The following is a 113,734-nucleotide window of genomic DNA, read 5'->3' on the forward strand; positions in this document are numbered from 1 at the left end:
CGGGGTAGAGTATCGCAGGAACTTTTCTCAGCAATGTATTTTTCAGTGCCATATGTAATTAGATGATGAACTTAAGTCATAAGCATACTCCAGTGAAATGACATCTACATTAGTGCCTTCCTTCTGACACAGCAAGACGTTCAAAATTGAGCATAACAAACTGGAGGGAATTCAGATCAACAGCTCCGCAGAAGACACTCCCAGATTTTGCAGCTGATGATCTCCAGAACTGCTATATAAGCAAGCAGAAGTCTCCACCTGTTCATGCATAAATAAGATTAAAAAACCCAAACAGATGGTGACTTAATCCCCAACTCCATCCCCAACTGACATTACACAAAATGAGGAATACGCCTTGCTTTAAACCTTTGCTTATACCGGAAAAATCTTCAAAATTGTGTGTCTGTAAGGACAAAGTATTGCCATTCCAAAGTACTGCACTAATTTGGTGATTTCACTCGCTAAAGGGAGACATCCAACTTTAAATACTGAATATAGGCCCAGAGTGTTCAACGGGATCGAGCGACAATTGAACATGCAGAGAGAAAGTGGAAAACTCATGTCCAATGCCTCAAACAATCCAACCTGAGGAACGGAGGAGCAAACAGCTGTCCATCTCCCCCCACCTCGCGATTGCTTGAGGTGGCCTCCGCTGAAACTCATGGCTTATTTAACACACACTTAGTCGGGGTATTCTGCCTTTGGGACGGTAACATCGACCATTCACCACCGCTTCATTGTTCACCCTACCACAGAGCATTAAAATGTAGAAAACCAGCCAAAACTGCTGCTGCTATTCAAGCAGCTTTAAAAACATGCCTTATGCTAATGACTTTTCTTAAAAGAAAAGCACGAGCTTGCCTCTGCTGTCCTGGCTCCCCTTCCCTCGGCTTCTGCTGAAAGGCACAGTGCCTCTCCCCCTCCATGTAACAGCAAGCCCTACACCAGCCAAGGGGATCCCCCTCACTGGCTTTGCACAGCAATGCATCCCTTTGCCTCTGGGACCGGGGAGAAGGGCCAGGCTCCCCTCTCAGTTTCACAGAGGCAGCCAAAAGGAGGACTTGCTCCTGTGTGTTTATAGCGTAGCGGCAGTGAATTTCCATAGTTTCCAGGCCTACCTTGCTGCTCAAAATGGGTTTCCTGCTGCGCAGGAGCCTCTGAGAAGGTCCCAGAGCATGCAGAAGCACATCACCATCTCAACTTTGAACCATCCCACCTTCCTTCACAGATTTGATAGTTAACCTACAGCAACATGAAACTTCACCCTCCTAAATCAGTTCACTCCATTTCTATTCTAAGGGACAATTTACCAACTGAATCTGCAGTAGGAAACATTGAAGGGAGTTTTTGCTCCTCAGAAAAATACTCCACCATCTTACATTGCCCTTCTGCCTGAACGAAGGAAAAAACCCACACAACCACCTCAAGGTTGTTTCAGACTGATGAAAATGTACCCAGTTCAGAATTTCATTTTCTTACCAATGAATAAAACTGGAAAAATCATATGGTGTTTAATAAGACCAAAATGTTTTGGTCAATTTTTAGGAAATCTAAAGCAGGGAGGTGGATTCACATCACCCTCATGGTGTTCCCATTAGCAAATACACGGCAGACTCTCCCCTAGCTGCAGAAGGCAGGTCCAAATCCATCCTTTAAGGTCCCTAAAAGCAACTGGCTGGTAGTAGTGCCACAGGCACAGAGACACATCCTTCTCCAGACACAGACACACTCAAAGATGATAACAGGGGCCAAGGGGGCACGGTGTCTGAACCACTCGTGCAACTGCTCACTAGCCTGCTTTGGTCAAAAGAAGACCTGGAGTTCAAACAAGCCCAGCTCACTTGGTCTGAACAGATTAGAGAGCAATCGCATGAGCAGCTCAGACAGCAGAGCCAAGTGTAATGCCTGCAGCAGCTGGAGGAGAGCTCACATAATGACATCTCCAGTGCCTAATGCATATGGAAAGAATCAGGTTCCTTGTAAAAATACAGGTTCACCTTCCACTCTTTCAGCATAACACTGATGGCCAGGAAGTCTTTTTAGAGTGGTAGACTGTTTTGGACCCAAGGGTCTGGTATCAGAAACATCCAGACACTTAAGTATTTTCTTGGTGCTACAGGATCTCCATACCTTTAAACCCATGGGCCTAAACATCTGACCTCCCAACTAGTACTTCATGTAGAACGGTATGTAATTTTAAAGCTAGCTTGTACATAGGGTTTGAAATCAGTGGTGGTGTTCAAATCTGTACTGTCAGTGTTATTTCATTTGTATTAAAGCAAATCTAAAGTAACAGTTTGACCAATTTTATTATTTTCCTGATTGTATTAATTTTACATAGTACAAAATTCTCTTAAGCAATTTGAAAAGAAAAATATGAAGTTCCACATGAAGCCAGCATAATACATTTTGCCTAACAGGAAATACACCCTTATCAGATATTTTGAAGCTTGATGTTTTCAGTAAGAGCTTAATTTGTACTTATGTTTCAGAGTTCGCATGTTCACATGAAGCTTTCAGACATCTGGATTCCAGTTCAGGGTTTATTTGCATACAAAAATATATTATAATGGAAAAAAGCATTAAAAGTTCTCAACTATATAAAATTACAAATATATTTTCATAAAAGCAACTTTAAATTAAAATTCAAGCTATATTTTAAAGCAAAATACAGCTGTAACACTTAAGTTATCTTATTCCATCTGCTGCAGAGTAACAAAACTGGTGTTGCCAGTTAAATACTTGTAGGAGTTTACAAAGGTTATGTTCAAGAAGGTGAATATCTTGGGTAGCGAAGTTATCAGACAAGGGCAGCAGTTCTTGGTGATTGATGTCACTTATCCTTCAGAGGACATTCATAGGCAAGCACAATGCCAAAGATTCATTTCACATACCTGGAAATACAAAACAAGAAAGATCATTAAGTTCTATATTAAATAAGATTGCATGTTGTTGACATACCAGACACCCTATCTATGCCCAGCTTGCTAGACTGCCTGACAGGCCAAAATTATGCCTTTTTTTAATTAACATGAGACCCGAAAGGTTAGTGTGTAAAAAATTTAAGGTGATTGCTGTTCTAACAAGTGCATTAGGTTTGAAAAAGGCATCTGTACAAAGTTCTGTGTAACCTCAAGCATATAAATACAACTCCTCAAAAATGCAATGATAAATATCAGATGGAAGTTGGACTCTCTCCTCAGAATTTCCATATATGATAAAGATAGTGTATCACTGTAAGACAAGTGACACTGTATAAATGAGACTGCTGAAATCACTGGATTTGCTTAGTTGGGATTAAAAAAACCACAAACAACAAAAACAAAAACCGCTACAGCAGGTGGCAATCCCTGCCTTCACCTTTGATGTGCCTTACAAGGGAACAACAAAACCTATATACTATAGGCAGCCCCTGAAGAGTTAGCTGCAACACAGCTGTGCAAGATATAGCAATGTAAATACTTGCTGGTTTGGGATTTCATTGTGCCACACAAACCTTCAAAAACTCAGAAGTTTTTCAGAAGAGCAGTCAATTAGGTTTCAGTGGTAAAGATAGAGTTAGCTCAAGCATACATTCATGACAGAAGTCAGGAAACTAGAAATATATTTTAAGTAAGAGGAGTGAAACCAGGATTAAGATACAAGTAAGACAACAGGGAAGTAGGAAGCTCATAAGGGCAGCTGTCTTGAGCTAAGTCCAAGGCAGATGGCCAAGGCTTCAAGAATTACAGGGAAGGGAAAATACATAATGAATACAAGAAACTCTCAGTTCATAGTTTATTGGGGAGGCATTGCTCATGCTGCTATTTAGGTCTAGTCCTACAATTTGTTGTTTTGGGCTCTATAGTCTGGTTCCATACAAAAAACACCCAGTATCATGTCCGTAACACCACAGGAAGAAGCAGAAAGAACAGGCAGAGTATATGGTTGGGAATAGGAGGGCGTTTTTTTGTTTTGTTGTTTTTCTTTAAAAATCGTAATGAAGAATCTAGTACTGTAACTGGAAAATACAATTTCTAGACAGAAAAAGTGATCTAAATTCCATTTCTGGTAAAGACAAGCACAAACAGGATTTTGACATTTAATCTAAGTCAATAGATACAGATATCTACTCCTTAATTCTTTCATAAAGCAAAGTCTAGAATAAAAAGGTTTCCCTCACCTACAGTTACTCAGCTATATAACGAAGAAACAAACCCCCACTTTTTAGCTGAGTTTTGAGTACTTAAGCGTTTAAAAAGTGAGGTTTACTTGATCTATACACTGTCAAGGAGGGGTGAATTGCAGCTGCCTCAGAGGTGGGGTACAGGGGTTTATTGGAGTATAGCCTTTGTCACACAAGCTAAACTGCATGCCTTGAACATTCAAAGACCAGAATTCAGTCTATTTTACCTTCTTCTCCACATAATGATCCATAGGACTAGCAAACTAAAAATGAAGCCACGTTATATAAAACTATTGCTACCCTTTCCTTCCCTCTCCCCCCATACATTGGCTTTCATCACTCTTTGACAGTACCAAGTGAGATGCAGCCTACTAATAAAAAGCTACTTACTTGCTAGTGTCCTGTCAAGATCAGCAATGAAGTCTTCCAGTTCTTTTGTGTCTCCAAGCTTTGCTGCAAAGTAAGAGTCAATACTGCTTAGACATGACATATTTCTCTGGCCAAAAGAAACACTGGAACCACACGATCCCCAAAATCCTTTTCAGTGGTATCAAACATACTGTGGATTATTTTCAGGAAAGTTTGATAGGGTTGCTGCAATCTCCAAATGCATTCTTAGAAAACAGGGGAGACTGAATTAAAATTCTAGTTTTTATAGTCTTCCATTTGACAGAAGCAAAGCAAAGCAATCCTCTGCTTAGTTTCCTTAAAAAGCAGAGGTTGAAGTGCAGCAAAAAGCTATGTGTCAACTAATCCATGTCCTTGCTCCTGTGGGAGTCTTCCTTATGGCACCTATTCAGCTATTGCATCCATGGCCCTAATCAAACCCCACCCAGTTAGCTCTCAGTCCCACCCAAATCTAAGCCTCTTAAATCATGTCAGTATCACTGGTTTGCTGTGATGTCAGATCCTTTGATCTTGGTCCATACACGATAAATTTGGATCCAAACATCCACCTAAATTTCCACTCCTGAGAACACCACTGGTTCCATTCAATCTAGTTTTACTGCAAGTGGCTTCCTTATCTCATTTCTGTGGTCAATTCCAAGCCAGTTCCAACTATTTCTGTCTTTCTGTCTTCTCATCAGGAAGAGCATCTTGACCTTCAGTGTAATTCCTTGCCAAGTATTTCCTGCCAGTTTAACTGAACTCTTTTTTGCTACTTCTTATTAACTATTACTCGTTATTTCTCCCTAGTATCATGCTAATTAGAAAGAAAGCATTTAACTTGTTTTTTGTGACTTGTCACTGTGGAAGAGACATGAAAAGCATGAAAAGCTCTTGAGCATGCATCCAAGAAGACTAGTTGTAACGAGAGCACTGTGTAGTATATATGTATGACTGTTCATTTATTGATATGTCTACTCCAGAGTTAATCTAAGTTAACCTGAATGAAACATGCTTCTGGGGAGTTAGATCAGCTGCAAGGCAGAAGCCACTTTGAAACAGCATAGGTACAAAGGCGGAAGGAATTACTAATACATGTGTTGTATCAGCAGTGCAAGGTCTATATGGATGTGAGTAATTGTGTTAACTTGAATGGCAGCATATGGCTTTGGAGGAGTCACCTACTGCACCTCTGCATTCAGGGTAAGTATTTTTGTATATAGATGGGACACTTAAGCTTAATTGCTTCAGTAAGAAGTAACACAAGTCAATTCTTAACTGAAGTATTCTGTAAGTAGTACCATGATTTCTCATCAACCAAAACACTGTAATTTTCTTTCGCTTGGTGTTTTAAAACCAAGAGGTGCCAGCTCATCTGCAAAGAAGTGTAGATGCAGTGTGCTATTGCTGTTTATAATCAAGACAATAATACCTGAATCTGTAGTGTGCTCAACAGTAATCCTTAGTTTTGTTGTCATTTAAAAAAAAGTCAATGCAGGCATGTGAATCCTGGCTCACAGAAAGAGGCCTATATAGTCGAGAATTAGGAAGAAATGCCAACAGTTAAAATTAAGCGTACCTTTACATGGAGTTACTGATGGAGATGGCAAGCTTGGAGTAGATGCAGTTGGAGAGTTAAGCTTTTCATCGCTGAGGCTGAAACTATTTCTGTAGAGTGAATCTGCACCTGTAGAAAAGTTACATTATAAAGTAAAATTAACACCTTCTGCAACTTTGCAATAGAAATAGAAACACAAATGGGGTCTTTCCTATATGGGCTTCAAAGTCTGTAGAACTCAAATTTACAGACTTTAAAACCAGAGAGATAAATAAATCATCTGTTGTGTGAAGGCTGTTGTTCCCACACCTACTGTTAAAAAGCAAGCAGTCCTAGGCCCAATCCTCACCCCCAGTAAGGAAAATGTCAGCTTTCCCTGCAGTCAGCATCATTTCAAAAATATTACAGGAATGGTAATTATCCCACATCCACTAAATTAGGTCTGGTATGACCTGCCTAATTCACAATATTCTGGGAAATTCTGGTTACCTGAATTTTTCAAAAGCTATTAAAAAAGCTGAATAAAGAGCAGGACAAGGGCAGTCCCCCAGAACAGAGAATATATTCAGCGTTGTCCTCATCCCCAAAGCAAATTCACCCATTTCTCCATACAATACTCTGCTGCTTTAAATCTCGCGTTCTAGATAAATGATATGGCATCTTTTAATTTTCTTTTATTCTGTAACTCTCTGGAGTTCATAAAGCAGTACATCTGTACACAAGATGTTCTGCAATCTTATTTTAGGTGATCTTTCAAAGAAAGCTTTATATGCCCTAGAAAGCAATGGGAAAGGTTCCAATACCATTCTGATGTTCTTGAATTTTAGACAAGGCCTTAAGTTTCAAAAGTATCAAAAAAATTATCTTTATCTTGTCTCTTTTCATAAAAAGAGTTCCATGATGCGCAGTGCACACAAAGTATTAGTCATGGCTCCACTGGAAGGAGGAATTGTCATTGTGTTAGAGACACTAAAACTGCTAGTTCCTGCAGTTCTGAGCCAGTGACCTGAAAACTGTAGTTCTACAAAAAGAAACCATTGTAATATGAACATGTCAATGGTCTCCATTTATTTGGCACGTTTCCTAGGAAATAAATGTAGGTCGCATTATATGGGGTGGTGACTACCACTACTTGCCATTGAGGCCAGCAATTTTGCCTCCCTGCAGCACACATAGCATTTGTCCTTGGAGCTCCAGCCTAGGAGATGGTTACACTGCAGCATTAAGTCCATCCAAGTCAGAATTGTCACACTTCCTTGGATGCCTGTCCCATTTGCTATGCCAGGAGATCACTGCCTTAGTTAAATTAAGGGTGTCTCACTGAATTAGCAAAAGGGGGCAGGACCACAACTTGCCTTGCCAAGATGTGCACATCTATACCTCCACTGAACACTGCCATGATGTTTGCAGATATCAAATGTAGAGACCATCCTCCAGCAGACTACTCCTCTACCATAAGTTCCCCCATCTTTGGGAAGAAGAATGTGTGTCCACACCCCATCTCCTCTAGCCTGCTGTCCTTACCAGCATAAAACCACCTTCCACAGGAGTATACAGGTACAGTGACAAATCAGACCAGACAACTGCATCTACTAAGCCTGTCAGATGTTTCCTCAGCCATAGGCTGATTGTCTATTTGTTTCTTCTGTGCTAGCTTCCAAGCCTACCTCTGTTGCAATACAAAGTGAAGAGGCTTGTGTGAGAAGCTTCGATCGGGAATACTTTCCTCTTTCACATGCATGTTGGCCCACCACAGTACTGTATCTTTCACAGTTTGCTCTGCAACCAGCTCAGATCCTGTTCCAGCAAACGCACATGCTACCTGCAGCACTATGCAAACGTGAGCAATGATGTGATTGACATCTGTTACTTGGGACTATTGCTTGGCCAAATCAGCCACCAGTTGGTATTTCTCGTTTAGAAAGAGGGGTATGCTTCTTCATGCTAGTTTCTAATTGTAATTTCTTTATCTTCACTCGTAAGTGCCTGTTCTCCTCTCTAAACCTGAGCGATCAAGACCACTTCACTTGAAACTTCAGATATAAGAAAGATTTGATGAATACAATGCAGAACTGAGAACATTTTAGATAGAAAAATGGAAAAATATGCTATTTTAAAAGTAGCTCCTAAAAATGTAAAAAATAACCTAAGAGGGGGACAAAATCTGACACTGCGCTGTAATGATGTGTGTCACCAGTGTTGTACTATACAATATGAACCCTGTACATTAATGGACTGAAAGTAACAGTTAAAGGTATGACAAATTTCTTCCTGAAATCAGCTTATGGACCAACTTTCTACTAAAACCACATTTCAGTCAAGATGCAAACCCTAGTGACAGAGAAACTTAGAATGGAAAATTCTAGCTGTTCAGGACAAAACCCCTACCATCACAAAAAAGCCAAATAACTTGTAACACCTCACACAAACAGTCCTGTAGCCAAGAGTACAACTCACAGAAACACTGACAGAACAGACCAAAGATAAAACACCTTCCAGGCAATATATTTGAAAAGAGCAGAACAAGAACTTCCAAATGATTTCATATTTTAAAGGTTTTAGAGCTCATTGAATTAATAAAAAATAATCCAGAGAACAATGGCTACAAAACTGAGTGTATTTTTAATGTGGAGTCTATGCTACCAGTATTGAGACACCAAATGTAGCGATGCTGGGAATTTATTTTACAAACCAATCCTTCTCGTACACTAAATTCAAAGCTCCAGTTGCTCTTATATATAGCTGGAATAAAACGTTCTTTTTGTGAATGCTTGTGAGAGCAACTCAAATTATGAAAGCTTTAATAAGCCATTTAAATTGGCCGCAAACTATTCACATGGTTCTTGTTATTTATATCCATGTACACATCCAAGCTAGCAGTCACCTTTGATTCTTTTTGTGATTTTCTCTCCATATTCCTTCTATAAGCAGTTGAAAGTACTGACTGCTCACCTCACAATGTATTGAAACCAGAAAATGTTATTTCATACTGGCTTCCACAAACCTTATGCTGGGAAATATTTACAACTGGGCAAAGAGAAAATAAGACAGAACTGTTGCTTTAAATATCTGAATGTTTTTCTTCCAGTTTCAAAAGGTGAAATGTCTTCACAAAACAGTGTTATCTTCTGATGGGTTGTAATATCAACATTTATCTTTCTCAGAAAGCAAAACCATACTTTAGTTACTGGCTGTGGCTTACACATGCCACCAAGCAGCAGAAATTCTGGTGATGGAATGAGGAATGCATTGACTCCACCATCAAGGTCATTATAACTGCCAAAACCAATGTACTGTTAAAAAAAGTGTGATATCCATCGCACAAAAATATCCCCTTTGGCAAAGCGTGGCTGTAGGGCAGAAAACTCTGGGAAAAGGACACTTCAGTCCTTGCTCTCTACCAGCTGCCACAGCCAAGATTTGCTCATTCACCTCCAATAAGGGCCCTTGGAAGATTTCCACTGTCACACAAATACAACATCCCCTGCAACGCAATAACCAGAGGCTGATGCCCAGGATCTCTCATCGCTGCTGTCCTTCCTCATCCAGCCCCTTCTCTCCCACTGTGATGCATGTTTATCTATCATTCGTTACTTATTTTTCACTTTGTATTTTGATTCTACTGCCTGCACACATATATAAACTATGCCCCTTTGGCTGTTTTAGGAAACACTCTATAATACTGTCTCCTTAAAAAAAAAAAAGGCCTTAAAAATCTGAGATTTAAGCTACTGAGTTGACTTACATGAGTTAAGCTAAGCCAATAGCTGCAAAATTAGGGGGTTGGAATAAATATGGGTGTATTTTACTTTGGCAAAGTAATCTGTAGTTAGCATTGACCTTTGCTGTTCCAGTATATGGTTAAACCACAAAGAAAAACCACAGCAATACCATGTAAATATAGAATGTGCCCATGAAATAAGCAATTGAAAGGTTCTGGGCAGTAATTAGCTGAAGGAGGAAAACCTCAAACTTTTCATTTTAAAACAGACAACGGAAAAGTTCAGCTGTCTGACTTCTTTAATATTATGCTCTTTCTAGTACCATAGTTCAGGATACAATTTTCAAGAGCACTGTAGTCAGTAAAATTTTTACAGCAGTTTTCAGTGGGGAAAGTTTTAGAGGAAAAAAATAAACCACGTCCCTAAAGTTTTAAGAGAGGAGCTTTAAAATTCCACTTAAGTCTCTACAAGCTATGAATTTATTATAAAACAATAGTTCAGCATTTAATGAACAGACTGCACAACTCATTCCTAGTCAGAACACAGCCTACTTGCTAAAATAATAAAAAAGATAAAATCAGGAATTTCTAACGCCAAGAGTAGAAGTGAGAAATATTCATGATGCAAAGAGCTTGTTTCACAATACGTATGTTGCAGCCCTCAAGGATAGTGTTTATTTTTATCGTAATCACAGTTACACTTGGCAGCACTGTTTATTTTTTGCGTTTTTTGCCTAGCTAACAAACATCTGTTCCAACACTGACACAAAAATCACACCTTTTCACTGTCTACATGTCTAGGCTTCATGATTCAAAAGATTTTAACTCATGTAGTTACAAGGAAGTTATCTAGGAAGCCTGAAATTCAGATGTACAAGTGCACCTTCTCATTATACACAAACCATACCTTTCCACTCCCCAACCACACTTCCTATCTGTGAGGCAGTGTTTCCAACTCCAACCTTCCCCTTTACTAATGCTTCCTTTCTAAAGTGTAAGAGAAACAGGTATGCTGGAGAGGTAAGAACAGGAAATCTTACAAAAAGCACATTTCTCATTAAATTGAAATACCTGCAGAGAAGCCTATGCACCTGAAACTTCTGGGTTTTCCTCCTTTTGAATGTATCAGTAATTTAATAAAACATTATTTCTCAGATGATTTAATAAAAGGTTATTTTTCCATGAGAGTCTTGCTTCATTTTTTCATTATAAATATCGTATTGCCTTCTTGTTAGAGACAGGCCATTAGAAGTTCACAGAAACAATCTACCTCCTTAAAATGTTCTCCTCTTCATCATAGAAGACTAGGATTTGCTGCCTCACCTCACATTCTGTCTCTCACAGCAACTCATAGCAGATGCCTATAGAAGAGTTTAAGAGCAGTACAGCCATACAGTGATAGTTTCAAGACAAACTCTACCAAGTTCTAGTGACACACAGATCAGTATTTTTTCTAAGACAGCAGTACCATCTTAGCCTACAGCAGTCCCTGATGGCCCTGTCCCACCCATCGCGATTTTATCTAGTTATTTTTTGATTATGTAAACTTTTAATATCCATGATACCTTAAGGCAATGTATTTTGCAGTTTAACAATACACCATGAGAAGAAAAAGCTCCTCTTATTTCTTTGAAACATGCTGATTTAATTTGATTTCCTCATACTGGGCGAGGTAGCAGTCACTCTCCTAATGTCACTTAGGATTTTCTGGAAGACTAGCTTGTCCCCACCCAAGTCATCTCTCCTTTGGGCTGACAGTCCCAGTCTATTTAGTCATTTGGAAACTATTTTATTTCTTCAATCATTTCTGTTGCCTTTTTCTGTACCTTCTCTACAAAAGATTGCAAATGTAAACAGGCTTTTCAGGATGAGTGCTGCAGTATTAACAGTGGCTTACGCTTCATCTCTATCTAGGGGAGGCATTAGCACAACCACACAGAGACATCCATGGCATGTAACCACGATTGCTTGCACTACACCAGGCATCTGGTGCTAACAGATATTGTGCAACTCCTTAGTAAACCTGCACCTGTTTGATTTTGAAATTATAAAATTAAGAGTTCTAGATGCACTCAAGGTCTTTTTTTGTGTTTAAAAGCCAGGAGGTATTTGTCAGAAAGCATTTACACACTCCTAAAAATAACTATGAAGATACACTGAAGGCTGTATGAGTGCAAGAATTTAATCAATGCATTTATTTTGCAATGCTTTTAACAGAGAGGCTGGAAGCTGAACCTGTCTCAAGAAAACCCATCTGGAGCTAGAAGTGTGAAACATTTCTGAGAACACAACAACAGACTATCATTTAGCTTTTTGGTGTTATTATAGCTTTGGCACAAGAAATGTTAAAGCGATTCCCTTCACAACCTCTCATAAAGTCCAGCTTTCTACTCATTATCCGAAGCCTAAACTTGGAAGACTGTCCCGACATTGCCATATACTGTACTAGCACAATGCACCAAGTGCACATGCAATTTACGCAGGCAAGACTGCGCTTCTCTTTGCAAGTTTATTTCAACACACAAGAAGCAAATAATATCTGTAAGAGTTTGTCAATATAGCTGCATCTACACTAGGGGCTTTTGCCAGCACAGCACTCTCTAACACAAATCCTATTTTATCACAACCAGCATATGCTGTAAATAGCAAACAGTTATAAGGTATCTCTCAACTTAGAAGTTTCAGTATGATTAATAACCTAAAGTGCAAAGCTGTTACACTTTGATTTGGTTGAATACATCAAGTTGAAACATAATTGGTACTCACTCACAGTCCAGCAACTCAAGAATGTCTGTTGGAGTAACTCACCAGTTGCATCATGATTTCCAGCACTGACCCAATCAGCTGTTGTGGTTAATGTAATACTTGTGGGCCAAGTACTAAGATCATCATGAACATCTGCACATGTGAGCCTTTCTTTTACTGTACGGTCTAGAGTCCATTGTGTTATGTACAATAGTTAACCACAGCCAAGACGGACCTTGTCCAAAGATCATTTAGTCAAATAACAGGACAAGATGTTGGAGAGCCAAGTACTATCATGCCCATTTTCCACAGTAGTGTCTTCAAATTCTTATTTTTTCTTAAGAGCCTGAAATATGTAATATAAGAATTTCAATTAGTACTTTTGGAGCTAGGTCCCTCAAGAGGAGATTTTAAGATTAAAAGCAATATTTGCAGGATTAACTATATTGATAAAAATCTTCTGTAAATACCTCTGTTAAATTAAATGGGCTCATCCTCATGGCAGAAGCCCCAGGAAACGAAAGGCTTTCCTTATCCTACTACGAAACAGTATTGTTCAAGTACAACCACTTGATGCTGGTTACTGGCTTCTCATAAAGTTGAATTTAAGACTGATTTCAGGGGCCCTGAAACAAACATTTGCAACAGTTTAAAATGTTACCTCCCCTTACAGTCCCACCGTAGACTCAAAAGATACCACTGCAGGAGTGGCCGAAAGATACATCGACCTAACCTTCAGCCACACCACATCAGTTAGGAGGATTAGAAGAACCAACGAACAAGAAGATAGCACTAAAATATGACAGTCTGAACTGTTCTGTACATACGTGACAAAGAATACTTGGAATAGTCTTGGCACTGGATAACAAGATTTTACAAAGATGTGAAGAGTCTTTATGAACAAGAGGATCATTCAAACTATCTGCAGATAATGTTGTTGGAATTTCTTTTGCATTGCTACAGATTCGTGTTGTCAGAACTTGCACTTTCAGCCCAGTTTCTCCTTGATCGTGCAGTGGTGTTTAACCTAAACATTACCATAGGAATAGCAAGGTGATGAATTCAGCACTACACTTGCACTAGACAATAGGGACCAAAGGAAAGGTGAACCTCAGGGAAAAAAAACTTGAGTTTGAACAGAAAGAGCCTGGGTAAGTAGGAAACTCCTTGCATCTATTTTTAAAATAGATGTAGGGAGTGTAGCTGGATTACATCAGACACTGGAGCCTGTTTTATAAAAGGAGCTCTTCATAAATCTGCAATTCCTCTCCAATCCTACTATAACTTCAAAATAAGAAGTTGTCTGCACTGAATGACACCTTTAGGAAGAAGTGTTTTACTGGGCCTGTTCTGAGAAGTGAGGAGAGCTCTCTATTTTTCTGTTTCCCTTCCCTTAAACATATCCTCATACACTTGACACTGTTCGATGCCAATAGGTCGCTCTTAGGGCACCCTCCTGGTCCAGTATGTGCCAGTGTCCAGAAGACAGTGACTTTGATTTCTCCAGAGCCACCTTTCACCTGATGCATCACCAAGGGAGGAACCCCAGCACAGGATGAAATTTGGAAGCTTGACAAGTTCCTCATACAAGATCCTTGAGGACTTTGTATAGAGCCATCAAACCCTGTATATCCTGCTATACCATTAATGTTTTCAGCCTAAATCAGTGCAGTTTGTGACACAGATTTTTATTTTCCAGATCTTCCTGAAAATCTGGTCTGCCCATTTACATGAGCACGCTGTTTCTCACCAGGCCTCCTGCCCTGCCAGAGAACACTGTTATCTTCCTCCAAAGGTCCTTCATGCCAATCCTAACACAGCAATTTTAAGCAGTGTTCAACATTTAAGTTTTCTGAACCACAGCAGATATGCTAAGCAACTACAGACAACTTCATCCAGGCAAGAAAAATAAGTTCTTGATACTGTTGATTTTTGGGGTTTTTTTACGGTTTTCTGAACAGTAGATTATTTCACTCTGCCATTTTAAGTGTCTCGTGGTAAGAGTATGAGAGAAGTTAATATATTACAACACTGAAGACTGCACAAGAGATAGTAACACTAGAGCTGTATTGCTGTAGTTAATAATAGACTTAGATTTATAACACAGCTCACATACTTCATCAGCTTGACTCAGTAAAGGCAGACCTCACCTTACACACCCTCAGCCATCCAAAAGGCTAGTGTCCAGTCTAAATTGGGCACACATTTCCAAATCTTCCTCAGCAGGAGAGAGATACTTACAAGGAGTGATTCACCCACTACATTATGAAACAGCAGAACAGCATCTTGATCCACGTTTCTCCACTGACTACCGGAAAAAACCCCAAAGGCACTACTAGGCAAGGTTCAGGGCAGGTAAAACATTACCTGTCAATGAAATGAATGCTACCCATGACAATGAAATAAAGAGCTCTGACAATATGGAGAAGCTACGCTCTCACAGCTTAAGTTCTAGGAAGATTATATTAATGTTTTAGCGCTAAGTCAACAGAACTGTGCAGTAAGTCCCTGAACTGATAAAGATGCACAACAGAAATTTAAGGAGCAATTTTATTATAAATAGCTGAAAAACAGGTAAGTTTCATAAAGCTCCCTGTATAGTTAGGAACTAAAAAACTGGGTATAGTTTGTTTTTAGCAGAACTTACTTCTGACAAAGTAGCCCTTGAGTCTACTGTTCCCAAGCAGAACAGCAGTTTCCAGCCTCACTGTCTGGAATAGGAAAGATGTTTTCTCTCCCTGACTAGCAAAAAAATAAGAGGTGTAAAACTTTTTTCTAAGTAAACCAGAAAAAACTTAGTTCCAATTCTGTTTTCTTGCTCAAATCAGGTCATGAGTCAGTATCTGCTTCCCACCCTTCTTGTGCTATGTTCTGCATGCACCATTCGTATACATCTAGTATACCTGGGTGCAAGTTAGCTTAAAATTATCACCTCCAAAACAGTGATAACACTAACCCAGAAATCTGGATGAGTTTCCGTATGTTCTGGAAAGCACACTTTAGTTCTCTCTCTCTCAACTGATACTTTGGCTACTGAGATACAATGGACAGTCCCTGTTAACCTAAGAGGTTTTGTTTTTTTTTTTTTTATAAGATGCCGGGATGCCTCGGTGTTTCAGCAGCCGGCTGGCAGCTTGACCTTCTCCCATATAGAGTTTTTTGGCCTTATCTGCTCTGAAGCCAGCCTTGATGTGGCTTCCCTCCAGCATCTCTCGCCCTCCCTCCCCCTTCTGCTGTTCAACACTAGAATAAAACCAGCGGGGCCAGACTTTGCATCCTTGTGACTTCTAACCCAAAAAGTAAATTAAAATGTGTTGCTTTTTAAAAAAAAAAAAAAAAAGATGGGTTTCTCGGTGACGGGTCCCTACCTCTCTCAAGGAGGGGGACACGCTGGTTTAACACCCGCTTTTGGTTCCCGTCCCCCCCTCCCCCCCGGGACGGGACACGGCCGGGACAGACGGACCGACCGGACAGACCGACGGACACTCACTCTCCGAGTCGCTGAGGCCGCTGCCGTCGCTGACGCTGGCGCTGCTCCGCCGCTTCATGCGCTCCAGGTGCTCGCCGTAATGGAAGCGGCGCCGGCCGGCGGGGCAGGAGAACTCCGCCAGCACCGCATCGAACTCCCCCAGCGCCTCTGCCAGGCCCCCGCCGCCGTCCTCCCCCAGCGCTGCCGGGCAGCGGCACCAGCGTGAGGGCCCGCCGGGCGCTGCCCACCCCCGGAACCCCGCGCTGTGAGGGGAGACCCGCCGCCCGCCCGCCCCCCACGCCCCTCGGCGTCCCGCGCCCCCCACCCCGGCTGAGGGAAGGGGAAAGCGTCCCGCCGCGCTCCCTCAGCCCGCCGCTCCCACCTTGACCCGCCGGCCGCTGGGCCTGAGGCGACTTCATGGCGGCGGGCGGAGGTGCCCCGCTGCCGCTGCTGCCGCCCCTACCTCCCGCCACCAGCATAAGCGGCCCGATGCTGCCGCCGCCGCCTCTTATAGCCCGCCCGGGATGGGGGCTGAGGCGGAGGGGGCGGGAGGGGGAGGTGGCACCGCGGCCCGGCCCGGCCCGGCCCGGCCCGCCGCGGGGGACCGGGCGGGCGGTGCAGGTGCGCAGTGCCGGAGGGGGCAGCGCCACGGCCCGCAAGCCGGCATGGATGCTTGGCCGGAGGCTGGGGTTTCCAGACAACTTGAGTCCCTCTAACACTTCACCGCTAGCACAAGTCGGAACTTACCGCCCCTCGTCCTCTGATCGTCGCCCCCGACAGCGTGATCGTGTCTTCTTCTGGCTGACTTCGGTTTGCTAATCCCAACTATTTGTGGTTCAGGAGGGGATGTCTGCACTGGGTTTGTGCCGGGTTGCTGGTGGAGCATACAACGAGCATCAGAGCCAGCTGCAAGGAGGGAATCTCACAAAACACACACAACTGGATCATCCTTACCCAGCCCCGTGGCTGCTGGTCACCGTAGGTACAGAGCAGGACAAAGAAGCAGCAGCCTGCCTTGTTGCTTGGTTTATGCTTGCAGTGAGCCTGTGGCTTTGCCCGCAGTGGAGTGCCGCTTCAGCCACTGCCAGGAGCCCCTTTGCCATCGCCACCTGCCCACTGCCCCGCGTTGTGCTGGCATCTGTCTGTGGTTATTGCTCAGCTCGATCCGTTAGCGAGCTGTGACACGGCCACGGGGGCAGCTGGGACGGTTCGTTAGAGAGGGTGACCTGAGGAGAGGAGCAGGTGGCGGGGGTGACATGGGGAGCTGCTCAAGCACAGGGAGCTGCAGCCCCAGCTGTGTCGGCCGGGGCGTTCTCCAGTGGAGGGGTTTCCTTATTCTTAGGAGAAAGATATTAGCATTTGTCCTGAAGTCAAGTTAACCTGATGTTTATACATGCCACAGCTACCGAATATTGCTCTTGTGCTGTCTCTCGGCCATTTTAAAAAAAAGCTGTCTGAGCAGCTAAAATACCAGTTCTGTTAAATACCCATTTGGGAAGACTCTGTCACATTTAGTTACAGCCAGTAATACTGAAAACAGACATCAGGTGCTACTCCATGCATATGCGTCAGGAGCTATGATTATATTTGTGTGTTGATGAGAATATCTAGAATTAAAACAGATGAGTCAAGGACAGGGAAAGGGAAGAAAAAAAATCTCTCTGAAACTTCTCAACATTTTCAGACATGTTGTCATTGCTCCTGCAAGTCATAAAATGAGAAAAACAATATTCTAGACAATAAACCATCTGTATCTAACAGATTTGTTCACCTCTCCTTACCGACTGATATGAAGGCATTTATTTATTTTTGCAGTGGATCAAAAGAAGTTCTCATGGTGAAGTTCAATTGTTATTTATTCTGCGGCTTCCTCCTTTCTTGTGGTCTTCCTCTGTTTTTCTTTCTGCTAATAGAAGTGGCTACAAACAATCCTTTTTGAAGACAGTAGTGACACAGATGGAAAGCGAGGTTAAAAAGTAGGGAACAAGGAGATAACGAGGGCATGACGTCAAGAGCATGAGCAGGATGAACGACAACAGACACAAGGCAGAAAGGAGAACCGTCGAGTACGTGACTAGGTAGAACTCACAGCCCCAAAAGACAAGGGCCTGGCCCCGCAGCTGATGTCAATTCTCTTTTGCCCAAGCACCTACACATATGATCAACCCTACTGTCCGCACACATCCCCATCAAGCACTGATTATTTGGTTCCACGCTTGTTTGTATAGCAACACATGACTTAGAGGCAAAAAATGTTTTCGATCAGGCTGGAATATATCCATTTGTGAGGAATATTTGTGAGGAATACAGGCAAAATAACCAAAGGCTAGAAGTCCTCCTGTGCCCTTCCTATTATTTCTGCTAATGATGGTCAAGCAATCTCACAGCTGTCTGGGATGGGGTCGTAGGTCATGTTGCGAAGAAAGAGCACGCGTGTAGGGGGGTGAAGCTGTACAACGAAGCTTGAGTTGTTCAGGGGCCTTGCTGCCACAAAACGGGGAAGGACCTATCCTACTTCTTCCTTCTTGTACTCCTGGCCTTAGACCTTCTGCACGTCTTTTGTAGCGGGTTTGTCTCATCTTCTGCTGAGCCAATTCAACACATTAGAACAGCAGAAAGCTAATCCAGCGAGAAAGTGAATAATTTTCTGTTAGACTGAGTTGAATGGGCTCAGCTCAGGTAGGTGAGCTCCAGAGCTGATAAAAGGAGAGAGCGGATGGGGACATGGGTAGGGGAAGAGAACAACTGCTTCCCTGTAGTGATACAAGAGTTCATCCCTGGCCTTCTCTTTAAATTTTTATTTGTCATTCAAATTTACCATTTTCAGAATAATTTCTAGGCACGCTGAAGAAATGATTCCATAAACTTCCCTTCTTTAGAGCCATGTGTTTGGGAATCTTCTTTCCTTAAGAAAACCTGGGCTTAAAAATCCTTGGTCATGTTTACTGCTCCATAGACAAGTCTCTCAACATTTCTTCCAGTAAATACTCATGTTTTCTCCTAAGCAGCCTGTGCTTCCTCTGAACGCATCTGAGATTCAGCTGGTGAATTTTAATCTTCCGATAAACCATTACCTTATACATGAGGAAATGAAGACTGACTTTTATGCCTATCAGTTCTATGTCATAGACCATATAGCCATGCACCTCCATAAATATTCTTGAAGGGCCCCAACATGCTGCTGCTGAACTAGATGCATTTTTTGCCACTGATGCCAACAGGAGCAGCCCGCATCTGGCAAAAAGAAGCCACCTTGAAGCGCAGTGCCCTGAAACACTGCAGACTGACGCGCCTGGCTGCTTGTGTTTATCGCTAGAAACATCCAACACAACTTGTAATGTAAACCTCAGCTACTGAATCCCTCCCATCTTCTAGGCAGCCGTCCAAGGTGTATTTAAAGCGAATTTCTTCTTGACCATTCGACACAGTGTCTCCAGATCCTCCTCAGCTGGTGATGCAATGTTTACAGTGGTTTCCTGTCGTGGTTTAACCCCCGCCGGCAGCTAAGCACCACGCAGCCGCTCGCTCACTGCCCCCCCACCCCTGGGATGGGGGAGAGAATCAGGAAAAAAAACTCGTGAGTTGAGATAAAGACAGTTTAATAGGACAGAAAGGAATGAAAAACAATGATAATGATAATAATAATAATATGACAATAGCAATACTAAAAGAATTAAACTATACAAAGCAAGTGGTGCACAATGCAATTGCTCACCACTCGTTGACCGATGCCCAGTTAGTTCCCGAGCCGCGATCCGCGCCGCCCGGCCAACTCCCCCCAGTTTATATACTGGGCATGACGTTCCATGGTATGGAATACCCCTTTGGCTAGTTCAAGTCAGCTGCCCCGGCTCTGCTGCCTCCCAGCTTCTTGCACACCTGCTTACTGGCAGAGCACGGGAAACTGGAAAGTCCTTGGCTGAAGATAAGTGCTACTTAGCAACAACTAAAACATCAGAGTGTTATCAACATCATTCTCACACTAAATCCAAAACACAGCACTGTAACAGCTACTAAGAAGAAAATTAACTCTGTCCCAGCTGAAACCAGGACATTTCCTACTGCATTTTTAACCTCACAAGCTTGTGAGCCACATAGCTATTCAAATCAACAAATCCTGCCTGTAAATATGCTTCAGGGAAAGACATTTAAAACATTAGCAGGTACTCTGATACAGCCAAGTTGCAAGGCTCACAAGGTACTAGTTTTCTAAGTGAAACGTTGTAATTTGGGACACAAAACCTTGTGTTGCTACACCGAAGAGAATCCTAGGACTGGTTTGCACAGGCATTGGGACTGCAGGTTGACTAATCTAGTGGTTTTCAAACCATGACCCAGAGAAGCCTACAGATCCATGAACAACTTCTGAGGCATTCATGTAAGACAGGAAAAAAAAGAAAGGCAAATTTACTGGAAGTAGGTTAAAATTCACAGTACATATGCAGCCCCATATGCACATATGCAGAAACTGGAGCTGCAGAAGGGGGGAATTTGCAAGTCAGAAATGGCTGAAAAGTTCTGGTCTAATCAAGCATTTCTTTTCACCACTTCAAAGATCAAGAGTACCCCAAAATATCAATCCTGTTGAGTAAGCACCATGTTCCTACCGTTAAAAGCAGATGTTTTGTGAAACCTAAGCCCGTCTTCTCACTGATATTGGTGCTCGACAAAAGCCAGTGACAGATCTCTGCCCATGGAAGCAGCCTGGAGTTTTGAACATATAATTTCCATGAGTCTTCTAATATATTTCAGTCTGTGAAAATAATAATTCTTTACAAAAGTAACTGTACCAAGTGGTTAAAGTAGATACTTCATTTAAAACCTGGGAATGACAAACAGAAGCCTATCATCACCAAACTTCTAGCTGAAGGAAAGCAAGGGAACCCAAAATTCAGACAGCTATGGAGGAGAAAAATGAAAACTGCCACATGAAAAAGCCCAGGTGCCAGCCAGACTGACACATGGGGAAACCCAACTGCTTGAGCCACAGAGCAGGAATAGACCAAATATCATCAGCATAACTTGTCTCCCTGATCAGTGCATTGCAACCCTGCCCTCAGGATGCTCTTTTGAAGGGTGAGACAGTGGTTAACACTCCAGTCTGTTTTATCCTTCACGCTGCAAGTGGAATTGCCTATGTGAGTGAATTGCTAAACTTGTTCTGTAATGAGGACAGCTGGCTAATTAAAACTTGGCTGAGATGAGCCATGCATTTTATATAGGCTACCTAACTACCATCAGAGGCGTAACAACCTGCATTTGCTGCCAGCCAGGCTAAATACAAGCCTGTGACCTGTAGCTCAATCCACGAGACCTGTGGGAAGAGTGAGTGACTTACAGCAATATAATTAATCTTGAAAAACTGCCAAAAAAGAATCTTTTGCCAGAGATCTTTCACAGGACTTTCCTACCTCTTCTCCCAGCCTTTTCTGTAGACCTTAAACCTGAACCTGGACTTACTACAAACTGATGCAATTCCTTTTGGTTCTCTCCCTCCCTCTGATTGACGCGCAGTGGATGCAAACTCACGGACCAGCTCACTGCCACCCATGACTGTGGCCTCGCGAGCAAAGCATACATCTTCCTGCTGAATTCTGCCAAAACCTAAACTCACTTTCTCTGACGCGTTACACTTATAAATTTTCTGCTTGTCAAATTAACCTCCTAAACGTGAACACAATACAGCCCGTGCAGTTTTCTCTTCCTCTGTCTTTCAGTAACATGAGGCAGAAGCTCTTGGAGTTTTGAATGGATATATTTAAATAAGTTATTTACTCTGAAACATGTTTATGGCAGTTTAGATGTAATCACTATTGTTGCAGCTGGATTAAAAGTCATTGAAACTGATAGGTGTAATTGTAATCTATATTGACATAATTGGAAGGGACAGTTTAGTGTGAGCTTCTGTCCACAGCAAAGAGATATGCAAAACCACTCAAGCATTTGAAAGTTCTGGGTCAAGGGACTTTGGCTGAGCATTGCATGGGAAAGGGAGAGGAGCTCATAAGGAGAGAGATGGTAGTGAGTAAATCAGAGATAAGGAAGTTTCAAAATAACACAATCAGATTCTGTTTTATGCTTTTTTGAGAGAAGATGAAAGGAATAGTGTCACTTAATGAAAGGTATGTTCATATTATCAATCTGACTTGGGGCAATAGTAATTTCGATGCAGACCTACTATTGTCTCCAGCTGCCTTCTGGTGGTTTCTGTTTCTAAGCATTTTTCTTGTGCACAAGCTGACTTCTTTTTCAGAGGAAACTTAACTGGAAGACCAGCCCAAATGTATTCCAACTCTACAGGAGACATACAGGTCCCAACCAAAGGCTTGGACCTGAAAACGTGGAGATGGTCTTTGCTTGTTTGATTCTTTGGTACTCAGGAAAGTACCCTCTGCATGTTCTTGGTATAGAACTGCTGGAGGTACCTAGCACGACCTCAATTTCTTCTTCACATTGGTGTAACTTAAGCTAAATTTTAGCTGTTTGGGTCAAAAGAGACAACCGCTGACAGCCTAATTCCTGGTTACATTTGCAGAAACACTTCTAATATCAAGCTGTGTGACAAGTCTTTTTCTTCTTTTCCTCATTGGTCACCAGGTTTTTCCAATGATGCCTATGCTTGTTTTGCTAGTACAAAACATTGTCGATATCCTGAGAACAGAATGTCTAGGAGCAAAGCAAACTAAATGGAGTGCATTATAAAATCAAACCTGAGATATTGGGCTGTAATATATATTACAGCCAGGTTTTGGGGAACCTTCAATCTTGAGTTCACTAAAAGTCACAGCAAAAGTTCATGTCCATCAGAAAATCCTCAAAATCCAACTGCACAGAGCATGCACTGACCATAAAGTAGATAGGCAGTAGATCACAGAATCATAGAATATCTCAAGTTGGAAGGGACCCATAAGGATCATCAAGTCCAACTCCCTGCTCCTTGCAGGACTACCTAAAACTAAACCATATGACTAAGAGCGTCGTCCAGACGCTCATTGAACTCTGACAGGCTTGGTGCCATTACCACTTCCCTGGGGTGCCTGTTCCAGTGACCGACCACCCTCTCAGTGAAGAACCTTTTCCTAATGTCCAATCTGAACTTCCCCTGGCACAGCTTCATTCCATTCCCTTGTGTCCTATCACTGGTCACCAGAGAGAGGAGATCAGCACCCCCACCTCTGCTGCCCCCCTTGAGGAAGTTGTAGACTGCGATGAGGTCATCCCTCAGCCTTCTCTTCTCCAAGCTGAACAAGCCAAGTGACCTCAGCCACTCCTTGTAAGTCTTGCCCTCGAGACCCCTCACCATCTTGGTCGCCCTCCTCTGACAATAGATATCCATAGATAATGCTATAGTGGCAGTGGAGAGACATAAGCAGCTCATTTTTAGAGTGAGATCACTTCAGATGTAGGAGAAACCAACCAAAACGCTGCTTGAAAGCTGTACTAGTGTTTCTGGATCTTAATGGAGATGGATGTTGTCTGGTAGTTTTTTCCCTGCAGTGCAAAGGAGCAACCAGAGAACAAGCAGGGAGATGTGGTCAAAAAGCCAAGAAGACAGCAAGAGAAATGTAAGCAAAGGGACCATGGCAGTAAGCCAGGAGGGGGAAGAGAGCCTCTCGGCTGGAGTGCTGTGTGGCAACTGGAAGTGAAGAAATTGCCTCATTTTGACTCTTTTCAGGAAAACAAGGCTGTGCATGTATTCTCCTCATGGGCAGATTGTACACGAGACTCTGCACAAGACTGAGTGAAGGAAAGAGTTTGTTCTTCTTCCATTAAGTTCTCCCCCAGCAGAAGTCATCCAAGAGAGTCCAGTAGCAGTAAATATCAGTTTAAAAGGGTAATGTGAAAAAAAATGGAAAAAACATACATATGAATGCAATGTAACAACTTTATTTTCTGTGTCATTAGGTTGTGGGCTCTAGCTCAGGGCAAACCACTGTTTCTACCTCTACCTGATGCTACTGCCACCATAGCGGGGTTGGTGTAAATTAATGTGCTGGATCATAAACTGGAGAAGCTGAGTTCTTTACTTTTCTGCTAGTTTTGCTTCAAAACCTTTCATGACTACCACTGCATCAAGAAACTTGTACCATTTCAAATGCAAATGAGAAACAGTAGTTGTTTTCCACCTGCTTTGCTCTGAATTGTTGATAAATTGAGGAGTTAAGAACGGCTGGGTACTGTGCTACTTCAAAAAAATGGTAATTTTGTCAAGAGGAGAAGGAACGTTGACTCAACAGTGGGTGATTACATACAAGAAACAAATGGGAATTTAAGGCTTAAGAGGCTTGTATTTCGTGAAAAATATCTGACACACAAACCACGTTGGAAACAAATTTTAAGTCTTGTAAAGTGAAACATATAAGAGAGCTCTTATGTATTAAAATAATAAGACATCTCTCCTAATTCATCTCCTCCATAAGTAAAATAAAAGGCAGTGAAATTTTCAGGCAGATGTATTTTACATCAGTGCTATTTGCTCTGACTAAAAATTACACATTTTGTACTGTTTCTATTGTGATATTTCACACAGTCACATACACGTAGCCTGTTTGGCTCAGTCATCTTGTACTTCATAACCAACATTGTTTGGGGACTGTGTGTTTCCAGAGCCTGAAACCTGGCCAAGAAATATAGATTCTAAATTGATATAATTAATAATTACAATGATAATAAAATACACTTGTGGCCAAAATACCTGGCAAAAAAGATACTAACCACATCCAAAGAAAGAAAAATATTCCTTGCCCAAGAAGAATTCTTATTAGATTTTCCTGGGAACACTGAATATCCTCTGGGCTTTGTGGTGGTTTTTTTTCTTTTTAAAAATGTACATGGGTTTCCATTTTGTCTGTTTTACTTGCTCTTGTGTGACTAAACCAATGCTTTGGTTTTTCCATGTTCTAGAAGCATCTTTCTCTTGTATTGCACCAATCTCAAGGTAACTCAGACCAGTACAGCCACAAGAATAGGGGAAGTCAGGAATGGCAGGGCGTGCAGGATGTCATTCCCATCCACCCTACTGAAGCAAGCTACCGAAGCAGGCTGAAAAGATCAAGTCTTACTCTCCCTCCCATGCTCTGTTGGCTTTACGGCAATAGGATGCAAAAGGAGAAGCCAAGACCGCTTGTTTGCTGAAGGCATGTGGTTGCGTATGTTAGAACAGAAGTGGAGCTCTTCATTTATTTGTGTTGCAGTAGTGCCAATCATGGACCGGGACCCCATTGAGTCAGTCACCATACAAACGTGGAACAAAAGCAGTAATCCTTGAGCTTTGGTTAGCCAGTAAATCACCCTCCTTTAAGGGATGGGGATTTGCATATTTATGGTTGGGAAATAACCATGCTTTAGTCCATTGGAGCCTCTCTTGTTACGAGTGCACAGGGGGTTGTGTAGATGGGAAGAAAAGAATCAGTATTACAGTCAGTGGCCGCGTACTGCATCCCGCTCTTTCCTCTGACTGAGACAACTCCATTTCAATTTAAGAATAATTATTGAAAGCGCTGGGTTTTTTTCCATTTTTCTCAGCCTCGAATAATTTTTGTGACAAGGCATAGCAGCATCCTGCCTTCTTCACAAATGAAAGTTAAGTAAACCATGCTCTAATTCTCCCAGCCTGAGGGAGGATCTGTGACAGCAACTTCTTCCATATGCTCATTTTCTATTTCCAACTTTTATTTCATAAATAACAGGCTTTCAGAATTGCCCACTCCATACTGCGCAGCACTGATTTACTAGTCGTATTTCTATGGCAGAGGACTTGCATACAAAACTAGAGTCAGAGCATTTACACAAGAGGACAGCAGTTGAAAAAAATAACTGAACATAAAATACCACTGAAAAACACAGGCTTTGCCACTGTAGACAGTTAAAAACCCAGCTCTGCACATCCAGGTTTATCCTGCCATGGTATTGAACAAGACGTGTATTATGCCATTGTATCCAGGGTTACTTAGGCCATGAGTCTTCCTGAAAGCACACCTCAAAGAGCACACACCAACTTAATACTTACATGGCATTGTGCCGGGCTTAGCACTTGACACAGACATGAATTTGTTATTAGAGCAAGTTTACAAGCCCTCAGCAAGTAGGAGGAGACAACAGAGGAAAAGAGGTGGTCAGCAGAGATAGAAATAGCTTATGTTTTTGGAGAAAAAAGGTAGTCAGATCTCTGCAGCCCATTTGTGTCATGGTAGGTCATGTACCTGGTCAGGCCAGCGTGGCCACCAGCCACTGTGGTCCTCATTCCTCAGGAAGGCCAGGGCTTCTGTCAAGATGGGCAATGCCGATGAGAGGTTGCCTAATAGTAAACAGCCAAATGCAGAGGCAACTTTTTGATCAGTTATTTGTTGCTGCCATTTCCCCAATGCGCACCCCCTTCTGCTCCTCAGAGATGGCCAGCATTGTGAGATTGTCCATGAAACATGTTAGGAAGAACCAGGCATAGCCAGGCTCTGCTTGAGCAAACCCAGAAGGAGCACAGTTTCTTCCACAAAAGCATACTTCCTATGTTGGGATGCAATTGAGAGGAATTTGTACCTTCCATGAATGGAAGGCCATGAACAAAATATTCATAGCCTGATACAACTATATGTGGGCTGCTCCTCAAATATTTGATTAGACATCGCAGTCTTTTCACTGTCTGTCTACATATAATTGGTAGATAACCAACCTACATTTGCCGGATTATGTTCCTGCTAAGCTGTTGATTTGAATCTGTTCACAGAAGCAAACAGCAAGTGCCAGAGCCTGAAGCAGGGAGAGAGGCCGGAGGAGAAGTACAGCAGGGACAAGACAAAACGTTTTTAGCAACAAATTGTCAGATAAGCTCAAGAAATCCTGTGAATCTACATCTTTCAGCACGTGTTACAGTCTAGGTGGCACATCAGAAGCAAAAAGGGTATCAGCCTTGCAGATCTCAGTATTGCAGTAACTGGTTTTAGATCTTTGGCATCCTGAGGCGCCCATGGCATTGAATTGAATATAAGGGTTTCCTGACAGCAGAGTTGTCCAACCTTTTGATTTTTGAAGAATTCCCTACTCACTAAAAAAGAAAGTCTCTAGTGAAGCTGTAGGCTCCCAAAGAGAAGATTTACACCTACTGATTTCACTACAGGCCTGTTTGTTTTTCGTTGTCTCTGTGTCCTGGAGAAGCACCTTGCGGATGCTTCAGCGTTCACAAATCACGCAGCTGAGTGATGTAGTCCTGAACAGCGCAGTAACAGCAGGATTCCTGCTGACATTTCTATACCAGTTCACATCTGGATGCTCTGCAATGCCCGAGCTAACCACCAGTACATGTCCTCACCACCTGAATTAGCACTCTAACCCCTGAGCAAATGAATCACGGTCTCTCCTATGGATCCCAAAGTAATAAATTTATCCATGGCAGATCTAACTGCTTCAGTCCATTGGTTTCAATTTCCCTAGAAAGACATTTAGACGTGCAGGGAATGTTATTAATAGAAGCTCCTCTAACTTCAGGTATTCTCTGAACTCATTTCAAATATAATCAAGTGCGTGGATTAGCTAAAATTTGATTAAACACCTCCAGTGACAGTTAACAGACTCCTTTAGTGCTTGATGCCTTTTGTGGATCCCTGGATATCTTTTGCACCACTATTTCCAGAGCCAGGCCTCAAGCAGGTATAGTTTGCTTACATTTATAGATAGGTTTTATGACAGTTTATTACTTGTGGTATAAACCTGTCTTGAACTAGGACCGCTCTGTGCTAGGCACTCTGCACGGGGAACAGGAAGACAGCTCCTGCTCTGGTCCTCGCTTCCTGGTTTGCTTTAAGTTTGACCATTTATCATATGAAATCAATCCTGGAAATACCATGTATTTCCTTCTCCCGCCTCACTGCATACCTAAAATACCTCTAGGAACCTCTCAAAACCCAAACCTCCTCTTAAGCATTAACAGCACGTTCTCAAATACTCTGTCTAGACCTGAAATATGTTTAAGCAGCAAAGTCTGAGGGTGAACAGACAGCATATTTAGTCCATGATAAATTAACTGGAGCGAAGGCTAATCTTTAAAGCCAATACATTCTGCCCCTCTTCAACAGCGTGAGAAGAGTAAGGCAGGAACTGGGTTGACCGATGCTTTCTGCATATGACACAGGATCTCCCAAAAGGCCAATGTGATCATCTGTGGGCTCAGGTATCCTTTCCCAGGGTCTCTCTTCTCAGCTAGTATGAAATAAGCCCAAGCAACTACACTCTCAACTTCAGATTCCCAAATCAATGCCTACAGACAGCTGGGTTATACAAATACGAGTCCAATTCACCCATTTAAGCACATACAAAACACCGATGACCTCTCTCCACTGCCTGAAAGAAAAAAGAAGATAGACATTTTCCTATGCTTACTACAAAACCAGAGAACACCTCAAAATAAACAAGACTGCAGCCTTTCGTTACTATGAAAATATTCTGGATGCAAGACTTCCCTCTAGTGGAAAAACCATGAACTGACCACTTTTCACTGACACCTGCAGTTTCAGACGTGAAAAGCAAATGCCGAACGTACATATGATGCTCTTGAAACAATAAATGGCAAGTGCATTCACATATGAAAACATTATGTCTGAATCTTTTGTCACACTTAAAGCTCAACCTCTTCCTACCTGAGGGACTCGTTATTTGGGAAGTCCGGAGGTGCTAGGGCTGAAGAGATGCAAGAAACTGCCCCTTCCACCATCTTTGCTAATTCTGGACTAAACTTTTGTTATCCATACGCATATCAGGTACAGGATTTTCCATTAGGGCCTGGGCTTTTGGAACAGGCTTATTCCCTATGATGAGAAGTTTGTCAGCCTTGGGGTATGCCTGGCTGCCCACCTGTGGGATCGAGAGAAGGGAAGAGGTCGTACTCGTGTGAGATGGCAGTAGTACTGCAGGACCCTACGCAAGACTGGATGCTGGGTCAATGAGTTCTCATGACGTTTATGTTGTCAACACAATTATTTGGTTGGTGCAGGGATAAGCAATAGGGATTTATAAAAGAAACCCACAATAAAACAGCTCAAAACAAAATGTTTTCAAAAATCCACAAACAAGACAGGTAAGTAAACTTATTTACTGTAATTTACGGCAATCAAAATTAATGCATCAATAGTTTCACATCCAGGCTATATAAGGCACTTTGAAGGTTTGGCTAAGACTGGTAACGAGCAAATGAACCCTAACCAACCTACATACATGCACCATAGCAGAATACTTAATGTAATCATATAGGCGCTATATGAGTGCAAAGGCTGCAGAACATCTGCTGTGGACAGCAGCAAACACACCCAACCCAAGTTCAAGTCAGAACTGTGCCCATGCCTCTGTTGTGTACATACTCCAGTGGAGTTAGTTATATACTTAAGCAGCACTGCTGCTACCACCGTCATTTTCAGCTCCTCCTAAAGCCATTTCACAGGCCTTGAGGAAGGGCAGAGCCACAGCAGATCAGCACTGAGATGCCCAGCCATATAGGCAGGTTCTTGCGCCAAAGGAGGTACAGCATTTTTGATACCCAGCTAGTCAGTGTGGGTAAGTCATGAGCCGTGATGGCTCATAGTTCAATCTGCTAGCACATACGCTACCCAGCGGCATGCTTGCATTGCAACTGAGGATGAGCCAGCCTGTCTCAGCCTGCTCCTTCTGCCGCTGCTTCCTCTGCACTAGTTCTGGGGATCGTCTGATGAATTAATTTCATTAGCCACCAGAAATCAGACCAGTCAAAAAAATAAAATGAAATGTTTGTCAGTTCAGCAAGCTGAATTAACGCTTCACTAAACGATGCCCTGAACTATCTAATACAGCCAGGCACGTTGAGATAAGCAAGGTCCGGCATCCTGCAGGCAGCCTTTTGCTAGACTGCTGCTACATCTGCAGGTTTTCCTTCTGCCTGGAGAGCAAATCCCATCTTAAGGTACCTGCAGGTTGTTAGGGCACATATCACGCCATGCCCATCTGCAACAAAGATTTAATTTGAAGGAGGTTATGAGAATGCATCACAAGATTGTGAAGCATTTGAATATGGTATTGATAAAAACAACTGATTAAAAAGTGTGGTGATATATTGATTAAAAAAAAATGTTTCTTGTTTATTAAATCTGGCCTATATAGAAGTGCTAACCTGCCAAACAGTATTACTTCCTTGATTAGTCAAAGGCTTCTTTCTTATTGTTAAAAGAACAGGGTAAAAATTCTCAAGCACATTACAAGACCTGGAATTTGTTTTGGTCTTTAGCAATTCTTCGACTTTTCAGGTTTGAATCAGGAACGAGTTTCCAGCACTTAGCTATGGCTCTACTTGTAGATGATCACGGCTTAACTTCCTGCGCTAGTCAAATTTTCTTAGCAGAACCACTGCTACCATCAAACAAAACTCCACCAGTCCTTACCACAAAGACTGTCTCCAACTGAAATATGCTGTATGTCAGTAGCTTCATTGACACAGGTCTGCTTGTGGGTGGCCACAGAAGCATCTTAAAGCAACTTACTTAGGGCCTGATGAAATCGCTGCCTTGCTCTTTATGCATTAATTGAGGCCAGGCCAGAGTTACAGAAGAAAGGAGATCTGTAGCATAAATCGGTCACTCCTTCCACCTCCCTGTGGGTCAACGGAATAGGTGGTGCTGAAAATAGGAAACATCCTAGTCTCAGCCTAGGATATTTTCGGCTAGCCTCATTTGAGAGAAGATGGCCAGTCTCAGATTTGTGACCTGAGATCAGGTATAGGGTGTGACTGGGCTGGGGTAAAGGTGATGTGAGGCTCTTCAACCTCAGCCACCCCCACAAGCTGACTTGATCTGGATTGCCCAGAAATTCTTGATGCAGCCAAGTAGTTATTCTGATGCCAACGGACTCATAAGAGAAGAGAAGCTACCTCCTGGGATGTCACATTTGCTAGAGGAGGAAAGAAGCTAAGGGATGGGAGAGTGGAACAAGAATGACTATAACTGACTATCAAAGTGGATTAAATTATTTTTGAGATTACAAACTGCAGAGGAAAGAGGCAAGAAAGTGATGAAGAAAACAAGAATGAAAAAGACAGTATGAAAGAAAGAGTAGAGCTAGGCCAGCTGATATAAAGTTTAAACATTGAAATGTGAAGCACTGATTCTATGACGTGTAAACACTGTTAGCATTTATATATTATAGCACATCTCCTCTGGGATGACTTAACAGGCCTGTTAAGTTTGATGCCTTTTCTAATTCAAGTTACTGAAAAGACACCAAATCTTTTCAGAATAATTTAAAGAAAAACACCTTTCCTCAACATCTGGTCTCCATTATTTTTGTTATCCTTTCCATACTACCCTATTCGCTGTTTGCGATGGTCTACAGGATTGCCACGCATGTATTATCCCAAGCAGTTCACACCTGCGATGACAGCCCTGAAGAAAAAACTCAGCAGCTTATGCCTCCAGCAGTTCTAAGAGAAAACCAAACCATACACTAGGTGACAGAAGACTCAATTTTTATATTTTCAGAATTCTCAAAAGAGTTCCTACAATTTTTAGTCTAGAACTCAAAACCATTCATCTACTTTCTCAAGGAATAAACCGCCAAAAAGATACCCCAGGTATTTTTGCTCAAGTCTGATTTGAAGTGTCAAGCTAAACAGATACCAGAGGAGTGGATTAGCAGTCTTATCTATAGTGCCGCAGCCTTCTTTTGAAGGCCTGAATTAAATCTCTAGCAATGTGTCATCACTACAAAAGACAGAAGACTGCTGTACCACTTCACGTCTTCACCTTATGCAGGCTGATAGAAGTGTTTCTATAGGGTACTGCTAAGCCAGAACAATCCCATTATGGTCAACTTCCTCTCCCTGCTTGAGACATCTTTGAGCAAGTTGTTCCACAGCAAATGGCACATGGTGAATACGTAAGAGAAAAACATCTTGCCATATTTCTCAGGGTAGTATGTTACTATATAGAGAGAGATACAGGTCTCAATGTGCTAAATAGTGACTTTTTTTTCTTAACTACTTGCAGAGTTCACGTTAAACCAGTGGATGCTGCAACTGAATGGAAAAAAGCTAATGAATGTGATGGACTGAAGTTTGATGTCCATAAATATGCAAAAATTCCAAACCAAAGGCAAGTGTGTACAAAATAATTTATTACATCATAACATATGTTGGCAGTATTTTACAGTGAGTTTTCCATTCAACAATTTTGAATCTAAACAGATGACACACAAAGGAGAATTTTAATTAGAACAGTTTATTTGTCTTAATAAAATCCCCTCTTCATGAACTCGTATTTGCCTTTGAGGGTCTAGTTAATATTACTGAAATTATTTACATTGCAGTGAAATAAAAACAAACCAAGATTGAATGATTCCATTACAGTTTCCAGAAAATGGATTTTCTGTACAAGCCACAGTATAGTTATGTTTTGATAGCAGTTCTTATAGAACGTAAAGCTGTCATATGTAGCCATTTTGTCCAGCAATACTATGCTTTAAATAGGTATATTAGAGTCAGACTTCCATTTTGATGTGTTGTATATTTAATAGTTAATGCACCAGAATACAAAGTAAGAAAAAGGTTCATTACGATTTGTAGTCAGCCTCTTTGTGCTCCCTAAATAGTTTTAAAATGTAAAACATACTCCTCACCTACTATTTGCTTTGCAGCAGCTAAAGCAATAGTATTTAGGCATGAGAAGTACTGGAGTATCGGCTGTAAGTGGACAACTAAGACTTTTAATGGAGGTGATACAGTAAACTTACCAGTGAATTTTTATCATGTAGAGAAGAACTGTATTCCCCATTACTGTACCTTCTGCTTTTGCCCAAAATTGGAGCAGCTTTTTCAACTTAAGTGTCAATAGGTGAACAGATGGGGAGAAACCAGAAGGAAGAAGAGGAAAGGGAAGATGGAACAAAGGACAAACAACAGTATCAAATTCATTACGTTTTCTCAGGGAATTGCTTCAGGATACTTGAACTTAACAACGTTAAACTGACCATAAACTTAAGGAAACAATAGCTATGGAACACAAGGTAGACAGAATAGTTTTCAAAAAGCCTTAGTGTGGGTTTTGGGTTTTTTGTTTATTTTTTTTTTTAAACACAAACCTAATCTTCATATCCATCAACACTGGTTCCATATAAGACACACACCTGACAAAAACATGCAAACCCCCAATGCTTTCATTGTTACTGTGCTTCAAAAGAAACCAAACTGACCAAAGAAAAATAAAATTAAAAAAAGAAAACAACCCAGAAAAAACCCTAAAGAACAGTAAAAGACGAAGAGGGCAATTCAAGCAGCACTTCAGTCTTGATCTGCTAAAAACGCTCAAATGATAATTTATTAACAAGATATGATCACATTTATCTGTATATGTAACAACACTTATGTGAAAGCAGTCTTTAACATCCATATTTTTTTGTGAGGGAGGGCTGATGGATTATTAAAAGACTTAAAACTGTACAAGTATAAACATGAAAAATGCTGATTAAGGATAATGTTTACATAAATATTGGCAGTTTTTGTTGGGAGGAAAAAATAACTAATAGCATACTCCATTTCATATAGCTATCCAAATATTTTGTTTTATACCTGTTAAAGATATTAAAATACAACCTGGAAAAGTAACCCTGATCTGTATCCAGCCAGCATGTAATGAGAGTCAGAGTTTTGTATACATGTGTGCATGTAGGTACACACACGGGCTTGCACACTACTTCAAATTTCATTAGACAGCAAATCATGGTTAATGGCTGTATGATTCACAGATGCAATGCTGCTATCGTCCTCGTTTGTGGCGGGCATAAAGGCAGACGTAAAAGGAAACAGTTTATGACATGCTGCTTGATATTCTTCACATTGAGTGTGGCAGCTTCCAAAACTGCCATCAAGCAGTGCCTCAAAAACCTTTGTTAATGTCTAAAGAAACAAAAGTAACAGTTAATAAATGTGATTTACAACCTGTTTTATTACTAAAAGGATGTACTGTTAAAACAATACTAATCTGAGCAAACACAGGTTCTCTGTTGGTATTCAGATATCTTATAGTTACTTAGGGGAAAAAATTTGAAACCTTGGTCTTTCAAATAATATTAATTTATCATGATATATGAAGCATGTACATTATCCTGCAGTTAAGTATACATTATTTAAGATCCCACACATTTTTTGGCTTTAAATGCTGTATCTTTTACCTTCACATTTTTGTCTCTCATGTTTTTATCCAATCTAGTAGCAACAGCAATTGCTTTTTCTTGTCTTGATTTGTCCAGGAAATACATCATCTTTGCACCTTATCACAAGAAAAAACACAACATTTAGATAATAGCGTTCCTAAATGCAATACCACACACACAATCCGAAAACTTATAAATCAATGTGAATTAGGACTTCTTACAAGTTTTAATAAACCATATTTTCCTCCCTTATAACTTAAAACTAACGAAACTAAAGCTATTTTGAAATTTATTAGAAGCATAAGGATTGAGTAACACAGGAGATCTGCTTCTACAAAAGTGAGATGCCTCACTTTACTGAAGACCTGTCAGTCAAGAAATACACATAAAGAGTACGTTGATGACTAAGCCCTTCAAATCAGCAGGCTAAATGAAATCCATCCTACAAATGTAGAAGTGAGTAAAAGACATTTTCTCAGAGATACTCTGAATTCTTTTGAAAAGTACTGGAGGTAAGCGAACAATAGTTACTAAACAATTGTGGAACACAATCCAGACGAAATTCAGACCAGTATATGTCCATATGGCAGAAAGTAAGGCCAAGCTGGGCTACTAACCTGGAGCTGAGTGAAATAGCTTACATACAAGGAAAGCGTAATGCAAGTTTGGTGCTTTGCCTGGACTAGACTACATTGGTAAGATGACAGACATCGCGTTAATGTACCTATGCAGCTTCCTGGACCACAAACAGTTTATCAAAACTGGTCTGGGCACCTCTGCAAAATACTGGCTTGCTCCTCATATCATAGCTGCCTTAATTTAAAATCTCATCTTAATGAACACGCAGGCATTTCATACACTTGCCTTTTCGCAAATACAAAGTCCAGACACACCTCACTACATAATCTATTACAAAGAACAAAAAGCTTAAGAAATCATTTTACTGAAAAAGTTAAATACACACATTCTGAGTATTGCCTCCTCTTACTCATTTCCTCATTAAATTTGTTTTCCTAATTAAAGGAAGTTTCCTAGTTCTTACTGCTTTTTGTATCCATAAGGTTTCAGAAAATAAATTGCTAGACTGAATATATTTGGGTTTGAGTTCTCATTGTCAAAAAACTTATTAAACTTAACCTAGTTACATTTGTTTAAAGTCAGAGAGACTATGGTACAGAAACTGAGAAGGGATTAAAATTCTGCTTATAATTTTTCTACTAGAAATCATTTTAAGCTAAGAAAACACTCATTTGTACTCTCAGACTTAAGGTTTAGGTCTTTCAGACCTTTACATTTTCAAACTTTAATCAAAGATGACAGTTTAAGTAGTTATAAATTGTACAGCAGATAAGTCAATCGCTTCAAACCTGTTTCAGCATAAACAGAAGACTGACACGTAAGTGAGGACCTAAAGCTACCAAGGACATGCCTATGGTTGGTTCACTCCTGATTTCACTTTAAAATCCTAATCTCACATTTGTTCCCACTGCCTGTAAACTGATACACTGTTGGATCACAGTGATCAGTGGACCCTACGGTCCACTGAGTGACCCTAAGGAGCTTTTAAACGCTTAAGCCCCTCACCTCCACTGAATGTGGATAGATCCACCTTCTTCAAAGGGGTGCCTGACATCTCTCTAACGTGGGTGCCACCACTTTCAATGATCTAGCTTGGGTTCTTCTCAAAGGCACTAAAGATGTAGACAGTGTGAAGCCAAACTCAGAAGTATGACCGTCTTAGCCTGTACAATTACTATGACAAAGTGACTGTACTGTTTTCCATAATAATGGAGAATCAGAAAGTAGAACCTGGAAAACACCCAGTTAGATGCCCAACAATGACAAGAGTGGAAGAACACATCTGCAAGAATCAGGAGCAATTGCCTGCTGAGATATCTGTACTTGACTTCCCAAGTCTTGAGCCTGCTCACAGGAAAGGGGTGCAAGTATTTCTCTCAAGACGCTGTCCTGAAACAGGGATCTTTTAATGGCCTCTATACCTAACCTTCCTTTAAGAGATGAACAATCCTCTGAAGCTAACTTTCTCCAGTGATTCTGGACAGACCCTTTTACAAACTAGGTGAGATTAGTACTGTTCTAAGTACTTTAAGTGCCTGATAAATCTACACTTATTTTTGCTTCCTAACTGCTGGAGAGGTGTTTTGTTTTCTCCTCTACTAGCTTCTCAGGTGACATCAATTTTTATTCCAAAACTTTCTGTACTCAGGAGACATGATAAATTTCAATTCCAGCTTCCTTTGACTTAACTCCAGCAGCTACTTGTAGGTCTTCTACACAAACAGTGTAGAAGTGTCGTATTTCAACATTTTCATTGTTGACCATGAAGCAGAAAAGCAAAAGTAGCATAACAAGTTTGTCATATTTTTATTGATGCTGTTGCTATGTGACAAAGCTCTGAGTAGGAACAGAAACATTCCAGCTGATAAGAACACAGGGAAAAGCACTGCTTCTAATATATAGAATTTTTTGGTTTATATTTTGTAATCATTTCAAAAACTAGAATCTGCAACAGGAGGGATGACAGTGCTTCCATACTTGAGTATCTGTGGTGGTTTGATCGCACTTTTTGGAGGTAAGAAGCAGGTTCGTTATGCATCTAAAAAACCAAACCTCATTCACTTTCTTTTTTAACATGGTAAAAACAGGCAGAAAAAACCAAATGTAAATATGTGAATTTCTGGCTCATTGGAATTTATGTATGAATTATGGACTGAAGATAAAGATTCTGGATTTAAATCACTTAAATCATCTCCTTTTCAAAAGCATTAAAAAGTTATACAAACCTGACAGTTGGTGCTGAATGGAGGTAGCATTGTGTTTGAGAAATTCTTCATTAAAACTTTCCAGGTTTTTATTAACAAAGATCTTCTGCATTTCTTGAGTTAGGACCTTGCTCACAATTTCTGGGAGGTTACTATGGTCAGATACTAGAAGGGGGAAGGTAAGAGGGAGAGAAGCAAAAGCAGCCATTTAAACAACTGTAGAAAACAGTGTGAAACCATAAACAGCACTGCTAAAATACCCATTTTTAAAATTTGGGCACAGAAAGAAACAAAAATTTCAGTTCAAAACAGGTCAACACAAGCATTACCAATGCATTTCTAGACGAAACATTCATAAAGAGCACTGTCATGTAAACTTCCTGCTGCAAGTTCACAACACATACTTTAATGTTCCTCCCATATCTGCCACTCATAAAACTTAAGACTTTCAAGGATCTTTGGAACACGTACTCCTCTGTGAAATCTAGCCAAAATGAGTTATTGGGTCCACCTGGTGGATTAATGGAGGAAGGAGTATAACACATACACAGTACCCCACATAGCACAACCCGTGTTTCCCTGGGTACTACCATGAAAAAAAACCCCATTTATTTTTATTTTTCTTCCTATCAGTTTGTGTTTCAAGAGTATTTATACATTACAAAAATATGTAGTTATGTCCTTGTACAATATAACTTCCTGTATCTTTATACATACATACGTACTTCCTACGCACATACCAGCTTTAGAGAATTTAATCAAGCACTCGTGTAGCCATGGGTTATTACTGTTGATAGCAAAAGCTCTTTTGACAGACTGTAACATTAACAGAAACTTCCCTGTGAGAAGGAGAAAAAATGAAAACAAACCAAGATTAAGAATACAGAATTTTCTCTCTTTACATCAACTACTGTTTTCTTTAGTAAATCTAGTACAAACATTAGAAACATCAATGCCTACACAGAATTAGAAAGGAGATTCACTTTTCCCATCCAAATTGGTTAAGAACATAGAAATGTCTGCTGCTCAAACTCTAGCAACACTGCATAGATGATATTACTATGTTTGGCTTTTTTTTCCCCTAGATAATTAGAGATCACACTGCAAATGCCTTTCTACAGCATTTATTAGTATATACTACAACTTACTTTGCTCTTAGTATTTTTGTTTAAAGGTGGCTAAACAAAAATGCTATTTTCCCTATTATTACTGGATATGATGCAAACCCCAGCTTCAGTCAAGTAAATATCTATTCCAGACCATTTTAGGCTACACTCAGATAACATAGGCTGCAGTGAAGGGTTAAATTTTGTAGAGCAAAAAAAATTATGCAGTACTTTACCTTTTCTAAAGTATATTTCAAATGCTAATAAATGTGTTTCTATGTCATCTCCAATAAGATTCTTAAGTGGTATAAGGAACTTAATGGCTTCTTCTAATGGATTTTCTACCTGTTTTAACAAAAACAGTGAAATTTAAAGCTTAAAATAAATGTAAAATAAAACCCACCAAGGATAGTTTCTGTTACTCAGAGCATTTAAATAATCAGAGGCCAAAGGTGAACTGCAGATAAGCTTTCTGAATTAAACTAAACCACAACATTTGTATTTGAACAGCAAGATTTAGAAGTGTATACTCATGATTTCATATTGACAAAGACATCATCATTGCAAACTCTGGCACTGCTTATGTAATGGACTCAGTGTTGTAATTTAGCATTTAGGAAACAATCAAATATGACAACCTTAGACAACAAGCTTAAACTTCTGTTTAAGTTACTGAAGTTACTGTGACAAACGAGATGGTTCTTTGTGCTTAGGGAAATACTGGCTCATGTCTTCAGATTTTGTGAACTGCAATCACATTTCTGTTAGTTTTTCTCTATTCGCTATATGAAAGCCAGAGTTCTTCAGGCAAGAACCATCTCTTTGTTCAGTATCTATTCTAACGAAGGATGGCCTACTGTTCGAAAAAACAAAATTTAAAGAAAGTAAGAGTATTATTAATATAGAATTTTTATTTATTAGAGGAAAAATATTACTATTCTTCAGTGTAAAGAGACTACAAAAAGGTATCTTTGCATGCAAAAATTATTTTATAAAACCCCCTGGATTCTTTTAGGAGAACCTGAGAGTAATCCCATATTATAGGCTTTTTATGATAATCACATGAATTTAACATGAAAGACCATGCTAACCCTTTCCAGTTTTTCAGGAACTAGCTCTTCCCTGGGTCCACTAGTTTCCTCCTCCTCTTCATCTCGCTTCTTTTTTTGATTCTTTTGTTGTCGCTCTCTTTCTGCATGTTTTCTTTCCTCTTCAAGTTTTGCTTTCTTCTGTGCTCTTCTTTGCTTGCTAAGCATTTTCTTCAATTCTTTGGCTGAGAGATTTTCTACAGATTAAGGTAACAAACAGATAACTTACATTAACAGAGCATTTAATTTAAAATCTTGTTTCTCTCAAACACAGACATGCCATTACACTCCTCCCCCATATCAAAATGGCATACTTTTACAGTGATTTCCATCAATATCAGCACTTGCCAGACTATCATCACTATATAGTCAAACATTACTACTTGATTACTATTTACAGCGTATCACCTGATCTTGCATATTTTCTCCTACATAGTTGTTATAGAAACCGCAACTATTTGAAAGGTCAACTACATAAAGTTGTTGCATCTATGACAGGTTTTACCTTAGAAAACAGACAGCGGTTTTCAAGGGTAATACTAAACTCCCATATTGACTGTAGCTCAGCTTCCTTCTAATGCTAGCTAGAAGCAGCCAGATGGATTTACACTCCATCTTAAAACAAGCTTATCTTTCATTAAAGTGTCTGAACAATATACAGCCATGATAATTGCACTTATTTTCTGCAAATGCCATGGGATAGCTAAACGGATGTGAACAAAAACTGATACTGTTTGGGGTGAGGAGAGGTGAAATATTCTGGTACATATTAGCAGGACCATTATATCAATCTTCAGGCTGCTTGTGTGTTCAGACTTTTAGACGGGACTAACATTTAGATAAACCAGGAAGATTTAACAGTTGCATGAAAAGCAGAACACACAAAACATGGTTTCCTACAGGTTCACACAGAAGTAAGGAGCCTTCAGCCTTTCCATTCACCCCTCTCTTTCCTTCCCTGTTGTCCCATTGACCTGATCAGTTTAGCCAGAATAATACTGTAGTTTCCACTCTGTTTACTGTGGTGTTTCACTGAGAACAGGATTTGTGCTAATAATGTGGCAAGGAACAGAAGAATGAGCTACTGAGGGACTGACATCTTTTTTTGTGGCTAGAGCATCACGACCTCTCTGCTGGGGCCAGCCACCATTCTGAGATAGGGAAGCAAGTGTTCTTTTTAGCCCATTCATACATTGCTGTCTTCCCCTGTGGATAAGCCTACTTAATCCCAATGGACAGCACGCAAATGAACAACATGACTTCTTAGACTCTTCCCCACCTTAGTTTCTATGACATATTGCTATCAAGATCCTCTGTCACACATTGATCTTACATTATATACAGAAACAAATCAAAATTGGAGACAAAAAAAGATGCAAGTTGAACGGTGCTGTGACATGTGCCTCTTTATACGTACTTCATTATACATACGCAGATATGGAAAAACCTTATTATTCACCTCTGAATGAAAGGTAAGATTGTACTGGCAATATTAAGTGGCATTTCTGGTTTACTTTAACTTTTTCCCCCCATGTCGAATATTCTTCCCTTTGCAACGAGCTAAACATTAATTTCACCTCTTCAGTCAACAGCCACTGCAGTGCTGACAGTAGCTGTGATTCCACAAAAGGAGAAGCAACTATATCTTAAAGGAAAACACCTCATAAACCATTTGTCACTGAATCCTCAGCTTTCCAAACCACACCCCACTGGTTTCCTAAGAAAGTCTGCTTTCCATTTAACACTAGTTTTAAATTGTTTCCTAAATGTATTAATTTTGCTAATATACGCTTATCCATGTATTCTTTAGTCCTGAAGTTATGTGAAAAATTATAACATGTAATGCAGTGTTAACTAGTATTACCAGGTAATAAATTAAATACACTAGATCAAAACTAAATTCTTACAATTCAGACTGCTCTCCCACAAAATCTATTCATTGTTTCATAATTCATCTGTTAATGACACCTATCTTTAAATAGATAAATGGCTGAACTGAATTTGATTTTTCCTCTTAATATTCCGAAATGCCACTCGTCCCCAAGTACTCCAACTATAGCTAGGTTCATTCATATACTAGTTTTCCAATATGATGAGAGGAGAACAGAGAGGAAAAAAGCTGTAGCATGTTATCTATGATCTCTTTTCAGTTATCAATATGTGACAGAAGAGACGAAAAACTTGTGTATGTTACAAGTCATATTTATTCTACAGCACATAACTTACTTAGCTTAATAAGCTTTTACATGTGTCATACACATATGAGCCTCCATTATGGTCTAGATACCTGAATTCACTTCTTGTTCTTTGCTTTCATTGGTAAGAGGATTATCATGGAGCTTCAAGTAGATTTCAATTGCTGATCGAGCAGCCTTGAAGTAGAAGGCATGTTTCCTGAGCACATCTTCTAATCTCAAAAGGTCTACATAGGCACGAAGAGTCATCTTTCTCATGCAGTATGTGTGGAAGTCAAATTGATCATCTGTTATCTCAAAAAAATGCTTCAAGAAAAGAAGAAAAGACACAGAACTTATACACTTCCCTTGCTTAGTCTATTTAATTAGATGGAGATGAGTAAAGTTACAACTGATATTATTTACAGGCAGTATTTAACAGGCATAGAAATATCCTTACAATACTGACTGTTCCAAGAGAACCTGTCAGCAGGGAAAAAACCCACCCAGAAAAATCTCATTTTGTTAACAAAAACTATAGTGTGATTGTTCAAAGACTTAGGCACTCTTTAAAAGCCAACTGAAGTGTGATTGTTCTGATTAAAAAAAAAATTGGCAAAAGACAGCATCAAGTTAATGTACAAATACTTGTATAGTTAGGAGACATGGTATTTTATATTGAATCCTTTTCACTTCAAATAATCGTTTTTCACATAATAGCTGGAGATGACATCTTATCTATTACAATAAATCATCAAGTATTAACCTGTTTTTAAAAATCATTATACTAGAAACTTTATATGCAAAGAAAATCATGCTGATTACATCAGCAAATATCTTCATTAGTGTGTGAGAAATACTGGGAAAGAAATTGATGGTGTTTGCACCTACTTACCCTTTCTACTTCGTGGCATTTTTTCAAGGCATCACCATACTTCCCTAGCCTTTGATAAGCTGCAGCACATTCAGTCTGGAACCACATACACTGCATCTCATTTAGGTTTTCCATAGCAGAAGTTCCTTCCTGAAATAAGTATCATTGTCACTTTTTGCTATTATAATTTACCAGCTGCTTCTCTCAACTATGGCTAGTTTCAGGCCATTAGTAGGAAACAATCAATCCTTCAACTACTTCGAATACAATAGAAAATGGATACAACCACTCAGCGACTGAGAATACCTGTGATACCCTGTGTTCCCCAAGATAGAAAGGAATAGATTTAAATGCTTTTAAAAAGAATTATCTGAACAAGATTAATGTCTCAACAGATTTTTAAGATTAACTCATGCTTATATACACAGTCTTTCTTTTACAATTTTGGGGCAGAAAACAACACCATTTTTAAAAATCTTGAAGTTTAGCAAATAATTTTTGTTGGTGTTCCCCCTGTCACTAAGTGGCATCTACTAGTCTAAAAACCCACCAATATATTTACTGCTTTATCATGTAATATGAATAATTATTAAGTTTCTTAGAACTTGTTAGTCTAAATTGAAGTTAAATTTATACTTCATACTTTTACAAGAAAAAATCCTAGGATTTATTCTTTATAGTTTCAATGCTCTAGATTAAGAATAAACAAACTGGAAGCATATTCCACATATCACAAATGCTAGCCACCAAATTTTCAAGAACAGTCTTTATACTAGAAAGAAAACAGTTCAACTCACAAAATTCAATTATTTAGGATCATTTATCCTATCTTACCACAGGTACCTACGCTAGAGTTCTGTATTTCTTGCTCTAACACTTCTGACAAGCATACACGATGAGTTTTAGTTATCAAATTTTCAGTCATTCCCAGAAATATCTAGAAAGCTCGGATTCACTTTCACATGTTTTCACACCTAAAATTAAGAAGAATTAAGGAGCCTAATTCATTTATGTGCTCCAGGAAATCCCACCAAGTAGCTGCCTTCATATTTAGTTACATAAATAACATTGAAATCTGGTCTTCATGAACCTAAATTTTGTTCAGTGTCAAAAACAGAGAATTTAAAGTGTTACCCCATCTTTTAAGGATAGGATTTGCTTTAACAAAGTTTTTATCTGTAGTATGAGCTTAAAGGAATGCAATGTTCAAGTCCAAATTAATTTGTTATTGCTGAATCATAATGAATATAGTGCACATTCCTGTGCAGTAAGCTCAGATGGTATTACTGGGAAACAGCAGGTTTTGCAAACAAGGTATCCATCAGATTCATTTCCACAAAGGTACTTAGAAGTATGGCAATAAAAAATACTTCTGGACGACTACCTTTGAACAATCGTTTTTTCCAGTATTTACTGCTTCTATACAGCTGGATTACTGCATCCAGCTCTGTGGCCCCCAGCACAAGAGGGACACGGGCCTGTGAGAGCAGGTCCATGAAAAATCAGAGGGTTGGAACACCTCTCCTGTGAGAAAAGGCCGAGAGAGTTGGGCTTGTTCACCCTGGAGAAGAGAAGGCTTCCAGGGAGACCTTATTGCAGCCTTTCAATATACAGAGGGGGCTTGTAAGAAATACGGAGAGAGACTTTTCACCAGGGCCTGCAGTGACAGGGCAAGGGGCAATGGTTTTAAACTGAAAGAAGGTAGCTTTACATTGGACGTAAGGAAGCAATTCTTTACTGTAAGGATGGCAAGACACTAGCACAGGTTGCCCAGAGAAGTTGTGGATGCCCCATCATTGGAAGCGTTCAAGGCCAGGTTGGACGGGGCTCTGAGCAACCTGATCTAGTGAAAGGTGTCCCTGCCCATGATCTTTAAAGAGTCCCTTCAATCCAAAGCATTCTATGATTCTATATAGTTATTTATCACTAAGTGTAAGAGCATTATCTTAAAAATGAACACTAATAAAAGATAATTTTTTTATTTTGGTCAAAATTTACATGAGTGAAAAATAAACTGCCAGAGGCAAACAAAACCTCTCTTCATTAAAGCAGCAGACTTACCCTTGTGAATTTAGAGCACATCTCCTCTGCATCCTTCACCATATTTGCTCGCAGCATGTATTTAGCACACTTAGAATTGATAAATCTGTCTGCAGTATCCAAAGACTGTGCTTCATCCATCCATTTGGCAGCTTCCTTGAGGTTCCCTACATGCTGTTAGGGAGAAATTCAATAGTTAACTTTCAGTATAAGCCTGCTATTGACCAACTCCTGAAATCTATAGTTACTGGTATTTCTCCCTCAGAAATAACAAAAGACAGTATCACTGTTTGCTCCCCCCGCTCCCAGATTTTTTCAGAATGACAACTTGCTCTAAGTTGTGTCTTGCTTTGCAAAATCTAAACAAAAGGGTTTTCATTTTCTTCCTGACAGAATAGTGCCCAAGAAGAAACCTGCATGAAGACCGATGCCCATCACAATTGCTAACTGAAATACTATCCACACATTCACACCAGTTTCACGGGTTGTTTTTTTAATAAACTAGGTACTCTACATGTCCAAATTCACTTTTTACCTTGTAAATTTTTGCTTTTAAATAGAATAGTTCTATTAATGTTGGAGTGCTTGCAATTGCAGCATTAATGTAATCCAAGGCCAGAGAACACTGGCCAAGTTTGTCAAAGTGCTGTGCCAGGAAATATCGAACCCAAAGCAGTGTTGTTGGGGGCTCTTTCTCTCCGTTTTCTGCAACAAAATGGAAAAAGTTACAGTAAGCAGTAAGGCTGAAGACTGCATTTGGAAAAAAAAAAAACAAAACCAAAAACACAAAAACAAAGCTTGGCAAATTCAGTAAATATTTCCTGTAATGCATTCATTTACTAGGAGATATTACAACTATTTTCTTGCAAAAAGTATCAGCACTTCAACAGTTCTTGGTAACTGCCATAAACAGTATTAGTAATTACAGTGTAATTAATATAAGACCATAGAAACTTACCACATGTACTAAAAAGGTCACAAGTTTTCAAAGAGGCTTCATAACCAGTAACAAGTTCTTGGATTGTAGAAACCTGCATATAAAAAAATATCAACTTAAGTTATGCTTTATTATCACGTTTACATAAATTAACACACTAAAAAAATACTTGGGCAAAATTAGAGAAACTATACTAAAATAATTACTTAATTTGGAAAAAAATTGGATTTATCCTCATATAGTTTACTTCACCTTTCACAAGCTACCTTTGATCACCCATTTTAACTGGTGATATGGCAGGGAAACATGTAATCTTTGGCAGCTTACAGTAGAAAGTAATCAAGTACATTTGATTAGTATCCTTTTTAAGTTGTATTTTGGAATTTTTATTTATTTATGCTATTAGGTTTTTAAGTGTCCAAACTGAGCCAACTGAAGAAAGATGCTTTGGAAAAGACTCTGCATGAACTTCCCATAACAATGAAGATATAGAAGAGACTTCTGTGGTTTTCTGGCAGGCTGATATGTACTATCAAAGATTTTTTTCTTTTGTTAAAAAGGTATTGTTGCCTAGAATACAGGCTGCATCTTTTTACATAAAAATCTATATATTGACTGATTTAAGGCTAATACTTTCTGAAATCAGACCTTATCAACAATATTGTTCATTCCAAGGTTGAAGACTCAAAATTCACCCATACAGTTTTGAACTCACACTATACGAGTTTGACATTTACAATACATACAAATGTTAGTATCTGTGCATTTCATGACAATGAACTATTCCAATACCAGGTCCATTGCTTACAAGTGCCACGCAGTATTTCTAAGCATTTTATGAAATGCTCAACCTGTTTTGTAGCTACATTCTAAACTTATCTGCCATGTCCAGCAAGTAACCAGCCTCTTACGGAAACAAGAACAATATTAAAAAAAAAAAAAAAAAGAAATATGATCTATGTATATATACCCAAAACACAGAAGGGACTTAAAAAAAAAGATCTGACTGCAAGCATAGCAGAATAATGGCTACATTCACCAATTAGGTGAAACCTATAGACAGTAAAAACCTAAAACTTCAATGGTTAAGATGATCCTACATTTTAAAAAAAGTTGGTTGCAAGAGTAAAATAAAAAATACCGTGGAAAGACAGCAAAATTTAAAAAAGCAGGATCTGACAAAGCACGCATCCACTTCAAGACACACTTTGGGAGGGGAGAGTAAGGGAACAAACCCTGTTCTAGAAGACCAAAGTATACAATTTGAAGGATACTATTTTATTTAAGCTAATTTAGCAGAATAGGCAAGAAATGCCAAACATTTTGTTTCAAAGACAGTAGAGAAGGTGACACGCCCAAGTCATACGCAGCCAGTGTAAATGTCTCAAAAGTGTAATAAAACATAAATACACACACATTCTGGAAAGCTCTGGGCAAGTCTCATAAGAAATGGTTTCTGGTAGCAAAATCTCACAATAAAATGTTACTAGACTTCAAATAACTACAAAGTGATAAAGGAATGTAAAGAAGTCACAAGTAAATGGACAAAGGCAAATAAATGCATTAAGCTGTTCTCTGACCTCAGACATCTATTTACTAAAAGAAACTTTCAACAACCTCAGAAAATCTTTAAAGGTTCTCTTCTCTAAAATGAGTTTAAATGCAGAAGTAAGCATCTGCTTCAGGTAGCAGTCTTGCAGTGTATACGTGCAACAGAGTAAGTGTTATTTCTTTGCTGCTTTTCACTGCAACTTCAAAGTATTCCCAAAGTTATTCTCATCTGGCTGTTAGTAAACTCAAATTCCTTTGAGACCAGCCAGCTTTTTAGACTGCAAATTAACTGTGTGTAAAGGGAGAAAGACCTCTTCATTTCTTTAATAAACACATCCTACTACCACCAAACTCTACATATAATTTTTTCCACTACTGCACACTTGGAGTATGGCTTCATGGCTGGACAAAGACAACACTACCACCAAAAAGAATGGTGCCACCATCTCCAAGCCACACACGCCTGGTCCCTGCTTTGGGTCAGTGCTAGTGGCTGTATCTAGGGTTACAAGTGATTTACTCCCTGCTCCACCTCAGCATACAGATGCCCAAGTACTAGTTCCATCATCAGGGGGAGCCAGCAGTGGACAGACCTGGGGCAGTGAGGCAGTAAGAAAGCATCTCTTCCTAGCAGGAGGGTCTTCAATCAGCTTACAGCAACAGTGAAATCAAATCCTCTGATCTTGAGGTGATGGAGAGTATCAAACTGTACCATGTTTTAAAAGATGCTAAGTTCCTCCAAATTCAGAACTCTGCAGTGGTTTTGGCTTCTACAGTCCAAGAAACTACACTGGAATTGTCATTCTGAAAATTACTTCGAACAATACATTTGGAAACAAGTATTCAGTGAAAGCAACAGCTACAAAAATAACACAAATCAGGTAGTTAGGTTATTGCAGACATTCTTGATGAAAGCGACAGTATCTTTGTTTCTCATGACTACTCAGAATCTTTTCCCTCCCTTTTTATGCTTATGCTTCAGTCTCTTGCTAGTAATTTAGGAAAATAATTCCAGGTTCATGTGCTGCTTCAGGGAACAAATGATCTGGAAATATGAACCCTAATGTCTGTGTCCGTATTAACGGCAAATTTAGTAGTAAAATCTGTCTCTTGGATTTACTACCATCTTTTATCTGTATTCTAGAGTCACCACTGCCATCTTAAAGGCAGTAATATTTTATTGTTTCTAAATGCTACAGCACTCTTCATATAGATCATTTTACACTTTCTAAAAATCAAGCTGAGGTATCTGGAAATACCATGATACCGACCACAAGTTAATTTCAAATGGTATTATTCTAAGAAAAAAGTTTCAGTTATTCCCTTGCCATAGATCTGAAAAAGCTCAAGGTATTACAAAAGCATAACTGAAGTCATCAAGAAATCTCAGGTTTTGTTATGACAAGAACGGAGCCAATTCCAGAACTGAGGCCACCAGTTTCAGAAGCCTCTTAAATAATCAAAATTCAAACCTCAAACCTTTTCATAGGTCACTACCTACACCTTCAATTTCATTACGAAAGAACAATGAGCTAAGAAACATGAATCCAAGAAGGGGAAAACGGGCTTGAGCCTTCCCCATTAGAAGACAAGTGAAGCGCTCATTATCCCTCCTATACCTTATGTAAAGATTAAAATTGCATGTGCTCAAACCAGTACAGATTCTTGTCAAGTATAATATCTTCTAAGCTAAGAAAGCATCTTCCACACTCTGCATTACTTGAAGCAATGACTCCACAAGGGCCACGATGGTCTTTTTTCCATTCCTGTGCACTTTATTTCCATTGGAAAGGATGGTTTCGTAAGTAAACTTCGAGTAGAAGCCTTAAAATGAGTATTTGAGAAACACAAACTGAGACTGGAATAAATATCATGCATACACATCTTAATTTCTTTTTAAACTGTAAGCAACAGGAACACAATTCACTGGAACCCCAATTCTGAATTACTTTTTCCTGTGAGCATTAGTTTTTACTTATCTGATTACACTGAGAAATATTTTGTGTCCTCTTTTATAATGGACAGTCTAAGGGAAAGTTATTGTTTTCCAGGTAAATGGCTGATGGCTAGAATTCTTTTATCATCACTTATAGCTATTACAGTGGCACCTATTGGCGAGTCATTAAATGGAAATCTGTACTGCATGCTATGCCATATACCAAGTGACTCCTACCACAGAAGTTTTTCTTTAGACAAAGAGCAAAAAAGGACTATCAAAGATAAGAACAATAATATGGGCATCCAAAACGGGATGTTAGGGCTACAGTAGCCTAAATCCTAGTTTGACCCCCCCCTCCATACTCCATGTAGGAGGTAAGTTGAATGGAATGACAAAGGAATAAAAGAGAAAAAGCAATACGGAAAGGTTTTTAAGAAACATACCTAACAAAAGGTGAGGTGAAATATGTAATAGAAGATGAAATCGACAGCCCACTAGCACAAAGCAGGGATGCAAATTTTTCAAATAAAAGGCTCAAACTCTCTGGTTCATTACTATGGAAGTTAAATTACTAAATTGATTGTATATCCTATTCTTACAGCAGTTGGGCAAAATATTTTATAATAGACTTCTGTTTCAACGACAACCTTCAAAACACTAATACTGTATTTCCTTCTTTAATGAAATAACTGCAAGAAAAGAAACTGAATTATCAATACCAGTCATATAGAAACACTGTAAGGTACTATAAAATGGTCAGACTTAAGCTGTGTCAACAGCCTTTTTTTTGTAAGAGGATTCAGCTTGTTTATTTATCAGTCACAATCACTACATTTAAGTATTTTTTTCAGTTGCTGCCATTATAAATCAGTAAGAAGTTACCAGCACTTCCAGTGCACAAACAGATTAAAAGCTACTGTAGGCAGTTTCAGAAGCAATCCAGATGTTTAATATTTGGCACAGGTTTGAGTCCCCGCCTTTTGAATTCCCGAGAACATGTCTAGTATTATCTGCACTGTTCTCAAAGGCAAACAACCAAAAGGGAAAGTTTGAATACTGCTACTGAGATACAAAGTTTCAAAGTTTCAAAGTGCATCTATAAAGCTGCCCAAACAAGAAAATATGCTGACCGACCTGTAGATACAGATGCAATGGTCTTAAAATTTAGTTATGCATTAGTGCAGAAGAATCTCCAGGCAAATCCCAGAAATACTTTAGAAAGATATGCTCTAGTATGTGCTTTTATAAAGAGATTTAACTGTTACAAAATTCATACATATTTCCACTACTGAGACAGAGGCAATGGGTACATTATCTTGCCTTGAACACCATCAGCAATGAAAACGGTACAGAACAGTGGGGAAGAGTAAAAAGACAGTAGACAGGAACAAGATCACACATTACTTGGCACAAATATGTGCAGTGTGACATTTAAATCACTAAAATGGCCTATCATCATCATGCATCAAATGGATCACTTCTGGGAATTACCACATGGCAGGAGACGGATGCTTTAGAAAACCACTTTGACTGTTTCCTTATGGAATGCTTAATAATCATACATACCAGAAGCAAGTATTTGCATGTTGGTTTTTGTGGGGTTTTTTGTTTTGTTTTTTAAGAGAAATGAAACTTTTAAAAGACTAGCTATTCACAGTTCTGTACTGCATCCAGAATAATTTTAATTATTCAGTTACTTTAACGAGAGTAGCTTTTTCTTCTCCTTCAAGCAGCTGCACAGTTCACTGCAACCCATTCCAAAACAGTAACTAGTGTCTTTAAGAAGAGGATGCTGCTGTCTCAGAAAACAGTCCAATCTCGCCTCAGTGTCAAATCTACAAGCTTCTGAAATTTAAGCGTCTCAAATTGTACCTTGTTCTTCAAACAGAATTCAATGGATGCTACAAGTTTGAGACTCCCATGACAGAGCTGGAGACTTTTCCATGTGGGAACACTCTGGCTAATCCCTTTCATAAGCTTCCACAAAGGGCTAGAGGAATAAAATTAGCCAACAGTTCTTCAGCTTCCAGTAGGGGACCCAATGAGACTTCTCTTAAGAAACTTCTGGGTATATACTTCTCAGTAATTACAGCAGATAGGTATTAAAAAAAAAAAAAGAAATTTCCCAAGAATCTCACCTACTCAGATTCATCTGTCTCAGAACACCCTTGAACTAAACTGTAAGAGAAGGATAACATAGAAGGATCATTCTATATTCAAAAGCCATCTAGTATCAGTACTTAGACTGGAAAAAACAGAGAGCTGAAAGTATGGGTGCTTGTTATTCCCCATCTACACAAACACAGGCTTGCACAAACACACACCTCCTTTGAGACACCCAGTCCTGAAGCAGTACATAAAATCTTCGGTTGCAGGAAAAAGATTTGTAACATCCAGGAATCAGAACTGCCTTGGTATTACCAAGCAGGTATCTGCCAAATAGTGAACATCCTGAAAGTTCAAACACTAACTGTATTTTGGCACAGGTATCATGCACCTCTTACACAGGCATTCCCTTCATTTCAGAGTGTGGTGGGTTGACCCTGGCTGGAGGCCAGATGCCCACCAAAGCCGCTCCATCACTCCCCCTCCTCAGCTGGACAGGGGAGAGTAAATATAATGAAAGGCTCATGGGTCAAGATAAGGACAGGGAGATCACTCACCAGTTACTGTCATGGGCAACACAGACTCGACTTGGGGAAAAAGTAAATTAATTTATTACTAGTCAAATCAGAGCAGGATAATGAGAAATAAAACCAAATCTTAAAACACCTTCCCCCTACCCCTCCCTTCTTCCCAGGCTTAACTTTACTCCCAAATTCTCTACCTCCTCCCCCCACTGAGCAGCGCATGGGGACGGGGAATGGGGGTTTGGGTCAGTTCATCACACATTGTCTCTGCCGCTCCTTCCTCCTCAGGGGGAGGACTCCTCACACTCTTCCCCTGCTCCAGCATGGGGTCCCTCCAACGGGAGACAGTCCTCCATGAACTTCTCCAACGTGAGTCCTTCCCATGGGCTACAGTTGTTCATGAACTGCTCCAGCGTGGGTCCCCCACGGGGTCACAAGTCCTGCCAGCAAATCTGCTTCAGCGTGGGCTCCTCTCTCCACAGGGCCATGGGTCCTGCCAGGAGCCTGCTCCAGCACAGGCTTCCCATGGGGTCACAGCCTCCTTCGGGCATCCACCTGCTCCGGCGTGGGGTCCTCCATGGGCTGCAGGTGGATATCTGCTCCACCGTGGACCTCCATGGGCTGCAGGGGGACAGCCTGCCTCACCATGGTCTTCACCATGGGCTGCAGGGGAATCTCTGCTCCGGCGCCTGGAGCACCTCCTCCCCCTCCTTCTTCACTGACCTTGGTGTCTGCAGAGTTGTTGCTCTCACATCTTCTCACTCCTCTCTCTTGCTGCAACTGCTACTCCCCTGTAACTTCTTTTCCCTTTCTTAAATATGTTATCACAGAGGCGCTACCACTGTTGCGACTGGCTTGGCCTTGGCCAGCGGCGGGTCCGTCTTGGAATCCGCTGGCATTAACTTTATTGGACACAGGGGAAGCTTCTAGCAGCTTCTCACAGAAGCCACCCCTGTAGCCCCCCTGCTACCAAAACCTTGCCACGCAAACCCAATACACAGAGGCAGTTGTTACATGGAGCATTACCTTTCTGAACTTCAGTTTGCAGACAATTTTAAAGACAACAGTAGCCCTTCCTGAGGAGAGGAATGGGTTGCTGCCAAACTTTTCTCCCTCCTTCTTTTGAAGGGAGTAATTTCACAGAAACATCTTCTCTTATATTGATAAAACACTTCTACTGTTCTAGCAAAAAGATGTCTACTGCAGAAAGGCCTGAAAAAGAGAGGGAAAACAGCAGGTAGAAGGGGATACCCTTCATGAACTTGCTCATCTTCTACAGGATGAAGGTCTTCCGTGCTGGAAATGAAATAGGATTTTCCTAAGACAGACATTCTCAATTCTGGAATCTGACAGATTGGCTCAGATGTCAGACAGCTGCATTTTCTTATGATTCAAAGTGTCAACATGGGTGGTCTTCACCACTGGGAAGCTTGATTTCTCAGCTGGTTCTGAAGATCTAGACTGTGAAAAGGACTGCAAAAACCAACCTGCAAAGGCAGTACTTCTGCATGTTGCATTTTCACTTAAGGTGAAAGGATGTATACAGGAAAAAAGAAGAGCATGTGTTCTTGCCCTTCAAAGAAAGGTTATGCTATCTGTCCTTGAAACTTGGAATTGAACAACCTTTCTTCTTAAAGAGAGAATTCTCCACGGTAGTTTATTTCCTGAAGAAAACTTGTTTCTTGCAGGTAATGTGCATGGTGCTGACAACAGTGGCCCTGCAAGGTCACAGAAACTGATCCCGAAGCACTACATGATTTGCCATCAACAAATCAAACATCTCTGAATCAGAAGAGTACTTATTTGAAAAACCAACTCCTAAAGATGTAAAAATTCCACTTTAATAGCAGAAAAGTATGTCTCAAAGCTGAATAAATCAATCCCTTTGTTTTCACCTCAAAGTACAATTGAATTTTGACTGTATTTCCCATCACCAGTATTGTAAATAGTGGTACTTGAACAAAGCTTTCTGGTTCCCTGAGTAAGAACAGTATTCGTTATTCAGGAGAATGGGGTGTAGCTGAGTTTGTGAAACCACTTTTCTAGCACAGCAGAAGAGGTATCCACTAGACTTGGTAAGAATCCTTACATCTGTGCAAGAAATTGAAAAACAGTTGTACTTTTCAAAATATCCAGAAAACATTTGCAAATTGTTTTGCTACAGAGTACCCAGAGGAAATTGCTGTTGTGCAACTTCAAAACAGTCATCATCTAGAAAAGATGGGATACCTAAAAATTGAATGACAAAACTAAGCCTTTCAACAGCAGCCCTAGTAAAGTGTTTTCCTTGGGCCACAAGAAAACCATGTTAACATTAACAGATAAAGTCCTTGTGGCCAAATTATTAGGAGTGTCTTTCACAGGACAGAAAGAAGTATCCAGTACATACCCTGAAGCAATACTCTAAATGCCTCATGGGAAATGAAGAAGCAACAATAAAAACAGCCCATAAGAATACTACATCAATACCTGAAGTCTTCGCTATGATGAGATGTTATCTAAGAAAGAGATAAGATGGTGCTCACAATGTGCAGAAGCAGTATCAATGGACCCTGAAAAATATTTCTGAACTTAGTACCAAATAAGTTAAGACAGAAAAAACAGAAAGCAATTGCTGACTCAGTTCTGGAGAAGGTCTTTGATGACAACATTTTGAACATGGCTTGGGGCTGGTCTGTGGCACAAAATAACTAACCACCCCTTGAGTTGTCTCCACTATCAGTCCATTTCTGAGACAGTGGTAATCTTTCACACACGCACACAAAACCAGCCAACACAACGGAGCTGAAAGCTGGGGAGCTGAACCCACAAAATAATGAAGAGGAATACTATGGAGTTGGTTCCTTGCTTTTCATGCTACACTCTTCCACATCATTCTAAGCAGAACTTTCCCCAGAAACAGCTTAACACTGAAAAAAAGCTCTGATACAATGATGGCACAAACAAGAACATCTTCTAAAGTAATATTTCTTGAATAATTCTGTTTCAAAACTCCCTTTGCTCACAGAGGCACCTTCACAGCCTCCCTGAAAAGGGTAATTGTGATGGATGAGACAGACATACAGCTTGGCAAGGAACTTGTAGCCCCTTCTCTATGTCCCTACAGACACTGTACAGGAGGATCCTGGGTTCAGAGCCAGTTAACCTCTGCCTACGTGGTAAACTTGCAACCTGAAGTCCCCATCTCTACCAATGCAGGTGCTTAGATGTGAATTTTCAGGCCTGAAAAATATTTGTGAGTGGTAGCAGAGGCACACTTCTGATGATCTATTGTATCTAGCACATCCCCAATTAACAGTATTTCAATCCAGGGCACTCTGATCGTATGTCATGGTTTAACCCCAGTCAGCAACTAAGCACCATACAGCCACTTCCCCCTTCCCCCTCCCAGTGGGGTGGGGAGGAGGAAAAAAGTAAAACTCATGGGTTGAGATAAGAACAGTTTAATGACTAAAGTAAAATAAAATACACTACTAACTAATAATAATAGTAATGAGAAGGAATATAACAAAAAAAAGAGAAATAGAACCCAAGAAAAGACAAGTGATGCACAATGCAATTGCTCACCACCTGCTGACTGATGCCAGTGCCGCGATCTGCGCCTCCCGGCCAACTCCCCCCTGTTTATGTACTGGGCATGACATTCCATGGTATGGAATATCCCTTTGGCTAGTCTGGGTCAGCTGCCCTGGCTCTGCTCCCTCCCAGCTTCTTGCACACCTGCTTGCTGGCAGAGCATGGGAAACTGAAAAGTCCTTGGCTTAAGATAAGCACTACTTAGCAACAACTAAAACATCAGAGTGTTATCAACATTATTCTCACACTAAATCCAAAACCCAGCACTGTACCAGCTACTAAGAAGAGAGTTAACTCTGTCCCAGCCAAAACCAGGACATCCTACCTTTCTGGATAGAAATACTGATGGGAAGGAAGTTTCAAATAAAGAAGCTGCCAATAGACTCAAAAAGCAAAAAGCTCATAAATTCAATTAACTACATCGGGGAAAAAAGGGCAGGGATGGGGAAGGGCAGCTACACATTAGAAAAAAGGTTTTACTACAGCCTAATGAAGACAAGAAGCATCTTCATTATAGCCAAGAGGTGACTGGCATGAACTGAGATGCGCTTTTTATCGAGGCAGCATGCCAAGAACAGAGCATGCCAAAACACAAGTCAGCTGGCTCCGCATGTATCCACACAGGAAGGTGTATATGGGAAGCCACCTAAAGAAGTTCTATTTCCTATGGCTTACTATAAATTTAACTAAAAGAATATCTAAGATCGCAACATTTATAAGCTTACATAGTTCACAGAAGAACCAAAAAACCTCTTCAGCAAGGCTCACACTGGTTGATTTTGTTTTTTTTAAAGCAATGTTCCTCCATTATTTAAAAAATGTCCCATCTAGCTACTTTGAAACATAAGATATTGACACTCAGATTTATCAGTGTAAAAAGGAAAAGGTGTAGGGTATGCAAATGACTGAATATTTCCATTTTTACTCAAAGGAGCTATACACTAACTTATTTGCAACAACTTCCTTAGTCTCACTTGAAAAGTTTCTGCTCCACAACTTGTTATAGAGTTGATACAGATTTACCCCACCCAATGAGGTATGAACCACAGAACAAGCCCATAGAGACTATTCAAATAAATTATGCCAATTGTGAAAGGCTATTCAGCCTTATACGGAGAATTTCCATTGGTTACATTTTAGTATATGGCTAACATCTGAATGCAATAAAAATCGCAATCAATTAAAAGTTATTTTACCACCTCATGCCACGAAAGTAGAAATAGGAAAACATGACAAGCAGCCTTCTACTTAACACAAGTTTCCTTAAATTTCTTATGTATCTTTGACATATACAGATGCTAAGTCTGTTTCTCTAAGAGGCTTTACTATTTTGTGTAACACCCAATGAAAGTGTTGCTTTGAAACTAACAGCAGTTCAGATGTAGGTGCATCTCTATTTTTAAATTTATTCAACTGAGCCATCAATACTCACTCCTGCTTCCCTAAGAAAAGCACTGTTAAATGTGTGCGTATGCTCATGCATACACAGGGCAAGACAAAAATCTGTCACTTGCAGTAAAACACACATCTAAAGGGGAGGTCCACAGTCATTTTAAATTGACCTAAACAAGAGTTAACTACCAAAAAAAAAAATCAGTGGGTTTTCATTCCAATCTGTTCCTTGATCTAGTTTGCTAAGCAGCTGCACAGAATCTTGAACCCTCTTTCAGCAGAAACCTAGGTATTCTACAGTCAACTTCAAGCACCTGTAAAAACACCTTTCCAATCAGCTTGCAACTGGCCATCTTGACCTGGCCAGTAGAAAATTTTTATTATTTACTTTTCTATAAAGCTAATCCTATGGTATCACGGTTAGTCACTGTCCTGGTTTCAGCTGGGACAGTTAACTCTTAGTAGCTGGCACAGTGCTGTGTTTTGGATTTAGTGTGAGAATAATGTTGATAACACTCTGATGTTTTAGTTGTTGCTAAGTAGCACTTATCTTAAGCCAAGGATTTTTCAGTTTCCCATGCTCTGCCAGCAAGCAGGTGTGCAAGAAGCTGGGAGGGAGCAGAGCCAGGGCAGCTGACCCAGACTAGCCAAAGGGATATTCCATACCATGGAATGTCATGCCCAGTATATAAACAGGGGGGAGTTGGCCGGGAGGCGCAGATCGCGGCTCTGGCATCAGTCAGCGGGTGGTGAGCAATTGCATTGTGCATCACTGGGTTTTTTTTTTTCCTTTCCCCCCCTTTTTTTGTTATATTCCTTTTCATTACTATTATTAGTATTATATTTCATTATTCTTGTTAATTTTATATTTTACTTTAGTTATTAAACTGTTCTTATCTCAACCCACAAGTTCCGCCTTTTTTCCCGATCTCCTCCCCATCCCACCGGGAGCAGGGGGAGGGGGATGTGGAGCGAGGGAGCAGCTGTGTGGTGCATGGCTTCTGACTGGGTTTAAACGGTGACAGTCACTAACTTCAGCATTTCTCAGTGTGTGGTGGCTAAGCAGACATAATTCTCAGGAATTTCACCAAAGAGCTACCAGCTTATAGGGACTGGCTAGCCACAAAGCATTAACTCTGCAGTACCATATTTAAAACAAAATGGAATAAAAAGCAAAAAAAACTAATTCACCCCACAACCCTGCAAAGTTATACATTTTCTTTGTTCCCTGACCATCTAAGAAACCAGTTACATGTTTTGTAAGCAGTAGAGAAAGTAGCCTTCTATTAGATATGTTTCTTCAGAGCTGATCTACACTCTAAGGAAGTTCACACATTTTTGTTTATTGTATATTTTCATAGAAAGAATGAGATGCAAGACCTTTATTAGTGTTTAGATTTTTCTTTATGCTTAGTTCCTTACAACTAAACATCTCCATTAATGACTTGTAATCACTTTCAAATGTGAAATACATCCAATGCAATGTCAGATACACCCAGAATGTAAAATTTGCTCAAAATCAAGCATAGCTAGAGCTCCTTTTTGCCCTGGTTTATAGGTTTGGAGGTGTGCCTTATGATACACATCACTGCTAGTAAACTGCATGTCTTCCTGAACAGTACAGCTGTGCTGCTGTAAGTTTGTGTGTAATCTGTACACACTTGACTATATACACCACCAAATCCTACTCTGATTTAGCATCTCAAGATAATGCTAACTTGCTGTGTAAGTGAAGATTACTGTTGCTGTCCATTGCTGCTAGCACTGATAACAGCTACTCCTGAAATAGAACAAGTGATACTTTTTTCTAGTGTCAATACTACCAATGAACACACAGGCTATTTGAAATTACTAAACTCCAGAAGAAAAAGCTTCCTCCAGTTATCTAAATGAGTTTATTCTGCATTTGTCATTCAAAAAGTAACTTTAACATGGTATTTTGTACACTTGCCCTGCTGAAACAGCATTATTTCTTTTTTAGGGCATGCTATATACACGCATAATGAATTGGAAAGTTTATAATTCAAGTAGCATTTGATAAACTTTGCAACTGTTTTGTAATTTTGACTGAACCGTGCAACATTTCTAGTCATATGTCTAGTCTAGTTTTTATCTCAAACATCTGCACTGGAAACTTTTGTCCCATATATAACATGCTTTGCACTTCTGAGTTATTCTTAGAGGAGAGAACTCTCAGCTAGGGGAAAGCTGCTTGGTACACCAGCTTTGCAGAGAGCAGACTACTCAAGCAGAATGGCAAACAAGTCACAAGAACAACTTTCTTCACTAAAGAATTTACTGCTGCTTTGGAAAGGTCTAGCACATGTATGTTTACACATTGGAAGTTCCTTTGGAGCTGTTCAACAGTATTAGAGTACAAGATCAGTCTCACATTAAACAAAAAGTAGGATGACTAAATACAAAAGCCATCTATGAATTTGAAGTGCTTCAAATGTAACAAGTTGAATACTAAAACAACTCCTTAAAAGTTATTTTAAAAGCAATACTCCTTGAATATCTTTAGAAGCAAACTGTTAGGGCATTTACTTGAGATGGAAAAATGTAGGATTCAGCCAGACTTGGAAATGAGGTCTTAACTTTGAGATTGCTGGGAACTGTCAGAATTGCTCAAATCTTTTCTGTAAAACATAGCATCTTTCCATTCAGAAAACAACAAAAGTATGACTAATTAAATAATTTTTCAAATTCAACTACACATCTAGCTATGTTATCAATATAATCTAAAGTTTAACTTCCCTCAAAAACTGAAGGAAACTTCAATGAAAACGTGTATTGGCTATAGGTGCAGCAAATACACTGCCTATAGTAAAGCTATAGAACACTTCAAAATACAAACATTGGTGTTCAGCTGTATCAAATATTAACTAATTTGACTATGATGTTCATATCAGATTTCTACATAAGCTATCTTTTTTGGAAGCAAAAGCTAACACAGACTAGCAGTTTACAAAACTGTCAATGAGAAGTTACACAATTTGGAAAACTTTTGTGCAGGAACCTAGAGTTCACTAGGACAGCAACACCACAGCCAGAACAGACTTACTGTCCCAGGAAAACTCTCCCACAGTGGTCAAGCTGTAAAGTGTACCACACAAATAAAAACCTAGGGACTGCACAAGAGACTTTAATCAAGTCTCTTTTCTGATTTTATGCTTCTAAACACTGATCTTTCACTGCATTTTCAAAATAAGCTATAGAAATTTAACATGCCAGTCTAATACTGAAGTTTACATATAACTTAGAGAAGCCTACTCATTTATCTGCTATTTCCAATTACACAAAGAGAGACCTTTAGAAAAAGCACATTTCTTAAATGTATTACACATCTTTCATCTAGGAATTAGCCCAAAAGGATAAACAGACTATAAATGGGATATTATTTTTCCCCAGACATACTGTTACAGACATGACAGAGCCTTATGAAACAGACTCTCACAGTTCAATAGTCATAAATTGGAAATTTGTGCTAGGACAGCATTTCATATGAAGGACTGAGGATCTGAAGTTTACCCTTTTTTTTTAAATTCACTCCACCCCACACTAATCTACACTTACTAGTGAACTGCAAACATCCGATAAGTTAAAACAACTGACATTTTCTTGATAGGAGTGTAGTACAGAAGAAAAACAATACTAAAATTCAGAGATGACTGGCTAGCTCAGACTTACTGTTCTAACAGCAGTCACATGTCTGAATTACACTACAATATACAAATCAAGGAGCTGCTCTAAAGCGACAGAAATACAGACACCAAGCAACACGATATAAAGTATTTGTTATCCATTTCTTCCTGAAGAGTGCTTGCCTCATTTAACATACAGAGTGAATGAAATAGGAAAGAAATGGGATAATGTTCTATGAAAGTACTGACACCCACAAAACAGATTTTTGCTTTCCTTTTCATATTGCCTTAAAACATCCAGAACCAGCTTTTCTAACATGCTGAGTATTCCACATCAACTGAGGTCAGTGAATGCTTGTGAAGATAAACATCCCTGAAACAGTAACTCCTGGGCTATATGATCAATGCCTGCAGAATTTGGCCTCGACATCTTACTGCCTGTTTTAAATGTGTCAAGTATGGATAGCACTTCCCCTCCTTATTGTACTGTGTCAAGACTAATAAATTGCGAGATGTGACGTAAGCCATAGCATATGCGAAAACTGCCAAAAGAGTTGCATTATACCACAGTATGTAAACTCATTCAGAAAAATAGTATTCTTCATTTTAGAGCACTTGACTTCCCAGTTTTACTATTACTCCTAATGATCCAGTCATAAAACTGTTGACACAACGGAATAAGTTAACAACAGCAGTACAAGTTCGTACTGAAAGTTTTAAGACGCTCATAAAAATACGAATTCAGAGCAAACCAATGCTCTAAGATGTCACTGTGGTCATCACACAGCTAATCTCATGAGCAACTGGTTTTTTGAAAGCTTTTGGACAAGTTTGGGGACTGCACAAAAAGCAAATAATTTCATATGAGCAGAGCGTCAGTAGGAGTCACTATGAGCAGAGATGTTGAGAGCATTTCTTGTGGGTCTTCAGATGGGTATTTGGAGCAGTTATTCCCAAGGTAGACCATGCAGACTAAAAAAGCTCTCTTGATAAAGTAATTCATAAGTCAGCTGCTATACCTGTCACCTCTTCGCTTACATGTTACCTCAGGGACCTAAATTGTCAGCCATCAACATGTTTTACACTACCCATTCTCATTACAGAGTGGAAGCATCCTACCCTGGCAGTACCTACAACAAAGTTTCTCATCCTTCTCCCTCCTCCACTTATTTTAAAATTTCCTTACTCCTCCTTAAGATACAGTTATATAGCAGAAATGCTATCTTTTGCTATGAACGTACCAGTTGTTAACCAGATCCTGAGCAAGTCCACTTACCAGATTTCCCCTCCTGGAATTTTAACTCAGACACTACTTTCTAAAACTTGAACTGACAGAGTCAGTATGAACAAATGGCTGTCCTTGGTTGATCTTAGAGTTACTACTTCTTAAAATGTAGAAGGATTCCTAATGGAACGAATGTTTTTCACTTCCTTACGTAATCCACCAATAGTTCACAGAGAGCATCTAACTACAAAAACAGTTGCAACTTGCTTTAAATTCCTTTAGCTTTCCACATCAAGGAGGGGAAAACGCCTTCTTTCCTGAAAGGGTTAAAGAAAGATCTTCACTGGAGACAGCCTACCTTCCTGTGCAGACAGTCTTACACCTTTTTTTGAGACTGTTGTTTCTGATGTTTCTTCCAGCCAGACATTTTCTCTCATCCAGTATTTCCTCACAGTCTCCATGTTTTTAGTTACTCAGAAAAAGGGCACATGTGCACTAATGTCGAGCTTCAAGGGAATCAACCAACGCACCTGCAACACAATCGACGCAAACCTTGATGTTGACTAATTGAACATCTTCACTCTTTGGATTTTTATCTCATGGATATAGAGACCAGCACGTATGGGGAACCAAAGAGTATTTCTGAATATTGCTCAAGTACAAAGAGAACTTTTGTGGGGGAGGTGGGGGTAGCACTTCAAGATCCCTCTCTTGTGAGGAACAATAACAAATAAGACTGTTCACAGTTATTTCTGTGAAGCAGCTTATGAGCGTGAAAATTACTATATCCCATGCAGTTGCTTATACTTCAAGGTCATTAGCTTCCAGCAGAAACATTCTGCCAAGAGCCACAGCTACATTCACTCTGAACAGTAACTTTGCATGAACAACAAAACTCATAATAATGCAGTGGCACTCCTAAACACAACTTTTTGCTTCTTGAATATGCCAAAAAGACTACAGCTTCTTCTGACAGAATATGTATTGTTCCAACTGTGAATTTTATTCAAGTACAAAGATATCAACATGATAATGGTAGTTTAAATAGCCAAGTATACTTGCTATTTAGAAACTAAAAGAAGCCTGATAAAAAAAATTTAATAAGCCTCCGTGCTATATAGCAGGCTTTTTAAATTAAAGGTTTAGCATTATAGAAAACTCAAGGAGAATGGCTACTTTGCTGATACTCATTTTTTAATAACAAACTTCAGAAACTAAAGCATTAAGCAAAGAACAAAAACTATAAAACCACTTGTAGCATAAAAGAGGAAGAGCCCAGTAGCTAGACAGTGTCTCCTGTACCAGAGAAAAGGATTAAGACACCGATATCAAAATATTTCATGTACACACAGACTGTATGGTGTTGAGACATTTTCCTTGTAAGTGCTCCATGTTTCTTAGCATGTAAATAATACATATAGAGTCACATTTCAGAATCTTTCATTCACATCACAGTACTTTAAGTGGTTATTCCAAAAGGCTCCACAAATCATGAAAATGAAACTTTTCATGCTATTTTAGAAGTACCAACTGTAAGTAAAAAAACTCCACTCTATTCATTTTTTAAAGCCATGTTTTGTTTAGATAACATTTCAAAGTTCTAGAGGAAAGCAGGTTATCATTAGTAAAAAACCCAAAACACAAACCCACAAGTTTCCTTATGTAGGATGAAGCTGCCTTTTTATTATAGCCTCCTCTGCTATCCTCCCATATATCTCACTTGCTTAGAATTAACTCATTTTAGTCAGTCACCTACAATTCTTACTTAGTCCATGGTTAAAAGGTGACAAAGACTAGAAACTCACTTTAAAATGCAAGTTACCTCCACAGTATGCTTATGAATTGATGATGCAGAAGTTTAGTATTTTATGGCAAGATCAAGAAAATCAAGTGAATAAATCTCCAAATGTAGTATAAGAAGTACATGTTTTAAATAATGTTCTTAAGTAAAAGAAACTTTTTCTAGAAATAACTACAGTTCTTCAAAACACGCTATCAACATTGGCCCCACTACACACAAGCACCTCTCTCGTAGTGTACGAATTTTTTCTAAATCATGTGGGTGGATTTTTCGAATGAGGCCAGCTAGTGTTTATTTTCACATGTTCAATCCAACCATCTTTTCGAGACTGACACTGCAGAAATGGTTTGTTGAGCAGCTGCACTTTTAGCTAAATAGCACAACATATTAAGAAAACCAAAAATGAGTACAAATTTAAAGCTGTACAGATTCAGGAACTGGTACTCAAACACCTGCGCTGTTCCTTCAGCAAAAGTGGCAACTGAAGGGTAAGGGTGGAATGGACAATTGGGAACGTGAACCACTCTGTCCATGAGTCAAGGCCCTTCGATAATCCATTTTGAAATGCATGACACACACACTCAGGAATCAGTTCCCTGAATAGCATCATCTGCCAGAGTCCTACAAATTCTGTGCCTGTTATTCTCACCTTCAACACACAGAGTATACAAAGATCATGAACTTCTCTGGTGCAGAATTTATATAAATTAAAACTCCAAGATGGAGACAACAGATCATGGGACTTGTGTTATCACCTCTCAGAGCAGACTATTTTAGGGTAAAAGGCCATCTTCTCTTTAAATGTATGCCACTGCAGTTGTCACTGTAGAGTATGGGAAGGCAATAGGTATTTGGGATAGTTGGTGTAAGTAACAGTCACTAAAAATTGAATTACTGATCTCCAAAATACAGCACCTCATTTAAAGCCTAGCATATGGTACTTGTCAAGCATTAAAGACAACAGCTCCTCTGAGTACCTCCCAACAGTTGTGCGTTAATACAGGAAGTAAAGAGTAGGAGCACAGCACACTGACCCCACCACAGTGTCACACCAGTAGTCCCTGCTGTATAACGTTACAAACATCAGCGGGTTTGCTGGAACAAACTGTCTCCATCAGCAGGCAACTACTCAAGGTGAACATGAGCTATCTGACCTGAGAAATAATCTGGACGCAGTTATGACTTTACTAGAATTTCATCAGTATATCTTCCTCCACTTTTCCTTCACCAACTAGATGAGGGCAAACTCAACTTCAGTGAACACTACGTCAACAGCTTGGCCAAGTGACTGCTGATTTCTAAGAAGCTGAAAGTATTCTTTACACCGCTCTTTCTCTTTACTTGAGACTACAAGCAGATGATCACTGACAAAACACCAAATGCACAACTATTACATTGTCTATTAGAATTTGCACTGTGGAACATTGCAGAAATAAAGAGGGATGTGTCACTTCGAGAGCTCCAAAATCAAGAATGATGGATAGAGGACTGTACTGAAACAATTATTAGATCCCTTCATATCTACATATAGCATCCTCAGCCTAACCCCGTTTCACTCTTGAATAAACAACCTACTCTTTTGGCAAGCGCCTACCCTGAAGCAGCAGTTATAGATGCTTCACTTGACATGTGGTGAACCATGCATGTACTCACATTTAACCTCATACTAAGGCAAGTCTGCAGTTATTCACCTGTGGTTTGAAGTTAATCTACTTCTAAAAAGCACGTTCTGTGACAAGTGCCTGTTTTTCCCTTTGTGAATGGTCTGAGAAGGGAGAAGCAAGAAATTCTCGGAATTGATTAGAAGGGCTATGCTGGCAAATGGATATAAAAATCACAACTAAAGATTCCAAATCACAGTATCCAGATTAGGGATCCCAATGCTCATGTATATAGGCGCTCATGTATATAGGCATGTCTATCTTTATCGTGCCTTTCTGCACTGTTTGCCATAGGATGTTAGTGTTGCCAGACTTGCATAAAATGCACTTGTCCCAGTACTGAAGTACCAGTTGCAGACCAACTTGCTGGCTAGCAAGTCAAGGGCTGCAAGCTGATCCTAGACTTGAAGGTGAAACCCAGTAAGACGCTATCACAGAATCATTAAGGTTGGAAGAGATCTCTACAGACTACCTAGTCCTACCCCTCTTTACAGAACAGGGTCAGCTGAAGCAGGTTACTCCTGGCCATGTCCAGTCACGTTTTGACTATCTCCAAGGATGACGACTCCACTACCTCTCTGAACAACCTGTTCCCATGTTCGACAACCCCTATGGCAAAAGTATCTTTTCTTTTGCTCAAATATTGTGTTGTTTTTTTAAATTGTGCACCTAATATCTTGTCTGTTCACTGGGCACCGATGAGAAGCATCTGGCTGTCTTTCTTCACTCTTGCCTTCAGATATTTATACATGTAAGATCCCACCTGAGCCTTCTCTTCTCCATGCTAAATAATCCTAGCTCTCAGCCTCTCCTCATATGCCAGACACTCCAGTCCCTTCATCAACTTCATGGCCTTTCTCTGGACTCTTTCCAGTATGTCCATGTGGCTCTCATACAGGGGAGCCCAGAACTAGACCCAGCACTCTAGATGTCCCTCATCAGGGCTGAGGAGATGAAAAGGATCACCTCCCTCGACCTCATGGCGGTGCTTTTACTAATGCAGCCCAAGATGCTGGTGACCTCCTTTGCCACAGGGTACCTTGCTGGCTCATGTTCAGTTTGCTGTCTACCAGAACCCCCAAGTCCTTTCCTGCAAAGCCGCTTTCCAGCTGGTCAGTCCCCAGCCTATACTAGACCATGGGGTTATTCCTCCTAAGGTGCAGGACCTGGTATTTCCCTTTGTTAAACTTCCTTTCAGCCCATTTCTCCAGCCCATCAAGGTCTCTCCGAATGACAGCACAATCCTCTTGTGCATCAGCCACTCCTCTGAGTTTTGTATCATCTGCAAGGCTGTTGAGGGGTACACTCTGCCCCATCAACCAAGTTATTAATGAAGATGTTACATACTACTGGCCCCAGTGAGCCTGGCAGTTCAGCCCATTTTCAGTCCACCTTACTGTCTACTAAGCTGTACTTCAACAGCTTGCCTGTGTTACAGGAGACAGTGTCAAAAGCTTTGCTAAAATCAACAGCTTCAACTGCTCTCCCATTGTCCACTGAGGTAATACTTTTGTCATAGAAGGCTATTAAGTTAGTCAGGCATGACTTTGCCTTCATAAATTGATCCTACCTACTCCCAGCCACACTTTGTCCTTTGTGTGTTTGGTAATGGTTTCCAGGATTATTTGCTCCATCAGCTTTACAAGGACTGAGATGAAGCTGACTGGCCCATAGCTCCTCAGATCCTCCTTTTTGCACTTCTTGAAAACAGGAGTGACATCTGCTTTCCTCCAGTCCTCAGGAAACTCCATCCATCATGATGACCTTTCAAAGACCGAGTGGCAGTGCAGTGACACTGCCCAGGTCCCTCAACAATTGTGGATGCATCCCATCAGATCCAACGGGCATGTGCACATCCAATCTGTTTAAAAGTTCTATAACCTGATCCTCCTCTACTGAGATGTATGTATTTAAGAAAGCAATGAAAGTGACACCCATAGGCCCTCAAAAATCACAGAAGTTATGTACATTCTCTACTGCCTTGGTATACCAAACTTGCTGCTTTTATCAGCAACTCTCAGAAGGCTTTAAGATTTACCACAAAGCATTATCACGAAAGGTGCTTTGAATTTCTCTGGATTCTGCCTCATGAAGAGGTTTGGGTTTGTTTTTTTTTTTTAGCACAACACTGAAAGTTGTCAATGAAGTCACTGACAATTGATATCTTTTTTTCCTTGATATGTAACAGGAATCCACTCTTGGTCATGTAAGAGAACAGACACAAGTACCGTCAAGACAGCACTAAGGGCACCAACTAGGCATCAGTTGAGCAATCCACTACCATTTTGTTGCACACAGTCAATTACAGAATATATGCAGATGCCTTGCTTAGATTCTCCTTCTGATCTAAGGAGTGTCCCATCAGAGGAGTGAATGATACCTAGATCAGAATAAAAGCATCACCATATCCAATGTTTGTCTTGCTACTAGCGAATGTGGGAAGATGCAGGTTGAGAAGGAAAAAAAACATAATAAGTACCTACTTGGGATGTGTCTTCCTCCCAGGAAGACCAGGCATCCGCTGTATCTGCCAATTAAAGGCATAGATTCAATGCATGAAAGGTACAGTTTAAACTGCAGATTTAGTGTAAACACCACCATGATGGTGTTTAGCACAGAGTGCCTTCCTTTTCTAGGAAACTCTTCCCTCCAGAACTCTTCCATTTTGTGATAGAAGTTATCCAAATAAAGTTAACATGGGGGGGGAAAAAGCCACAAGAAACAAACAAACACAGAATGAACACAAAGAGTTCCACACAGCAGTAGGACATTCACAGGGCTCCCTCTTAGTGTCTTGAACAATAGCCAGACCAAGAGTGTGTTTCAAGAGGAACTGTACAAACAGGCACAGGCTGGTATTTGAGAAGGTGACTGAACTCATAGCCAAGGCACATGGGTTTACTGTGGAATCTCTGTAACAGTTCCATATTCTAAAAGCTATTTTAAAATATCAGACATTGTCGAAGAAGAGAACCAGAAGTTGTTGGCATTTAATACATGAAACAACATACAACAAATTACAGAAACACTTCAAGTCTATACTCATATTTTCCCATCTTAGTTTCTTCCTTCAGTTTAGCAGCCATACATTAATGTAGATGACTAATTAAAGTTTGACTAACATAGATTAAAGCATGTTCTTCTGAAGACTGAATTTTCTATTTTTGACAGAAAACAGCAAATTGTTTAGGAATGACAGACAGCAACTACTTAAACAGACCACAAAACCATCAAGAATAGTCTTCTCTTTTATCCATCCTTTGGTAAAATCGTGCTTCATAATACGCACTAATGAAATTATTATCAACTCAATCCAACATGCACAGCTACAGTTAACAATTTATGCAGGAAAGTGGGTGAACTTAATTTTCTGAAGACATACCCATTTTTTGCACTTTGCATTGACTGTTTTGCTACATGTAAAAGCTATTTCCCTGTACTTGTTCCATATGAGAAGAGTTCCTCTGATATCAGAGAGTCTGCTAGCTCTTTTAGCAACCCAGAAGTTAGTTAATTGACACACTGGGTCAAACACACTGTCCTTACAAGACACTACAAGATGAGTTGAGAAAAATAAATACTGAGCTCAGAATGCAGGTCTGTTCCTTAACACTAGTAACCTGTATAGGAAGCTCTCAGCCCTTGTTCAGAGCAGCCATTTCCTTTCCTTTCTCCAACCCTAACAGGTAAGTAGAACCCGGTACAGTACTTTTTACATTTGTGAGTTTTGTCTTTTATGTAACCACAGTCACTTTACACTGCTTCATCGTGACCAAGACTTTTTACATTTAAAAAGCCCCAGGCTATGTTTACAGCATTCCCTAGAGGCTGCCATATAATGAATAGAAGGAAGAAGACATAGCCAATTTCTTCACAACATATAGTGGCTACTTCAAGAATCATCTGAAACAAACATACAGCGATGAACATTATTCTTACTGACTAAATTTTTTTTTAAATAAGAACAAAGCCATCAAGACAAGTGTTTCATCAAATTATTTCTCTAATGTTGTAGGTAAAGTGATCTCTGACTGAGTATCAGCAATGATGTAACACTGAACATAGTCTATATAGTATTACAAACTTGTTTTGAATGAGACACTGGAAAATTCAGTAAGACTCAATCTGACAGTCTCTACTACCCTCTAACAGATCTTTTCTTCAGTTGGAAAGACATAGAGTCTGGCTGTGTACCAATGTAGCAAGTTAGGAAGTGATTAGTGCATGCCTTTGGTATCTGCAAAGAGGGAGCATAATAACAATTATCACTTGAGAAAGAACTTGAACTCTTAACACCCTTACTCATCCACACTACCTGTAGAAAAATCAGTTGCCAATATTATAGAAAGTGATAAAACAAACGTCTCCTTTTCAGTTGGCCTTTGTCCAACATTTCCTGCCACAATTCAATGCCCCGTCTTTTTTTTTCTTATTTCGATATTAGAGTAATTTTATGGTACAGCATGGTATAGAAGTGCACTCGGGATACTGAACAGCTGGCATGATTTTTAATTATACAGTATTTTAATAATCAAAAGCTCTATCCACAGCACAATACATTTGATCAAGTTTAAATGGCAGTACAGTTTCTAGGCAAAAGACAACTGTCAGCTCCATTTCTTCAAGCTTCTCACCCTTCAGTGTCTACTACTTAGATCTCCTCCAGTCTAGGTGGCTTGACAAAGAGGAAGAAACAGTCAAAAAACAGTTCACATGCTACTTAGACTAGCACAACAGCACAAACCTTAAGAATCACAACCTCATTCAAAGAGCTTTGAAGGATTAAACAATTTATTGGATAGCCCCCTTCTAGAACTAGGAAGAAAAACATTAGTCAGATCACTGCTTTGCAAGCAGTGAAGGACCATAGAATCTGCAATTGGATCTTGTTGCAGAAGCATGTATAGTAATTTACAGTGGGTTAACAACTCACTCCTAGAAGGTAACAAACAATATTGCTGGGACTGTGATGAAACATCCAACTAACCTGCTGATCCCAGGTTTCACCATACCATCTGTTACCTTCTCAAGCATCCAAGTTTCAAGTAGTTCGGAAATCCTGAACAGTTTCCTTTTCAACCCAGCTGTGCATTTAAATATAAACCTCTGCACATTGCAAACTGAACAGAAGGCCAACACATTATGATTTTTTTCTGCTCCAGAATTTTAGGGAAGACAGATTACATAACATAATATAAAGAATACTTTAACTCATTAGAGACTTGTTTATTAAGGAAGATTTTACTTCAAAAGAACTCTTTGAGAATGGCAAAAAGCAACAAAGCTATATGTAATCTTTCTTTACTGAACAGATTTCAGATCCTCACACCTTTGGTTACTCGAAGAAAGTCTCTTCCAGCAATAATCTTTTTTTTTTTTCCATGAAACAAAAAGCTTTACATTATGGTACTCTGATGTCCTTCCCACCTACAGTACCTTTCTGTGACTTCACTCAAGTGATCTTAAACAATAGTTCTACTTTAACTATGAAGGAAGATTAAAAACATCTTTCCTCAACCAAAGTAAAGCATATTCTTTAGTGAAGTGATGAAGCAGCAGCTGTACTCCACACCTTTCTCCACTTAATATTCACACAAGTATGTAAACAAATTCCAATTAGGTAGCTGGAAAAAAGTGACATCCCCTCCACCCAGTTAGCACTTCAGTTATATCAGTTTTGGTTTTTGGTGGGACATTCATTAATTCTCTCTAGAAGCAATTGGTAAAGCTTGCTCAATGTTAATTTTCATAGATACGAAGTACTCATATAACAGTACTTTGGGAACAAGTGTAAACAGTTCTCAACACACCCCCGTGAAACAGATGGGACACACAGTAGGCACCTTCAGGTTCAGACATCTATACTTAGATAACCATAATATAGGTGTCTGTGCTCCCTCTACAATCAAAACCCATCTATCAGATCTGCCTAGCACAGTCAAAAGGAGCCTTGATAGCTGTTCCACTTATTCCATGCAGGAAACCACATATGGTGGTGAGCTGAACAGTTCTGTGTGTCCGCTGACCTAAATTCACATGCCTGAATCTGGAACTTAATGTCATTCCTTGACTGTTAAAAACATATACCAGAGAATTTGGGAGACAACCAACCAAACTGAAAGTTTTTTGAAATCTGAACATACATCTGCCTAAAATAATCTACCTATTCCCCCCAAAAACAGAACCAAGAAAATAGACCTAAAGATGACTACTTCAGCCAACTTTTTATTGGATGGCAGTCATGCTAAATTTTTTCTTTTGTCAAAAGGTATGCTTAGCATACAAGAACTATACTTTTTTGATTTAATCAAATACACTGAAAATTATCTGAAAGCAGGAAGGTATAGGAGCACAACAGACCCTTTATGATAAGCTATGCAAAGATAATTCTATGCCTTTTCTCCTATTCCTAGAAATGTTAAAACAAAAAGACTACCTTCTCTGTCTTCAGGATCCTTTATTTAGACACGGCGTATTGATCTCCAATGAGGTCTCAGACAAGATTTCAAACAACAAAACAAGAAATTCAGTCAAATATCAGACACTTCTAGTCTCCCTAAAACAACTTGGAGTAACAAATACGTAAAAATAGTATGAGAGAAGGATTTTGTCAAACAATTGTCAAAACAAAAATGAGTGTAGCTGAAAGAAAAAAGTTAAATGTCATATTTGGCCAGCTTGTAAATTGAAAATTACTCCAGTGTATTCTTGGTGGATTTGATTACTCATTTGTTGAGCAATTTACCTTTTAAACTCCTTAATTGCTTAAAAGATCTTTGATCAAGTCAATGCTAACATGCTAAAACACTGCTAGTTGATCATCATAAAACACAGCTGAACTTTAACTCCTTAAATAGACCAAAAAATCAGAATTTTTCCCACCTTATTTTCTGATGTTACTTCCACAACTACAGCAAATCTAGTTTAGATCTTTATCACAACAATGTCTGTATCGGAATACAAAGCATAACTTCCAGCCTATAGCCTTGGTATTTGGAGTCTTTCTAAGCAGTGTCAGTACTGAAGAGTTTCCAAAACCTCCCTGAATAGTCTTCAGTTTGATCTGGGCAAGTCCTAAAGCTTTGCAGCTCTGTATCTGAAGGTAGATTTCACCCAAAACTGTTAACTAATGTTAGTAGACTAGAATCTGTTTTTAAAATCAAAATACACCAGCAATTTTTATTTAAAACGCTTAGTACGAAGTACCAACTTATAGCAATTACATAACAAACAACAATTTCCTGCACACATTTGACAAACATTTGCCTTCTATACAACCACCTTTTTTTTTCCTTTCCCTCTCCAGAGGGGATACATCAATATTTTTCCTCTAGCATCAGCTACTCTTTACATTACCTTTCAGTCTCCACACTCAAGTGTAAAAGGTGTTCTTAACACCAAAATGTTAAGAAATACTTACTGAGAAATATAATCCCCATCTTCGCTGAGCAAGTAAAGCTGTATTTTTTCTGCACTATTCCTCTGCATTCTTGCAGGTATTGAATTAAGTAATTTACATTTTCCTTTCCTACATATAAAATATTGCAGCACTATTTTTTTTTAATCCGAGTTAAGTGCATACAAATAGAAAACTTCTATGAATATAAATATTGCTTATTTCACCCTTTTCCCAAAACCATGGTTTATGAAAGATCCTGGACCCATCTGGAGTCATAGAAAGACAGAACTTTCTAGGCTTAAATACCAACTCTTTTATAAAATCCTCCTATCTATGCCACTTCAAAATGCAACTGCAGTTGACTACACCAAATTGCACCTGTTTCCAAAGAAATAAATGGGGAACTGTTCATTCCCAACTTGTAGACAATTCACTAATTTGCTAGATATTTTCTAATAGGCATAACATGATCCTGACTACAATTCTTCCTATTTTCAGTCAAAATATACCAGTAATTTATGTGAGAAGCTAGTATTAAGCACCAACTTAGACAAGTTAGATACCAAAACACAACGTTTTTCTGAAAGGTATAGCACACATTAGTTTGCCACAATTTTCTGCCCCCTAACCCCTAAGTTTTAGCAATTCTAAAATTAACTGTCAGAGACTAAAATTAAAGTTTCTCTTAGTTTCAAAGATCCTTCTGTTACGCTACAGTTACATGAAAACACAACCAAGTGAAATGTGAAAAAGAGACACTGTCTCAGTAAGAGAAGGGCAAGAAAAAAGGAAAGCGCTTTTGCAGAAGTTAGCAGCACAAACAAATCCAAGCACATTTGGAAATTGTGAGGCTCTTAATTTTAATTACTTTTTAGGATTAAGCTGGCAGTTCCGAGCAGCACTGATTTGATACGCTGAAGATAACTAGCAGCAAGGCATCTTTCTGGATAAGCCTGCCTCAAAACATAGTAGTCATTTTTTTTACCCATCATGTGAAAAACAAGTGTTAAAAGTCTTTTCACATGCCAAATGAGTTTATATGTATCTTAACTTCTAGATTTTCATACTTCAAATAGCAGAGGTAAAACTTTCACAGCACTGACTGTACTTCTGTCTAGGCAGTCAGTGTATCATCATTTAAAAAATTCCAATCCAGTTTTAAAAGTTAACATTGAAAAGTATGCATTAGCAATAGGTACTGTGGAAAAGCTATACATGATACCAGAATTTACTAAAATTATGTCAACCATGGAGACGCAGTACAGACTACATTCTCCAAACAGAAGTGTATTGAAAATTTCATGTTAGGACAACTAGCAAAGAGACTCTTAGAAAGAAGAATAATTTTAGTTCAATTAAAGTAATATCCACTGCTGGTTGAAAAGCTGCATCGTGTATTTATGGTTTTTCCAGCTACAAAAACCTCTTCTTACTTAGTCATGAATGGATTAGAACACCCATTTTATTGGTTGTAGCAAAGATAGCAACATCTGAATAGACTGACCTTTATTTTGTTTTCTACACATTTTAGTAACATGCTTAGTTTGAAAATTTATTTTTACTATACCTTACTGACAAGCTTGGAACGAAGAACTACATTTGAAACAATAGTTCTAATGTGACACAATTTTGCCAAAAATGCAAGAGTTTAGAAGTGCAAAAATTAAACACTAAATTTTTAGCTGAAGACTGAAATGGGAAACAAGCCTTTGTGGTAGATACTAACATATTCATGCAATTCAGAAGTGTACGTAGAACAATAGTCATCTGTGTGATATTTTAAAATTGTGACTTCTGGTGACATCATAAACCATAAGTTTAAAGACTCCTGACACACCTGCACTCAAAATACACAAAAATAAAGTTATTGGTTATCTTGGATTTTTTCAAGAACTTCAGTGCATTCTGCACCAATCTGACTTCAAGCATTTTGACATCAACTGTCTACAGAAATGAAGTTTCATACATATTAAGCATCATCAAGTGATCATTCATATATGACAAAATAGCACATTGAGAAAAATGTTCAGCAACAGTTATTGGTAAGTTACAGGAAATTCTATATAAAAACAGTTAAATAGTCTATTAGAAATTCAGTATAGAAGACTTCATTAAAACCAAATAAATACTAAATTTTACCTTTTCTGGATTGTAATATAAAGATTTCAAAGTGGTAAACAAGGGTGGGCAGCCTTTACTGAAGTTAACCCTCAGGAACTTATCCATTAGTTCTCTAAATTTTTCACCTAGAAACAAAAGTGTATTTGGTTATATGTCAGTGATTGCAAGTGTTATATAAATATAAGCACTAATTGCTGCGCAACTCTGGATAATAGAGTAACTGAGAAACTGCCATTAAGGGTTTTCATCTTTCCTGTTATTTAAGAGTAAGATGCAAATATGCTCCGAATAAAAAAAGATCAGAGTAGAACGCTTAAGTTGCTAGTGTTTAGGAGACTGCTGACAAAGACATGGTAACAGCCCTCAAATCTGTAAAATCTATTAAAAAGAGAAAGTATTAAGTGCTGGCTACAGAGGATGTAGCAAGGGCTATTTAAACAAACACTGGAAAAAATTATGATGGTAAGAATAACTAAGCACTGGAATGGATTACCTTGGAGATCTTGTAAAAGCTCCATCATTGGAAGTTTATGATTAAGTTAGACAAATGTGTTTTAGAAATAGTGCAGATATAAATTATCCTGCTTTGAGGAAGAAGGATGGATGAAATGAACCCTCTACCTCTCTTCTAGTCCTATTTTTTATGAGTAGGACATGACTTCCGATGATAATATGATTGTTTCTGGAATCCGAAACAGAATAGAAGACTGGGTTTCAGAAAGATAAGCACCATACCAGAATCATCTTTATCAGAATATACTTGCAGAAAGCTGAAAATCAGATTTAATTATGTTTTCAGGTTAAAGTTACAGCACTTGCAGTATGCCACCTTTCTGAGAAATGCTGTTTCCAAAAAAAAGCAGGACTGCAAGGAGAAGATATCCAGTCAGAAAAATAGCTCGCTTTCATGTTTTTATTCCTATGATGAAAAGTGGTTTTCAGTTGTTTCAAACTTTTTTTAGTTTTTATTGGTTTTGTTTGCTTTGCATAGGGATGAAGTTGCTATACTTCACTGCCTACTCTGCTGTAGACTTCTCTAAGTCTTTAAATAAGGAAGCAGTACATTTCACATAATGCTAACATACACACACAAAACTTCAATTCATTAAGAACACATTACAAATTTGCTTAACAGATTGTTTTATAGATATTCAGAAAATGAAGACACTACTGCTTGTATATAACATTCTTATGTACTTCCACCAATTCTTAATTGTCCTACACTTACTGTTATCAGCACTGTTACTGAGACTAACAAAAGTAACTCATGTTCTTGCCTTGCTGTACTAAAACAAACCGCTGTATATAGAAACTCCTACTACCTGTGAATGGGGATCCATAACTGCACTACAAGCACATACTTTATTACAGGTGGATTAATTAAAACCTGTTTTCTCACACTACAAGAAACTCCCCTATATGACAAAAGAATCCGTCTCAGTTTCTCAATTTCTTCTGTCGAATTCTTCTACTTTATATTCTTGATGGAAGAATTGTAATTCGGAATTTAGGAAAGAAAGATTCACGTTTCCATTAAGTACTTATTTATAGAAAGCACAACAGCTTTAAAACAAAGTCTGAAAAATGCAAAACACACACAGCTAGGCATCCCACCTATGACATGAAGCCAAGCTCAAAATTTAGTCTGAGGCACAGAAAAGACCTGACCAAAGGAACAGTGAATCCACAACAGCATGAACAAATCTAAAACTGGATGGTCAGACTCCAGCCCCCACCCTGAAAATTAACTGTAGCAACCTTCCTCCATAAAGGTGGTTTCCAGAGGATCAAGGAGCTGATTTGTATCAAATACAAGGTTATTAAGATGCAATGCATGGCAAGGTCTGGGAAGGACTACCCTTTAGTAGTAGTCTGCACTTCAGAATATTTTAAGCCAATTCTGAATCAACCAGTGTTGGTTGCAAGCAACTGGCCAGTGACCACACTGGAAGAGCAACCTCATTTAACCAAAAAGTCTATCCTCTTGAAATTTGCAAATACATTTCTGCAAAAAAGTTTGTTTCAACACCTTCACGTTCTCGCTATTAACTTTTGCCAACAGGAATTCTTATCTGCTGTACTTATAAACACAAGAAATCATTTAGTAAATAGATGAATTTCTAGGGGATCAAAACCAGTCTTACACATCCATGACTGATACAAGCTTAACAGATTAACAGAAACACAAGTTTTAATTTAGGAAAATTCTTATTTGTTATGAAACACTGCAGAAAGTAGCCTAACAGATTTTTCTCAACTGATCTAATAATGAATTTTACTTTCATTTAGACTATTGCTACAGCAGGAACAACTAATCCTTGTTACCAAACACATTTCTATTTAAATGAACATTAGCTGTGAAACTACACTGTCAGATATGATAAGGTAACCTAGTGCAAAACAGAGTGAAATGAGGTCAACAGCAAAACACGCTATTAATAAAGATATGGAAAAGCATTTTGCAGGTTATCTCCTTGTTTGCTGTGTATCACCATAGCAATTTTATTACAGCAGAAAAACAATTGTCACTTAGCTTTTCAAATCTAGCTGAGTTGCCTTAAAATTTGCCCTTGTATCGTCAAAGAAACTGAAATATCTAGGATTAAGTAAGGCACAAGCGTTAACTTCAGGGCTAAATCTCTTACAAAGCAGCTAAAATCTGGTGATTTTACACAGGAAAGGTGTATGCACATTCAGACTCCCGAGCCACAACAGAAAAGTGGACTAGCTATGCTCTGTAGCATTTAAAGGTATAACAAATGCAGTGCTCAATAAGTGAGCTAAACTAAAAACTAATCTCACGAAATTAAAAGCATGAGCAGATATGTTGGGAATTTGCAGCTGAACTTAAAAATTTCATGACACTTAGATATCTAACTTATGTACTTTATATTTCTTTCCAAAAGTTTTCTACTGGAGTTACAGCAGTTAAGACAGCTACATACCAAGTGTGTATTTTTATGGGATTTACCATTTCATTTAGCCTCCTTCCTTCTATTTTGGAAGATCATAGCCTTCTGTTTTAAGAAGTATACACATATTCCCTCCAGAACTGCGGATATTTGTGCACTGTATTTAAAAACAACTTCTGAAAGGACAGTCACTGAAAGAACTTAGCTATAAGATTACAAATTAAATAATTTGTGCTACATAACACTGCAGACTTGGTTTTTGTTTCTATTCTTATAATCAGCACGAAGTTTATGTTGTAGATTTAAGTTCTAACGGTTCTACAACAAAATGTTGTACACCCAATAAGATATACAGTCATAAAAAGATTTGTTGTTTTTTGTACAGTAGAAAGACCGTACAGTACAAAAACTGTTAGGAAGGTCAGTCCTATGCTATTGTGATTGTTATATGCATCATTTACATCTGGTTCCAGTGTTTACAAATTATATTATAAGTTCACTTATATATATGTATGTAAAAGATATGAGGGGTGTGTATATACACACACTCCTGTATCTTGAATTAGTGTACTATACCCCCTACCTTTTAACTTACGATTCTGAACTTGCATGATGCAGAAAAATTATGTACAAGAATTCCTACAGTCTATATACCATTCTGTACTGTAGTTTTAGCAATACAAACATTACATCATTCATATCACCATATTAGAGCGCATGAACTTTTCCTGTCAACTCCTAAAACATAACAAATAATTTTGTCTATTCCAAGAGAAATGTGCACATCTGATTTGTGTACATGTACAAATAGGTATTAAATGCACAAATAGATATTACAACAGCCTGATAAAAACTTAAGAAAAAAACCAAATAAAAATCTATTACAGAACAGATATGCAACTTGTTACCTGAAACAAAGTTTAAAGGTAATCTTCTAGGTGAAACTGCTCTGGGATGTCTTTTACTAACTTCTTCATAAATCTGAAGCCTCTCTTCTAAAGTGCCTATTATCAGTAAATATAATAGATATAAGTAACAGAGATAAAAATCTATTCTTCTAAATGTTTTTAAGTGTTGAGAATTAATTTAGCTAGACTTCTTCTACAGTTTGGATTTGGAACAATTTAAACATTTCAAGCTATTTTTTCCAGTTAATCATAAACATTACTATGTAAAACTGTGTATTGAAAACACACTGTATGTACAATACACAACTACCGTCACTGTTAGGTTAAACTGCAAACAGGACAATTACCTTGCACATTCAATCATACAGCACTAGAGTTTGGTTTCTTTCAGTTACATGCTGTGCAGACCCATTCACACAGTAGTATGACATTCATAGATTAACTGTTTTTTCACTATGCATCCGTTTCAGACCTACTTAAAGCATTCGGAGAAATATATTGCATTTCTAAATCATAGGTATACAAATAGCATACTATACAAGCATGCCTTTGTTATAGGTCCTCTGGTGGCAGCAAAACCAGGGCATAATACTGCCAGTGTGAGTCCTGAGCACCAGAACTCTTTATACCTTAATGTTTAACAAAACCAAAGCTACTTAAAGATTTTCTTCCCACTCCTCCCCTTTCCCCCATAATATGCTTTGGAGCTCCAATGTGGTTAGAACTTTAATGAAACTAATCTGTTGCTTTGAAATGCCATTTTCACATTATTAAGATAAATTTTGCTTAAGTATTATTAAATTCATCAAGCAATTTAAGTAAACTGAATGTACAGATCAAGACCACAACACAACATATATTTAATAAATATATCTGTTTTTCTTTCATAAGAAAAACAATTTGTCTTGTCACTGAGCTCAGATGTTGGGGAAGGGGGGGGAATGTTACCCAGTGGCTCCAAGAGATGTAGAGTTCTAAAAGTTATACTAAAATAATGTTTGGATTGGAACTAAAGCATATAAAAGCCCTAATTGAAGTCACAAGTTGGAGCTCCAGAACTTACCATGGGGGAGGAAATAGTCCTAAGACCACCTAAAAAATAAAGTAGCATTATTAGTTTTATAAATTAGTACAGTTTTAATCTACATAGGATTTTAATATGTCAAATAAACTACTGGATTGGTTCTTTGTTAAGAACTACACGTTTTCATCAATATATTTATTATATCAAACAGAATTATCAAGTTCTTTTGTAATTTATTTTCTGAGACAATCATCATGATGTTCAACTCTCTGGATACACTAGGAAAACCATTCAAAGTGCAACACTACTGTCTGCATAAACGTAACAAATGCAATAATTTTCATTTCCCAATCACAAGCCATACTCCCACACCTTATGAAACCCAACTGTAAAACTTTCTAGAAGCAAGCTGGTTGAGAAATATAATGCAGCTATAAGATCTCCGAATAATATCCTTGTGGGCTTATGATTTATGATGTCATCAGAATAACTCCAGTAAAACTTCCACTAATTAGCAAACAGTGAAATACAAGGAAACCATTCCTGTGTAAAGGTAAACATTTGGGAAAGTTACCACTGCAAAACACTTACAGTATAAATTGTTGCAATATTGTAATTTAAAAAAAAAATTAGCTATTTTCCTCGAAAGACAGAACAGCAGTAATGTGAACTAGCATTGGCATAACAAAGATTTTATCACATTTATCACCTTTTCCTCCAAAGAACAGTCAGCTTAAAGAATTTTTTTTTCAGATGGCCTATCTTTAAAAGGCCACCTGAAATAGATATTTGAGTATTTCTCTACACACCCGTAGAAAGAGGTACCACCTAAACAAGCTTCAGAATAACAATTTTATATCGTGGTGTATGACAGTAGTCTGACAATCAACTACTAGACAGGAATGAATGGCAATTTGGTTTCCAAGTTGACATGTGGCAAGGAAATGTTCTTCGTGTAGCACATTAGCAAACACCACCTTTAGCTCCAAGAACAGAAAGACTTGCTGTTGGTGTTTTCATGCATACAAGTTTTTCAGTGAACATTTTTAAAATGGAAAAACACAACTATATCATATTCAAGATTAGAAAGCGCATAATTTTCTGCTGAGTAAAGCTTTTTAATCTAAAACAGTAACATATCAAACAGGAGTTTTAAGTATATCCTATATCATACATATTTTCAATGTATCTGTGTATCTTAACTTACTAGGTTGTAGAGCCTTTTCCAAGCCTTCATAATAACACCAGTTTTCTGCATTGCGCTCAATTAACTCTTTGTATACTTCACCAGCTTCTTCCAGTCTTCCCAACTTCAGTAACATCTCTCCTAAAAACAATGCAGTACAGAACTGTGAATTATATGAGAAAACACTGATAGCTTGGGAGTAAAGTTTACAAAACTACATACAAAAAATTGGGCTTAATGATTTGTAGATACTTAAAAAGAGGCTTTATTTTTCCAAAGGCATTTACTGTGTGTTACAAGTGCTACTTGAAGCTACCACACATATAGCTCAACACAGTTTGGAGCATTCAGCACCTGTGAAAACAAAGATTATCTGAATGTCTGTATCTTGAGTATTTTAAATACCTATTGGGATTATCAAAGAAACAAGCAACTCTTCCTTCCAGGACTCCAACATATGACTACATCGCTTCTTACCAGGCTGTTTACTTAACTACACCTATATTTTTCACACCAACTACCCAGTTTTTAACCAGTTAAAACACACTGGTTTGCTACTAAGTAAATTGTTCTACCAGGTCTGGCTTGCATGGAATTAATTTTCTTCACGGCAGCCCATACAGTGCTGTGTTTCAAGATTTGTGACTAAATGTCGACAACACACCAATGTTTTCACTACCGCTAAGCGGTACTTGTAGAGCACCAAGGCTTTCTCTTTTTACGCCCACTCTGCCGCCCAGCAAGCAGGCCAGGGTGGACAATAAACTGGGAGTGGACACAACCTGGACAGCTGACCCAAATCGGCCAAAGGGATATTTCATGCTATATAGTGTCATGCTTAGTAATAAAAATTGAGGGGAAGGAGTGTTTGGGCAGGTGGTTACTGCTTGGAGACTAGCTGAGCATCAGCCTGCTTGTGGGAGGTGGTGAGTGATTGTCTTTGCATCACTTGGGGATCTGGCTTGGGGCTTCCCCCCCCGCCTTTCTCTTTCCTTCACTTAAGCTATCTTTATCTCAACGCATGAGTTTTCTTGCTTTTGCTCTTCCTATTCTCCCTCCTGTCCTGACAAGGGAGGCTCAGGGAAGTGAGTGAGCAGCTGTGTGGGTCTTACCTGCTGGCCAGAGTCAACCCACCACAATTGTGCAAGCAAGGAGCAGCTGAAGAATATGTGCTATTACACTATATAATTGCACATATTCAGAATTCAGTATTAGTACTTCAAATCCACAAAACAACTGTGGGTTACTTTTAACCAAAAAAGTCAACTTCAGTACTCACTTAAGTAGGGCAATACAAGTAAGTGCATTAGAAAGCTTAAGAAGGAAACAAGAATTTGATACTTAGTCAAAAAAAAAAACCCACTGTTTGTACCACAAACAGTATTCTTCATGAGATTAAAACTGAGTTATACTAGCTCTGATTTACAGAAAGGTACTCTAGTATGCACAAATGTAACAATCTCTGAGATCTCCTCTGTTCCTGTGTCAATCCAAGTTAAACTACCTGCACCCACTATCCACTTTAGTAGGGCAAGTTACTTAAGCACAAAATTATAAATCTGGTGTTATCAGTTTCCCTATAGTAATTGTTTCAAATCAATTAAAGATTTCACATGTTTTTTCTTTTACTGCTTTATCATATCTGAAAGCCAGTAGCAAAAGTTTAGAACAAAATTGGCTGAGGGAAGAATAATGACTTACCTTTGATTTCTTCTACTATTAATTTATCACATATTTGCTTTTCATATGTCTCTATATGTTCTAAAGACTCCTGAAATAGATCTGCCTCTCTCATCACTTGATTCTGATATAAAATCAGTTCACTATATTCATAATCTATTTTATTAGGAGGAATCTGGGGGGAAAAAAAGCAATAGGTTAGTTAACATTTACCTGTACCTCAACTGTATGCAATATTACAGAGCACAAGATTCAGGCTACAGAATATTTCAGGTCTGTTTATATACCCATCCAAACATCCAAAATGTAAAACTCCCATTATTCACAATCATATTAGATTCATTCAGGATATCCTTTGTTAGAGAACAGTTTAAAAGAATTCCTGTATTTCTATCACTGTGGCGAGCTAATTAAAAACAGAGTCCTTGCCTTCTCTCATACAATTCAATAAAATTTGCAAAGATCTTGGTAATCTTTTCCTTCTGAAGGACTCGTGTACTTCATAACAATTTTGACCTAAGTTCCGTAGCAGGTTGCTGGGATATCACAATACTCATTTTCAGCACACCAAAAATTCTGGATCAAACTATTTCCAAGAGCAATGAACCACCCAAATACTGGCCATAGCTTGACAACTAGAAATTTTCAGACAGGAAATTTGCACTATTTCTCTCTAACCAAGTGTTCTCTGTACTACACTTCAGTCCCCTGGAAAGTACAGTGCACAAGTATGCAAAGACTGTTTTCAAGCAACAGATAATTATTTTGAGGTCTGCTGCCTGTTGCATACCTACAGGCTCTAGTAAAAGTAGTAGGTCATCCACCTTCCAGTGATACATCAGCCGCTGAAACAGGATGACATTCAAAAGTATTCCTTTCTAGGGATAACTCCCTAAAGTGTATTTAGGCAATGAAAAGTCTTGCCAGAGTTATAATTATTTCATACTAAACGCTCTTCACTAATATACACAGAAGCTACTTCAATTACAAGTAAACTGCAAGAATTTCAGAGACCAAATGCAACAGTCTGCAGACAATGCCCAGCAGATCTATAAAACAGTTTACTATGTGAAATATACTGCCTCATTAGAAATAGTAGGAGAGACAGTTATAGCCTAACATGATTTCTTTAATAATAAAAATAGATAAGAAGCAGCTGAGCCTGATAAATGTTAATGATTTTCTTTCCCATGACACTACATACTTTGTTTCTTCCTGAGCAAGCAACACTCTGAAGTCACACTGGTCACCAAACAGTTTACTATTACTTTTCTGTTCCCTGAGTGAAGCTTTTCCTCTGTCTTCTTTAAAGAACCAAGTAACTTAATAAACAACAAAAAAACCCCCAAAACATTCAACTGGTTGAAATTCACATTCATATTAAAAGAATCTTGTCCTAAACCACTACTTCCAGCCCTTCCCTAAGCACAGATGGATTTTATGAGGTTTAACATTTCTGTTTACATGCTCTTTGAATTTTCAGAGGCAGCTTTTATAGTACTGTGAATTTTTAGAAGGAAGATTTCTTTTTAGATAGAAATGTTCTTAAAGATAGCATAACTAAATAAAATATTGTAAAGAAGCGTATATCTGACAATGAACATCAGTTTTGGGGCTGAAAATAACAGCATTCAAGTATTTTTTAGTAACTGCTAACATATTATAACAAATGGTGGCTAATGGAATAAGACTAGACCTTGCACATACTAGAGTCAGCAGGTAGCATGAAATCCCACCCATTTCTTAAAGCATATTTCCTCTATCTGCAGCTCCATTTCTATTTCCACCTTTGCTCAATTTTTTATCCATATTAAACATTGCAAGTCACTAATAAAAACATTGTTACCTGGAAAGCATTTTTAACTGCCTCACAGAATTGACACATGCAACAGGGGTTAAGCATTTAAGCATGTCTTCCTGCTTATCCTTATTGCAATACCACAGAACTGAAACTGCAGAGCACCAATTTAGTTCTTTTTCCTTCACTTCCCCCATAAAAACATCCTCCCCTCCAATACCATATACATATCTAAATTCCACAAGTAGCACAGCTTTTTGGCACATCATGAATTGGCTTTAGGCCTTCAAAACAGATTACCCCAAAAACCCATAAAAAAGTTTTATATAAAAGACAAGAAACAGATATCAATTAACCTTCTCGTAGCTCTTCTGGCTTGGCAGGACTAACAAAAGAAATTATGAAATGTCAAAAAATCCAAAGAACTCCCTCTTATACATAGGGTAAATCCACTAGAAAGATACTGTGCTTACTGCTGCTCCATTTAAAAAAGGCTCTTTTAAAAGTAGTTTTAAGAAAAGTTCATTTTTTGAAATCTCATCAAGTTAATGATGATTTAAACATGCAATTCATCAGAAGGCAAGCAGCTTATAACCCCAGTACTTAATCTGACTAATCAGATTGTCTTATAAAGAATAAAATATTCTATAAGAAGTTTTTTCCACGCCATTGTTATTGCTGCACAATACATCTTTACTCCTCCCTCCCCCCAGAAGAGTTATGATTTTTCCATGAGAGGTCCAGCTTTCTCTTGAACTCAATTCTGCTGTTTCAGAATAAATTTCTTCCTCTCCTGGACCACAAAAAGAATCAACTTTACAACCGTAGATGCCCTAACATAACTGTCACTGAAAGAATGTGACAAGATGCAGCCAAAACATACCTAAGAGCAGACCCCCAAAACTCCAGAGGTTTTCTGTCCATATCTGTAATTGTGGGCCTGATGCAGAAATTAGGAATAAAATAAAAATTAAGAATAAAAATTTTGTTCTGGAAAAGAAGAAAGGAAAAATGGGACATACAACAGTAAAACAAATTGCATAGTTGTTTTACACCTTGGTTCCCAAAATTTAAATTCTGAAGTGACTCTTAAATCACCTTATTTAACTTGGACAGCACAGGCTGTTATATTTCCTGCAGTGATGTCTGCATTCAACCTCATAACCTGTTTTTGACTGAAATATCGTGCATCTGGCTAATTTATAGCTTTCAGATGACACGCAATGTTGATCTGGATACACTAAGAGACAGAAAATTCACCATTTCCAATGATAACTTAGCCATTAGAATAAAACTGTCAGTGATAAAAAGTGATTTATCATTTGAATGTGTTGCTCAACTTCCTGCCACTACTTGTTCCTTTATTTTTCCCCACTAAGCAATCTTCCTGGCTATCATTCTTCCCAAAACTAGTATCTAAACTGTACTAGAGTCACCTAGGTTTTTCCTGCTTACAGTAAACAAAGAGAATCTCTGCCCTTCACTAGACAGCATTTTCCTCTCGTCCTCTTATCTTTCCATATTGTTCTTTTCATTTTCTAACTTTTTAAAACCAGGGTCATCACTAAGTCTTGATCTCTCAGTAATCAGTGCTCTATAGAGAAAATCCCTGCTTCTTCTCAGAAATAAGGGCATTTTTTGCTTTTCACCCATAAGTCTGCCCTGAAGGACCATTTTACAATAAGCTAAGTCAACCTAACTGCAGTCTGGATCAACAAAGGCAGTTCACTTCCCTCTATTATTCCCCTTCCTCTTTCCCCTCTCACCTCACAGTTGTTCAGTTCAGCCAATCAATCCTTCAAAAGAGTGATTATTTTTCTGTCACTTTGGCTTCCTGAACCAGCCCTCCACGAGTCAACCAGTGCTGCACAAGGAAGCAGTGGGAGCACACAGGAAAAAGTCAGACTGCTGGTTTTGGCAATAGCTTGTAGCTATATTAGCTCCATTATTTTGTAATACTGCATCTTCAGATACTCACCTACAATCACTAAAGTGACAGCTCCTTGATCTTTTTCTTAGTTTTACTGCTTGGTTTTGGCTGTGTTAATTCACATCTGAATGGACAGAGCTGCCTGAGTAATCCAAGTAAATTAATATGATCACCCTACATCACCATTATTTACCAATTATTACGACAGCAGCATTTTACATAACATGTTACATTTACTTCTTTATTCATTAACAATAATGGTAAACAGTATCAGGCCTAACACAGATTGCCATAAAACTCCTCGAAAACATAAGTTTGTTGAAGATTCCCATTCACTAGCGATTTGGAAACCCTTTAGTCTTTCGACCCTCCTTTTAAACCTTGAACAACATCACCCTTTTATCAGAGTCACATGCAATATTCTATCAAGTCAGTCACAAAAGTTCATCTATTGAGTTGGAGTGCATACAAAAGTACAGGGCAAGAGGGGAGATTTGGAAAGTAAAGTAAGCAAGAAGTGTACCTCCTCAAAGATCAATGGAGTATCCCGAACTCAACTATTTTAAGTGCAGGACTGTTAAATATCCAGAGACTGCACAAACAGTACATTTGGGGGCTATTGTGGAAGAGCAAAAGTGTGGCAAAACTGAGCTGTGAGTTTGCTTGGGCTCTCCTGACTGTTCTGGACCCAACACTGATTCTCTCTTCCAGTGGCTGGGGCTCTACATGGGCCTGCACTCCTCAGGGAGCTAGCACAGCAAAGCACAAGACACTTTGTTTGCAAGAGAAATGAAATTAATGTGCTCATCCTTTTTTTAGTGTTTTGGGGGAGAAAACACAATATACCACTTAACAGTCTCTACCAATCTCAAAAAAGAGGAAAGGCTTGACATGACTAATTTTCTATAAAGTCATGTTGTCCAACATTTGTAGCATATTTCAGTACTTTAATGCTTAACCAGCTTTTCCACCATTTACCTGTGACATACTATGCTAATCAACAGTTAAACAGCTCACTGTTCAAGTACAAACCATTTTCCTATTTATGGAAATTTCCCAAATATTTCCAGTTTTACCAAAAAATGGTATCAGAGCTTGATATTTTCTCAGGATTTCTTTACGGTGAGATTTAAGATTGTGATAACTTGCACAGCAGACTGAACTGACTTAATATATTCATCTATGGCAGATGGTATTTAAATCTAGCTTAGTCACTAGACTGAAGAGCCTATCATCATGACTGCCCTCAAACAAGCATATTTACACACAATCTTTTAGAAAAGACAACATTAACAGCATCACTTTCATTCTCTCCAAGGGCCAATACCACTGTTAAGCCCTCTTAGTCCTTGAAAGAACCTCAACTTCTTACACTTCATTTGCAGATTTTCCATCTATTATATATTCTTTCTAATTTCAACAGTCTTTTCAACACTGAACTCAGACTGGGCTCCGCTGACTCATTCGAGAACCACGACTTTTTGGCTGTCAAACACTCAAAAGATGACCCAATTTTCATTTAAACTTATTGTTTCCAGTTTTTATTCAACACTGAAGCTACAGCTCTCTTGAAATATCAAGGTATATATACCTGGCTTGCAACACCCTTTGTTTGACCACGATACATGATGAAGACAAACACTGGTCCCTCCTAACAATTATTAATGTCCTTTCTTACAGTTATTCCCATTCTGGCCGTATAAGATCTCAAATGCAGTTATCTCAAAGGATGCAAGATTTTTGTTTAAAAAACCCCACAATCTATAGGTCAGGTAATATCTTAGTATCTGCACGACACTTCCAGCATGCCTCCCAAGCTGAATGCATGTATAAACACGGTTTTTCTTTCCATGTTACAGAATAATCAACACATCCACTCTGTTCTGTTAATTCAGACTTTATAGTTCTACATTACCAGTAACAGAACAAGGGAACAGTTTCTCTCTTAAAAAAGGTTATACTTAGTGATTTTCACATGGTACCATTTGATTTATTCCAAAAAGTTTCAGTAACACCAATTTTTCCTCAAAAAAAGAATTTTCAGCTAAGCTTTCATGTTACTTTGACATGAAGCGTGGATTTCAAGTGCATAACATACAGATGCATACAAAGCAATGAAAAAGTTTCCTTTCACGTTCTTTGTAGAGATGTAATGGCATCCAGGCTGTACCAGGAGAAAGGGCAAATGAGCACATCCAACACTAAATAGTATTTTCTGAAGTTTTACCTACTGTAAAGGGACAAGATCATCACAGATTTTCTTTAGCTACTAGCCTCACAAACATTGAGTTACTCAGTTACTCCACATCAGTCTACCCTTATATCCTCAACCCTAACAGCCTATTGCGAGGGGAAAAAGTATTCTGTATAATTTGCATCAGCTGCTAAGCTCCTGGAAATCTTTCTGCTCAAAGCAGAAAGCTCCACAAATAACAAATTTCTTCCTAATTCTTAACTGGTTCCTAATTAGTTCTTCCTAATTAGGAAGAACTGATTCCTCAGATTCTGTCTCCTATACAGAAAGTGTTCTCTTTCCAGAATACGAATTCTTACCTGTTGGGTTTTCCTAAACTCTTCAAGTAGTTTTAAGGCCATATCATAATCTTTTAGTAAGTGGTATGCAATGGCATATCCAATCCAGGAAGCCCGTTGTGTGGGGCGCAGCTGAAGTAGCTGGTATCTTGTCTCCTTCAGTAAAAGAAAAGCAATTTAAAAACAAGAGATGTTAAAAAAGAGTTACTACGCCTTTATCATGATTTACCACCAGTACAGCTAGTATTTTAAAAGATCTTTTAAAAGCCCTTGACAATTTTTGAAATTCTAACAGCATGGGGAAAAGCAGCATGTTTCTGTCTCAAATCAGGGGGCTACATTCTAAATATAGGAGTCATGGCACAAAGCATAAAACCTATTTGTTGGGACACAAAAGGTGTCATTTTCAAGAGTACCTCTTAAGGGCCTAAATGATTTCGAAAGAGCTTTGAAATCTCAGAGAGGGGTTTCCATTAGAAAGCATGAGCTCACTGCCACTGAACGAGCAGTCTCACTGTCCTCATGCCCAGGCACAAGGTCCTCATACTTACACTGCTGCAGCACTTCTCAGACCCCGTTCCTGAGTCAAACCATATCCCTAAGTTAGTTATTCCCTTTTTTTGCATTAGCAAATTCAACATCCTCAGTGAAGGAGACCAACTAATGCCAAAGCGCACAATCCAGTCCTCTACTTCACATGAAATAGAGGATGGAAGAGGAGCAGGACTTTTCCCTTTCACAGCCAAATCAGTTCAGCCATTTTGAAACCTTTAGCTGTTTTTAGACAAATTTTAAGGTTTTATTTATGATATAATCAGTATTGGGATTCAAGAAATCAGTCATCATGGGGCAAGTTTCCCCGTATACTCAAAAGAAACACGATAGTGTATTTCTCACAAAAGACACCTTCAGTATATGCACCCAAAACACCATTTGCAGTACTTCATAATAGCAAAGTAAGTACTCCTACTTGCTAAGCTTTAAGTCTTATCCTTTTTATTTTCATTATTTTAGTGAAAAATGAGTTGAGAACTAGAGCTCTACAAAGTGATCCACAAGACAAATTGTACAGAATAACTCTACTTCTAGTTCTGTTCTCAACATTATATGGAGCTCTGCTGCAAGACATTTTCATGCTTTCCTAAACAAGAGCTTGAAACACTTCTGAAACAGCAAAAAGTAGAAACAGAATTACTACCAATAAAGGACTTAATAGTGTAATAGAATAACAAGGAAATGCTAACAGCAATAAACAGAAATTCAAAGAGAATACTTACTCTATATCCTTCTAAATCCCTCATCTGAATCTGCAACAAAGAGAGATCTCTCAAGATCTGCAGATTATCTTTATCTAACTTGAGTGCATTCCGGTAACACTTGATGGCTTCATCGTATTTCTTATCAGAACGTTGCAAAAGACCATAGACGTGCCAACCTAATGCACGTTAAGGAAGATACATTCACAATTTTCACAAAGTAACTGCAGTGCATTTGTGTTACAGACCAAACAACTTGACATGTTCCTTGAAGATCAGCACCCTTATAAATTAAGTTTGATTACTGCAGCCAGTCTTTACTGACACATTTCAAAGTATCAGAAGTCTCATTTAAAAGTCTTCTGTTAAGTCACATTCATAACCTCCCCCAAACATTGTACAAACTAAATGATCCAAACACAAGACCCAGAAGAGTTATTCCTAGAGATGCATTGTTTAAAACATACTACTGTAATTACAGTAGGTATTCTTACTCCTAGAAGTGTCTCATTCTAACAATAGAATTGGTGTACAAGTTTTACTCGTCCTCACTTACCTATCTATAACCTCAGTTAGTCTCCAGATTTTACAGTAAGGTATAACAGAGCTACACTTTATTCATTGACAAAAGGAAATCTTAGCATTTCTGTGCATTGGAAGTCTTTGTCACATTCTCTGCATCTCAGACTTCCATCAGTAGTGTGTCATTTCAATAGACTTCTCTCACAAGCATCCTTTTTTATCCTGGAAAGATTTGAATTCAAAGCATGAAACCAACATATGTCATAGCATTACACTGTGTGTGTTTACATCAGTCTCCAAAAGTCTTATTAAAAGAAAGATTACTTCATATGATCTACCTTTTGCTACTCCAGGTTACTATTAGCTCATTGAGGCAACATCTTCCACAGTAGTAAATCTGAACTTAATTTGATTTTCAAATTTGAAGTGGCTCAAAAGTTCTCTCAAGGAGCTCTCCCATGCGCCCCTGAAGCAGCAAAACACGGCAAATCTTGGGGAGAGGTATATGCATCCCTCACCCGCTTTCAATTAAGATGGCACAAATAACTTGTAGTGCTAATAACCAAAATATTTACGAGTTCTTATGCCATTGAATAGAAACAGAAGCAACTGTTCCCTCCAAAGATGCAAAGTTTAGAAATGATTGTATCTCAAGAAGCTGAGAAAGCACATTAAAAATTCAGTGTGTTAACTTGGTCAAATTAATCAAAGAAGCAGAACTATAAGTTCCCTCTTTCTTAGAAAGACTCATGTCCTGAAGTAAGTTCTAGATATAAAGAAATAAAGCAGGTTTGTAGTTATCAAGAATAAAAGATATAACATTCCAGCCAAAAGGACTTGCGAGAATTAAGTCTGAAGGAAACTTCTAATACGCAAACAAGAGATCCTGTTTTGCATTTCTATGGGAACACCAAATTATTTCAGCGAGCTCAAGCACACAAAAACTCCATATGCATCTTTGAGACTGCTAGGAGAGCTGCTATTGCTGCTGTGACAATTTAAGACTAATCAGGAAAGGGGGACAAAACAATTTTGGATACAGTTACAGCAGTTGGTCTAATACTGCTACTTCTTTCTATAAATCCTGCCTTGCCTATTTGCGTTCAAGTATTCAGGACGTGGATCAAAGTTAAATGTAGCATCTTCATATACCTGCCTCAGAACTACTGATAGTTTAGATTCTCGCCTAGAGAAAGACAATTCGGTGCAAAAGAATTGATGTGCACTTTAACAGTGTACTTAGACTAAGTTGATGATTTGAGTAATTTATCAGGCATCATTACCATTCCTGGATTCAATTGGTAATCTGGCTTAATCTTTCATAAATCATATTCTTCACCAAGCAATCAAGTAAAGAAAAGCATAAACCCATTCAGAAATAAGTGTGTACAGTAGTCCAGACTAAGCATAAGAAATTTTAACAGCTGATACAAGCCAATAAAGCACAGCGCCACCAATTCATTATAGTAGACAGCTCTGGGCAGTCTTGCATGTGTTCCTACAGCGTCCTGAGTATAACATGCCACTATCTGAAACACTTATTCTTGAAATAAGTGTAGATCTCTGACCAGATCATTACTCAAGTTATATCCAAAAATGGGTCATAATTCGTTTGTAGTTTGACCAGAAAGTTTCTGGATTTCTAAACAATTTTACAATGGCCATTTTCCCCCAAACCTCAATATGGGGAACTGCAGAAGAATTAAAACCTTCTACTCCTCCTTAAACAAGTCAGAACACTGAAGTGACCAGCTGTATTTTAAACACCCTCTACCAGGTGCTTTCTAAAAAGCACAGATGACAAAATACACCAAAAGCACCTTCAAATGTTATCACAGGAAAATAAGAACACATAGATGTATTGCACCTCCTTGAAACCAGCTACTGGAACAAGGTGACTTTAGTGGCTAACCCCTGCCTCCCCCTTCAAACCTAATGACAGGCATTAAGCTCACATAAAACAGGAAACGTAAACAGTATTTTAGAGAACCTCCCAAGCTCTGCTTAGGTAGCACTGAGGATCAACAGGCCTTCAAGCTTTCATCAGAACTTCATGGCTAGTCACAAGCCTTTGCAAAGGATGTAGAAGGAACCTTTATTAAAAAGGTCAGCCTCAGATCTCAGTTTCTCATGGGCTAGAATATATTCTCCTAGTGTTGACTCTCCCCATGTACTGGAGCCCCACCATCAGGAAAGATTCAGATATTTGGGTAGTAACATTATGATAGGACATCGGGTGCTCTTAAAGTGTGGTAACAGTAAAAGAGGTTTGCTATTTCTTTAGAATTTACCAAGAGATGACAAATGAAAGTATTGTGACAAACCTGATGCCTAGACTGGAATTAATTCAGTTTCAGCTAACTTGTGCTCACTAGAGAAGTAATTCTGCATAGCCAGATTACTCTGGGGGATTCTCTGTAGAGCTGTAACAATACACTTGAATGCAAAAAGTTGGAACTTCTTGATTTGTCAGAGCTAGTTCCATGGATGCAGCTTAAAAAAAAAAAAAAGAACATTTGTGCCTAATAGGATTCAGATGAGTTTACACTTTCTCTGAATTCAGAAAACAAAAATCCTTGTAGTTGTCTTAAGGTAAGTTTAACTAGTCAGTGAAACAGTGATAAAAATCCACTAAAACTCATTAAAAAAAATCAATTTTTTAAACTTGTCCAGGAAGAGTGTCCCTTTGACCACCCCAACCCCCAAATTAGATCTGAAAAAGTACAGATCCAACATTTGTAGGGAAGTCTTCTAGACAGTTTTAAGAGTCAGCATGAATTGCAGACAAGAATTAGTGATGCTGATAAAACTCCAGAGTGGGATTTGTTTAGGAATCAGAATCCCCCAAAACTCTCCACTAACTTGCCCAGATTCTTTTGCTCCCTGATTTAAGCTGCAAGACTTCTTACACATAGATTCAAGTTGCTTTGGTATTCCTTAGGTGTTCAGCTTAAGATCAAGGTACAAACTATCTTTCTTTGTTCTATGGCATATCTCCAGTAACTCTGATAACCTCCACACACTTAGAGGTTTTTCCCAACCCCAAACTCCCTGGACATTTAATACAGGAATGGTGTAAACAGCCACCCCTTTGTCTTAACTAGATGGCCATCAGAAAGTGTTTCCTGTGATACTAAAGGAAGATTTTTTTTTAATGTTAAAACCAAATATTTAATGGGAAATTTGCACCTTAACATGCAACTCAAATGCATACAGAACAAGTAATGCATTCTGTGCAAATCTGAAGTAGCCTCCTACCTGTGACTTAAACAGAAGACAGCTACTCCCAAAGCTCTTGAGTAGCTGTTAAGTATTTCACAGGTATAAACTTTTGGAAGACAAGCTTAGAACAGAGTAGTAGTCATCAAGTCAGTAGACCGAAACACTTATCTAAAATTTAGTGGCAAAATAGGTATTTTCAGAGCACCTCTAGATTTTGTTTCTTATACCTTTTTAAGAGAGAAGAAAACTTTAGAAAAGGCCAGATTTTACAAGCCATACCTATTCTCTGTAGAAAGTAAACAGCATAGATGGTCTTTTCCCGAGAGATAAATGTAAAAGGCATTTTTCTTAAAGATTCTGCAAAATTGTAGAAAGGAAAATAAAACCTTATTTCAAGTATGATTATCAATTAATATTCACTGTACACACCTTAAGACTTTTTTATACAGACCACATTAAGTACTTCAAAAGTATGTACTGATGTAGCAACAAAATCATACATGCAGAAGTGAGAACTCATAGCAAAAAGACCAGGTTTTGTATTACAAAGGATACAGACATGACTCTTTACATCATTACGAAGTCCTTTACGAACAAATTCATATGCTTCTTCCTTCTTCCCTAAGCAGTTCAAGGTCAGTCCTTTCATCGCAAGCGTCTCTGTAAGAAATATCATATACTTATGTTTCTGACTTCCCATATGCCAGTTTCACAGTGCAGATATCCTTTGAAGTTGTTACACAGTGAAGTTTCCCATTAAATGATAAATTTAGATCAGGACAGCAGCCTAGCACAGCTGAAGACTGTTATATGGAAGCATTTCCTTTCTTGAAATTGGTCTGAAGGAGACCACTGCAGAGCATCATACAGATGTGATGAGCACAGACAACACAAACTTTATTAGTTAAGAGATATTTAATCGACTTTAAGGGAGTTAACAATAAGCTAAAGTAATTTTAGAGAGCTTCTCAATGTGTGTTAAAGTTCCAGGGAGGCAGAACAAGAAAAAAATTCATTAGGTTGTGTCATACCATACAAAACAGATCTGTCAGTCAGCTCCACTGTTACAGGTTGTTTACAAAGCATTAGTTAGGAGGAGCGTATTTCCTGCTACAGTATTTTGGGGGTAAGAGACCTTCTCAAAGTAGTAGCATTTTAGCCAACATTCTGAGCAGCACAAGATTCCAAATAATACATTGGTATGACTATTGCTGCCCCTCTTCCCCCATTCTTCAAGTAATACTGTGGGAAACAAGTTGTATGTAATGCATGCACTATGCCTGAAAGTTGTTCCAGATTCATCTTTAAGTTTTTTTGCTAAGTAAGAGACCACTTAGTTTTGGCCTCTGCCAGAAGATCCGTCACATTTTCACCATAGTACTCTGGTTTTCCTCCAATTGCAACCTTTTCCCCAGTATTAATGGCAACAGCCCGTCACCTCAAGGTCAGCCATAACAACAGTTTGAAGTTTCATTGATAGACCTGTTTAAAACCATTTTCTGTAAAAGTACACCTAAAGTGAATGACGACCCAAAATGAGCCAAGGTTTTTGTTTTGGTTTTAAGTTGTCCTACATCCACACTGTAAGAACAGAGAAAGCTAGAATGATACCATCCCAATAATATCAGGAAGCTTGAAAAAGAATATCCCCACTGTGGGAAGGAGGGCAAGCTACTCCTACCTTCCCACATCAGGGAGATAACTGTCCAGCCACAGCAATCCATCTGTTTGCCACCTTCTCACTAAATTTTTCAAATTCCTTGTCTCAGAAGCTAAGTGTGACAACAGTGCAGCTTCCCATCAGATCTTTTCATTGGCTTAGTTCTGCTTCAGCTGTTCATTCCAGGCTTTGCTCCCAAGCTTCAAAGCTATTAGTGGCTCAGAGCCCAAGTAGTACGTGGACTGCCAAGTCAGCTAGTTGTCCTGGAAAAGTTTAAGAGGCAGCAAGAGCAGAAAAGACAGAGATGTATACTGAGATGTTATAAAAACACAAGTGCTAGTAGAGACAAATGCATTAGGTCAGAGCTGGACAAGCCACTCAAGCTCTGAAGCAACAAGAAAACTGTACTTTTATCTCTAGGAAAGTAACGAAGACAACGAACAAACAGCAGACACTGATGGAAGCATGAAAAGGATTAGTCAGACATTTTGCCAAGATTTGACAATGTCAAATAGGAAAGTAATTTTACTGACACAGTACATGCATATTCAGTGGTAGGTTGCTTCAACAGCAGACAAGAAAAATTCACTGTATCAGAAGGAAAGATTGGCTGAACCATTCAACAGAAACCCTGCAATAGAGTAAGACTAGAGTATGTTATTGAGGATTAAGTTCTGACAGATGTAAATAGAAGCAACATTTTGCTGTCCCGTTTCCTGCAATATTTATCAGAACCGGATCTCCAGATTCTGTCTTGAGCTTAAAGTTTTAGCAGCAACAGTATTACAATTAACTTTGCTCCTTATAAGTAGCAATTTGGTACACAGTACAGAAGTTTAAGAGTATGGACTTAACAAAAAAGCAAGATTTCTAATTAATTGGCAGAATACCTTAATATTCAAAAAAAGGCTGGGCTTGCTATTAAATAGGAATGTAAGAAAAACCCACACTAGCATTCTGACCCAGAAACCTAGAAAGGCAACTTACTTGGAAGCTTCACTGAAGTGTGCTTCCACCATATATTTTGATCTCCATCATCCCACTGCACAGGAGCGTTTGGCTGAGCGTGTGGAAACTTGGTCTGAATGCACAAAGACTGAAAATCCAGAGTAATTATTCAGTCATAAGGACAGAATCATGCTCAGCAACAGGCTCCTTTCTTTCCCAAGAGTATGGAATAGACTGATTATACATTTAAGCTCACGACAGGAGGAAAAAAAAAAAATCTTTTGAGTCTGTAGTTACCTCCATGTTCAGCGAATTTTGGGTTAGAGAGGATCATCTTGCAGAACTTGAGTCCATTTTTGTACTGTTTTTGTTCGTAACATTTCTGGAAAAAAGGTGGAATACAATCACTGAAATGCATTTAAAAACAGAGTACCTTAACATACTATTACAAATGCAGTAGTTCTTTCAGTAAGGCATGGTAATCAGATCACTAACAAGCTCTAGTTGAATATGACTATCCATATTACATTGCCTTTTTTCAGTATTCAGAACAGTGTCTGCCTTCATTTACATGCAGCCAATGCTCTACCTCATGGTCTCCTTTTTATAAAAGGTTAGTAATTCCTTTTCAACAGAAATAGGAAAGGCAAGTAGGAATGTCTACTTTGATTCAGAAATTCTTAGAGCGCCAAGTTGGAAATCTTGACTCAACAGAACTCTTCTCTTTTGAGAAGAGTTAGTCTTAAAGAGTTTACACACTCCTTTCAACATCGCATTTCCCTGACCTCCCAGAGTAAGAAATCTCAGACAGAAGACTTTCCCTGTTGCCGATGTAGACTTTTGGGAGGAAGAGAGAAACCATGAAGTAGCATAGACCTATTATAACCTCAAAAATATATATATGTCTCTCTCTGGAGAGGGAGAATCTACCTGGGTATTCAAAAAAAAAAATCTAATTTCTAGCTGGAATAGTACAACTAAGGGCTACTTTTAGATTTAATTTATTACTTTTAGATTTATTTTAGATTCATTTACCTAATCACTAGGTAAACTGGCAAACAATGCAGTTCAACTGTGGGAACACAAGGGAAAAAAACAACGTGTGAACCTGGGTCCCTTTTCTTCTTTTGAAAGCTATTACCTGATGTTAATAAGTCAGTAAGGTCTTAGTAATTTAAATTGATTACTGATCACTACAGTTGATCACTTTAAAACAAATTTACTTAAGCCAGTTAAAGGCATGCTTGTATCAGTGAGCATGAAAATGATTTCAGGTCATTTAAGCTTCTTAACATGAAGAAAAAACCAAACCAGGTTTAATTTGGCACCATTTCCAGTTAATAAGGTGTTTTGTCCTACTGTAATTTAGACAGCTATTCTCAGGAGAAACTATGTCATTTCAGTTATGTGCTTGAGTACTTTAACTGTCTGTCATAGATCACTTCCGTTCCATCAATCTTCCAGCACAGAGGTAAAATCTATGTTAAATACATACAGAGTGTAGTAACTCCTTTGCAGTCATAATACATCACTGCATTGCTTCCCAGGGTACAAGCAATACAGAAACATGCCTACACTCACTTTTGTGTAATTGGCTAAGCTGCCAAAACAAGGGTCCTCCTCTAGTCTGTGGGAAAGGGCTTAACTGCAGACAGTTTTTAAGTCTTTGTTGCCTGAAACTCAAGACACTTGCAGTTAATCATGATTAAGTGGAGACTAAACCACAGAATAATTTAGGTCAGCAGGAACCTTTGGAGGTCACTAAATCACCCCTCAAAACAAAGGAGAGCTAACCTTGATATTAGATCAGGTTGCTCTGCCTGGCTGACTTCTGGCAGGATGGCCAGCGAGTTCCCATCAGAGGCAAATAGTTATACTATGGCAATTAACATTTAAACAACGGCAACAAAATAGCTTTGAGAATTTTAAACCAAGAGCTAGTTTCCACATCTTTATCTGAAATAACCCAGGTTGCAGCAAAACTTGGAGTTCCCTCTAGGGGAAGGTCAAATTCTCCCATTCATCTATTTCTTCCTTCTTAACGTAAGATGCTTAGTATAATTTTTAAAGAATCATAAGAAAATACCAACAATGCTCTAAGTAAGCTTTCTAAATTTACTCAGGTATGCCTAAAAAAGTAACAGAATAGTGAACATTCATCCACAATTCTACAACACTTGCAATGTTGAGTGAAACTCCAAATATACAGCAATGCTCAACCATAGAACAGAAGTTATTGGAGTCAAGCGTGCACTTAAAATAGATTAACTACTTGAAATAATATCTATTATCCTTGTTCCAACAATTTTATCCTATAGATTTCAGTCTCAGGCCTAGAATAAGAACTGAACTTAGATAATTAGACAAATTTGAGATTTTTAGAGGATAAGCAAGATCACATTTTCCAAAGGCCAACAGATGGATGGAAGAGAGAAGTTACTGCTCTCCATCGAGAGAGAAGCACAAGTCCAACATTCACAGTTGTCTGCCTTGCTGATAGACAACCAGCATACTTGTACTTGTCAATAAACAGGCTAGCTCAAAACCAGACACAAACCACAGCATTTCTGGCCCAGCTGCTAGTTACTAGACAAAAGAGGGGCTGACTACAGAAACATAATGAATCAGTACAAAATGCAACTTTATGCAATTCCACTGCCTATGGGACAAGCCTTGCTGGTTAGTCAAAAGGTGACTTCCCAGCCCCACTCCCTCCAAATACATACACACACACGCATTTGTAAATAAGTTATGTATTTATATCAATACATTGGCTTAAATGTATACCAACATAAGAGAAAAGGACTTTGCTCAGCAATACAGACTCAACTCTCATCATCAACATATATAGATATACTGAAAGGCTTACAGATTCAGTTATGTGGACAAGCCTGGACCTTTAAAGCATCCAAACTTCATGAATGGATTGCTTTTAAACTTCTGTCTGTCCAAAAACCGTGAATGAGCACACCATGCTCCACCTGTATCTTGTTTACAGGAGACCAGAGTTTGATGCCATATGATACCATCTCATTTTGTAGTACAGATGGGAATTTTGTAGTTGAGAAACCTGTCATCTCCATATGTATTCTCAAGTTTTGTACTAATCAGGACAAATATAGCTGAAATGCATTCATTAGTATCTGTCCCATTGCATTAAATCTTTGGTATATTAAAAGCTCAAGCTAATATGCTGGGGGTTTTTGGTTTTTTTGTTTTGTTTTTGGTTTGTTTTTTTTTTTTTAAGACAGTCTTATCTCTTGTGCTTCATATGAGGCTCCCCATCACCCTTTTATAGCAATAATTTCCTGCTAAAACTAAAGCCAAATCACGAATATTCACACACTTGAAACCTCAAAGGGAGATTCTGGCAAGGCCAAAATGTTATCCAGAACATCTGCTACCAGATGTTCCTGGAAGGATGTTACCTCCTCTGGCAAACATCTCATCCTGGTTTATTCCCTTTTTCAACACTAACTCAAAGATATAATCTACTTGTAGACTTTGCCATGTAATTAAGCTACACATCATTTTATGCACTTTCAGTTAAGTATCAAGTGCCTCTACATAGAGGTCAAATAGGCACAGTGTCTAGGAAGCAGCTATAACTGTAAAGGTAAAAAATACTAATAACAAGGATACAACAATGAAGAGCAAGAGAAGACTTTAATCCTATATTATAGTGCTTTGCTGCTTCTACTTAAGGAACTGCCATTCACAAATTCTAATTTATTTTCTGTATCATGCCATCTTTGAGAGAGACAAAAACCACTCCACCCTTTAAACAGACAAAAACCCCTTCCACTACTAAATATCAACAGAATCAGGGATCTGAATGGCTCACTAATTACTTATAAAACAGAAGGACTTCATGTATCACTACTTAATCGCATATGCCATTCACATGTAAATTATATTTAACTATTTGCAATATCAGGTTAGTAAAGGAATGCTTTTACAGACTACACACGCCTAGACAAAGTATTTACCACTTTAAAAAAGTCTTGTATTGAGAGAACAACTACATTTTTCACTTACTGAAGACAGTTTAATACACGGATCGGCACTTTTATGGCTGAAGAACATCTCATTATGGCCCTCAGATACTAACACTCACTTCTGAGAAGCCATCTAACAAAAAACCTCAACTGAGCAACCAATTCCCTTGCTCAATCCCTGTCCCTAGTGCCTCTGAATGTACTGAAGTGACATGTATTTCATAAACCATTTTCATGTGAAGGCTGAATAAAAGGTAGTATCACATTCAAAGAATGAGGACAGGTATCACATCAAACCAAACAGTAGTGTTAAGCATAGCAACCAGGCTTCCTTGATCAACTTAAATGTTCTAATAGTTTTAAGTTGTTTAAGATGGTCTGGTATTGTAACAGAGCTGCAGCAGAGAAGTTCAATCCTAATGAGACACACTGACCAGTCTCATGGTGAGCATGTGTAAAGGGGGCTTCTAAGAAAGATGGGGACAGACTTCTTAGTAGGGCCTGCTGCGATAGGACAAGGGGTAATGGTTTTAAACTAAAAGAGGGTAGATTCAGACTAGATATAAGGAAGAAATTTTTTGCAATGAGGGCGGTGAAACACTGGCACAGGTTGCCCAGAGAGGTGGTAGATGCCCCAACCCTGGAAACATTCATGATCAGGTTGGACAGGGCCCTGAGCAACCTGGTCTAGAGCAAGATGTCTCTGTTCGTTGCAGGGGGGTTGGACTAGATGACCTTTAAAGGTCCCTTCCAACCCAAACCATTCTATGATTCTATGTGCAATTTTCTTTAACAACAATATCACAATTTGGAAGTTGGTTTTGCTGCCTCTTGACAAGAACATGTCAAATACTAAATCCAAACCACTGCCAGCAATTTAACACTGTTCTCAGACCCTATCTGTGCAGCCCACATTCTATTAATACAGGTCTGTACATCAATAGGCTGCCTTGCTAGAAATATGCTGGACCATCAGAACCACCAATAAGAAAAATAAGCATTTCCACTGATTTAACTATTTCTAAGTAGCTGAATAAAAACAGCTTCACGCTTTATTAGAACATCATTTGTTTAAGTTTTAGTCTTCCCTGCTACTATATTATTCCAAATAATCCTGCTTGCAGACCTCTCAGCACTTGACGGAGTTAAACATTCTTCTTGCCAGGTAGCGTCTTCTCTCTTGTTGCCAAGATTTTGGTGAAAAACTCTGGGGGTTTTGGCAACACCTAGGACTCATTTAAACAAAATTTTAATCTTATGTTCTCAACGCTTACATCTTCAATTTTTTAAACTGTATGTCTGCAGTGTAACACTCATGGGGGGGCTGGGTAAGGAAGGAACCCAAGAGCTAAATGTGGAACATCAGAGCCTAGAGAAAAGGACAAGGCTTACACATCAAGCCCTATAGAAAGAATGCTGGAAATCAGTTGTGCTGGAAATCTGTCCAAGCCACAATGGTGACCAAGTTCAGTAACAAAAAACCCTCAAAGTTATCACTGACTGCGATGCTGATCAGCTACTTTTCCTGGGAGCTATCTGGCAAGTATTTGGGGGCTGTTCACATTATTAATACACATTTCTGACCAAAACCAGGCACAATCAATACCAGAACGTCAGCATACTGTCAGTATTCTTTTTAATTGGCATTTAACACATGAACCTTTTAAAAAGCCTTCCTTGTTTTATTGCACATCTATACAACAACATCATCTGCACCTAACAGACAATCTATGTTTCTCACAGCAGTTGATGAAATTAGTTATCTAAGTACCTTAGTCAGATTTTAGGCAGAACTCAGTATATACTGTTCCTATGCTAACAAATAATTACTCAATTATTCACCAGTTTGATAGCAAGGTCTGACACCATCTTGTTTGAATGATATACGATTAAGTTCCAAAAGAGTTCAGCATGTGTGTTGGAGATGCTCCTTGTATCATGAAATATTTGGATACTTTGCAATACTGCCACAGGAAAAGAAAGCATCCTGATATGACTAAATTTCAGAGAGACTAGGGACCTCTGCATGAGGTTCCCCAAGCAGCAAACCTCTCTCTACACTGATTTCATTTTACTGATGTTTGAGAGAGTGGAAAAAAGTATCAGCTGGAAGGGGCTCCAGCTGATGTAGGCCAAGGAAAAAGTTCGTTACCGCTTTCCCACTCTCACAACATCTTAGATTTCTAGTCCCAGGACGACCCTTCCAGGGTATCAACATGTTCTTCTACAGTTTCCCCCAAGCCCTACTGCTATTCTACACATGCATGGCCACCCCTACTCTCTGCTGGTAAGGGTGGTTAACTTCTTCAGCTGAAATAAAGAGGAAGACAACCTAGCTCCAGCCTCGCTTGCTTCAATTGTCAAAATGGACAGGCCACATAGTTCTTCCCCCGACCTGGGGACTTGGCAATGCAGAACAGTGCTGAGTCAGACCACAGATGGTGGTGTATAATAGAACAAGTGGCCATCATCATATACAGTGGTAACATTTTGATCAAAGTACTGATGTCACAATAATATCTAAGCTTTCACTATCATGATTCTCTGTATACAACAGCATTTTCCTTTAACCAGCTTCTTCTAATTATTTGAGTTCAAATCTACAGAATACCCAAAACGTATTTCCACCCGCATTCTGTACAATAAGTTGTAATCACTGCTGTTTGTATTCTATATTATTGTCAGAATAAAACTGATACCGTATTTTTTTATCAGAAAGAACATGTGTGATAAGAGAATGTTGGTTCAACATTTGTTGTCAGAGACATCTTTAACAGCCCTATAAACTATGCCTCTTTTAAAGGGGGAAGCTCATTATTAAAAAGCTTGCCTTAAAGTAAGACCTAGTCTAATTCCACACCATGCACACATGGTCAATACAACTTGAATCCCTAGAATATCCTTTGCTTCAAAGGAGCAGAAACAAGAGAACACACAGTAGAAAGAGCTCTTGCTTACAAGTCCTTAGCATCTGTAACTTCCTCACTATTTGAGTTAGTAGAGTTCTCTACCATTTATGAACACGTGTATGCCTCTCCAAAGCAGAATCCATAACAGCAAAACTAGGAATTAGACCAGTCATAGCCCCGTCACACATTTTAAACTAGTTTTTAATCTCCACTTTGTGTAGAAGTACTGAACAGACCAATCTGCCACATCTCCTGGGATGAAACTGCAATTTGCCTAGCAAGAACTCAGACTGAGCAGGTGGCTCCACAAGCTAGTGGAACTGCATCTGTGAAGCAGTTAAGCAAATGAAACTATCAACATCAGCATTGTTTTGTGAGACCTGATACACACACACATAAATCTCAGGCTTTAAAAACAGTTAAGCTTTTATTTAGACATCTTAAAGCAAGTTCAGGGCAATTACTGATGCAAGTCTTAAACGCTAACTTCATCTCATCATTCCATAAAAGATTTCACAATGATTCAGACAAAAAAGTTGCATGAGTCATAACAGATCAGGCCAGAGAGATCAGATCCACCTGGTACAGGCCACTAGAGGTAAGACACAAGTGTTAGATGCATAGGGAGAGGCTTATGAGTAAGACAAGCATTATTACAGTTCTCACCAGAATGTTCTCAGCCTCCAGTTATCTGTGCCTCACCAATCCTCTGAGCCAAAGGGTATATCTTCACACACACAAAAAAGTAAAGGGCTTCCCCCACACACACACCCCAAAGTGCCTAAAACTTTTCATAGCTACTACTTCTTGCAGCAAAGGGTTCCACAGTATAACTACCTTTTTGTAAGAACTTTTTGTTTGGAGCCTGCTACTTTGCAGCCACCATTTCTACCAAAATGAAAACTAGGCATGGCAGCTTGAAAATAGGCAAGTCCCTACTTAACTTCTCCAGATTGTTCATAATTTCAGAATCTTCTATTAAGCATCTTCTCCTTCAAGAAGGTCATTTCATACTTGCATCCTTCTTCTGAAGAGGCTCAGTGGCAGGACCAGGGGAAACAGCAACGCACACAGCATTGCAAATGTAGACTTGCAGTGTCCTTGAGCAATGGCATAACAGCGTTTTTCTTTTCCCAGGATTCACCAGCTTTAAAACAATTTCCTTGTACAGTAGTTGAACAGAACCTCAAAAATCCCTACAAATCTCAAATCTTAGGGGCAAGCCAGCTCACAGCCCATACTAGGTCTACATTAAGTTAGGTTTTCCAAGTCTAACATTAATCTACAAACAATTTTACTTGCTATGACTCGACTTACTCCAGAAACATGAAGTACTTCTGCATGTTTTCAGGCGGCGTTCACTTGTGCCATGAGTAGTTTAGTACAACTGAACTCTTCTTGCTATTCATCGTTCGTTCTGTTCCATATAACCATAGGCAATTAAGAAAAAGTTCCAGCACAAAACACAATGAGACTTAGCTCTGAAAAGTTATCATTTATTCATACAGGAACTTTCCTTAAAAAAAGTCCAGAGTGAATGAACAACCAGCACCATTCCATGGAAGCCTGCTTTATGAGCCTTTCACAATGACATTTACAAACTCCTTTTGACAAATTAAACCAGTAATATTTATTTGGGATAAGTCTTCTCCAAATCAGACTCCCTCAAATCACTGACAAACATGAAGCATGACTTTCCCTTATGAAAGTCTTACTGACTCTTACCATTAGTCTACTGTCTATCCTCCACAACTCTGTCATTTTAGTAGTCTGCAGTTGGCCAGGCATCCTCACCACCTCTTTTGAAAGTCAGTATCAAGGAGACAGCCTACGCCCCTCCTATGCTGCTCCTCCTTAGCAGCACAAGTAACAACCGCACCACAAATCAGTCTTATTAGTTACACTGGAAGATTTTTACTGACAGCTCCATACTCCTATCTTTAAAGGAAGGGATCTTTAACAGAGACTTCAAACATCCACTACTCCAGTAGTGGATTACAATGGCTACACTTCAGCTATATTATTCATCTCATTTGGGAGGCATTAATTAGCATAGCATCATACCTTCCCAATTATTGAGTCTAATAGTTTGGTAACTCCCCCACATCATTACTAGGAAACTGACTATTTGCATGCTTATAATCCATTATTATTTCATTAAATAAAATGAAAAAAACTTTTAGAATTTTATGAATAAGAATTAATTTAATTAACTCCTACAAACACTTGCATATTTATCTTTTATCAAAGAAGAAATCTCTGAAGACTATTGTAGAAGTCAGGGAACTAAAAGAACACAACAGAAAAGTTGAACAACTCCTCAGAGATAGGGCACTTAGATAATTTTTAAGATTTCCTCACCCAAAAAAGTGGAAGATACATGCCTGAATGAACTAAGCAGCAACAAGTCACTGCTACAAAGGGATATACTTGCAGATTTTTTGTGTTTAGTTACTTGAAGTCAAACGAGTAAATGGCTAAACTAGCCTCAATAAGAGTAATGCCTTGTAGCTGAAGAGCTACTAGGACTTAGCTCACTCATAACAGGATGAAATATTCACAGGCTAGCCCTTCAAGGGAAACACATTTGCAATTAAAGCAGCAAACCTTATTTTATGCAACAACAATATGTGGAATTCACCAAGAAATCAAAGGATTAATTATTTACAGGCATGATACTATCCACAGTTGTATTAGGCATGAAACAAACAGCAGACAATACCTTACACTGTGTGATACTGGGCAGACACCAATAGTTATTACAAGACACTAAGCATTTCTTAAAAACAATTTGGCAAGTAAGCCATGAAAGTATAACAACCCCATGGCTTTCCTCTACAGCACACATAAGGACTACTACCCTGCCCTGTCCAGACAGAGCTGATTTGATTCTACAAAGCCAAAGCTTAACACTAATTTTGAGACATAGTTTATAATTTAGGTTCTCGGGGCGGGGGGGGGGGGGGGGAATCAAAGCTGCTAAAAGTGAAACATACTCTGAAGGCAAGCTTACAACTCTGTTTTAAATACACAAAATAAAAAGATCTGCCTAAGCTTACTAGAAGTAAACACGAAATGCACATTACCAAACTTCAATGTTAACAAGAAGCATTTTTAAGTTACCACGTGTACATGTTTATTTTAGATTGCATCTGCCCCATTCACTTAAAAAGTCACATGAGCTGAAGACTGATTTTAAGTGGCAAGAAACACATGAGCAGTCCTGTATTAATTCTTCTTTATGGGTGCCCTTCTCTCTTTCCATAGAGGGGGAGCCAGGAAGCTTTCAAACACTTCCGCCATGCCTTCTGTGAGACTGAGAAGTGAAAGATAAGAGCTTGAAGTTGCTCAGCCCCTCCCTCCCAAGTAACATCACACCTGTAAGCACCATCAGAGCTTCCAGGGGAAGACCACTAGTTTGAGAAAAAGCCCCTGTAGAAGAGTGGAAGTAAGGCTTAAGGAACAAAACAGACCTGGAAGTCAGGACAGTGAGAGAAATGAGCTCGCACTACCCTACAGTAGTACTGAGAAACCAGAACTATTACCTACGCTGCAATTGCTATTAGTTCCCTAGTCACATCACAACTAGTTTTAAGTCAGCTTAAGTACTGCCAAGCATGCAGGCACACAAATTGATGTGGCTTAAAGACTACTTCCTCAGCTTCTTGATCAGACTTCACAGCTTACACTGAACTCCATGAGGCTACACTAGTTTGGGCAGCTCTGTAAGCTTGGTTTGCTTTTACGTGGACATCTTGTTCAGACTGCCGATAACCTGTCTCACATGTTACATACACACCCCAAGTCACTGACTCCGAAGTAATTCTCATGATCTCCAAATGAACTTCCTATTTCATAACTGTTAATTCTCTGCAGAGTGTTTGTAAAAATACTTAGTCTTAATATATGAGTAGTTTCCTTGCATCTGTTCCACACGATTAAATCACTACATGCTTGTAAGGTCTTATTATACAGCCTCCCACATAATCCCCCCCAATTTTTAAAATGCCCGTAGCATCCCTAGTAATTTCAAGTATTCTGGCAGTGCCAAAGTATGCAAAAAGCTGCTTCAATTAAAAGAGCTTTTAGCACTACAAGCTATATTACTAACTAAAATACTCTGGAACATGTCAAGAAACTGAGGGGTTCAATTTGTACTATGTAGACATTAGCATTCCAGAAAGAGTGTACCATGAAAAAGTCAAACCTAGCTAGAAAAAGTAGTAAGAAATTAAGTTTCAAGAAGTATCAATATATGAAATGACAAGCCAACAAGTAAAAGTTTGCGATTAACACTTTAGGAACTGTGACTAGCCACTACACAGCACCAGTTAATCCTTCTGAAGGCTTCAGAAAGCAAGTAAATTTCCATATCAGCTTCACTGAAGTTTTATGCATCTCTTTTTTCCTTGCCCAAGCACTTGTATTTTGTCCACCGCTTAATTAAAAAAAAAATAGGTTGTCTAAAATAGGATGTCCAGAAAAGCTTTTCTATATTTCAGTTGAAAAAACTTCAGCAGCGACTGCTACTGTGAACTTGTTTGCTACTAGTAAGAATAATCACTGAACTGTTCTAATATTAGTAATTTATTTTTAGCAGAGAGAAAGAGGAGTGCTAGAATGACTTACTAAGATGCATACCATAAGCATGCAGTAAGCAACAAATCACCATTAAGAACCATTAAGTCTTTTAAAATCTGCATACTACCCAAAGCAGGTAAAAGAAAACAGCTCTGAGGCACCTGCTGAAATGCACCAGCTACATACAGAGTACACGGGCTTACACACACTGTTTGATTTGAGCTCAGCTTCCTGAAGCCAAAATGCTCACTTCTCAACCACAAAGTTATTGAAACTAGCCTAACAAATTCTGATATAACTGAAGAAATCTGTGCCTGCCAACAGATTACCACTGTGCTGCACAGACCTCCTCTGCCTGTGGACTAGCACACTGGCACAAAACGGCTCAGCTTTGTTGAGGCTGTAGCTCCATTACTATCACACTGAAAAGTTCAGGAAAAGGGGACTCTGGTGTTTTGTTGTGGGTTGTGTTTTTTTCTTTGGGGGTGGGGGGATATGTTTCTTTCCATAAAGAGTTAGCATTATAAAATATACAATGATTGAGTAAAAACTTATTGAGTAGAAACTTACAGTTAAAGTGAGCTCTTTCTTTAAAGTTACCTCACAAACACTAAATGTCCTTTGCACCATTAAGTCTCAAAGAGCTGAGGCAGCCCAAGATAGTAATTGAGTCAAAGTAGCCCAGCACGCAAAAGTTGAGACAAGTCTTCCAAAGGACATACAGAGTCACGACACTTTAATCCACCAGATGTCTTCAACTACACTTAAGATTGCTCAGTGAACTAGCTTTAATCTAGTCCCTATACTAAAACTGACGTTCTTACTGAGAATGAAGTACCTACGGAGATCAACTTAGCAACACCAAATCCCTGCTACGCTTGCACCGTGCTTCGAGATCTTCTTCCACCCTCCCGAGCGCGGTGACACGGGCAGGAGGTGACTGCGGTGAGCAGCACACCAACCCCTAAGCCGGACCCCCAGCGTACGGCAGGCGGGGGAGGGATGACAGCTCCCTCCAGGCCGCCGTTTCCAGCCGTCCGCAAGACCGCTCGGGGCGCGGGTAACGGCCCGCCTCCGCCGGCAGGGCCGCCGCCCGCTTGCGGCGGGAGGGACGGGGAGGACAGACTGGCGGCGGCGCGCTGCCGAGCCCCGCAGCCGGAGCTCACCCCGGAGTTACCGTCGCGGGCGGGGAGGAAGGAGAACCGCGGCCCCCGGAGGAGCGACGGGTGGCTGGAAGGCTCCCTCCCTCCTTCCCGCCCTCGCCCGGCCGGGGGCGACACCAACCCTTCCCGGCCCCCCACACGAGTGAGGGGGGCTCGCCCGGCCTGCTCGGCGGGCCCCAGACAAAGGAAGGAAACGCGGACGAACCGGGACGAGGAGGCGGCGGCAGCCCCGGCTCTCCCCGGGCGAGTGTGGCCGCCGCATCCTTTTTCGCTCAGTCGGAGCCAACTCCGGCAGCGGGCGAAGTAACCCGCGCCGCGGGTCGGAGGGCACCGAGCAAGGCCGGTGTGCGAAAGAGGAGGGAGAAGCGGCGGCGGAAGGAAGAGAGAGAGAGAGAGAGGAGCGGGGCCGGTGGCTCACCAGGATCCGCTTGAAGAGGTTGCTCTCCTTGGGCGGCAGCAGCACGGACGGCATGGTGCGGGCGGCCCCAGGGCAGGCACGGCTGGAGGAAGGGAGGCTGGCGGGGGCGGGGGCGGCCCGGGAGAGGCGGCCGGGCGGCTGTCGGTACGGGGGAGGGGGGAAGGGGGGGGAAGGAGGAAAAGAAAACCCCGAACTCCGCGGGGCGGCGGCGGCGCGACTCCTGCCCGAGCGGCGGCGGCGACTCTTTAACTCATTGGCCTGCACCGCCCTCCCCGCCGGCTCCCCTCAGACGCTGCGCGCGAGCGCGGCCCCTCTGCGCAGCTGCCGGGGAGGCCTCGCCGCCCGGCTGACGCTGCAAAATGGCAGCCGGGGTCCCCTCCGCGCAGGCGCACCGCCGCCGCCGCCTGAAGGCTCCCCGCTACTTCCCCTTCACAGGCGGCCCCCCCCCGCCCCCAGCGTCGAGTCGGGCGTGAGCGGGATCTTCCGCGGCGCTCTCCCGCTTATCCCCTCTACCCCCCCGGCCTGAGGGGAGGCTTCGTTGTTTGTCGGTTGTAGCTCTCCCCTGTCGGCGGCCCTGAGAGGAGTTACCTGCCGTGAGCGAGGCCAGCGGCGGGCGGCCCTGAGGAGGGGAGCCCTCGGCAACGCCCTGAGGGGAGGAGGGGGAAGGGGGCTCCCACCCGCGGAGGTTGTTAACAAGTAATAACTCCCGCTTGCCCAAGGCCAGGGCTGTGGTAAACGGGGTGCGGAGGGTTTTGTAGCGTTTGGCCTCTCCCGGCCGTGGCTGGGAGGGCAGAAAGTCTCCTTTGTGCGCTCGCTGTCCTGCTTCTCTGCCCCTAGTAACCTAGTTTTAGTGGCCGCCATCCCAACAGCTCGCTGAAATTGATATTTTGGAGAGCCCGGCTGCCTGAAAGCCTGGGAGGTATTGTTGGAAGAGAGCAAAGTGTCGGTGAACTGCAGAGCTTTGAGAGGGTGCGTGCTTGCTGAGCCCTGGCTGGTATTTAAGGAAACAACAGCAAACTTAGCAGACTTCTAGCAAGCAGGGATGTCATCTATTGCATTAATGCATTTTTCAGCAGTTGGTTATGTAAAACTTCCCAGTGCTATAGTGCATGCTTAGAACAGTACGCATTTATTCATGGCTTGGCTCCTTTGCCAAAGGAGGTTGAAGGTCTTTCGAAAATAAATTTTTCTTCTTGTTATTCCCAGAAATCGTTCTTAAGTGAATCTTTGCAAAAAATTAAAAAACAAATATTAAAACCAACCAGAAACACTAAAACCACATGGCCTGGGGCATTTACTTAGAAGGAAAACTGGTTAAACTGTCAAGGTTACAACTAATTAAAAAGACGATCTTACAGGGAAAAAAAATAGGCAGCTTCAATTAGAATCTCTGTTTATGTAATTACCCTTTAAAAATATTAATTATATTTTGGTATGTTTTAAAAGGATATTAATTTTTTAATAATAATGTTATCCACCTACAGTCCCAGATGATGAACATGATAGATACCCACAGTAAAGCAAGTGTGTGGAAAATAGTATATAACAAGAGCCGATTAGAATATGTTATTTTATTTGGTTACACATAAAGTAGGTGACTATGTGACTGTGACTGAGGATCCCAAGCAGCGTGTCTTTGACTTGTCACAAGCCTTGCTGAAGATGATGGATGTGATAGCTGCTTTCCTTTCAGGCTAAAGGAGGGAACAAGGGAGTGGCCAATTTCTTGGAAGAGAGTAGCCTGGATGACAGCCTAACTTGGGGACTACTAATTAGAGAAAAAAAAAAAAGTAGTAGGCGTAGGAAGACTCCTGAGATGAAAATAGCAAAGGCGAGGAGAATATTAAAGTACAGTGTATACTTTCCTAGTTCTTCTTAGCTGAGCATCAGTTTATGATGGCCACTGTTTTTGTGGATGGTGGTTGGTTTTGGTGTTGTTTTGTTAATTTGTTCAGATGTATGGTCTGTAATAAGTTTCTTTGTAGAAGTGTTGTTGTTTAACCCCAGCCAGCAACTAAGTACCACACAGCCAGCCAAAACCAGGACAAGAAGGAATATCTTTATTGTGTTTATTTCTCACTTTTTTGTTCCGGCATGCTTCTAATGATGTCAGTCACCTGGATCACTGAGAGCTGTATGTGTATTTTCCACATGCTGTACCCAATTCACTGTTCTTTCTGCTATAGGGTGTAGTACTGGCTGTATGCAGTATCTGATTTTTTCAAAGCAGGAGTACTGTTGACAAGGATGGCCAACTTGACTTTGCCCTGCTGCATCATTTTCAGAACCTGTTTGTACCACAGCATGTATTCAGCGCTTTTTATAACTAGCTGAAGCCTTGACTTTATGAACTCTAGTCTTCTGTCTTAGCAAAAGGCATGTTATGCCTCCGGTTGGGTTGAGTGATAAACAGATGCATCTCCGAGATAGTCAGGCAAATACTGTGCTGGGTGGACCTTTGGTCTGAAGCAATAAGGCTATTCTTGACAGCTACAGGTCTCTCCTTCCTGCTAGTCCAAATACTGGAAAGAACGCTGTCTGAACATAGGCAAATTGCAAATAAGAGGCAGGGGTTCGATTTGCATTTAGACATGTGTCTGTATTAAAAATCTGTGTTAAAAGCAGCAAGAAAAGGAAAGCAAGGAGGCAATAAAAGAAACGTTTGTAGACTAGCTGGGAGAGAATAAACAAACAAGCTTTTGGGGGAGGCAGAGCTCTAGTTGAAAGTGAGGTTTGGGAGCGCAGTCAAGAAAACTTCTTGTCATTTAATCCCACTGTGCTGGGCAAAACAAAGCTCTTTCTACAGGCTTTGTTAACAAACAGGACTGTATTCAAGACGCGTATGATTCTGTCACCAGTTTTTCCTTCAAACAGAAAGAATTCAGAAGTCTGTTGACAAACTATTTGGGTCGAAAGGGGGGAGCAATATTAAAGTGATATATACATTATAACAAGCTTGTGATTTTGCCGTGTCTCTCACTTTACTGCGTGACCTGTCAACGTTTAGCTTGCAGATCACTAAACCCAGTTAGGGCCCCCTGAGCAAAAAAGGGCCTCCGTGTGGGCATGGACCTGCCTTCAAGCCAAGCACATTGTAAGGCCTGGAGCCTGTTTTGTCTGATGAGCCATTTCTTTCCCTCCAGTTTCCAAAGCAATTGGCAGCTTAGGATTGCCAGATTTTAAAGTACAGGACCGCCATGTCTGTCCCGAAGCCCTGGAGCCCAGCTGTATTTCTGCTGTCACTCTTCTGTTCCTGCACCCGACGTCCCCGTGGGCTGCCGTGGCGGCTGAGGAAGGCAGTGGCACCCTGCCCCAAGCAGCCTCCACCCCGTAACCCCTGGTCCTCACCGGCTCCATAGGCAGCTGCTTCGGCCACGCAGGTTTTAAGGCATCAAAGCAAATCATAAGGGGGGGTGGGGGGGTGGAAGCACAGACAGCAATGGGATTTCCCATCCTTCATACTCAGTTCCCATATTGCATTATAAAAGCATACAGTAAATACGGGGAAAGAGTGTATCTGATATGTTTTGAATATGAGATGCATGGACTAGGTCCTGTGGTTGACGGTGTATCTGGCAGGCCTGCTGACAGTACAGAGTCCAGCCCTTGTCTTGGCCGTGTGGTCCCTGCGTGGTCTGATGCCTGGTAGGGAGGGCTGAGAATTTGTTACAGTCTCTATTTTCACACTTAGAGTTAAGTTAAAGAACTCACCAGCAAGGCATAATAAAAACTGAATCATGATCGCTTTTAATCAGAGGATTTAATGTAAGAACCATTACTGGCTAGAGCAGAAGCTGATTTGATTTTCCTTGGCCTACCCTCTTCTTTTAAAATCAATTTTTGAGTGTGTGGTCTGCCTACAGTTCTCATGTTCTTACTAGCTTCTTGGTTGTCCTCCCATACATTACCTTCCTAAGGTTTTTAAGTATCAGACTGCATATTTAGAGTCCTAATGCAAGGATGATCATCTTATTTCATTTCACTGAGGTCTAAGTCATAGTGGAAGAAGAGTGAGGAGTGGTGGGGATGGCATCTGGACGATGGCATCTCTCACGGCACAGCACTGTAGGCTCAGGCCTGGGGAAGCGCCTTTGAGGTTTCAGGGTGCTGTTTGCTGTGGCCCCTTTGTAGATTGGATCGGCTCTGGGGTGGGTCCTATTCTCTGGAAGAGCCTTTTAATCTGTCTGCCTTGCCTTCTGTCCCAGGGGATGGAGCAGAGCCAGAATCTGTCCTCAGATCTAAACAAGCGGTTAGTTGTCATTCATGTGCTGATGAGGTTCGATCCAAATCCTTCCAATCGATTGGTCTCATTTTCAGTCTTTTGGAATATTTACTTCACCAAACCCCAATGAGGTTATGTGTGCCAAATACCAAATTTTTACCTTTTTTTTAAATCCTGTTGCATGACGGTAGCTGGGAAGAAAGCTTTTTAGGTGATTATAGGTAGAAAAAAACAATGTTACTTAAGTCTTTTTAAAATGCAAATATAATTAGGGAGGTAGTTGTATAATCTGTTTAATGTTATCTATTAAAAGGTGCATATACATAGTATGTTTTACAACATACCTTATTAGGAAGCTGCAGCCTATTAGCATAATGATAATCTGAATGGTTATATTTATTAATATTTTGTAACTGGTGTTTGTCTCTAGTACCATAGTAATAATTCATTTTAAATGAATAGTGAGCTTTGACATTAAGTGAAACTTAAGGTTGTTTTATGCAAACTTCTCTGAAATTAATCTTTTAATAACCAGATGGGACACATTTATTTTCAGCCCATGTTTTGCGAAAATACATGGAAAAGTGTATGTAATACAACAGCTTAGAAGCTGGAAACATAAGTGAGTATTCCCATTTGTGGTTACTCTTGCCATTTCTCCCAAAGTGTTGCTGAAGTCAGAGTGTGTTACTGTGCAGCTGTGAGGAAGATACCGAAAATGAA

At 39.4% G+C, this 113,734-nt stretch overlaps 2 protein-coding genes across 6 annotated transcripts; both read right to left on the minus strand.

Moving 5' to 3' along the window:
• Nucleotides 1-2,290: 2,290 nt before the first annotated feature.
• On the minus strand, nt 2,291-16,488 carry RGCC (regulator of cell cycle). The gene is made up of 5 exons (XM_050912306.1): nt 16,428-16,488; nt 16,067-16,246; nt 6,132-6,239; nt 4,556-4,618; nt 2,291-2,894 (listed from the first exon to the last, which is right to left on the minus strand). Exons 1-5 carry the CDS (start codon nt 16,462-16,464, stop codon nt 2,887-2,889), a joined length of 396 nt encoding a protein of 131 aa, XP_050768263.1. The 5' UTR covers nt 16,465-16,488; the 3' UTR covers nt 2,291-2,886.
• Nucleotides 16,489-32,159: 15,671 nt separating this feature from the next.
• NAA16 (N-alpha-acetyltransferase 16, NatA auxiliary subunit) lies at nt 32,160-108,930 on the minus strand. Of its 5 annotated transcripts, XM_050890843.1 has the most exons (20): nt 108,790-108,930; nt 96,018-96,102; nt 93,668-93,772; nt 89,390-89,547; nt 88,134-88,268; nt 81,874-82,027; nt 80,194-80,313; nt 77,963-78,058; nt 74,161-74,267; nt 45,225-45,297; nt 44,802-44,971; nt 44,288-44,440; nt 42,248-42,376; nt 41,466-41,679; nt 39,182-39,375; nt 38,327-38,435; nt 37,725-37,823; nt 37,006-37,149; nt 34,220-34,317; nt 32,160-33,944 (listed from the first exon to the last, which is right to left on the minus strand). In XM_050890843.1, exons 1-20 carry the CDS (start codon nt 108,841-108,843, stop codon nt 33,744-33,746), a joined length of 2,598 nt encoding a protein of 865 aa, XP_050746800.1. In that variant the 5' UTR covers nt 108,844-108,930; the 3' UTR covers nt 32,160-33,743. The 5 variants fall into 5 exon arrangements, with proteins under 5 accessions (XP_050746800.1, XP_050746809.1, XP_050746817.1 ...); XM_050890852.1 differs by lacking the exons at nt 96,018-96,102; nt 108,790-108,930 and adding an exon at nt 94,794-94,810; XM_050890860.1 differs by lacking the exons at nt 32,160-33,944; nt 34,220-34,317; nt 37,006-37,149; ... (3 more) ...; nt 41,466-41,679; nt 42,248-42,376 and adding an exon at nt 43,145-43,200.
• Between the last annotated feature and the right edge of the window lie 4,804 nt (nt 108,931-113,734).

Source organism: Gymnogyps californianus, chromosome 1, assembly GCF_018139145.2.
Source record: "Gymnogyps californianus isolate 813 chromosome 1, ASM1813914v2, whole genome shotgun sequence".
Lineage (NCBI taxonomy): Eukaryota > Metazoa > Chordata > Aves > Accipitriformes > Cathartidae > Gymnogyps > Gymnogyps californianus.

Excerpts from the sequence above, each read along its gene's own strand:
- RGCC (XM_050912306.1), bottom strand. The coding sequence starts at position 16,464 with ATGAAGTCGCCTCAGGCCCAGCGGCCGGCGGGTCAAG. Across the intron at positions 16,247-16,427 it reads CCAGCGGCCGGCGGGTCAAG|CGCTGGGGGAGGACGGCGGC; the intron begins GTGGGAGCGGCG and ends GCTGCCCGGCAG. Across the intron at positions 4,619-6,131 it reads ATCAGTAACTCCATGTAAAG|CAAAGCTTGGAGACACAAAA; the intron begins GTACGCTTAATT and ends CTTACTTTGCAG.
- NAA16 (XM_050890843.1), bottom strand. The coding sequence starts at position 108,843 with ATGCCGTCCGTGCTGCTGCCGCCCAAGGAGAGCAACCTCTTCAAGCGG. Across the intron at positions 88,269-89,389 it reads GGGATTTAGAAGGATATAGA|GAGACAAGATACCAGCTACT; the intron begins GTAAGTATTCTC and ends CTTTTACTGAAG. Across the intron at positions 80,314-81,873 it reads AATAGTAGAAGAAATCAAAG|GAGAGATGTTACTGAAGTTG; the intron begins GTAAGTCATTAT and ends CATTGTTTTTAG.